The sequence below is a fragment of the Vitis riparia genome, chromosome 2, assembly GCF_004353265.1.
Source record: "Vitis riparia cultivar Riparia Gloire de Montpellier isolate 1030 chromosome 2, EGFV_Vit.rip_1.0, whole genome shotgun sequence".
Lineage (NCBI taxonomy): Eukaryota > Viridiplantae > Streptophyta > Magnoliopsida > Vitales > Vitaceae > Vitis > Vitis riparia.
Window position 1 is genome coordinate 393773 of NC_048432.1, and position 144179 is coordinate 537951.

Consider the following 144179-nt stretch of genomic DNA (forward strand, 5'->3'; position numbering starts at 1 on the left):
TAAAAAGAATCCTTAGAAATTAATACTTTAATTTATTAATCTTTGGGCTGCTTTTAAAATAAATAAGATTTGTCAATGATATTTTAGTGCACTTATTAAGTTGAGCTATCAATTTTTATTCAAAAGAGTAAGTGATTAAATAATATTTCTTTTGAATTGTCAATTTTTTTTTAAATATAAATGATTAATTTGACATACACAATGTATATTATTTTCTTTAACAAATTCTAACATTTCTTTCATGATGAATATTTTTCTAGATTTATAGGTGGGTTCAATAAATTTTAATATTAAATTAAAATTTGAATATCATGATGTTTAACTTATGTGTTTAATCTAAAGCTTAAATTAAGTATTAATTTATCACATTATACATTAAGTTAATTTAAGCACAGTTGAGCAGTATGTGTAATGTATCTGAGCCTCAAAAATTAATACAAAAATTTGAATGGATTTGGCATTCATGTTTTCAAATGTAGAGAGTTTTTCTATGCAGTTATGGTGGTATTCATTTCAGCAATATGTTTTTACTTCAAAAATTCATTACTGTCCTTTTGTTCCTCATCAAAGTGATGAAAGAGAAACTGCAGAGAGCCATTAATTAATGAAAGACCTTTTGAGCTTTGATGTGCCATTAATGGTGTTCTTCATAATGGATGGCACTGTGGAAGATTTTAATGGTGTTATTAGTCAGCGCATAAAATTTGTCTCCATTCCTTTCCAACACAGAACCACGCCAACCCAACAAAGTATTTCTACTACAAAGGAAGAAATCACCCAAGAAACACTGAAGAGAGAGAATAAAATTTGCCACAAAACCCTTGCTGCAGTATAGTGAAGCAAAGGAAGCATTTGTTTGCCAGAGACCACCCTCTTATCTGTAGGCCATATATCTAGAGTCAAAACTTTACCCCATGAAAGCTCCTAAGTAAAGAAATATACCCTAGGTAGAACCCAAGAGTCCCAAACTGTAGCTTTTAGAATGAAGTCAAAACTCTCAGTCTGTGAACAAAAGTAAAGGGACTCTACATAGAAAGAACCACTTGGAAAAATAAGATTTTAGCCTAGGGTTTTGTTGAAGAGAAAAATAATGAGAGAAGAAGGTAGAAGAAGTGTGGTGTGCTTATGTGGGCTTGAGGGCCGACCAGGTCAGTGTTTAGAGGCCTTTTTTAGATGCCCAACTCTAGCCTAATAGACTTCTTAATTCAACAGGTCCAAACCAACCTAAGTGGGCTTAAGAATTGTTGGCTCATCTTCATCATCTTTAATATTAGCATGTAGATACAAACTAAAATGCATAGAAGATGTTGGAATTAACTTTGAAAAAGGGCTTGGCTTGTTTGCAGAGGTGGTGACCAAAGTTATAGTAGAGGCACTGTGTAATGTTGTTCGGATTCAAATTGAGAAAGAGGTGACCAAAATTATAGTAGAGTTGTGCAATCTAGCTCTAAGTGGTTTTACTATGGCTTTTTGACAATTTTGTTGGGATTTTGTCAAGCCTGTGAGTAATTTAGTTATGACAATTCCGAACAAAATTTCTAAATGTCTCCTAACTCGATTTTTCCAATCTTTCTACGGACTACTTGGCTAATGGAGATCAATTAGTTGAATTTGTCAAGAGAGTAAGGCTTGTAGTTGAGGTTGGAGTTGGATGGATTTGAATCAATCATTGTATTTAAATATTGTTTTTTCTTGAAATTTTTTTAAGGAGTTAGGAAGCTTTAGGAAGCTTTTTTTTTTTTTTTTTTTTACTAAGTGTTCAAAATGCCCTGTTCCAAGATTGATCCAACTTTAAGTCTAATCGATCCATCTTACACTTTTTTTATTTTATTTTATGAAATCTCATCTATTGAATCAAAGGCTTCCTTCATTTAAAAACCTAAAACTTGTTTCATGTGTTATAGAGAGAGACACAACAACAATCATCCTCTTTGATTCCTTACTTCTTTCCTATTTTGGGGTGGTTGCCAAGAAAATCCAACTTTCCTACTGTTTTCCAAACTGTTTTCAATGAATTTTCTTAAGAAAAGAATGGGTTGATTCCTTACTTCATTCATCTCTCAATTTCTAATTTATTTGGGTTTGGGTAAAAACCCAATTTCTTCTTATGTGGATTCGAGAAGAGGTCAAGATCGAGCTTCGCGTGGACTCCAAGTGTGCTTCAAAAGAAGAAAGTGAGAAACTGAAAGTGGAAGTTACTAGTCAAGTAGTCCGAGAATGATTGGTAGGCTTTAGCTAGGTAAAACCTTGTATTTAATTTTTGTTCTTCATAGTGGACATTTTCGATCAGTTGTAGGCTCGTAGGTTTTTATCTCTTCTGAGGTTTTCCACGTTAAAATTCGATGTCATTGTCTCTTTCTCTCATTTTCTATCCTTTGATTTATTTTCTATTTTTGATATCATTGGTTACTTGGGCATATATTTTGAATGGAAGAAAAATGAGTTGAAATAGGTGTCATCCATTGGATATCTTGAATAATTTTTCTATTCTTTTTTGTTAATGATATCTTGCAGTCATTGGAAATGAGTTAATGAGAGAATTGTTCTTATGAACTTTCTATTCATTTTGGTTTAATAATATCTTGCAGTCATTGGAAATGAGTTAATAAGAGAATTGTTTTTTGTGAATTTCATGCTTTGTTGAAAAGTTGTTGGAAGAGAAGTTTATTGACATTGAGAAATTCTAAGGTTAGGTAATTTTTGTTGGGAGATTTTTTAAAATTGTTCAACAACACCCATTCACCCCCCCAGGTGTGCAATCCATTATTGAGATTCACTTTTCAAAGCCTAAGATCATGAGGTTTTTTAGGGCCTTTTTTTTTTTTTTTTTATTCAAGGCACTTTTCAGAAACATTTAAATACCACTTTCTTGGTGTTCGATCCTAAAAAAAAAAGTGGAGTTGAAAATTTGAAAGACTTCAGACTCATTAGTCTTGTAAAGGGGATTGTACAAGTTGCTAGCTAAAGTTTTAGCAAACAAACTTGAGAAAGTTGCAAAAAATGTGGTTTTAGATTTTCAACATGCTTTTGTAGAAGATACACAAATTTTTTTATGCAGTACTCATTACTAGTGAAGCCATTGACCTAAGATTAAAGAGCAACATTTTTAGACTTATCTTGAAAATGGATATTAAGAAGACTTATGATCATGTCAATTAGGATTTCTTATTGGTGGTCTTGACTAAAATGAGGTTTAGATGAAGATGGGTAAGATGAATAAAATAGCGTATTTCTACAACAAGCTTTTCTATTCTCATTAATGGAACTCTATTGAGTTTTTTTCGGAGTTTTAGGGGTTTAAGGCAAGGTGATCCCTTATCCCCTTATCTATTCATCTTGGCTATGGAAGCTTTAGTTAGATGTTGATTAGAGTTAAGAGTAGAGGCTTCACTTTAGGATTTAAGGTGGGAAGAAGGGTGGAAAATGATATAAAAGTGTCTTATCTTTTGTTTGCCAACTTATGATGCCAATTGTGATTAGTTAAGACATTTGAGTTGGATGTTTATATGGTTTGAGGTAGTTTCTAACCTAAAAAATAATTTGGATAAGAGTGAGATTATTCCTATTGGAGGATAGCTAATGTGGAGTAATCAGCCACGGTGTTGGGATGTAAAATAGGGAACCTACATGTTTCCTATTTAGGTCTTCCTCTAGGAGCCTCTTATAAATCTTCTAAGGTGTGGGATTCAATGGAAGAGAGATTTGGGAAAAGATTAGCAATGTGGAAAAGGCAATACCTTTCTAAGAGTAGGAGACTAATTTTGATGAAAAACACTTTATCAAGTCTTTCAATTTGTTTTGTGTCTTTACTTGTCATTCTAACAAAGGTTAGTTCAAGACTTGAAAAGATCCAAAGAGATTTTTTATGAGGAGGTGGTGCACTAGAGAAAATATCTCATTTGCTTAGTTGGAATCTATAGTTCGATTAGGAAAAAATAAGGAGGCCTCAGAATTCAGAACCTTCTTGTCTTAAACAAGGTATTGCTTAGTAAATAGAATTGGAGATTTGTTACAAAAAGTCCTTATGGAAATATATCATAATAGGGAAGTTCAAAAGGAAGGATGAGGGTTGGTGTTATAGAGGGGTGAGAGATGGTTATGGAGTGAGGTATGGAAAACTATAAAAAATGAATGGGATGGCATATAATGTAGATTTTGCTTTTTATTTGGGAATGAGATAAAGGTTAAATTCTAGAGAGACTTATGGTGTGATGATCAAACATTGAAAGAAACCTTCCCAAATTTATTCTCTTTTGTTGCTAATAAAGATGGATGGGTGGTAGAGGGTTAAGAGGAGGTTGGGGAAGGGGCTCGTTGAAGCTTTTGTTTTTCAAGGTAGGTTAACGATTGGGAGCTTATTGAAGTGGAGACTCTGTTTCGAAAATTACAATAGTAAACAGTTAAAGGGAAAGCGAAGGGCAAATTGAGTTGTAATGAATCCAAAAGCGACAAGTTTTTAGTTAGATCTCTTTATTTTTCCTCTTTTAGGGAATATAGAGAGCCTCTTTCGACTAGTATAGTGTGGAAGACTTGGGCATGAGTGAATGTTAGTTTTTTTGCTTGGGAAGTGTCTTAGACTATAATTCTAACTTTTGATCAATTCAAAAGGAGGTGTTGGAATCTCCCAAATAGGTGTTACTTGTGCAAAAGTGAGGAGGAAATGACAAATCACTTTCTTTTGTATTATTCCAAAGCAAGAATGGCATGATAACTGATTTATACTCTATTTGAAGTGGGATAGGTTATGCATTCTTCAATTAAAGGGAACTTGTTGGGTTAACATGACTCTTTCATAGGTAGAGGGTCACTCACTTGTGTTTGTTGCGGACTCTTTGGAAAGAAAAGAGTAAAAGGGCTTTTAATGATGTTGAGTGGTCTGACCAAACAATCAAATTCACTTTTATGTATACTTTTGTGAATTGGACTAGTGTGTATGTAGAGGACCACACGTCATCTATATTAGATTTTATAGATTGGTTGAGCTTAAAGTAAGGAGAAGGTTCTTTTTTTTTTTTTTTTTGTTCCTTACCTTTATGCCTATATTAGACATTGTTTGAATATTTCATGCATGCTATGCTACACCTATTATGGGAAAAGATTCAAGAATCCCATAATTTTAGGATGAGAATTGATTGTATATAGGAGATTATTTTTGATTGATTGTAATTGATCCATTTGCACATAGATTCCTAGAATAGGCTAACCAATGTTTTGTATATATGTATCTTCTTCCCTTAAGTTGAGAGATTCAATATACAACAAATTTCCAAATACTCTATTCTACTCTGTTTTTCATGGTATCAGAGCACCAAACCTAGTGACTTTGAGTTCTTCCAAGCGCTTCCGCAACCTAATTCCTTGTTACAGCCGTTGCCATGGACATCATCTAAGGCTACCATAGAAGCTTTAAATCCTTTCTCTCTACACTACTCAGACCACCCGAGTATGGTACTTGTCTCCAAGGTACTTGAAGGAGATAACTACAACACATGGAGTCAGGCTATGAGAATTAGTTTGAGTGCTAAAGACAAAATTGGATTCGTCATAAGTTCCATTAAGCCGCCCTCTTCGACGAATGAACCTACACTTGATCTTGACACCATTGTGTCACCTCCACCTTCTGCTACTCATCGTTCTAACTGTATCAAGCAACCAAGTGTCCAACTCCGAAATTTTTATCTCTACCACATAGCCAAGGTTGCTTCCAGCCAATCTTTTTCCTTGTGAGGTACGTGTCACCCTTTAACTCGATATATTTCCTATGCATAACTCTGACCAAAATATCGGAATTTTGTTTGTGCCATCACCACTCTTGTGGAACCTACAACTAATGAACATGCAGTATTGGATCCAAAATGGCAGGAAGCTATGGCTGTAGAACTCCATGCTCTTCAACAAAATCACACTTGGACACTCACACCTCTCCTTTCCGATCATCATCCAATTGGGTGCAAATGGGTGTATAAGATCAAACATAACTCTAATGACATAGTTGAGCGATACAAAGCTCGGTTGGTGGCAAAAGGCTTCACTCAACGCGAAGGGATTGACTATAAGGAGACCTTTTCTCCTATGGCTAAGTTAAATACAATTTGATGTTTACTTGTTGTAGTTGTTGTCCGACACTCGTCACTTCACCAAATGGATGTTCAAAATGCCTTTCTCCATGGTGATTTTCTTGAAGAAGTCTATATGCAATTGGCTCCCAGTTTTCGTCGACAGGAGGAGACACCTATGGTATGCTGACTCAACAAGTCATTATATGGGCTTAAACAAGCCTCTCATAGCTGGTTTCAGAAATTTTCTACCACCATTCAACAAGATGGTTTCCATCAATCAAGGGTTGATTATTCACTTTTCACAAAGATCTTTGGTAATTCTTTCACAGATGTGCTCATCTATGTAGACGACATTATCATCACCAACAATGATGAGAATGTAATTGCAGCTCTTAAGAAGTCTCTCCACACCAAATTTCGCATCAAGGACCTCGTTCAATTACGATATTTCCTTAGTATTGAAATTGCTCATTCTACTGATGGTATTTCAATATCCCAACGAAAATACACTCTTGATATCTTAGATGAAGCAGGCTTGCTTGGGGCCAAACCATTCTCGACACCTGTGGAAGAAAATAATAAACTCCTATATAAATTTTCAAATGTTCAATTTCTTTTCTTTCCTATATAAATTTTCTGTAATCAAACTGAGCATTATATTATCTATATATTTTTTTAATTGGTTCATTGTAGTTTACCATATTTGTTTATGGTGTTAGGTGAGGAGCGACTTGAAAGGACTGCAATCAGCTAACTTGGAAGAGCTTTTGGATTCATGCTTTCGAGTTATCCATGCAAAGAAACCCAAACAAAAGGTCCATCTTTTAGAAAGGTGCATTCTAATTCACTCTATTTGCCTTCTTATTTATTTGGTAGGCTGGTTTCCCATATATGTTAAATGGCTGATGTCTGAATGTGAAGTAACTTAAATAGAATGACAAATTTTGGTAAAGATCTTCATAGTTTTCACTTCAGAATACTTCTATATATAGTTGCAGACATATTGACATGACACACTTGTTGAATCCAATTTTGACACCCAAAGGCATTTTTCGTTTTATTTGTTTTCGAAATGTGGAAAAGGTGGGTATGTTTTACATTTCCATTGCTGGAGCCACTCTTAATGTATTTCTTATTGTACGGTGTGACAATTCTTGAAGCTGATACGGCATGTATTTTGGGTACTTTATCTTTGCTATTTTTAACTTTGAAACATATATATGATAAGTTCAAATAACATTGATTTGCATGTGCACAAATGCATAAATAAGCAAATATGCCTCCATAGAACTCAAAGTCTACACATGCATTTCCATCTTCACATATTTAGATTATAGGGAGCTGTGCATTTGATTTTCCTCATCGTAGGTTGAAAGTTTATTCCTTGTAGTTCTGGTTTCTAGTTCTAGCTGGGGGTATAACTAATAGAAGATCTTGAAGAAGAAGCTCTTGATTTCTATTATTGATTCCTAGATATTGACGAAGAGAATTCAATGGTTATTGATTTTTCTGAGCCTTCTAGTTGTTTTCAAGTTTTTGAGGAGTGATCGATTAAAATTTTGAAATCTCATTTTGATGAAGTAATCTTAAATGATATTGAAGGAATTTAGAAACAAAATAATGATACAAATCAAATGCTTGGAACTACAGCCACTCAAATGGGTAGAATGCAAGAAAAAATAGATGATAATAATTTAAAAATATTTTCCATACCACAAGTACCTTCAAAAGACATGTTTAATAGAAACTTCCATAAAAATCTGACTTAATGATGATGAACTTATGAAAAAACATTAGAAATATCAACACTTTCCACTTCTAAAACTATCAATACCATAGAAAAGCCTTAACATTAAAAATAGAACTCTCTTTCTTGGCATTCATCTGCTGAAATTGAAAAAAGATTGAAGGGGTAGTTTAAATTTTATATGTAGTGGGAAAGAAGTCAGGGTTTATAGCTAAAGGATGTTCATAAGCTTCTGAGTGTACGTACATACATATGCACAAACATGTTTGCTTGTTTTTTCACTTATCTATTTGTTTATTTATTTATATTTACACAGTTTAAAGAAGAGAAAATGTGATTGTGGTAAATATAATTTTATGGAGAGGCTCTGGTAGCTGCATGTTTACCATCTGAAGTATGTTCTTTGTTTTTCTCCTCCCTCTTGTATCATGTTTGATTATGTTTCTTCTGCGGTTACATCTCCCTTAGTTAAGGAAAGGTCATCTTGATTTGTCATTAACATACTTTCCTTTTTCTATGATATCACTAAGTTCTTTAACACATTACTCCATTGCAGTTTGCCCTTGTGTGCTTTTTTCTTGAGAGATATTTGTACTCCTACAGTTCTCTCTCCTGTGATTGATATGTCTTGAGTATTGCATCAGCAGCCATGATCCCAAGTTAGCCTTTTTCAGTGTTCAGGACACACCGAAAGAACTGCAAAAGCAGCTCTTCATGCATTTTTCTCAGCTCTGAACAAGTGTGATAATCTGAAAATAGTCAAGGACATTTTAATCGAAAACAAGAACATTTCTTTTCAATTAAAAAGCAATACACTAAGAGGACAAGGATTCCATAAGAAAAATGGAGAAAATAATTACAAAGATAGTAAATACAAGATTTTCAACTCCAAGCTAGGGGAGTAAAAACAGCCCCATTGTGAACCGGATGCATATGGGAGTAGAAAATGTCGATGTTAGATGGTTGGGAATTTTGGAGAAGGGACACAATAATGCATTCCCGCCCTCATCCAAACTTACCTAACTTCTTTGAGATATTTTTCCCATTATGAACTAAGATTAACCATGCTGGCATTGTTAAATGAATACACTTGGAATATGAATGTCTTTGAATAGACTCTTTTTCTTGATCCAAGTGAAAGCAGAGTGTTTGCTGGTCTGTTCAACTGTTTAGCCACCTTATATAGTCGTGCAAATAGGTATTCCAACGATGTATCTTCTGATACAAGCCTTTTCATTGGAAAAATTACATCTTTCTAATAGGACTTGTGTGGCTTTAAAAAAGGTACATTGGTGCTAATGCATAACATATGTCAGATACATATAATGGATCAATATTTTTATTGTGTCAAATCTAGGAGGCAGCTACTTGCGATGCGGCCATAGATACAATAGATTATGAAATCGCCCATATTGTGTAGTGAGGAAAGCACTAAGGCATTAGGTTGAGCTTGCATGGGTGCTTACTCTTCCTAATGTTTTCTCTGTTTCTGTTGCAGATGGTGGAGCCGATGTTGAAGGCAGCTATGTATCCTTCGTTTGCTGGTTAATTTGTTGTCATTGTTATTGGACGCTGGTAGAACTAATTTGGACATTTGAGCCCCTCACGTAAATTGCTTTGAATGGGTAAATCAATCATTTGTCCTTGGGGATCTGACATTAATCCTCTCATACCTACTAATTGGTGTACCTGAGATGCATTTCCTCTAGCTCCCGAAAAAGACATTATATGAACTGGATTAAAGGGGTCAGTCATCCTAAAATTAGTATTCATTTCTTGTCGCAAATATTCACTTGTAGCATACCAGATCTCAATGGATTGGAGTAATTTTTCTACCATGTGTATATTCCCATAATGATGGTGTTTTTCCAAAATCAAACTTTGTTGTTCAGCATCTTGGACTAGCCATCCCTTAGAAGGTATTGTTAAAAGATCATCAATTCCTAATGAAATGGATGTAGCAGTGGCTTGCTGGAAACCCAGAGTCTTTACTTGATCCAGGATGATTAGTTTATGGCATGTAAGCTGATAAATCTCAATGGTCTAGCTGATGGTCTGATCCCTAGTGCCAACATAACAAGAGGGTGAAAATTGTATGTTGTATGAAGAGGGCATGGGTGCCTTGCTTTGATACAAAGCATATGACACAACACCCCCAAAAAATTGGATGGACAAAGAGATGGTGGCACAATCTTACTTGGATCCGAGGTGCCAAATGTTGTAAGGATAAATATAAGTCCGTCCTTGTTGTATGGGACTTTGAAGTAGCCCACCGGTCGAATGCTTTCTTTTCACCAATGTTTGCATTTGCTTTCTATCATTCACTCTAGAATAGTGTATAGTGTCTTCATTTAGTGTGCCTAACAGGACAGTTAATTAATTGGTGCTTTGTTTTAGTTGACACGCACCGTAGGCAAAACTTAGGCTTCCTCTGTGTTTCTTCCAGATACTACTGGATGTTGTTTCAGTCTTCAACATGGTTTCTTCTCTCTCTCAAAAGGAGCAGTCTGTAAAATATCTTTTTGTTGTTACCCTTTGGCTCAAAAAAAGAAAGAAGGCAACTAGCTTGGACCGAAAGAAAAGAAAAAAAAAGAATCATGTAATGTTAATCCCATTTCTAACTTATTAAATTAAGAGGCAGATCCTGTCCCAAGTCTCAACCACAGAAGCTTGAGAAGTTTGATAAAGTTGAAAGGTTTAGGGCATGAGATCATGGATGACGAATCCTAAGCTAGCTGGAATCCATTGAATTTTCCAGTGTTCCAAGGACTTTCAAAGGGCCGATCTCCATTTATTTTATGTTTATCTATTCCACAGCTCTTCATTGATTAGGATATATATCTAGATTGTATGATTTTTATAGTATGAATGGTCAACCAAAAATAATGTTCAAAAAGTGGCCCATTCACATGACCTCCTACACATATAATTTTAAATTTGTGGCTCCACTGCTGACCTTTAATCAATACACTTGCATGCATACCATGTCGTATGTACCACGTAGGGGTCACCTCTTCACATAAGCCAAGTGAATGGATTTTGGTCTAAATCTTCAAGCACCTCCACATCTATATATATATATATATATATATATATATATATAGAGAGAGAGAGAGAGAGAGAGAGAGAGAGAGAGAGAGAGAGAGAGAGAGAGAGAGAGAGAGAGAGAGAGAGAGAGAGAGAGAGAGAGAGAGAGAGAGAGAGATGATTGTGGGGTCAACCCATCAAAGTTGTATCAAAATCCAATGACAATGAATGCTAATATGATACTTAGACTAAAAGTTTAACATTTGTGAACTTTTTTTAATGATTTAAATTAAAAACTGATAAAACTTTTGAAAAATACATATGTTAAGACCTTTTTTTTTATTGTTAATTTTATTTCTTTTTATTCTGGCATAAGAATCTTTTTAGATAATGATTTACTCTTTATTGAAGATTCGAGCTTATTATTTATTTAGTCAAGTTGTCACATGTAAATTTGAAAAAATTTATTAAAGACAAGTTAATTTTTTTAAAAAGATAGGATCAAATTAAAAGTAAATGGCCCAATTAAAAGTCAACAGCCCGCCCAAGCGAAAGAGGGGGGAGACCGTATGATTTTGTTTGGAAAAATTGATCGCAAATTTGACCTTGTTCTGTGCCCCTGTCCCTACATTTAGAATGGCAACAAAATAGAGACCCTTGAATTATAAGGATTAGTATATGTCATAAAATCCATACATGGGACAGTTTCCAAATTTTTTGAACATCTCTCTCCTTAATACTAAACTCCAAAACAAGGAATCTTTTGAACATATGTGCACCAATTTTTTCTTCTTATTTCAACCTTAATCTCTCTCATGCTTGCAAAAGGCCTAAGAAAACTCTTAAGGCCAGTGCAGCTGAAATCCCCATCACAACCAGCATGTGGCTCTTTGGTTTTTCCCCCACAAAGCCTAGAAACCTTTGGATAATTGGTGCAATTCTGCTGGTCATCCTCCTCACTATCATCTTAAAGAAGTGGGCTATCTATCTAGAGGCCCAAGCACACAAATGTTCCATGGAAAAAGCCCAGAGAAACTGTGAGAATTACCTGCAAATTTCCAATCTATGCTGCACGGGTGTGATAAGGACTTATGCGCTTGAGGAGTTGAAAATGGCGACCAGGGATTTCAGAATTAGAATCGGGGTTGGAGCCACTTCATTTGTGTATCTGGCGGAGCTTGGCGATGGAAGGTTTGGTGCTGTGAAGCGCGTAATGGAGGAGAGAGGTGGGAGCAAGAAGATGTTCTTAGATGAAGTCTCGGTTCTTCTCAGGATTTCTCACCCTAATTTGGTGGGATTGATGGGGTTCTGCCTTGAGAAAGGTAAGCCAAAAGAACACAGAAAGCTAGAATCACCTCATTTTTGGGTTTTGCTTTAACTAGAATACACAAACATGCATGGTTATATGAGGGCATCACATACAATATTGTCTTGACCAACTCCAACGACACGTGAGCTTTAACCCTAACTCAAGCCTTGAAAACTTCTGGCTATTGTTGTTCATGTGATATCTTAGATAAGGGAAAAAAGTTTCTAACACTTTATATATATAGAACTCCATAAGTGCATAACACGGTTAAGAGTGAATTGTTACAAATTATATCAAATTCGATCTCTAACCCTGATATGCAAGTTTGTTTGACCCATAAAAATGTGTTTATCTTAGGACAAAAAAAGTGATTATGATATCTTATATTAGATAGAGAAAACGTTCCTAATTCCTACCACATCAGGTAGGGTCTATTGGATTCAAAGTGGGGAGGTGTCGTTACACTTCATGTATTTCATAAGATATTTATGCATCATATATAATAGTTTTTCGTCATTGACGGGTTTGACTTAATTTACTATTGATCAATTCAAAAAGAGAACTTATAATTGCTTTCTACATCTACTCAAACAGGAGAACAACTTCTACTACTAGAGTATGTCCCCAACAAGAGCCTCTTTGATAGAATGCACACATTCCGTGGCCAATCTGAGGGCATACTCTCATGGTCCAACCGCTTGAACATTGCCCTAGACATCGCTCGTGCTCTCGACTACCTTCACTCCCAAGCCGACCCTCCTATCATACACAGAGATGTCAAGTCCTCCAACATTCTCTTGATCGACAACGATCACGCCAAACTAGCAGACTTTGGGCTATGCAAATTGGGGTACAATGAAAGGTATGGCTCACAATCTCCCACCATTGTCAAGGGCTCCTTCGGCTATGTCGACACTAATTACCTTAAGACTGGCCATGTCTCATCAAAGAGCGATGTATATAGCTTTGGGGTCCTACTTCTTGAGCTAATAACCGGGCTCAGATCGATACAAGACTCTACGACGCTTGCAGAATGGACTGAGGAGGCCCGGAAGAATGATTCCATAGAGGTTTTGGTTGGATTGTTGGATCCCAAACTCAATGGGGATGTCAATGTAGAGCAGCTTCGGGTGTTGATGGAGGTGGCCAACTCGGCTTTACTTGAAAACTCAGAAGCTAGACCAGACATGAGAGACATTGTAGATAGGATTTTGGGATGCATGGAACTTCATCAACTTCAATCTGAGTTGCCAGTTTAATTCTATTGATTTTACACTCTTCCATTTGTGCTGTTAATGCCATGTTTTTTTTTCCTTTCTCCGTGATATGTTGTTTGATCATTTTCATTAATACAATGTAAAGCATACATAGATCTTTCAAAATAAAAAAGGAAATAGTTAACGTACCTTGTGCTTTGCCTTTTAATAGGTTGTGAAATCAACGGCCCTCGCTTTTATATTACACGAACAGTAAGAGTATATTTGATAGTAATTTCAAAAAGTATTTATAACAGTTTTGATATTTAAGAGAAAATTTTTCAAATGTCAGAAAAATCATAAACATTTTTTAAAATTATTGTCAAATACACTCTAAGTAATTTTAATAACCACGTTAAATTTATCCTAATAAAACTAAAAGTCTTACCATAAGATTCTTGGATTCATGAATTGATACATATATTTCAATTTGTAGTTTACATTCATGCATTTTGATGGCATTAATTACATTCATTCTAAAATAACTCAAAGTACAAAATTCATGTTCAAAAATTTATGATGAATAATAAGATAGATTGAACCTAAATTTTGGTTTAGTGATGGAAAGGAACTATAAAACACTATTTATGTGGGTTCTCCGTCCCTTTTTTTACTTACAACATTGAAAGTATGCATTTTTCAAACTCATCGCTAAGAAGTATGTAAAAGAGAGATTAATAGAGTGAAATTCAAGATGTCACTTGGAGATTTCCAAATCATATTAAAATCGGCTTTATGAATCAAGGTATGTTTTCCTCCTCATATCCTAAATGTTATTTTAAATTTTGATATTAAACACCAAATACAAATTTCCAAAATTTGGTATTAGAGTCTGGTTAATTGTTTGTGTGTTTAACTTTCAAATTTTGGATATGCCTCAAATTAAGTGAATCCATGGTTACAAAAATATTAAAGAGCCATTTCATACTCAATTTAAAGAGCAAATAGGCATGTACCTAATGCATCAATAATTGTTGTAGAATGTATGACTCTAAGGGATGAGATGTGCTAGTTGCTAGGAATTTAATAGATTTCTAAATCTAAAAATTGAAAGTGATTAAAAAATAATTATAAATTATTATAATGAGAAGAGTGATATTCCTAGTTCAATTATATTTTTAATATTGAAAGATATTTGAAAGTCAATTAATTCTAAAGTTAAATATTTGTAAATGTCATTATATTTATAGGAAAACATATATAAATATATGTCATTATACCGCTAAGAAAGGTATTTGTGTTATAAAGTAGTTTATGAGTTGGAGATTAAATTTCATGTTATAAAATATGGATCTAAATATCGTTGTGGAACATCTTTACATAAAATTCATAAATACCCTATCTCATAGTCTCCCTCTAAAGAAAATAACAATGAATAACTTATTGTTTTATCTTTATATTCTTTCATTAACACATTAGCATTAAAGTTTCCACATGCCTAATTAAGGAGTGATATTAGAGTCAAGTCATGGATTAGACATGTTAGAAAAAGGATTGTTAGGTATATAACAATGTTTGTTCCTAAAAAATTTATGGTTGAAAATGACTTTAGGATGGGTGTGTAAGGTGAGAGATAATTAGTGCTTGCAAGTTATAACAAAGCCTCCAGGTGAGTCAAGTCTTGCTATTTATCTTTGGACATGGTTAAGTCATAGGATCAATGCCAAAGAGTACATAAAGACGGTTACTCTGACCTCACTAATAGCCAATTGATAATCAAGATTCCTAAGTCCTTAATCACAATAATGAGAAATAATTCTTTCACATATCATCATTTTTTTCACTAATCGCACTAAATTGCATGAGCTAAACATTTTTTTTATAAATATAAGTAGGAACGGCCAAAACCATCCTTCAATGTTTCTACAATGACTTAACATGACACCAACCTCCACTAGCATAATGGATCGATGCAATTACAATCAGACTAGTGAATCCACTCTTCTCAAATAAATGGGAGTTGGTTACTACAGTTAATTATGAGCCAAAGTTAAACAACTTCAGTATCTTTTTTTATTCAACTTAAAATAATTTTTTATTTTTATATATTAAATTAAAAAAATATTGATAGCACAAATGGTATGAAAATATTTGTTAATTATGTTTTTTTATTTTTAAGGTAAAGTGTGTTTAACAATGATTTTAGGAAGTGTTTCTAATTTTTTTAACATTTGAAAATTTTTATCTTTCAAATATTAAAGATGCTAAAAATACTTTCTAAAATCACTATCAAAACACTCTAAGAACCCGTTTGGTAGTGATTCTAAGCAACGCTTTTAATATTTTTAATATATGAAAATTTTCATCATTCAAGTATTAGAAAAGTTAGAAAAGTTTTTAGAATCACTCTCGAACGCACTCTAAATTTGAATAATAATAAATTAATAGGCAGGTGGAGGCACAAGCCCAATCACACGAATAAGAATGGGTTCAGAAAATTCATTCCAAACTCAACCCGATGCAATCAAAGTTCTTCTCAAGCCCACTCAAAACTTGATTTGGGCCCAGTCAAATTGGACTAGGCCTAGCAAATTACAGCCACTGAAGTCCAATCCACTCCCAACTACCAGTACTCCCCTTAGCTTTTTCTACACCAGCCAGCCAAGTCAAAGTTAGTAGTCCAAGTCAAAAAACTTCTTACTTCCTAGAAAGCTCTTCTCATCCTCATCATTTAATTAATTACATGTGAGGGAATAAACTTAATTAAGCGTGCTGGCATGCTGTTATAAGCCAAAAAAAAAAAAAATGAATAATCAAAATAATTATCGGGATTCGATCACCTTGCACTTGATCCTATGGCACATTTTCAAAATTTTGGAGATTAAAGATAATTCATTTTTCCTCCTTGAATCCATCCTTTGCCCGCAGGATTATAACTAAACACAGATGTAATCCACAAGCAAGTGTTTTTGGGAAGCTCATGCATTAAACTATTACTAGTGTAAGAATAATGCCATGCATACATCAATAGATGCCTAATTAGTTAATTAAGGGTCAACAAGAACTCCCAATCAAATTCATAATTCCTCAGTTTTCATTAAGTTGAGGGCTAAGACTTAATATAATACTCCAAGCATAATTTATTCAAAAAAAAAAAGAAAAAAAAGATGAGTCACTAACCCTAACTATTTTTCAATGGTTTACAGCATTGATGTTCCCAGAACACCCCTGGTACTATACCATTTAATAAAGTTTTTAGGTCTTGTGATTAGTAATTATGCATGGTCGACACTAATATTTATTATCATAATCAATTATTAATGCTTATTTTAAGAACAAGGTATGTACGTGGTACGTACATGCATGCGTACGTACCGTAAACCCTAAATCGCATTAATGTTGCTTTGGTTAGCATGCATGGTAGATATAAAAATATCCATGTCTGTGTTAAACAGCTTGACTGATTTAATCAAGTGCTTAATCACTGATTAATATATTTAATAAACCCTAGTGACAGATGAGCTATTTTGTTGTTTAGAATTGTATATAATATAATGAGAGTCAAGTTAGACTGAAGTGTGCAAGTGTGATAAAAAAAACACTTTAGAAACAGTCAGAGCTAGCTGTAAAGCCCAGAGAATGACTTGTCCATGAAGTGATTAAATTTACATAACTATGTTACCCAAAAGCAATAATAATACTAATTTAGCTAAGTGCCATATGTAGACATCTCTATTTCTATATAATATACAAGTTTTGTCACTTTCTATTCTTTTCATTTTTGTCATTTTTCGTCTTATTGTACTTTGAGAAAGGGAAAAGGAACTAACTATGGATGCAAATAATCCACAATCCTAGATATAGATTCTGCATCCTTGTCTATGATTTGTGGAGTGGCTTCCACCCCAAAAGTTGAAGAAAACATAAATGAATGGTGGGGTTGGAGTTTGATCATGTATAATTTTTAATTTGGTTTTTGAGAGTAGAATTTATAAGTAGGAGTATTTTATTTTCAATTTTGAAAATATTAGCCCCATCAATCGTTATAATCAGTCTTATTTAAAATGAATGGATGGAGGTACCAGAGTTTATAAAATTGAGTTTCAATTAAATATTCGAAATCAAAAATTTTAAAGGTCTAAATTAAGGATAAGACTCGTAAAATAAGTTTGAAAGTCAATTGACTTCAAATTTTGACTCAATCCATCCAAGTTGCAACCCTAAATGCACATGCAGTTTTGATATCCCATCCATCCCACATTGTCCCATTCACAATAAAAGAATTAACAAAGAGGGGGAGGGAGACAAAGACAAGGGATGACCCCATCTAGCCTTAAAACCCAGTTGATACCACCCAACTACATGCTTGCATCATGATTGGTACTTAGCATTTGTGGCTGGTTTCTAAAAACTGGGATAGACCCTGGTTTTGCTTTGGCCCATTGGATTTCAGTGTTCTTGTGCCCTACATGCATATGCATACTTCCTTAGTATAGGCATCCTTATTTTATGTGAGAAATTAATTAGCCTCATTCTCAACTCTCCTCCTTTCATGTCTCTTCCATCTTAATTTCATGTTATAAAATGTTTTTTAAACTAATCAGTCATCAAACCTCATGCTACTACTAACTCACCCATAGTCAAATTAATTAGGGTTAGGGTTACAATAAACCCATCAAAAAGAAGATGAATGCTTACCACCATGTGTGTGTTTTTATATTTAATTTACCTACGAAATTATAATAGATTTAGGATATTTTAATCGAACACAAAAAATAAATAAATAAATAAAAATTTACCTTTGATTTAAAAATATATATATATATATGAAGTTTGAAGAGATACATCCCCATGGATTTATCTAATATGTTATATGTACTCCTTTTGGAAACAAAATCGGACAAAGGTCGCGTTAGAACATAGACGTATGAATGATTAAACGGGAAGGGAATGATTCGGGGTTCGTACTAGCCAGCTATATTGGCTTACTTCCTTTGCATCTAGTCAATATGTCACTTTGTCATTTACACTATTGCATGATACTATAATAGATAAACATCCTTTCGAGGGTGGAGACAGAAAGGAGAACCCACACCAAGATCAGAAGAAAACTTTTGTATGGGTTGATGATGAGGTCTTAGTTGTGTGTAAATATTATGTGCGTGGGGTTCATTTGGCCATACCTAGCACCTACTATATGAAGACAATAACTGATTTGGTTAGACCAAAAAAGTAAGGTGATGTCAAATTTTTTTTCACCAAAGATGCTGCTTTTTGAATGTGGAGGATCAATGAACATAATCTTGCTGTCGATTACAATCTCTTTCTTTTTTTCTTTTAGTTTTCCTCTCTCTTCTCTTTCTTTACACATTTTGATGGAAGTCCTACAAGTCAAATCCAACAATTTCGTGACATGCCTTGATGCATGGAAAGCAATGTCCACTTCATAGATATCAACAATATTACTAGTGCTGTCCTGCTCCACTCTCTAGATCTCTCTCTCTCTCTCTCTCTCTCTCATGATGAACAAAAACAAATGATAGCTGGAAGCCAAATACTCCTTGAAAGTTGAAAGAGAGGAAGCAAATAATTCAACTCATCATTCACCATTTGCTTCCACCTTTTTATTTTTATTCATACTTTCTTCTAGTACTTCACACGTATGTGCATGCCACTGTTTTATATAAATATTTTATTCAAATCTTATGGCATGATAGCTAGTAATAACAGATTAACAGCTATATATCTCACTAATCAAAGATCTTAAAATGCAATTAATTTATTTCGATTTAATAACTCTTTCCTTTGAGGTTCATCATCATGGTATCAAAGGGTATATGTTCTAAAGGTCCCTTTCAATCTTCCTTTTTTGTCTTAATTAGTTGCATATGACTAGGTTACAGCTCCACTGATACTATTAAATTTGTCTGGGAGGATTACTCTCTTTTTACTATCATGATATACCCCATTGATTTGCTTCTTTTTCCATTTGATTAATACTTTTTAGTAAGGATTTTTTGGTATCAAAAAGTTATCTTTTAATATCACATCGAAAAGTATTATTCAATCAAAAGTTACCATACTACCAACATATGTCTCTTAGAATTTCCTCCATCGTTTCTTTATATCCTTAGATCTCGTTCTTCATACATAGATTATATTTTTTTATAACTTTATCCCATTTTTTCATACTTAAATCTAGTTTCTTTGTACTTTTATTTAATAATCCAAATTTAATCATATTTATTTGGATGTGGTTAAACAACTCTTATATCTTTCAAATTATTTTGTAACTTTTTAGGCTATGTTTGCATCCTAAAAAGGAATCTCAAAAGGTATAAAACATTGCAAAGAAATCTAAAATATCATATTTTCAATACTTAAAAAGTTAATTAAAAATTTACACATCTTGGAGTATGCATTTAGTATGGAATAGTTTGAGGGATGCCTAATTGTCTCCAAACCTGTACATGAAAAAAAAAAAAAAGACTAAGAGAACAAGTACACCAAAGAAAAGGGAAAAGAAAATTAATGTGTCATCGGAGAAATTAAAAAATAGAGATTTATTTGAATAATTAAGCTCTTTTTTGTTAACTTTGATGGAATTAAAGGGATGATTACTCCATCTCTTAAAAGAAGAAGCTTCGTCGCACAAATGAATAAAAGCAATAAAAAAAGGTAGAATTCAGTTAAAAATGAATGAGTAAGGATAAGTAGTAATAATAGAGTACATAAACTAGAACATATTATACAATTTTGTCTAGTGGGTTTTAATTAGTTACTAAGTAATAGCAGTTAATCCCTTATTATTATTATTATTATTATTATTATTATTATTATTATTATTAGAAATTGCATTACAAATTATGCTACGTCATACTAAATGGAAATTAGAAAAAAGAAAAAAAATCAATAAGTACATCAAGTCATGAAGTTATTGCCTTCGAAAGCAAGATAACTTTATACTCTATAAGCATTCTTCCTTAAAAGAAAAGAAAATACATCATTTTTAAGGATTAATTTCATTAATCTCCCCTTAGGTTTTAACTAAATACAATCATTGATTTGCAATTTTTGTGAGATATCTCCCTTATTTTAAGAAAGAGTGGAAAGAATTAAAAATAACAAATACAAAAAATAGGGAAGGTATTTGATGAAATTTTAAAACAATAGAGATTAGGCTTATTTAATCAAATCTCAAAGAAAATGAATAAAATTAATTCTAATTTTCAATTGTACTTCATGCACTCAATCTCTACTACCTTTTATTATTATTATTATTATTATTATTATTATTATTATTATTATTATTATTACCCTCTTTTTAATGTAAGTCCATTTGAACTCTATAGGATCAATGTCCTTTTTTTTTCATTTTGACAAAAATGAATTTATGCTAGACAATTCTCTAATTTTAATCACTAAATTAATAAAATTCTCAAACCACTCCTAATGTCTTCAATGGTGGAGGGAGGTGCATGAAGCTCATATTGGACTCTTAAAAGCTTTGCTCTTACAAACTAGGAAAGCCCAATAATATTCAAGTATTAGTGCAGCACACTGACTCTATAGAACTTAGAGAAAGTAGGAATATAAATCTTCTCTATATCAACCTTATAATAAGAAATTAACTTTGCTATATATTTTAATAAATTAAGGCACCGGCTTTGAATAACCTAATAGCCCTTGATAAAAGCAATCAATATAATCTTGAGGTTCACCTCAACTTATTGATGATTTTGAGCTTGCTATTTGATTAGTCTAGTCATATAATATTGTTCATCAATTCAATCTCCAACTAAGTTTAAACACTCTCAAACAAAACGTATCATACAAACAAATATGAAAACGGTTATAATCCTTTGTGAGAAGCCCACACATTAAATAGTCTTATATTTAATAAGACTTCAAAATTTAGAATTATTAACTTTCGATTATGTCTTAAATTTAGTGCAAAAACTACTATGATCCTCAAACTCTATCCTTCTGGCCTAAATCCTTAAACTAATTTTATGTATTGGGTCATGGACAAGTTGATCTCACTACTAAGATGCTCTAAGCCCACATTAAACTTCTACAAACTCTACTTCCTAGTCTCATGATTCATTATTTTATATGAAGAGAGTACACTGATGAACCCTGGGATCAAAGAATGTTAGAAATTTGGCAACATGGTCTTCTAATTGATGATTTAAATACTAATGAAACATTAAACATTGAATAAATTATTACATTGGAATTGCAATTAATCGAGTATTTTTGTTTCTACAAGCTATTTAACCTAGATTTTAGTTTCCCAATAAAGATTTATTGAAATACATTGTGATTATTATTTTGAAAATTTTATTTCATTTGAATTTTCCTAATTGAACCTTGAGAATTATGATTAATTACGAAAAATTATCAAGACCATGATTGATTACAAAAGAAATTAAAGCAAATTTCGACTTCGTCACCAATCAATTATGTGTACTCAATTATATGGTTAGTGATTTGTCTTGTTAACGATCAAGTTCCACCAAATATATTGATAAATACATAAAAATTATCTCTTGTCAACTACTTCTCTAATTGGTGCCATCACTTGACTTTTTTCTTTTTAATAAAAATTCATATTCTTAGCATATTTACTAAGTATACTTTGTTAACGAAGAGAAGTAATCACCAATAAGCATGGATTTAGCATCACTTAATCATTCTATTTTATTAATTTGTTTATTTTATTAGTTTAATGAGTTTAGAAACCTAGGAAGGAGGTTAGGGTTCTCATTATTATAAATTTTCGTGACTACATATTCCCTTTTAAAAACTTACCTAAACCTTATCCACACAACTAAGCAACTTGGAAGGAAGATGCATGAATTGAACCTGGACATGCTGACCCTCCCAAAGTCAACTATCAATAGACTCACATGTCAACTAGGTATAACCAAGGCCTCCATGGTAGAATGATTCAATATTCTATTTTATTTTCATATTTTGTTTGTATATATGTATTTATAGAAGACTCCAATTACCAATGGTCTCTTTCCATCTCATTTTGGAATCATTCTTATACTTTTCTCCACTCCAAACATTGTAATCATCTCTGGTAAGACAAGGACTCATCCCAATAGACAGCCTAAAAGTATTCCCCGCCTTAAATTGTGTTTTTCGTCTTATTGCTTGAGTTTTATTTTATTTGCATTGTTGTACTCTTTAGACCGACATAATATTTGAAATGATTAATGTTTTTTCTCTTATTTCTTTCATTTCTTTAATAAATAAAAAATAATTAAAATTATAATCGAACAAAGAAAGATATTTACCCATAATAATAATACGATCATGAAAATTAAAATTGTCATCAAATGTAAAGAAAAGATCAAACATAAAGAAAATAACTATTTATACCAAAGAATGAGATTATGATACAAAAACCTGCACACCCATAAAATTAATTTTTTTAATGGTAGCGTTTTTTTTTTTTTTTTTATCTTACAAAAATGTTAGGGAAAGTGATGTACTACGTACGCGCTAGGAGTGAAGAAGGGGGGGGGAGGAAACAAGGGGGACAAAGACAATAAAGGAAAGAGGACGCGTGGGGAAGAGATGACGCGTGAGGCCCACCCACCACCCTCATGGCTTGGAAAAGGTGAGAAAATTCAAAACAATAGAAAAAATGTATATACAAACAGAGAATGAGAATGGGCTCCCCACACCCCCAACTGTACGTTCATGCACTTAAGTGCATTGCCCTTTGTGTCGACTTGTCCTCTTAGAAAACGAAAATGGCTTCTGTTTGCTTCGTACAGGTGTCTTGCTTGTTGTACCTTCTCCTTCTTCCTCCTTCCTCCCTCCTTCATCTCCCCCATTTGCCCATTTGTATTTTTGGTTTTTGGGGTCCACTTGCGTGGGTGGGAATTGGGATGTATACACCATTCATTAATATGAGAAGATGGGGTCCTGGGGAGGAAGCGTCTTCATATAAAGATATTCTTATCTCTACTTTCATTTTGTTGATGAGCTTTCGCTTGCATGTTTAGGGTTGATGTGGTGTGGTGCTAAGAATTTCGAGTACAGCTCTCCAGTTATCCACTTGTGGTTAGGGTGATAGTGATACAATAATGATAACCATAGCGATTGGTTCTACTTCTACTGTCATGATTCCTTAATTTTGATGGCAACGAGATAGACTTTTTTGGAGGCTGTAAGATTGGAGAAGATGTAACTAAAATACAAAGTGCGTAAACTCAACTTTTATTTCTCCTTTTTAAATCATATATTTAATATGATTTATTTACCTTTGATATCATTTTTAAAATGTGCTAAGCTTGCGAGAATCCTCTTTTCCATACCTACTTAGCTCCACCCAAATTTGAGTGGGTCCGAATCAGGTGACTCACCTTCTCCATACCCCTAATTTCTATGCATATATTAAATTAAATTATTTAATTCATCATCCATTACCATAATTTTATTCAAATTATTACTTATAACAAGAAATTTTCTTTTTTTTTCTTCATATTTATGCTAAAATTACCCTTTTGCATCATGAATATTCTAATTGTAATCTCATGTTTGCCTATTGTGAAATGCTAATTTTAAAATCTCATTCCAAATTTGGATGAGATATTAATTTCAATTAAACTTCTATAACAAAGTAAAATAATCACATTTATGATATGCTCTATTTTAATTTGTACCACTCCTTTAGGTAGAATCATGACCCTCCCTTCAACTCAACACTTCCTTTTGCATTTTTTTTTTTTTCCCTTTCTCTAGTTGTTAAAGGATGTGATGACTTTGTAGGGGAATAAGGGAAGCAAGGTCTTGAAAGAGCCAGGTGTTGGAAAAAAATTATTAAAAAAAAGGAAAGGAAAGGAAACGAAAGGAAACGAAAGGAAAAGAAAAGAAAAGTTGTGATTCTTATATACCTAACTAAAGAGCTACTAAAAGCTATCCAAAGAAGATTTTTTATTTTTTTCATTGAAATATTATAATTAAATGTGGAGTCAAACATCCTCAATTAACCGGTCTCTTAATGGAATGCTATCTCACTCAGCTACTAAATAATACAACTCTTACCATCAATCAACAAATATAAAATGCCAAAAATGAGAAACCCATAACCAAACACAGCCTTAACATCAATACCAAACCTTCAAAAATACCACATTCATTTTTAAATAATTTTGTTTAACCTTTCTTCTTTACTCTCTTATCCTCTATTCCCAAGTTTTCTTCACATTTCTTGAAGGGATGACAATGGGACAGGTCTTTTTGGATACCCACCCAACCTCGTTCCTAATAGGATGGATTTTAAATTTAAATAAATGGATTAGAAACGAATTTTAGAATTTTTTTTTTTTTTTAAACCTGAGACGGATTTGAAGCCAGTTCAGGTATTGTCTTGTTTTGTCCCATCCTACCCCAATTGTATATAAAACTAATTTAATTTTTATTTTCCTATTTTTAATATATAATAATAATAAATACTTTTCAATAAAATAAGTTATAAAATTATAATATTTTAATTATTTATAAAATAAGTTTATTTTAATGTAATTAAAATTTTTCAAAAAAAAAACTTAAACGGGACAAGGACAAGACAGGCATGAGAAATTAGCATACCCACTCCATCTTGCCCCACCCCGTTTAATTTTTTTAATTGGACAAGAATATGAATCATTTTGAATAAATGGGGTGGGGTTGGGATGAGGGTGATCCATTCCGAACCCGTGCCCGCCCTATTGGCAAATTTAACTCAAATTTAAAAGCACTCTTTAAACATTAAAATTAATTAGGGTTTCAAGATTGTAAACTCTCTTACATGAATGATGAATCACATATGTTTTAATACTTTACCTCAAACAAGATGGAATAACTATACTTTTATTTTTAAAATTACTTTTATTTTAAAAATATATATATTACACCAAACATACAATTGGTTGAACTTCTACTTCTATTTCTCAAAAGAAAAGTTAAAAATGAACCCAAATAAACCGCTTATAGATTTTTCATATCTTAATGATATTGACATCACAATTAGTGATAAAAACTACAATTAATATTGATAGAGATCCCGATCATTGACAATTTTGACACATCAATTAGTGATAAGAAGTATGATTAAAGAAAATCTCAAAACATTTAATAAACATTTGTACTTATTTTCCCCGTATGCCATTATACATATTGGCATATCATAAAAAAGACCTTTTATTTTATATGTTATAATAGTACATTATTTTATACATAAGTAACATTTCTTTATACTTAATTTTTCTTTTATCTACATCTCATTTCTTTGTACTTTTATTCATTAGTTTAGATATACCATAATCACCTAATTTGGTAAAATTGATATAATACTTATTCCTAACATGACATTTTTATTTCATAATCTTGTTTCAAAAATAAAAGTGATGTAACATATGAATGGTGTCAAGTTACCTAGGATATGATTTTTGGTCTTAAATCATTATTCAAGAATATCTAACCCAAACAAGGTATAAATAAATACTTCTATTTCAACCTCTTGATTATTTATGACTAAATTTCAGTTATAATCGTTTTTGATCTGTTAACATTTTGGGTGGTGGAGATTAATGAAATACCCTAAGTATAAATCTTTGATAAGAAATCCAAAGAAGTGGAAACTAACTTAAAATAGAAATATCTTGAGAATGATGTAGGAAAATGAAGAGTGGCCCACATGATACGGAAACAACTTCAAAGGGGTACAAGATCTGAGAGGGGCCCAAGGGAGTCGTATATGTATAGCTGTACAATGCCATTCAAAACAAACAGGTGGAAGCATTGAAAGCCAAGCATCCATACATGTTGCTTAATGTGGCCGTACAGGCCACGTATATTATAAGAAGGGCCACCCCTCAACTGTCAGCTCCATCTCTGTATTTATTATGATTATTATTATTGCTTGCTTTTCAAATAATAAATACACTCTGCCATACACACTTATATAGGAAGTGTTTGCCACATATACTATTATTCAATGTTCACTCCTCCCCTTCACCTACATTGCCCCCCCTTCTTAAAGCTTACTTTGAATTTTTTGAAATTTCAATGGTCATTGACCCATGGATTACAACTTATAGTAGTATTAGGCTTACTCATGCTTTTTAATTAATGTCTTACAACACAGTGATTTGATCTAAAAATTTAAAGTTATTAGATAAAAGTCAATGATATGATATTTATCAAGTTAAGAGTCTCGCTATGATTTATAATTAATTCATATCCAATATCGATCTTTCAAAAAAAAAATGGGATTTAATATCTTAAACCTTAGAAAGTCAATTATTTTTTAGTCAAATAGGAGGGATAGAGAAGATGTCTTTGCATATACATGGCTTGAATTTATTGGTTAATATATCAAACTCTAGCCAAGCATTTGAAGTGTTCAAATGACAAGATTTAATTAGTTTGCATGCATGCATAAAATGATGGAGGAAAATAGACGGAGAGACATTTGGGCTCCACTACATATATCAGTTGAAGTTTAATGCATAAAAAATAAAAATAAAAAAAGAAAAAAAAGATTGTATATAAGAGAGTTGACTTGAATTAAGTAGAAGAACCACATGGTATTTTGAATTAATGCATCCATGCAAGGAACACTGAATTAATGCATGCCTCATCAATCATAAGACCTCCCTAGCTTTTAGAGGTCTACTCCCTAATCAATTCACATATTTGACTTTCTTTTCTTTAATTTCTCTTGCATATAACAATATTTAAACTGCACGCCCTTTTCAAGTCAATGATTCAATCATATATATAATTACTTACTTTTTCATTCCATTGCTCAATAAATGATTTGAATTCTTACATGAACCACCATAACCCTCAAATAGTATTAGTTTGGTAATTCTTTTAAGAAGTCATTATATTTATACATGGTTATTGTTTAAGGTAGGAAGTTCATCATGTCATTTGAAAGCTAACAGGTTATCATGGAAGGTGATGGAAATAATGTTTTAGATTACCTTTTAAAATATCCAAAATGTAAATCAGTTGGTTCACCAACCCAAAAATTGTTCCCTTCATTTATCATTTTATTGGATCAGATCAGATTAACCCACTTGGACATCCAAACCCAACCCCAATAAAATGTCTAATTTATACCCTTTCATATCATTTGGTATATTTACCTTGAATCTTACAATGGATTATAACACAATATACTTGAAGTTTCTTAATTTACATTGCTCATATTTCTATATCTTCATTTTATAAATGTCTTTTTATAGTTGGTATTTAATAGTTATGTTCTCCGACAACTTTAAAAATGATAATTATAGATCTATTTGAAAATATTTTAAAAAACAATTTTTGAGAACGATTTTAAAAACATTTATCTCATATTTTCTAAAATAGAAATATATTTGGAATTTGAAATGTTTTCAATTTGATATCTATGTTTCCAAATATTCCTTAAAAATAACTCTTATTTGTAGTGATTTTTTTTTTTTATCATTATTCGTATTTGTACAATATTTTTTAAAATAACCCATGAAAAATAATTCAGAATAACTAAAAACATTCAAAATATGTCCTTAAAAATATCTTATTTTCAAAATAAATTCTTAAAAATCCTTTTTTTTTTTTTGTTAAAAAAAATTATCAAACATGTTTTTGAGTTTAAAAAATAATTTTCTATTTTTAAGAATAAAAAATTAATTTTTAAAAACAATTCTCAAACATACTAAGGCTGAAAAAAAGACTAATTTGGACATGTTGAAAAATTGAAGAGCTTAATGATAGTGATTTAAATCTACTTATCTCTCTATGAGCAAATATAACTTATTTTTTCTCTATTATATATATTTTTTAATCTTATCTATTTCTAAAGCCAAACTTTAATTTGCACACATGTCAGAGATGATAAGCTGCTGACTCATGTGCACATATACTATTTTGTGTGTTACCCAATTAAAAACAGTTTTGTTACCTTCCCTAATTGTTTGCTCACCTAACCTTAGTCGAATATCAAATATTCTAACAAAGTTCTTATTTAATTTATTTCAAAATTCACTCCAATATATACAAATTAAATAAATAAAACAAATATGTTTCTTGTCCTCAATCATGGTTAACACAAAAAAAAAAAAAATGGAGTTGGTCATTTTTCTTGGCATCCAAACACCATTTGTTGGAATTCATACTTGATCATAAACATTATGTTTTATTATCATCATAGTTGTTATATTCTCTAGTTTCAATGCACACAAAATTATTTTTATAATATATCCTAATATCGGTTACTATATTTGAATCTTAATTTCTTTGATAATTAGTAAATTATATTTCATGAATAATATACCATGTATGTACTTTTTTTTTTCCTAAAACTAATTCTCAAAATTTTAAAAATTTGAGGGTTAATATTAGATGATATTAATTATCTATATAAAAATTCTTTTGGAACAAATTTTTGTCACAAATTTTTCTCAATGGTACTATTTTAATAAGGCAAAATAGATGGAGATCCCTTACTAAACTTATCATAATTAGTTGCGGATGATATGTTAAGCTCAAATGTTTAATTATTAATTTGTTTATTATATTTGTCTAGTTAAGATCTTTATATAATGAATATTTCTCTTTGATTATTTAACGACAAAGCAAAACGATCACTCTTGACTTTAAGATGATTAATCATTCGATGATCATCATTACTCTCTGCATGCAACCTTGTTGCATTTTTAAATATTTTTGAAAAATGAAAGATCCAATATGGTAAGACTTGAGAGGGGTGAATAGGTATTTTTATGAATATTAGCTAAAAAATATATTTTTTTATTTAGTTAAACTCTATGACAGATTAAGAATGATGAATAGTAATCCAATACAAACAAAATAAAAGAGTTTTATGTGGAAAAACGTCACATGTCAAAGATCTAATCAACAATCTAGTATACGATAATGTAGTACATAGAATTACTTGGGAGAAGCTAATCTCATACTTACTTTCCAAGACCTATACCACAATTCATGCCGGTAAAGCAACACCTCATGTGCTCTAATGGATTTTGCCTTGGCACTTGAGGAGGAATAGATCTCCTTCAATAACTCAGAAGAAATTTGAATTCTTCTTTGAGAGTTTTTGGGAACAGGAAGGCAAACTAAGATTTTTTTAAGTATGAGCATTAAATATAAAAACATGTTTACTTACCTTTAACCATGTCCATTAAAGTACAATTGTGTGTGCCTTTTGGTTTACACCATTTTGTTTTGGTGTACTTAACATGTTGTATTGAGCATATACCCCATGCCTTTTTAGGAATTTAACAAATGATCCATATAGTATTCTACACATTAATACTTTGAGTTATAAACATGCATTAATATAAATCAAATTATTATTTAAAATCATAATTTATATATATATATATATATATATATATATATATATATATATATATATATATATATATATTACAATTTCATATCCATAAATTTTCTTTTTTGATCACTTTGATGACTATCTAACAAATTCATGTATGAACTTGCAAACTGTATAATCTTACTAACGATAATTCTATTAAAAAGGCAGTAGTTAAATCTATTCCAATTTATGTCAAATTCAACATTTGATATTAGTACGAGTATAATATTAAACAATAAAATTATTTATTTATATTGTGTCAACGAAAGTTTTAATGCAAACAATATTAGATCAAAAACACAAAATAAAACAATCTGCATAAAGGTATATAAGGTTTTAATATGGTTCAGCCATATATTTACATATGAGAGAGAATCATTCCAATATGTCATATTAATACAAAATCCGTATAATTTCTTACATGTTCATCTTCATCTCGTAACTTCTTACTCTTATGATCTATATTATTAATAGAGATACTCCTTTTAATTTTCCTTATTAACCATCTCCACCTTGGATTAAATTCTAAGTCAATTTTTCTCTCTCCATGTTACACACTTTTTGTACCACATCCGTAAGAGAGAACAATTGATTTCATTTTCAACTAAAATTCTTTTTGTCATCCTCTTATGTGTTATATTCTCTTTGACTCTTCTAAAAATCTTTAGTTCAAACTCTAATACTAGTTAGTTGCACTAACAGAAACTTTAATACAAACAATGTTAATTTAAGAATACAAAGATAAAACAATTCTAGCAAAGGTACAAAAGTTTTAACATGGTTCTGTCAATATGTCTACATCTATGGATAAGAGAGAATCATTTCACTATACTATACAAATAACAAAAACCATATACAACCATTCCTTACTTCTTATATTTATACTTTAAACCATGAGTTCTCTCACTCTACCAAGTATCTCTCATTCTTCCTCACATCTCTATTCACATCATATAATTTTTACAAAATCATCTTTATCTCATAACTTTTTATTTTCATGACCTAAAATATTTAAACAGATATTATCAATAATTTTCCTTATTCTAAAATCTAATATAATAATACCAAATCAATTTAGGAAATATTTTATATAATATTCTTTACAAATATATATTATAATTAGTAATTTGGGATACTTTCCAATCATTTATTTATTATTTCTCATTATGTTAAAACTTGTCTTCCCTAACATCCAAAATTCATTCAAGAAATAAGCAATGGAATAATGTTTCTAATCGTCATACTTTATTATAATTATATATAAAAGCTCATGTTGTATTTGATATATTATTCACTAAAAAATAAAAGGCATTATTATTTTTTATGTTAGCTTGTCATTTCCACGTCTTACTCTTGTATTCACAAAATAAGTAAGAAGCAAACCTTACACAAGAGCGTAAATTATGCTGAATTAAAAAGGCATGCCTCCAAGAAAAAATCATTATTTTATTAGATTTTGATTGACATTTTATAAAAATAAATTTCCCCTATGAAATTAGAAGACTTCCATGCAATGCAATTTCAGTACATGTAGGATCAAACTCAAGGGGAAAAAAAATTAGGAATATAATCAATCCTTAAGTAATTTTACTCAAATAAGAAATGTAAAACAATAAGAACCAACAACATATAAATTTTCTTTAATGATAATTGTAAGAAAACTTAGAATTGCTTTTTTGACATCCTCAAAATTAAAAAAAAAAAAAAAGTTATTTTACCATTCAATTTTTTGTCCAAATCGTAAATAGAACCGCACTAAAATCGAGAACCACTTCATTTCGCAGTTTAAAAGTCTTTCCCCTTTTTTTCAGAGGACTTTTCTTCCCGAATTTTCTCCAATCTTTCATTTCCTAGAAAAAAAGAAAAATGAGAAGGGGATCTATCCTTATATATATATATATATACATTGGGTGGTTTATGAGTTGTTGTTGGCAGTTCCAACTCCCACAAATTGCTCTTTCTTGATCTCTTATTTGGTTGGATTGAGTTGGGTCAGCTCATGTTAGGCAACCGCCCAACTCCATCTATAATAAACCTTAAAATAAGAAAAGATTACTCATTCACCATTCAATTATGTGAACCTAAATAATAAGTTTGATTTGGTTAATTAAAATAGTAAACATAAATCAAAATTTGAGAGAGATCTCATATGGAAAATCATAGAATCTCTAACATTGCTTTGATACCACAGAGAAAATTTTCTCTTTTATAATTTATTGTTAATAATTCACAAACCCAAGAAATTTTGAATCTCATCATTTTCACAAACATAAATATAATTAAATTATTAAACGTATTTTGATCCATGATCAAGTCTTGTTTGAATTTTAGAAATTTAAAGGGTATGTGGAAATTTGATTTTTCTCTTTTAACCCTTTTAATTTTTGACACAATAATAATCAATATAATTTAATGATGAATCTATCACTTTTATAGGTATAGAAAGGACTAGTTTCCCAACTGGAAGGTAAAAGTTCAAAAGGAAACAACTTCTCCCTAGCAAATGGATAAGAGTTATCTTATTTGTTAAACCTACTAAATATTCATCACATGTGATTCTTGTGTTTATCATGTGCACCACAAAATCTTATATTTAGGGAAAAAAAAAAACTAATTCCTATGAACCATGTAACCACCTGACAACTACATAATTGAGTAACACTAGGTAGATATGGTTTGAAACCTACCATTTTGTAGCCATGGTCGTAGCAAACTAATCTACATATTTTGGCTTCAAGGTTGGGGATGAGAGGTGATAGGTTGAATAATTTACTTAAAGTATGAACAAGATTGGCTATGAATATGACACATCATAATTTCCTTCTGGAAGTCTATCTAATTAAAAAGAAAAATAAACGTGTGTACATGGGCAAAAAAAAAAAACAAAAAACAGAAGCACAAGCAAAGTGGCTTATGACTTCTTCAATCTATCTACTATTATTCACACTCGAAGAAGTCATAGGAGTTAGATTGTTACTTCCACTAACTAAAGCCTTCTTTAAATGATTTAGTAATGGGTACATGGATCAACACCATATCTTCCTATTTTTATCATCAAGATTCTTTCTTAGTACATTGGCTTTAAAAATGAGTGTATTATAAAATTGTAAATCAACATTAACTACACTTATCTTGAGAAATGAGAGAAAGTAAGGAGAGGATGTGGTAAACTTTATTTAGTGCTATATAAATTTCATCATTTATATATATATAAGTATGTGTATATGCACACGTTAAAAGAAAGATTAATGATTTGACATCAATAAAAGAAAAAAGAGAAAAAAAATACAAATAAATATCTTAAATATTCACTCTACTTACCCGTGGTCGGAATTGTTGTATTTAACTTATACGCCTTGAAACAGAACTCAAATACGTAACACAAAAAAAGGTTATCACATCTCTCCTTTCAAAAGATTTTTACCTATTTGTGTCTGACTTGAGCTTCGGAGGGTGTGTCCGAACGACCTGTTTGGACATCTTTTATGCAGGGAAAAAGCTAGTTCAATCACTAGTTGCTGGATTGGAACTTTCTCTACCACAATCAATGAGAAGTTTATCCTCAATTGACCCAGTATCAACAAACACCTTGAACTTGAAAGTGGACCTTATGGTAACATACTAAATTATGCCTTTGAATTAACTTACCTGATGCTTAAAATAAATATTGGTAAATATGTTGTTGATTCTATTATTGGGAACCTAAAATTTTAGGAGTACTTTCATTAATTGAGACTATTTAGGGACTCTGTTGTAAAATGGGTTTTTAAAGAAATCAGGCCTTATTAGAGTTTAAGTGAGGGAGTTCAAAAAAAAAAAAAAAAAGGTTAGTTTGTAGAGGTTTAAGAGGAAGCAATAAAGCAAGATTCAATAAAAATGAATTTATCTATTAAAGAAAATGAGAAGCTTCAATAGAATAGGTTGAGTTTTCTCTCATAAAGAAATTATATGCAATGTTAGAGAATGAAGAAAGAGTGTTTTCATAAGATCTTAAAACAATAATCTTCTAAACCAATTTAGTCATCATTTTGGAGTTCTCTAAGAAGAAAGATATGAGGAAACAATTGCAATGAACCATAAAGAAAAATCTAGGTTTGAAACTATCTCAAATTCCTTTTTTTCGGGTTTATTTATAACTTCTTGATATTTTTTTTATTAAGAGATGCTCTTGTAAAATGGTTTTTCTATTCTTATGAAAAAAAAAGTTTGTTATTGTGAAATTTTAGTCTCTTTTGGAACGAATGAATTAGTGTTTTATATATGATATTTTTATATCATGTGGATAAAATATATAAGGAGAGGTTTTTTTTTTTCTCAACTAAACAAGAGAGCCTTTGGTCTGTCATTAAAACTTTTGGATCTAAGGTCATAATCTTCTTGAAAGTTTGTGAATATCTTTGGACATAGACATAGGGTTTATGTTGGAGTATGTAAATTGTATTATGCTTTGAATTTTTATTATACATCATTTTCTTTTCCTCTGTTGTTGTTTTGTCATATGATCTGTTAGAAAACCCAATACAAAACTTCAAGCTATTAGATTGAGGTTGAAAAGTTCAAGGAAAAACAATGTTATCATGTTATATCTTAAAATACATGCTTTGTTGGTTCAATAAAGGTAGTTTGAAGCATTGAAAAGTAATAGACTATTCACAATGATAAAATACGAACTTTATGACAAAAGCATATAGTTCTAATTTTTTGTACTAGAGGATGAGGTAGTTTTAGAGGTTGTAGAAAATGATACAATTGTTAGATTATGATCAAAGTTGGAAATTTGTATAGGGTGAATTATCTTATAAATCTCTTCTATGCAAAGAGTGATTGCTTATTCACTAAATATAGCAAGGTATGTATATTAAAAGTCATGTTAATGAGTTTAAATGGAAAAATTACAAGTATAATGAATATTGGTTTCAAACACAACGAAAACCAAACTGTAATTATGATATTTTTCTCTGCTAAAATACTCTCTCTATGAAGGATGTTAAGGCAGTCTTCAACTTAAAGGAGTTGAAGAAAAAAGTGTTTAAGAATCAAGTCTTCAACTTAAAGGAGTTGAAGAAAAAGGTGTTTAAGAATCAAAATAAGAGTTTGGTGAACATTTGATTTTCGAAGAAAAACATAAAAAATAATTATCACAAGAAAAGTCATAATTCTATGAATATGGGGTGGATATAAAAATAAAAACAATCATGTCATGAAGCACAAAGAATTACTTGGAAATATCATTTGGAGGAAAATTCATAAGTCATCATGATCAGCAACAATCCACTATTAAATAAAGCTTAACATACCAAACAATTGTCCATCCTATCAATCTTAATTTACTTGTTTCATGTCTTCTCTTTATAACATGATCTTTCAACTTCGACGAACTAACGAAACATTCAATTCCTTATTGAGATTTCTTGATTATAACTTTGATGTCTAACCAAGGTGGTCAACCTCTAACTGAGATTTCTGCACTTTGTGGAGTGATACAATGATTCTAAGAGTGTGGGTGGTATGGCAAAAAAAAAAATTAAAAATAAACATTATAATAGATGTTAGAATGAATATTAAAATATTTGAGAAGAGGTTAAAATTAGGACTAATGGGGTTGAGTTTTTTTTTTTTTCAATTTTGGAAATAGGGGCTAAGCAAGCAAATCAAAGAATTCAATTGGCTATCTTTAATGCAGGATTGACAATAAATAAATAAATATCTCCACCAAAAAAAAAAAAAACACACTTAACAATTTTAGGCCCCATTTGACCAGAAGACTTCTCTCAAATGTCAATGGTGGGTGTTGAATTCATTTATTGTTATTAGGTCCCATCCTTTTTCTGCAAACTACTTGTACAATAATGAGATTATTTTCCTTTTAAAATAATAATAATAAAAATAAATTATTAAATTTTTTAAAAAAAATTAAGATTAAAATTGATAAAAAAAAAAAAAAAAAAAAAAGGAAACAACAAAAACTGCTTATTAGATTCAATTTGGATGAGGATCTGCTTTCTTAATGGATTGAAAAGTCCAAATTTTATACCCAATCAATTCAAGAGGGCCTCCATTTAAGACCACACTTCAATCCATTTCCAGGATTGGCCTCCATTCAAGACCACCCTTCAATCGCTTTCCAACAATGCATACGTGTATGTATATTTTTTTTTAATCTTCTAAAAATTATATGACACGGTCAGAATATTTTCCATACATTTCTCAATGATTTTTTCTATTTGACAAGCTATTTCTATATAACTATTCCAAATTTTAGGAAATTACATGATACACTGTAGTGTATATTAAGGAAGGAAAATGTTATGTGACACAAATTATTTCATTCAAATTCTTATATGAAATACTTAATGGCATCATACATATAAATATCGGGTTTTCTACAGAAGTAGTGTATTTTTAAAAAATCGTAACATACAAAATAATTCCATTTTTCAATTTTGAGTATAATTCTTTTTCGTCTTTTGAAAAGAGGAGTTTAAAAAGTTTTAAGATAAAAGGGGAATTTGTCTTTTAAAAAGACGAATTCAATACAAAAAGTAAACTTGTCTTTTTAAAAGATAAGTTCAATATAAAAAATGAATTCATCTTTTAAAAAGACGAGTTCAAGGTAAAAACAAAAAAAATAATGAAAAGTATCGTATTTTTTATTTGTTTTTAATCAACTGTATGATAATAATATTTCTTTTAAAGAACATTTTTTTAAAAAAAGAAATCCATATTCCTATTTAAAGAAACAAAAAAAAACGGAAATAAACAGGAAATACTGTTTATTTAGATAATTGTGTATCTATTTAGATAATTTTGTTGAACAAGCTTGTGAATCAAAAACTAAGTTAACATGATAATCATGAAAATATTATTTCTTATTAATGATTTGTTTTAACCTTAGCATAAAAATCATTTCATATTTATAAAAAAAATTTCCTAAATTGGCATTAACTTTTAAAAATTATAATTTTGATTACGACTTAAACTTTAATTAAACTCAGAAATAAAAAGAATTAATTCTCTAAACCTATATTTTGAGGTTAAAAATAATAATAATAATAATAATGAGGGCAAAGGTTGAGAAACTCGGATTGGTTCAAATAGAGAGGAAGGTGAAAAGGAAAAAATTGGAGGAAGGTGTGAAAGATATGTATATATAATTCACAAAAGTAAGTAATCCGGAGAGTACGGATGAGAGGAGCCAAGTGCACCTTTTTGTGTTGGTAAAGAGGCATTCTGTTTTGTGAGGAGTAGCCGCAGTCAACAATTCCACACGCTCTTTTTGCAACCCAACTGACACTCTCCCCCTCTCCCTCTCCCTCTCTCTCACTCTCTCTCTCTCTCTCAATTCCCAAATTCATGAGCTGTAGAGAGATTCCATTTGTGGGATTCTAGCTGTATTTTCTGATATTTCATTGCCCCCCATCTCCCTCATATCCCTCCTTTCTTATTATAAATACCCCCCTTTTCTTCTCCACTCCTCACACCCATCCTCCACCTCCTCTCTTCTTCACTCTCTCCACCATCATCAACCCACAACTACTCAAACCACTACTACTTCTAATGGACTCCTCCTTCACCACCATATGCTTCTCCATTGCTCTCCTCCTCTTTCTCATCCACTTTCTCCTAAAGCTCTTCTCCTTCTTCTCTGCTTCCACTGCCCGGAAACTCCCTCTCCCACCTGGCTCTCTGGGCTGGCCCTACATAGGAGAAACCTTTCAGCTTTACTCTCAGAACCCCAATGTCTTCTTTGCCTCCAAGCAAGAGAGGTTGATACCAATCTCTCAGTATGTTTCTGTTTTCTTTGTATGATATGCTTGTTTTGAGATATATTCATGCTATGGGCTTTTTCACAGGTATGGAACCATATTCAAAACCCACATATTGGGGTGCCCATGTGTGATGATTTCAAGTCCTGAAGCTGCAAAGCTGGTGCTGGTCACAAAGGCTCCTCTCTTTAAGCCTACATTTCCGGCTAGCAAAGAGAGGATGTTGGGGAAACAAGCAATTTTCTTTCACCAAGGTGACTACCATGCCAAGTTGAGGAAGCTTGTTCTCCGAGCCTTCATGCCAGGAGCCATCAAAAACATCGTCTCTAACATCGACTCCATCGCCACCCAGACCCTGCAGTCCTGGGAAGGCCGGTCGATCAATACTTTCCAAGAAATGAAGACAGTAAGCCCCCTCACCTTCCATTTCATTTTCTGCAAAAACAGAGCAAAACAGAGCTCCTCCGTTTTCTCGTCCTCTGTTTTCCTCTGTTTCATTTAAGACTTTGGGCAGTTCACTGTGATAGTTCTGATGGGATATCAGAATTTATTAATACTTCCCCCATTCAACTATGGATTATCAAGCAAGAGAATTGGCGAATTTTCCAGGAATTTGACAGGTTCTTCATTGTGTTTGTTGCAGTACACTTTCAATGTTGCACTGCTGTCCATATTTGGAAAAGATGAAATTCTGTACAGAGAGGAACTCAAGAGATGCTACTACATTCTTGAGAAGGGGTATAATTCAATGCCCATAAACATTCCTGGAACGCTCTTCAACAAATCAATGAAAGCAAGGAAGGAATTGGCTCAGATCTTGGCTAAAATCCTCTCAACAAGGAGGCAGGCGAACGGTGATCACAACGACTTGTTGGGATCTTTCATGGGAGACAAAGAAGGGCTCACAGATGAACAAATTGCAGACAACATCATAGGCGTCATCTTCGCGGCCCGAGACACTACTGCCAGTGTGCTGACATGGATCCTCAAGTACCTGGGCGAAAACCCAAGTGTTCTGCAAGCTGTCACGGTAAGAAATTCGAATCTCACACCCATAACAGAATCTGAATTCCATTGTAGAAACAGTTGGAAAGTTGGATAAGAATCAGCAGAAAAAAGATATACTTAGAAGTGTGTGCTTGTGAGCTTGCAGGAAGAGCAAGAGTCCATAATGAGGAGTAAAGAAGACAAGTGTGGTGAAGAGAAGTCTCTGACTTGGGAAGATGCCAAGAAGATGCCAATAACTTCAAGGGTGATTCAAGAAACACTTAGAATTGCTTCAATTTTATCTTTCACCTTTCGAGAGGCTGTTGAAGATGTTGAATTTGAAGGTAGGTAACTACCTTGGAATTTTTCTATTTTTATCTTTTTCTCATACTCTTCCAAATATGTCCAAAAAAATTAATAACCCACACTCTAATTCTTGCAGGGTACCTGATTCCAAAAGGGTGGAAAGTTTTACCACTTTTCAGAAACATTCACCACAGTCCAGACATATATCCAGAGCCAGAGAAGTTTGATCCCTCAAGATTTGAGGTAAAAAGAGAAAACAAAATGATTGAATGATATTGTGGGTAGTGTTTTAATAATGGTTTTCCAGCACCCAATCTAATGATGTGAACAATATTTTGGGGGTCAATAATTGGACAGGTTGCTCCAAAGCCCAATACATTTATGCCATTTGGAAATGGGGTCCACTCATGCCCTGGGAATGAGTTGGCCAAACTAGAGATTTTGGTGCTTCTACATCATCTGACTACAAAGTACAGGTATGGTAATAATACTAATAACAACTTCTTTTTCTTGTTTTTTGAGTTGTGACTTGTGGGTGAAGGAGTTCTGGTATGTTTCTAAAAATAGAAGTGCCTAGAAAATCAAAAGCTGACATGGGTATTTCTTTGTTTTTGGGTTTGCAGGTGGTCTATGGTGGGCACACAGAATGGTATTCAGTATGGCCCTTTTGCTCTTCCCCAGAATGGTTTGCCCATCACAATCTCCCTCAAGTCATAGAAACAAATCTCTACTAAATCTACTCTCAGTGCCACCAATCAACTTCACTCCCATATTCCTATTCAAAGTTTCAAACAAGAAACAAAGAAACAATATGAAGAGATCTCCCTTGTTTCCTGCCAATCTAGAGACACCCACATGAAGGAATTTTGATGATCAATACTCCAAAAGGGAACCAAAAAATAACTGTACAGCAACAGTCCTCATACCACAACTAAAATTTTGAAGGGAACAACCAGAAAGATTGCAAGCTGAATCAAGTTCATTTTTCCAGGAATTTAGTCTTAGGGATGTGATAAATGTATTTAGGTGGGATTATTCCAGTCTCACCATGTTTTTTTCTTTTTTTTCTCCTCTCTTTTTTGGTTATTACTTATAATTATAAATGGCCGTAAGGCAAAATAAATGTATATTTGATCATTGGAATTTTGATTCTGCATAATCATATCTTGGATGCTACTTTACAATCAAGATATCAATCACTGTTATGTTTCATATTTTCTTCTGTAAGTTTTTGCCTAATCTATATAAGAGTGATGAATCCAAAAGGGCTTTTAACCAAATCTGCAAATCACTTTAGCATATAAAAGATCAAATATCATAACACTACCCAGAAAAGAACACATAATTGTGATTACATGTGCCCATCTCTACCTCAAAAGAATACAAAAAACAGAAATCAAATCCAAACACGTGTCAATTTCCAGGAAAACCCAAATTCTTACTTGACTTTCCTTCCAATTTATAATTATTTTTGTCAGTCTATTACTAGAATTGAATCCCTGCAGAATACAGCTGTATTAGAGAAGTTTTGTCTCACTTTTCACCAGATCAATATCCTTGATCAAGAGGCTAGTGAATCAGCTGTAACCTGCATGGAGATTTGAGACCAAGCAAAATCAACACAAAATCACGATTTGTTTTGTCTAGCATAGTCACTTGATTTGGTCAAATTCAATATAAACATAATCTTTCTCACATCACCATCACAGTCATGACAAAACCTTCTCCTTTTGACTTGCTAACGAGTCCATAAATTACAAAAGAACACAGCCAAAATAGCTGACTTAAAGGGATCTCCTGTTCTCACAAGTTAAGTACATGTGTCTCTCATTGATGAATAGTCACTAAGGTTGGTGGGTTTGATCAAGCCCCTGTTTGGAGGTCATCTTAATTCTGGAGTTCAGTTTTCATAAAGGGTTATGTTTTTTCCTACTGTTTCCATTCTGGGCTGGTTGTTTCTCTTTGTTCTTGGAATGAGTTGGTTTCAGTCTTTCAGAGGCTACCTAATTTCACATGCAAGTGCAGTTCTAAGAACAAGCCAGAACAGTTCCATTTTCATAGCACGCCCAAACACATACCATATGATTCATCAAATGCAGTCGTATTCAATTGCAGAATGCAGACGCTAATAGAATTCAAATATGAGAACAAAGCAACAATTGATTAACTGTTCAAGGGCGACTGGCCAGCTTTTTCGGTTATTCAAATGCGTACATGTCACATGAACATAGTCGCTTTCAAAAATAAATGTCAATGCCCAGAAAAATCGTCTTGGTACAGTTTATAAAGATGATTCATACCTGTGAAAGGGATCAGTATTTCCTTTTTCATACTCTTTAAACCATTGAAAAGGACTCCACTGGGCTTGTTCGCTAATCGTTCCTCAAATAAAATTTTATGCATATGCTGCACATTTCTACCACCTATCATCTAACGCCTTTTTCATTTTCTTTCATTATCAATATATAATCACGTTTATCGGTATAATGCATGTTGTAGGTGTGCTAATCTCAACACGGTTTTCCTAAGGATTACATCTCTAAAGAAGCAGATTTTGACTCCACTACAACCATGATTCATTGCCATGTTCTGGGCCCATTTCTAGGAGATTTTTTCTACAATTTAGTTGAAAATTGTATCCACTGTACTGGTTGGCAGAAGACACGAATTTCAAATTTGGACCCAGAAAAAGAAAAATGGCCTTAAGCCTCGTAATTGAAAAGGAAAGAACATAGGGGACTCGATTTCAGCTACCCAAGGACAGTTCAACAGGAAAAGGAACAATCAAAAATGGATAATGCTACGCTATTTAGGAACAAGATTATCAACAAAGTACCAATATCATTAGGTGCAATAGCAAATAATTGGGGGAACCTGAAAATATCACAAGCAATGTTGGTGAGAACTATGAGAACAGAAGCACATTACCTGGCATTCATAATTGACTGGATGAGTTTTACATGCTTTTGATCAGCTTCTTAGGGATGGACAAGGGACATATACTTACATGCAAGTGTGTGCACATGGCAGTATTTAATAAGTCTAGAAGTTAGTTACAGACAGATTAGAATCACATGCTAGTTAGGTTACCGAACTACTGAATGAGATTCTGATTCCTGATGAAGATGATGATGATGGTCTGGCCACTCACTGGAAGTACTTGAGGTTTAATCACATTTTTACAGGCATATTCTGGGGATGATGTCGATAGGTTGTAATCTCTCTTGAGTCTCTTCACCATATGGTGCTGCCAACATTTGACTTTTGGCCTGTTAAAAATGTTCAAGAAAAATGCTAACCTGAAACCCAAAACCCAGCATACTGCCAATCATGATACCATGTGTGGATTTTACAGTTCTCGGATGATACAATCAATATCTTAAAATATAATTCAAAAGTGGTATCCAGATGAAGAGACCAAAAATACATGCCTGAATAACCCAAAGGTTTAATGTTCAGTTTTTCTAGTTCAAGCATACAATTCATTCAATCAGGCAGATGCCATGGCACATGGATGCAATCCACCAAAGGATGCAGTTGTTTTATTACAATGGACAATTTCTCCAACATACTAATTATGTATCATGGAGCCCATTATTGGTGTATGCCCCATAACTCAAAATCCCACTTCTCAACTGCACAAATGAGAAACCAGCACCCAAGGTTATCATCAGTTTAAATAACCATGGAATAAATTACTTAAATACAAATTTTTTAGGAAACCTAGCGTTCTGCCAGAGAATGAAAATGTTAAGAGAAATGAATGGGTACCTTCGCAATAACATCTGAAGTGGCTGAGAGATCTTGCTGACTTCCTTTCTTAAGGAGTTCTAGACGAGCACTGATAATGTGCTTTTGTTCTTCAGCCTGATAATCATGTTGCTCAGCATTATTAGCCATAATTCAAAAATAATTAACTTCAAAATCAAATAAAAAATTGAAGTTATCTAGATATTAAAAAAAGAAAAGAAAAGAAAAGAAAAAGCAATGTCATGCTTAAGGAAAGATTTGTCAATATAAGGGACTGTCTGGGAGCTGTTTGGAACTTGCAGGAATCAATCAATTCGTCAAGATCTCAGATTTGAAGGTGCATGTTCAGCAGGTATGTGCTTATAGCAATCCAAATTCATATGGAATCTAAATTCCTTTCCCTAAAATTTTGAAGCAACTGTAAGTTGATTTGACATTGAAATTGCATGCCAAATGTTATTCATCATTTTCCGAAACAGACCCCTTGTACTATGAAAAAATATCAAGTGAAGTGTAAATACGAACACATTCTTATTACTTGGATGGACCGTTGGTCTTTATCTATCTTGATTTTCAAATTTTAGGAAAAAAGATGAAAATAAAAGGAGCCTAGGGAACAAGCACCTAAAAGGATATCATGAATTGAATAACATGGGAAACAAAAGGGGACTCCTAAATGAGAAGTGGTTGGGGCCAACAACCAGTAAGTCAACAAGAAGCCCATGTAAGAAGGGCAAAATCATAGAAGAAGCCGATTCCTACTGCAGGATGCTCCTAACCAAGGTGCTAGGTGTTGCTCATAACATCCCCTGTTTCTGACATTATTTTTTGTTTGATGAAACTGAATTGCTGACATTGAGCAGCTGAGAATAGGGTTTAGCAGACCCCCTTTTGGGTTCTTTTATAAGTGGATATCAGATATCTCGAGTTTCAATACAGTATTTATAACCAATGCTTCTTATAACATCAACATCAATAAATTTGTTCCACATGAAAGAATGATCAAATGCCGAAGGTAAGTTGGCAAAAAACTTCAGGCAATCAAAAAATAACTTGTGGTATCACTTGCCAAGAAAATTTATGTGATGACTATTATACAATAGAAAAATCCATGAAGTGATGACTACCATTCCCATTTTTAAGTTACTTCCCAATCAACTTAAAAAGGAACAAATCTAGCCACTCACTTTTTTTAGCATACCCATCAAGTACTGGATCTCGTTCTTCTTTGCCATCAACAGGTCATGTTCAACATCACCTGCAGGGGTCCTGCATTTGTGCAATCAAGGCCATTTCAGTGATTCCATTATTCATTACAAATAATTCAACATCAGGAAAAGGGTTCACAAGGCTACAGAAACCAACTAAATATGCATGACACATTAATATTGATTGTTTTCATATTCTGTTACATGGCCATTATATTTCCATCATTCAGAACAAATAGTAGCACAGAGAGAGAGAACATTATGCCCTATCAACAATTACTCAAATATCTCAGAAAAGCCATAAATCAAATTGGTATTGGTACAAGAGCAATTTCAATCAATCGCAAATCTCAACAATCACTAAACATCACTGGTGGGTATAATTCTCCCCGCTCTGTCCAAGCATAATTCAATCCTTCAGTCAAGGGTCATTTAACATGGTTTTAAACCCATCTAGCGGCAGCAGCAAAATAAACTCCCACTTATTTAGTAAAATGCTAAGAAAAGTGTATAATGGAGCCCTTTTTGTTATTTCTAACATTGAGTTGAGGCCGTTTTCTGTATGTGTCTTGTGAGACTTAACTGAACCAAGTTTGGAAGTAAGATAAACTACTATGAACACTGTTAGAAAATTTATTACCCAGAATGACAATCCTACATTCCAAATCACCACCATTAAATTCATGGTAGAAGTCACCTTGTTGATCACCATCATTCTCTTGTTATCAAGTGTAACTTAAATGTGAAAATCAAGAAACTCTACATTCATCATTCCTTTTCTGAGAAATGAGACAGTACATTTTTGTCACAGCTACTCCATTCAAGGCAGACAGACTGAAACTGTTAAAGACAGTACCTTTACAAGTTGTTGGCCAAGGTGTTGGCAAATAGAATCAAGAAGGTTATGGGGAAAGTGATTTCGGAACCCCAAAATGCCTTTGTGGAGGGTAGACAAATTCTAGATGCAGTTTTGATTGCAAATGAAGCTGTGGATTGTAGGTTGAAAAGCAATCAAGGGGGTGTGTTGTGCAAGTTGGATATAGAGAAGGCCTATGATCATGTCAGCTGGAAGTTTTTGTTGGCAGTGCTTAAAAAAATGGGCTTTGGGGAGAGATGGATTAAGTGGATAGAGTGGTGCATCTCTATTATGAGATTTTCTGTTCTTATAAATGGCTCTCCTTCCGGTTTTTTCCAAAGTTAGAGGGGTTTGAAACAAGGAGACCCTCTCTCCCCTTATCTATTTGTGATAGCCATGGAGGTGTTTAATTGCTTATTGAGAAGGGCTATTAGTGGGGGCTTTTTATCAGGGTGGAGGGTGAGAGGTCGGAGAGGTGAGGGGATACTAATCTCACACTTGCTATTTGCGGATGACACTTTGGTGTTTTGTGAGGAGTCTCATGATCAGTTGACATATCTAAGCTGGCTTCTTATGTGGTTTGAGGCTTGCTTAGGGTTGAGAGTTAATTTGGAGAAAAGCGAGCTTATCCCGATGGGAAGGGTGCATGATATAGAGGATTTGGCCTTGGAGTTAGGTTGTAAAGTGGGTGGTTTGTCATCCTGTTATTTGGGTCTGCCTTTGGTGGCACCCTTCAAATCAGAGGTGGTTTGGGATGGAGTTGAAGAGAGGTTTCGAAAAAGGCTTGCAATGTGGAAGAGACAGTATATATCAAAAGGAGGAAGACTCACTCTAATCCGGAGCACTCTCTCTAGCATGCCTATTTACTTCATGTCTCTCTTTTATTTGCCTAGAAAAGCAAGGTTGAGATTGGAGAAGATTCAGAGGGATTTTCTATGGGGTGGAGGAGCTCTTGTGTAGAGGCCACATCTTGTTAGGTGGGACTTGGTTTGCTTGGAAAGAAAGAAAGGTGGTTTAGGTGTGAGAAATTTAACTTTGATGAATAAAGCTCTCTTGAGTAAGTGGAATTGGCGCTTTGCCATTGAAAGTGAGGCTTTGTGGAAGCAAGTCATCAGTCACAAATATGGTGTAGAGGAGGGGGATGGTGCACTCAGGTCATAAGCAAGAGGTATGGTGTCGGGCTTTGGAAAGCAATTAGAAAGGAGTGGTTGTGTGTGAATAGTAGTTTAGCCTACCGTGTGGATTATGGTAGGAGAGTGAGATTCTGGAAGGACAAGTGATGTGGAGATGAGCCTCTTTGCTAGTCATTCCCTTCTTTATTTGTCATTTCCTTGGCTGAAGATGCTTGGGTATTGGATGTTTGGAGCCCAAACAATGTTGGGGATGGTTGAACCCCTCTTTTCTCAAGGGTGTTTAATGATTAGGAGATTGAGATGGTGGAGCTTTTATGCTTAAGATCTAAGCATTTAGAGTGCAAAGGGAGGACGAGGATAAAGTGGTGTGGACAACATCTAAGAGTGGAGCTTTCTCAGTCAAGTCGCTTTATTCTATTCTGGAGTCCGGAGGTCCTTCTTTGTTCCCTTGTGGTAGTATTTGGAGGGTGAATGTGCCTCCTAAGGTAGCTTTCTTTGCTTGGGAGGCTTCCTGGGGTAAAATCTTAACTTTGGAGCAACTCTAGAGGAGGGGGTACTCTTTGGCAAATAGGTGTTTCCCATGCCTTTTTGAAGTAGAAACGGTGGATCACCTTTTACTTCATTGTGTAAAGACACGGGCATTGTGGAATCTTCTTTTCTCCTTATTTGGTGTGGCTTGGGTTCTCTCTGGTTCAGTGAAGGAAACTCTCCTTGGGTGACATGGAGCATTTGTGGGGGAAACTCGTAAAAAGGCTTGACAAATGGCCCCCTTATGTATATTTTGGTCAGTCTAGAAGGAAAGGAATTTGTTAACTTTTGGGAATGAGGAGTTTTCACTTCAAAGACTGAAATATTCTTTTGTATGTAATCTTTGGTTTTGGGTTAGGGTGTTTATAGTTTTGAGCCCTTCTTCTCTTGTTAGCTTTTTTGAGTGGCTAGGCTCTAAGTAAGGGTAGGGATTTTGTTGTTTATTTCCTCCTCCCTTGGTTTCGAGCCTTTGGGCTGCTTTTGTATACTCCCCCGTATACTTAGAGGGCACTATTTTGGTGCTTCCTCTTTTCATTTAATATAATTCACTTTACCTATCAAAAAAAAAGATTGAATATTTGCTTGAGAAAATCTTGTATATCAAAGAAGTGAAAAATCAATCACTATCCACCAGATTACATGCTAAAGTGAAATTAGAGTTACAATGCTCAGATATCTTAACCACATAGATAGATATGGGTTTTGTCAGAAAGTGAAAAAAAAAGGGGGGGATAAAGATGGGTTTTGATTCCTAAGAGCCCACAGGTTTTTCTTTCTGATATCAGCTATCAACATGCACATAAACAATTGCAAGATGACAAAACATAGAGAGACAAATAGGCATTTAATAAAATGGAAGCTGATGGTGACAGTGCTACTACCAGAATTGCTCATAAACCAGTGCAACATGACAGAACACACCATTTCTTTTTTCAGAACAAAATAAACCAAAGATGAATAAACATTGCATCAAAGGAAGGTTGAATGTCAGTCTAATTTGTAGACAGTAAGTGAAGACTGGACCAAAGAATTATTGAGCTCTCATGCAGTGTCTTATCTCCTGTTTGAATGGGGGAGTGTTGAATATGATTAAGTATTTAATAAACACATTGTCTTTTTTGGTAGGTGATAAACATAAAATTGTTCACTAATTAGCATAGTAAACCATACATGCAACATTTCATGCATAAAAGTACCACATTTACCCTGTTTTATCCATAAAAGGTGTCTTGACCATTTTGTGAGTTTTGCAAGAAAAACAAGGGCAAAAGGTGACTAAAATGAGGCACTTTGGCAAGGTTAATAACCTAAAGGGAAGATAGATTAATACCCCCTTGATTCCCCTTCAAGAAACATTGAGAAAATATAAGAAATGCTTGTCCACTAGGCTACCCACTAGGTTGCCTGCTAGGCTAGCCTAGAAAACACTAGGATTGGACGATCCCTTTTGCAATTTTAAGCTTTTTTCATGCTTTTTCAAGCCCGACCAGCCCTGCAACCCTCCCAAATCCCTCTTTCTTCATTTTCTCACTCTCCATCTCTTCTCCTTAGAGAAGATTTGAACTTCAAATCACCAAATCTCACTCATTTCTTCCTATTCTCACCCTTCATCTCTCATTCCTCTTCAAGCAAAGCTGGCTAAGACCATTGTCAATACCTTAGGGGGTGAATCAGAGCTATCACACAAGCTCCAATTGCCATGGCAAGCATAGCTCCTAACAAGCATGGAAAGTCACCTCATCGTCCAACTATTCAAGATTGGCAAGGTGAAGGGACATTTCATTTGCACTCTCAGATGACTACCTTCCCAATATAGCCTTTTCTTCTATAAATAGCAAGCATGAAGAGAGCAAGGCACACGGAGACAGCAACTAGCGAAGAGGAAGTAAGGAAGAGGACAACCATGGTTGCCTACACTCAAGGGTAGGTGGGCTAGGGTTTTATTTTTCGGGTGTAAGGAGAGGAACAAGGAATAAATTTTATGATAGAGAAAATTATAAGATAAGAAATAGAGAGAAAAGAAGAAACAATGAAGAAAAGATGAAAAACCTTAAGAGTCTCACTAAGGCCTTCTAGGAGTCTCACCTAGAAGAAAATCAATGGAGTCTCACCATTGAGGGTTGCAACCTTGCAATGAAAGAAAATATAATATTATTCATCAATTCATCCCTTTGATTTACATTGATTAGCCTATTTATAGGCTTCTCTAAGAAATCCAAAGTCTACTAGGACTCTAATAACCTATTATGATTCTAATTCTAATTATAAGATCCAAAGTCTACTAGGACTCTAATAACCTATTATGACTCAAATTCTAATTATATTATAACTCAACTAGCTAATCCTAATTAGACTCCAACAAATACCAATCCCAATTCAATTCTAATTAATATTAATCCTACTTAAAGTTTACTTAGGTCTTCCCTTTCTTCCTTGAATAAACTTTAAAAGGCTTTCCCCCATCACTTAGTTAGGATTTTTGCTTGAGCAATAAGGCACAATCATCTCATTGACTGAGATGGCCACTTAGCTCTTTTCTATTAAAATGCAACTATCGTGTTTTAAATTTATTTTTCCAATTCAATGAAAAATCATTTTCATTTTCAATCAATGTTGGGAGTATTTGGATTTATATTTTTAGTTGATGCATAATTGTTTTTCTCATCACGTCTAGAATATTTTTTCACGTAAGTTTGTTGCCAATTGAGTAAATAAGGGAAATAAGTGAGGAGTGATTTTTCTCTTCACCGAGTCTAAGATACAACCACGATTTTTTAGGTTAATTTTAGGTTTTGTCAAGGCGAGGAAAATTGCTCCATTGTTGTCACCACAAGGCATCACTGCTTGAGAATGTCCTGAGTGGATGGTAGATGGTGAAGTAATATCCAGGGTAATGAGCATTTAGATAGCTATAACCAAGTCTTCTTTAGAACTATTTAGATTAACCAAAGGCGTGAAAACCCTTTTAGTGATGCCGGTTATAGACATGGGTCTCAAGACTCACAACATTTGCACTGCAAAGAGACAAGGTAATGAAGGCAGTGACTCTCTCTCCTTCTCTAATTTTCTCTTTGATTAATTTTCAGTCAATTGATTGCTTATCTTCATTACTAAAATTCAGAGAACCTTCTCCTTTGATTTTCTTTAACACTCCATGGTTTCACTCTTCTTTCTCAACAGTCAACAGTAGTAATCTAAGCCGCTGAAACAACTCACTATTCCTGTGAAAAAACGATACTCGGATCTCTTCCCAACTATATTGCAATTGTGGTTCTTGCGCTTAGGAACCCGACTTGTAGATGTTTGATACTTTTTTAGGGAAAAAAAAACAAGGGAAATTGACAAACTTTGTACTCTCACACATCAACACACTCCTAAAAAAAATCTACAAGCAATAAGTGTAAATCTATTATTAATTTATTAGAATAAACAAACAGTAAAAAAAAAGTGAAACAAACATTGGGGCTATTTGGCAACATTTTCAAACATAGTTCTCAAAAAATAGTTTTTGAGAACAATTCTAAAAAATAGTTCTCAATTATTTTGTTAACAAAACTCCGCTTAAAAACTGAAATATGAAAAACAAGTTTTTCGGCTTATTTTCATAAAGGTATTGTACGCTTGTGCACAATGCAAAGGTTTCCAAAGTGTTCTTCACTTTTTAAATTGTTTCTCAAAAAACTTTATAAGAAACAACTCGAAACAATTCTAAAAAAACAACCTATTTTCAAAACAAATTCTAAAAAAAAATTGTTTTCTATCAAAAGTTTGTCAAACATTTTTTCTAATTCAAAAACCGGTTTATTTTAAAGAACAAAAAATTGTTTTCAAAAGAGCCCGTCAAGGTAGCCCAGTTGGTTAAGAAGAACACTAGTTAGTGTGGTTCTAGAAAATGGTACATGGTCCTAGGTTCGAATCCTGTCATTGATAATACCCTGAATTTACCTGGTGCTGGTTGTCATGGGATGGTCAATACCCCAAGGTTTGGATCCTTATGGAGAGTTCTAAGGGCTTGGCCATGGAAGGTTCATCAGTTATCAAAAAAAAAAAAAATTGTTTTCAAGACGAATTACCCAACAAGCCCATATGCTCTCTTAACTTTCCTCATGGTACAAACTACGAGCTTTTCCAAACTGCATAATCACAGTAGCTTTAGGGTGAGGATCGAATGGTGTCTACTTATCTATTATAGTGGCCTTGTTATATTTGCACTCTCAACAATTTTCCTTTAAGAATAATAGACCAACTTAAGTTATCTATTAATGCAAAGATTGAATAATTGAAAGTAGTCGAGATGAAGATGTCATGGACTAAATACAAAAATGCTTTACAAAAGGAAATAGATTATTGTATTTGCTAGCACAAAATATAAAAAGGTAAATTGAAACAAGGCAAACTCAAGACAAAAGAGAAAGAGAAGACCAGAAGATCAAGAAGTATCAAACTCTATAAAAATCTACATCCATGCCACAAACCTCCAACTATAACCCCTCCAAAGGCCTCCAATTTCTCATTTCCCAAAGAGACCAGAGAGAAAAGGATACCGCATTTTGATGTCTTTGCTTCTTCTTGATGGATTGATGACTATTTCCAAAAAGATCTTAGAGCACTTGTAGAAACCTGTGCTATATTTAAAATCTATAAGCTATCTCCCTCTCTTTTTTGATGTGCCTTCTTGGCGCCTGTTGTATTCGCCTTGTGTATTTTGGTGTGTTGTTTATTTGGCACTTATTCATAAAATCTTATTATCTGTCTATTAAAAAAAATCTATGGGCTATCTAATTTAAGGAGAGGGAGCTTGTTTCTTGTTTTCTCTTTCTTTGGCTAGCCATTAGGGGCATATTGCATATATGGTGTGTACCTTGGTGCATCATTTATTAGGCACTATTAATATGTTTTCTATGCATCCTTTCTTAGGTGCTATTAATATGTTTTCTATTATATCAAAAAACAGGGGATAACTCCTACCATTCCCTGATACAACCATCTTAATTGTTCTTTGGCAATGTAATTGAGTGACAAACAACTTGAAAAACCATATACAGCACAGCCATCATTTAGAAATTAGTGGATACCTACTTCTCTGAAAACAAAGGGTCAAGACTTTGTTCTTCACTAAGTTGCTCTATAGTATCAAGAGCGGTTCCCACCTGCACTTTGAAAGAAGCATGCAGTGAAACAAGCCAGCTGGAACACAATAAAAATAAAAACTAAAAAAAAAAAAAATACAATTTTTGTTCTATTCATTGTAGTTTTGAAAACTTCCCATTTTTACACAACCTCGATTAAAATTACAGAAAACTGGCCTCTGCAAAATTATTGCAAATAAAATACCCATATTGTTGAAATTTGGCATTCAAAGTTAGGGTTTTTTAATTTAGGAAAGTATTTTAGGAATAAAGAAGGAGAGATCATTTAGGATGATTCAGTTTCCTAATTTTAGGAGAGAATCAAGCTAGATTGATTTTTTCTTATTCAGTCAGTTGTGTATATATATGTGTATGGTGTGTACCTAAAGGATGAATAAAGGAATTCAGAAATTCTTCATGGTATCAGAGCCAGTTTTCTGAAACCCTAATCCCTTCTGGCCACCTCGTATTCAGGCCATCATTCATTCCGGCCAAATCTCTCTGGCCATCTCTCAATCCGACCATCTCTCATTCCGGTCATCAGTCCCTGTTCTCAGAGCCAAGGGGAAAACGCTTTCCGGTCGGTCGAATCGTCGTCAGAAAAACATTCACCGCCGGCGAACTTTTCCGGCGAACTTTTTTTTTTCACACCGCAAGGAGCGTCTGGAGGAGATCTACAACTTTTCCAAAAACACCGGAGCCAGAAAACCATCCACGCGCCGCCCACGCGCGTTTTTCCGGCCGGCGACTGCATCTCACGCGCCGGCGCGTGAGGGCGCGTGAGCCACTTTCCGGCGACGCGCTTCCTACTCCAAGCTCGCCTAACGCCGACCAGCCACCCTACGTACCTGTTTCTGCCATCCAAGCCCTGCACGTGCCTCTTTTGGGGTTTTTTTGCCTCCGCGAGCCCTCCGATCAGCTTTTCCGACGTCCTCCGGCTATTTTTCCTCAACTCCAATCCCTGCACGTGCCTTGGGAAGTGTTCTTCTACCTTTCCGGTCCATGACGAAATACGGAATGGCATCATCACAAGTATCCAGCGTCACGTCACCAGAATTAGGAGGCAGATCTGAAATTCCAAACCTTGGTGGTAGTGATTCCTCTCCTATTCTCATCACAGGACACAAATTAAATGGCCATAACTACTTACAGTGGTCACAATCTGTGTTGCTGTTCATTTGCGGTAAAGGAAAGGATGAGTACCTCACTGGAGAAGCAGTCATGCCAGAAACTACAGAACCGGGTTTCAGGAAGTGGAAGATTGAAAACAGCATGATCATGTCATGGCTTATCAATTCCATGAATAATGACATAGGTGAAAATTTCTTGTTGTTTAGGACTGCAAAGGACATATGGGATGCAGCCAAAGAAACTTACTCAAGTTCTGAAAATATTTCAGAACTTTTTCAGGTTGAATCAGCCCTACATGACTTCCGCCAAGGAGAGCAGACAGTTACTCAGTATTACAACACACTCACAAGGTATTGGCAGCACCTTGACTTATTCGAGACTCACTCATGGAAATGTCCTGATGATGCAGCAACATACAGGAAAATTGTGGAACAAAAGAGACTGTTCAAGTTTTTCCTAGGACTAAACAGGGAATTGGATGATGTTAGAGGCCGAATCATGGGCATTAAACCCCTGCCAAGTCTCAGGGAGGCTTTTTCAGAGGTTAGGCGTGAAGAAAGTAGAAAGAAAGTGATGATGGGATCCAAAGAGCAACCTGCCCCAACATTGGATGCCTCTGCCCTTGCGACTCGGTCATTTAATAGTAGTGGTGGAGATCGTCAGAAACGGGATAGGCCTTGGTGTGATTATTGTAAGAAACCAGGCCATTATAAGGAGACTTGCTGGAAGCTTCATGGCAAACCGGCTGATTGGAAACCAAAGCCACGGTCTGACAGAGATGGCAGAGCACACGTGGCTGCCAACTCTGAGAGCACCTCTGTTCCCGAGCCGAGTCCATTCAACAAAGAGCAGATGGAGATGCTACAGAAACTATTAAGCCAAGTTGGCAGTGGCAGTACTACCGGTGTAGCCTTCACTGCTAATCGAGGAGGAATGAAGTCGTGGATAGTGGACACAGGTGCTTCTGATCACATGACAGGAGATGCTGCCATTCTTCAAAATTACAGCCAAGTAATGGTCATTCATCCGTCCATATTGCTGATGGTTCAAAGTCAAAAATTGCCGGGACAGGTTCTATAAAACTTACTAAAGACTTATATCTTGACTCTGTTCTCCATGTTCCAAACTTGGATTGTAATCTTTTGTCATTAGCAATTGGCCCGTGATCTCCAATGTGTTACTAAATTTTATCCAAACTTGTGTGTTTTTCAGGACTTGAAATCGGGGAAGATGATTGGCAGTGCTGAACTGTGTTCCGGGCTCTACCTCCTCTCATGTGGCCAATTCTCCAAACCAAGTCTCTCAAGCAAGTTGCGTACAGTCTCAGAGTATGTTAGAGTCTTTCAATTCTGTGTCAAATTCTAAGGTCAATAAAGATAGTGAGATTATAATGTTACACTATCGCTTGGTCATCCTAGCTTTGTTTACCTTGCAAAATGTTTCCCAAATATTTATCAATAAAAATCCAGCATCTTATCACTGTGAAATTTGTCAGTTTGCAAAGCATACTCGAACAGTCTATCCTCAAATCCCATACAAACCTTCGACTGTTTTCTCTCTAGTACATAGTGATGTGTGGGGTCCCTCCCGGATAAAAATATTTCTGGCACTCGATGGTTTGTGACATTCGTTGATGATCATACACGGGTAACATGGGTTTTCCTTATGAAAGAAAAGTCAGAGGTCGGGCACATTTTTCAAACCTTCCATCTTATGGTTCAAAATCAATTCAATTCCAAAATTCAAGTCCTCAAGTCAGATAATGCAAAGGAATACTTTACTAGTAGTCTCAGTACTTATCTTCAAAATCACGGCATTATCCACATAAGTTCTTGCGTTGACACCCCACAACAAAATGGGGTGGCTGAACGCAGAATAGACATCTCTTGGAGGTTGCCCGTGCCTTATGTTTTCCTCTAATGTTCCAAACTATTTCTGGGGGGAAGCTATTCTCACAGCTACTTATTTGATTAACCGTATGCCATCCAGAGTGCTTACTTTCAATCCCACGTCAACTTTTCTTAAACAATTTCCTCACACCCGTGCAGCCTCTTCTGATTTACCACTCAAAGTATTGGTTGCACGACATTCGTTCATGTGTATCTCAAAATCGTAGCAAATTTGCTCTCGAGCGAATAAGTGCATTTTCCTAGGGTATTCTCCAACCCAAAAGGGTAAAATGCTATTCTCAACCAACAAAGATTTTACACCACCATGGACGTCTCTTTCTTTGAACATGTCTTCTTCTATCCAAATCTCATGTTCAGGGGGAGAGCATGATGAACATCAAGTTTGGGAGTCTCTTCTTGAGGGTGTACCTTCTTTTCACTCAGAGTCACCAAATCCTCTTCAATTCGCGCCCACTGAGTTGTCCACACCCATACCGTCATCAGTCCAACCATCTCCTGTGACCATCCAGTCTCCCATGCCTATTCAACCTATAGCCCACAACTTGCTAATGAGAACTTACAAGTTTACATCAGGAGGAGGAAAAGACAGGAATTAGAGCACGGATCACAGTCAACATGTGGCCAATATATTGACTCCAATTCAAGTCTTCCTGAAGAGAACATAGGTGAGGATAGGGCTGGAGAGGTGTTAATCCCAGCATTGATGATTCTACTCTGCCGATTGCATTGAGGAAGGGTGTTAGGAGATGTACAGATCACCCAATTGGGAATTATGTTACATATGAAGGGCTATCACCATCTTACAGAGCATTTGCTACTTCTCTTGATGATACTCAGGTTCCAACACAATACAAGAGGCATTAAAAATTTCAGAATGGAAGAAGGCAGTACAAGATGAGATTGATGCACTTGAGAAGAATGGGACGTGGACTATCACAGATTTGCCGGTTGGGAAGAGGCCGTGGGGTGCAAGTGGATTTTCACCATAAAATACAAAGCAGATGGATCAGTCGAGAGATTCAAGGCTCGTTTGGTAGCTAGAGGGTTTACGCAATCCTATGGGATAGACTATCAGGAGACTTTTGCTCCTGTTGCAAAACTGAACACTATCAGAATTCTTCTCTCATTGGCTGTCAATCAAGATTGGTGCTTGCAACAACTGGACATAAAAATGCGTTTCTAAATGGTGACCTAGAAGAGGAAGTCTACATGGAAATACCACCTGGTTTCGAAGGAAGTATGGCAAAGAATCAGGTTTGCAAACTCCAAAAATCCTTGTACGGCCTTAAACAATCTCCCCGAGCCTGGTTTGATAGATTCACAAAAGCAGTCCTGAAGCTGGGCTACAAACAAGGTCAAGCTGATCATACTCTATTTGTCAAGAAGTTCATGCCGGGAAAATGCCATATTGATAGTCTATGTTGATGATATTATTCTATCTGGGAATGATATGGAGGAATTACAGAATTTGAAGAAGTATTTGTCAGAGGAGTTTGAAGTTAAGACCTTGGAAATTTGAAATATTTCCTTGGTATGGAAGTGGCTAGATCAAGGAAGGGAATTGTAGTCTCTCAAAGAAAATACATACTCGATCTTCTTAAGGAGACCGGTATGCTTGGATGCAAACCAATTGATACTCCTATGGATAGTCAGAAGAAACTTGGTATCGAGAAAGAAAGTACAACGGTAGATAGGGGGAGATATCAGCGGCTCGTCGGGCGCTTGATTTATCTCTCACACACTCGGCCAGATATTGGCTTTGCAGTGAGTGCTGTAAGTCATTCATGCACAGCCCACTGAGGAACACATGGAAGCAGTCTACAGGATTCTTAGTATTTAAAAATGACACCAGGGAAAGGTCTATTCTTCAGAAAGACAGAGAACCGTGACACTGAAGTATACTCAGATGCGGATTGGGCAGGAAACATCATTGACAGGCGGTCTACTTCTGGATATTGTTCTTTTGTCTGGGGAAATCTTGTTACCTGGAGGAGTAAGAAGCAATCAGTTGTAGCCAGAAGTAGTGCAGAAGCTGAGTACAGAGCTCTTGCACAGGGAATCTGTGAAGGGATTTGGATAAAAAGGGTTCTTAGTGAACTGGGGCAAACGAGTTCATCTCCAATTCTGATGATGTGTGATAATCAGGCAGCTATAAGCATAGCAAAGAACCCCGTGCATCATGACAGGACAAGCACATTGAGATTGACAGACACTTCATCACAGAGAAGGTGACTAGTGAGACGGTTAGATTGAACTATGTTCCTACCAAGCACCAAACCGCAGACATCCTCACCAAAGCTTTACCTAGGCCTAACTTTGAAGACTTAACTTGCAAGCTGGGATTATATGATATATATTCTCCAGCTTGAGGGGGAGTGTTGAAATTTGGCATTCAAAGTTAGGGTTTTTTAATTTAGGAAAGTATTTTAGGAATAAAGAAGGAGAGATCATTTAGGATGATTCAGTTTCCTAATTTTAGGAGAGAATCAAGCTAGATTGATTTTTTCTTATTCAGTCAGTTGTGTATATATATGTGTATGGTGTGTACCTAAAGGATGAATAAAGGAATTCAGAAATTCTTCACATATTGAGGATCCTCTTCCTATAAAGCTTTACACAGCTTACAATTCAATAATAAAATCATAGTAAAAGCCTCTTTTGACACTTTTTTGATTCCTTAAAGGACTTAATACTGATCAACACAGCGTTAACACAGTTATAACTCCCCTTCATTCTTGATTTAAAAAACATGAAAATCATATCTTTATGGTGAAGGAAACACTTTTGAATGTCTAAAACCTTGCATGCAACATGAGATGGAAACAATGGTACATTAGTTAGTTAATGTGTAAAACCTCGCCTGCATGTTTGAGGCATAACTTCATACAACAACAACAAAAAGCATACCTGTGTTTCAAGACATAAAGACTCAAATTCATCCTGTAAAATTTCAGAGACCCCTCCATTAAAATCGAGACATTGAATATAAAGTACATAATAAATCGATACATGCAAGCACACCAAGTCAAGCAAAGAAAATGATTCTGCCCGTCAGCCTTGTTCCGATAATGGATCCTAGGCAGACGTCCAGTGGCCCATCATACATGAATATAATAAAAAAATGTGCGCAAAAACTATGGTATAATCTACTAAATTCCATCTATACAATGAATCTCCTCGAGAAAATTTTGCAACAAGAAAACCACTTCCAACTGAGATCCTCTTGAAAACAAGTGAAAACAGAATGAAAAATGTAAAAGCAAAAGCATTGAATTCGAACCAAGCATGGAGTGATTAAATCTAAAACATGAGTTGGCATGTTGTATATTTGATACAAAACATATGTTTTGATATCATTCTTAACTAAATAGGCCCAAATGCCAATAATCTAAAAGCATACATGTTGATATAATTCTTAACAAAATTGGCCCAAAAACCAATAATCAAAAAGCATGTGCTTTGTTACCAGTGTTCATGACATTATGAAATCACATATCTGGCACTCAAAAATACCTCTGCATAAACTAGCAAATGACATTATTACTATTCTACATTTTTTTCTAATCATATCCACTATGCAACGTATAACATAACAACCTAATTACTCCCGTGTACACGAGTTGCACCTCCTTTTTGGCGCTCATGTTATAATAGCTTGTCTACTTATCCAGAAAGAATATAATGCCTAATTATAAAATAAAAAATTTATAAAAGAATATGTGGGCCTTACATATAAATGATTGCTAAAACTACTAAAAATCAAGGAGAAAATTTTCTGCAATGATTTGAGTTGTTCATTATTTTATAGGGATAGACTTCAATAGAATACATGTGGGCTGCATTTTAAAGAACAATATGCAAGTTCCAAACATTTGAAGGGAGCTGCTACTCCTCCAAGGGTGAGAAAGAAAATATTAGTTATGAAAAAAGGACAATTAGTAGAAGTGAAAAAGCAGGGTACAATGCTAACATATAAGAAGAAAGGTAGGAGGCAAAAAAATAAATAAAGGGAAATGAGCTGTGATGAGGCAGCAGAAACCTGAGCTGATTAAAAAAAATGAAAGACAAATGGCAAGAAACAAAAAAAAGGGGGCATAAAATCCTTTAGGGAATTAACCAAAACACTGAATGTTTTCAAAGAAACTGAGCACAAATGAAAATTTAATCATCCTGATGTCCCCTAAAAGGGAAGGCAGTCAAACCAGAGCCTGTTGACTTTTGAGCTACAGCCAAGCCTTCCCTGGTACACCGTAGTCATTAAATTTTTAGAAATGATTATGTGCAGCATCTTTCAGCATTTCAGGAATCGGTTAATCCAATGCGCACAATCTACCAAAAGGCTTGAGTTACATCTTGAGTTGCTTGCGGTTGCATTTCATACATACATACATACATATATATATATATAAACAAACAAACAAACTAGGAGCAACAATACTATTTTCCCATTTCTAAACAAATTCTCAAGTATCCAAAACAACTAACAAACTAGTTACAACAATACTATTTTAACATTTCTGAACAAATTCTCAAGTGTCCAAGACAACTTCCATAGAACAAAATAAAACTTTGATGGCACAAGGCCCACTATCTAGACAATGCAATCTATGCATTCTGCCAAATCATCATAGTCCATACTCCACTATAATACCCTTAGAATAAAAAAGAAGATATCGAGTTGTTGAATTGTATAGTTTTCATAGCCTAATTGTTCAGAAGCAAATTAGTGTGTATATATTTAGTTAGGAAAATTATCCCTTCAATCATGGGATTTATGAGTTTGACTTTTTTAAATTAGTTTTTTCTTCTTCTTTTTTTCTCTTCTAGAATAGTATATATATTGTTGTGTACCAATTATTTTGTTTAATGAGAAATCATTGTTCTCTTATTTTTCTTATCATGGTATCAGAGCTCTAGGCCTTCTTTTAGGGTTCTCTTTCTGTGCAGCCTTCATTGCTGCACTGTATCAGCCTTCATAGCTACGTGGTGCCAATTTGATCACAACCTTCATTGCTGCGTTGTCTTCTTCAAATCCATTTCCAAGGTTATTTTTTACTCTAGCCTTTCTCTTTCTCGTGTTCCTGCCCTCTATTACTATGCCAACATCTGAAATCACACCTTCAAAAATCTTTGTTCACTTAGACAAAGTTAACTCAAATCAAATGACAGGAGATCTGCAGAATGTCAGAGCCAATTACAAACTAAATGAGAAAATTATCTCAAGTGGTCTCAATTTGTTAAAACATATCTGAAGGGCAAAGGGAGACTCAACCATATTCTTGGGACAGGACCGAAAAAAGGAGACCCAACATTTGAAGAGTGGGACAAAGATGATTCCATGATCATGTCATGGTTGTGGGACTCAGTGGATCCTGCAATTAGTGATGTAGCCCAAGTGTATGAAATTAAGGTGAAGACAAGTGTCACCAAACAGGGGAGCAAAACAGTGACAGAGTATGCCAATTCACTCAAGAATTTGTGGCGAAAACTCGATCACTATCAGGTATTTGAGATGAAGTGCTCAGAAGACACTGCCATCTTGAAGAACTTCATTGAGAAGGACCGAGTTTATGATTTCTTAGTTGGACTCAATCTTGAATTTGATCAGGTTAGGGTTCAGATACTTGGCAGGGAGGAGACACCTTCATTGGAGGAGACTATCTCTCTAATTAGGGTAAAAGAAAGCCGAAGGGGTATAATGCTCAAGCCTCAAACTTTAGAAGGTTCGGCCTTGGTGACTAAAAATGAACAAACTCAAACACAAGGAAAAAGGAAAGCAGACCTGTTAACAGTCTCGAGGAGAGACAACAAAGACAATCTGTGGAAAAAACCGAGGCATATTAGGGAGCGTTGTTGGAAATTGAATGGTAAACCATCAACATCAAGCCAAGAGTGGGGAAACCAAGGAGACCAACAGAAATCTCAAGCTCATCTGACAGAACAAACCAATCAAAGCGAGGGACAGGAGAAAGGAGGCCTTAATAGTGAAGAGATTGAATTTGATTACTTGTAGTCTTGTTTTTCTTTGGTGGGAGGATTTCTCATCCTTCTAATTGTATCTTCTTTTTATCAATATATTCCGTTATCGTTTCCTATCAAAAAAAAAAAATAGTGAAGAGATTGAAAGACTTAGAGGCTTGTTATGATCTCTTAAGAAGCCTTCTGGTGCATGTTCATTGGCACTCTCAGGTAAGTCTCCATTCCTTTTTGGATTACATGTCCCAGAAAAGTGTTTGGCCAACCATTAGGTCATTGACTCAGGAGCCACCAATCACATGACTCACGCTTCACAATATTTCAGCACTTATACTTCGTGTCCTAGTAGTAGGAAAATTATCGTAGCAAATGGTTCTCTTGCTATAGTTGCAAGATTAGGAGATATCTATGTGACACCTTCCCTCATTCTTAAAAATGTCCTTCATGTACCAAAATTGTTAGCAAACCTTGTTTTGATTCAAAAACTCATAGAAGACCTCAAATGTTATGAAATTTTTCATCCTTCTTATTGTGTTTTTCAAGAGCAAGGTTCAGGGAGGAAGATTGAACTTGCTAAGGAAAGAAATGGGCTTTACCATCTTGAAACACCGGGTTCTTCAAATAAAGTCATGAATAATCTGTCCTTATCATTTCTTAGTTCTTCAAATAGAGATGTCATTTGGCTCCATCATTTTCATCTTGGTCATCCTCCTTTTAGAGTATTAAATATCATGTTTCCCTCTTTGTTTAAAGGATTGGATATCACATAATTTCATTGTAATATTTGTGAACTTGCAAAGCATACTCATGTATCCTTTCCCATTAGCAATAAAAGAAGTTCTCATCCTTTTGAATTGATTCATAGTGACATTTGGAGACCATCCACAATTCCAAATATTTTGGGTCTTGTCAGTTTGTTTCTCTAATTGATGATTGTACTAGGGTTACTTGGATATTCTTAATCAAACAAAAATCTGATGTAAGCAATGTTGTCCCCAACTTTCACTCCATGATTCAAAACCAATTTGTGGTAAAAATTAAAATCTTTAGGTCTAACAATGCAAGGGATTACTTCAACCAAATTTTGACACCCTACTTCCAAAAGAAGACATTATTCATGAATCATCCTGTATAAACACACCACAACAAAATAGTGTCACTGAACAAAAAAAAATGGCCATTTACTCAACACTACTTGGGCATTGTTATTTCAAGGGAATGTTCCTAAATCTTATCGGGGAGAAGTTGTTCTTACTACAACTTACATAATCAATAGACTACCCTCACAAATATTAGATTTCAACACTCCCTTGGAAACTCTTGCAAATTTCTATCCACGTGTCAGAGCATCAACTGGCCTCATACTCAAAGTAGTTGGTTGTACTTCTTTTGTCTATGTTCATAGCCAAAATAGAAGAAATTAGACCCCAGAGCAATCAAATGTGTGTTTCTTGGCTATTCATCTACACAAAAAGAGTACAAGTGTTATCATCCTCCCTCTAGAAAATTTTACATATTTGCTGATGTCACTTTTGTTGAAAACAAACCATACTTCACGTAGTCTTATCTTCAGGGGGAGACTTCACTCATGGAAGATGAAGACTGTGGTGATCTCAATTCCTTTAGGCCTCTTGACCTACCTCGATTCCATCTCCTTCCACTCAAAAACAGAATGTTCCAACCTCCATTGAGTCTGTCTCAATACTTGAATTTGTGTCAGTCCCAGAACATGTGTCAACACCAGTAGTCACTCGAGCATCTGTCCGTATTTATGACTCTATGCAATTTCCCCACGTGTATTCGAGAAAAACAGTTGTTCTAGACCTCACATAGGTTCAAAATGACGTCTAAGCCTTGCTAATGAAGACATGGTAAGTTCTAATCCATCTTTGCATATACAATCTATTGAAACACCATATAGGGATTTAGCTCTTCCTATTGCTCTTAGAAAAGGTACCAGAGAATGCACAAAGCGACCTTTATATCCGATATCCCATCATGCGTTACTCAAACGTTTGTCACCACAACATAGAAATTTTATTGTGAGTCTAAACATTGTTTCTATTCCAAACGCTTTATCTAAGGCATTATCAAAAAATGTGTGGAGGAATGTTATGACGGAGGAAATGGATGCATTGGAAAAGAATAAAACATGGGAGATTGTTAATAAGCCAAAAATGAAGGACCTAGTGGGCTGCAAATGGGTTTTCACTTTGAAATACAAGGATGATGATTCTCTTGAAAGATATAAAGCAAGATTGGTTGCTACGGAATACACTCAGAGATATGGAGTTGATCATCAAGAGACATTTGCTCTTGTGGCAAAAATGAACACTATGAGAATCCTATTATCTCTAGAAACTCATTTTAATTAGCAACTTCAACAATATGATGTGAAGAATGCTTTCTTGCACGGCAACCTAGAAGAAGAAATTTACATGAGCATTCCACTAGGATTTGAAGGAGAGGAAACAGTCAATAAGGTGTGTAGATTGAGAAAGGCCCCACATGGGCTGAAACAATTGCCTAGAGCTTGGTTTGAGAGATTTGCTAGAGTGATGAAAGCAGCAAGGTATAAACAAAGCTAAGGAGATCATACTCTTTGCATCAAAATTGGTTACAAGGAGGGTGACAGCCCTTCTAGTATATGTCGATGATATTATTGTTAGAGGAAATGACGAGAAGGAGAAACAAAATCTAAAACAATATTTGATCAAAGAATTTGAAATTAAGGAACTTGGAAGACTGAAGTGTTTCCTTGGAATTGAAGTCTCATACTTAAGACAAGGAATTTTTATCTCACAACAAAAGCATGTGATAGATCTACTGAAAGAGACAGGAAAACTTGGTTGTAAACTAGCAACTACACCAATTGAGCCAAACCAGAAATTAGAGGAAGCAAAAGAAAAACCAGTTGTTGATAAAGAAATGTATCAAAGAGTAGTAGGAAAACTCATTTATCTTGCTCATACACGGCCAGATATAGCACACTCAGTAAGCAGGACTAGTCAATTCATACATGATCCGAGGGGGACACATTTTCAAGCTACCTACCGTGTGTTACACTACCTAAAAGGTAGTCCAAGAAAGAGAGTTCTATTCAAAAGGAATAATGAAGTCACACTAAAAGCCTACACAGATGCAGATTATGTCAGTTCACCAGTGGATAGGAGATCAACATCTAGTTATTGCACGTTTCTTGGTGGAAATTTGGTAACATGGAAAAGTAAAATGCAGAATGCAGTGGCAAGGTCTAGAGCTGAATCAAAGTTCAAGGCAATGGCCCAAGGAATGTGTGAATTATTATGGCTGAAGATCATCCTGGATGATTTGAGAATCAAGCAGGAAGGTCCTATGAAGTTATACTGTGACAATAAATTAGGAATAAACATTGCTCATAATCCAGTACAACACAAAAGGACGAAGCATATCAAGATTGACAGACACTTTATCAAGAAAAAGCTTGAAGGAGGTATGATCTGCATGCCTTATATGCCCTAAGGGAGTCAACTAGCAGATGTTTTAACCAAATGACTCAACGATGCTACTTTTCATGGAATTATTTCCAAGCTGGGAATGGAAGACATTTATTCTCTAACTTGATGGGGAGTGTTGAATTGTACAGTTGTCATAGTCTAATTATTAGGAAACAAATTAGTGTGTATAGATTTAGTTAGAGGTCCTTCGTCAGTTAAAGATATCCTTCTTGGGTGGCATGGCTCGTTTGTGGGCAAGAAGCGAAGCACGGTTTGGAGAGCAACCCCCTTGTGTCTCTTTTGGACGGTTTGGAAAGAAAGAAATAAGATTGTTTTTGAAAATGAGGAGTTTTCGATTCAAATGTTGAAATATTCTTTTGTCTGTAATTTTTTATCTTAGGCCAAGTCGTGTATAGATAAAAGATCTAATTCTTTAATCAACTTTTGTGATTGGTTGGGCTCTAGATGAGAGCGGGTGAGTTTTTTGTACTCCTCTCTCTTTTGCCTATAGACGCCTGTTGTATACTTCTTGTATGCTTTGGGTTGGCTATTGAACGCCCTGTTCTTATTAATATATCCTTCTTCTATGCCTTTGCCTATCAAAAAAAAATATTTAGTTAGGAAAATTATCCCATCAATCATGGGATTTATATTATCCCTTCAATCATGGGATTTATAGGTTTGACTTTTTAAAATTATTTTTTTCTTTTTTTTCTCTTCTAAACTAGTATATATATTGTTGTGTTCCAATTATTTTGTTTAATGAGAAATCATCATTCTCTTATTTTTGTTGTCACGAATAATAATATAAATAATGCTTTTAGCAAATTAAGAAGAGAACATCGTTATACAACATAAGGGCACTCATTAGGGAAGAAGAAAATCTAAAAGCAAATGATAGAAAGAAAGTCTACCTCTATATTTCCATGCAACGAAGTAATGACCTGAAACATAAAACAGCAGAGCATGAAGAATTATTTCAAAGGTCAAAAACCCAAAAGAGAAAAGAAAAGAAAAGGAAAAAGGAAAGAAGGGGGAAAAAAGACAATCAATGATAAATAATGCTATGTAACATGAACAACCTGGCTATAATACCTCTCTTTTTTTTATATGCAAACAATACATTAAACAGCACCATCAAAAAAAGGGAGCATACCCTATGCACATAGGGACATACAAGAGCCACCATACGAACGTAAAACAGAACAGCAATGCCTGACAAAAACTACAGAAAAAAGACCCACAGTCCATAGTTTAGGTTTTCTATAAATCCAACAAAGAATAATCCATCCTCCCCAACAGGGCTTCAGACACTCCCAAAGGAATTTAATTAGGTTCTTTATCAAATTTTGATCGAGCAGCTCATCTTTTTTGAAAATCCTTCCATTACACTCTCACCGCACCACAACAAGCAAAGGGGAGCCACACTCCAGACTTTCTTTTACCCTTAATCCAAACCTGGCACCTTCCATCTCAGGAGCTCTTTGATCAATCTGGAAACACCCACTACAACCAAAAACTTGCTAATAACATGCCCACAACTATCTAGCTCTATTGCAATGAGTTAGAATGTGTGATTTACAAATGCCACATGGACTTTACAAAGACTCCATTTGTTTACCATCAACTGTCCTCTCGTAAAGACGTCTATGGTTAAGATCCCTACATTGCCTCCCAAGCAAATAAATAAATTAAAATAAAACCAAAAATAAAAAAACAAAAAAATAAAATAAAATAAACAGGTTCTCAATTCTTTGACGGGGAACAGGCTGAGGTTCTCAGCACATAAGGAGTTCTAGAAAGGTTTCACTTTCAAATGGAAAGTCCCCTTCTTCTCTCCAAAGTATACTGTCGTCACTTCTTGCAGTCTCAAATCATGGATGAGCTCCATAAACTCATCCACTTCCCCTGATTCCCACTCTTGAAAATGTTTTCTGAAAAGAAAGGATTAAGAGAATTCACCTTCCCCAGCCTCCCACTAGTCAGCCACTGTAGCATTCGAGGCAAGCTTAAACAGCTAAGAGAAATACTCTTTTAAGGCACACTAGTCCACCCCTCTATCTCGCTAAAATTTGGTCTGAAACCATTCCTAATTAAGGCTGAATTCTTCCCAGCCTCTTTCGATAGCTTTACATGAATACACACTAAAAGCCTCTTATCTCTAGCATGCACTAACTCCCCAATATAATGCTTCTCTAAACAAACAAATGGAATGACTGCCCTTGATTTGTCACATATTTACACACCATGTCCATCCAATTGTGTTTTCTGGACTGGCACCTTTCAAGACTCTTTTCACAATATAAAGCATTTTTCTTTAACAACTTGCATAAATTGTGGGTATTTTTCCTCTCTTTTTTAAATCTTGAATTTATCTGCTATAATATAAACAAGTTACACAAAAATACCAACATAATTTGTTTCTTTCCAGGCCACCCATACACACTGGCAATTCTATACAGAATGCAAACCCAAAATGCTCTCTCCTCGATCCAGTGCAGGTAGCTGAAAAGTAACCCATAAAACTCTTATTTGAATCAATTACTCACAAACACAAACCACTGAAATTCCACATCTTTCAAGCTCACCAAAATTTTAAATGTCACCCAAGTCTTTTTTCATTATTTTAAATTTTTAAAATTTAAATTATTTAAAAAAAAAAAAAAAAGTGTAGCATTACCCTAACAAACATATATATGATATAACTCTAATCTTATGAAGAAATTGAGAGCAGATTTCAAATAGTTTGATGATTACAGAAAGTTAGAAACTGAAATTTAAAACATACCTGAATAAACAGGCGGGGAAGGCGTTCTTGCTCAGCAGTACCGAACCTTGGAAATGCTTTCGAGAATTCCTTATTTTCCATACACATAGATGGGGGTAAAAAACACTCAAATTCGAAAGAAAATGAAAGGGGAAAAAATAAAGAGCATTAGCAATGAAGCGTAAGAAAAATGAAGAAAATTTTGAAAGGTACCTCCTTAGAACAAGTGGTGAGAAGGGAACGCAGAGCCAGCCTGAAGGACTTTTCCAAATTCATTTGCCTCAGACCTTGAGGACCACCTCCACCACCACCACCCACTGAAGTTGATTTCTCCATTGGTTACAGAAATTCACTGCTGCAATGAGAATAAGATTGAAATCGAAATTCAAATCTAGGGTTTGTTTGTTCCTAAAAAAACCAAAAAAAAAAAAATTAGAAGTGAAGAAGAGAAGAAATGAACCTGAAATCTTGTTGAATGAGAGGCACCGAATGATTATTTTGCCAAAATCAAACCCTACCTTTCGCGGCAATTTTTTAAATCAAACCCCTCTGTGCACATCACGTGATCATTTCCTTTGGATGGTCTACGCTTGGGAGTCTTGGCCTGGTCCTTGGAAAGAATTTTGAAGAATAATTAAAAATATGAAAAAGCATGTTAACGACTTTTATACTTCATGGTAGAATATGGTGAAAAAATTAATTTTTATATTTGAGTTCTTAAAAAGAATTTAATTATTTAATATAATTAAAAATTAATTTTAAGAACCATTTTTATGAATATATATTGAGTTTCACTTAAATTTGAATGAAGTTAAATATTGTTAAGTTTCTTATTTTTTATTAGATAAAATTAATTATTATCTTCTATTTTGATTTAATTTTGAAAAATAAATAATTTAACATTTTTCTAAATATTCTAAAATATCATAATTTACAATCATAATAAAAAATTATATCAATTAATCATGTAATTAGTAGAACATTAATACTTGGATGATGATTAGGATTTCTAATTATGCTTAAATGATAAAGAAAATATTAGAAAATTTCTAAGTTAATACTTGTTTTTATATGGTGTATATTTGGATTTATAGATTTATAATTGAAATATCTATTTCATGGTTGGGATTAATTATCAAATTCTAACTTTTTATTTTTTGAAACTAATTAGAATTGTTGATCGTCATGAGTATTTAGATGAATGTGATTATATTTTAGAGTTTCAATAAAAAATAATTCATCAGAATTTATAATTACTAGTTTATTTGAATTTTGTTATATAAAAACAAGTCTTTAAAAACAAAGAGGAAAGAACTGGTAAAACCAAAATATATTAAAATCACGTGAGTCGAGGTTTATCCGAATTAAGTTTTGATGGTAACAAAACAAGGCTAATGATATTAATGATTCAATTATTTTAGGTTTTCAATAAATTAAGACTAATACAAGTCAAACCAATGGATGACCTTGTTTTGATGAAGACTTGACACTCTTAAAGAATGATTATAATTTGTGGATGCATTGAAGTCAATTAAAATCTTTCATATACTTAAAAGATTTCAAAATCACTATTTATGCATTTTAAATTGACTATATTTTTACAAAATTGGATGATTTTATATTTTTGAATAATTCTTTACTTAAATTTATCAAAAACATATTTAAAAAATTTATGTGATGGTTTAAAATTTTCTCGAGGGTTCTTAGAGTGTGTCTGATAACGATTTTAGGAAGTGTTTCTAATATTTCTAATACTTGTGAGATAAAAATTTTCAAATGTTAAAAAGTCTAAAAACACTTTCTAAAATCACTATCAATCGCACTCTTAGTCTTGGTTCAATCTCATTTTTTAAAAATAGTCCAACTAGTGAGGCACAAGGCAACCAATTGAACCAATTAAACCCAAATCAATCAAGGGTGTCATTTTATGCACCTGAAGATTCAAAAGGTAGAAGCCTGTTACTAAACTAATCAAGCTTTTAGCTCTTAACAGTTACCCACCATGATATTAGATGTCTAACAGTTGGTTACTCAACTCACCGAACCCAAGTTGTGACTTGTGGGTTCCAAAGTTTCTAACTGCCAATGGTTTTAAGAGCATTCAAACATTTGAGATCTTGAGTATTCATCTGTTTAGCTATCAAAAATCTCATTGAAATTTGTGAAGTGTGTCTATTCTTTCACTCGCTATTTCTTTTGTGCACCATCGAATCAAATCATAGTTTTCTCGTATTGTAAACCATGGTTGCTTTTTAGAAAGAAAAAAAATAACCAACCACGTTCCCCTTTCAAGTCACACATAAACAATCATACTTTTAAATTCACGAATTCAGCGCTTAACAAGCAAATTAAACCCATAAGGTAAAAAATTTCTGTAGTTTCTTTATCACTATCAAGACGTCAACCAGCTCGGGTGAAATTCTTAATGGGAATGCAATCATGACCTCAAACATTGAAGGTATGCAATGCTTTCATCCATGTGTTAGTGAAAATTATTAAACAAAAAAGTATGATATATATATAGAGAGATAGAGAGAGGGAGAGGTAACTAAAAATTCAAGCCAAGGGGTGGGGGGCTTCTCATAGGCCGAAATAAGTACAATGTGCTCTGCAATCGGGACCGGCAAGTAGTTTACAAGGGGGAAGAGAAACCATAAATTAAATGAAAACCCAAAACCAAGAAATAAAAATGGAGTCACCATTACACCCTTATTATAACAACAAAATAATGACTCAAAATTACTACCATATGATGCCTATAACTAGAAGAACCCCTCGCCCCCTTCTCTCTGGAGCGCCTGCTCTCCCTTTAGAAGAAAATAACCCAAATTCATTAAAACTAAAAGCCCTATGGCCTCTGTACTGATTCAATCCCCATTAAACACAAACTCCATATATTTTTACCATCCCTAATAGAAAAACTAAGTTTGTGCTGCAGCAAGTACAAACCTGAGAGGAGATCTATGCATTGCTCCTTGCTTGGGATGATTGCCCATCAAACAGCACAAACAAAAACCATTTCCAAATTGCATGGCAATCATCCTTTGAAGAATGCTTGTTCACATATTTAGGGTCTGTGGAACTCCATGACTTTTAGCCAAGCAAATCCTTGAACAAGTTGGGATTCTGGCTCATTGGGGTCACGCCCATTTGCCTCACCAGTGCATCTTTTTCTAAGGCATCTCTAGGGTTTGGGCCCTTGGCATGTCCAGTTTTGTTCGTGGTTGACAAACCAGGTATAAGATTAGCATCACCTGCATTAGTTGGAAGAGGATTTGCGTTAACACTGCTCTGCCCACTTGTAGGGAACTCTGAATACACGGACATGATATCAGCTGCTTTGGTATTATCAACAGCACCATGATTTGCAGCTGAAGTAGCTTGAGTTGGGCCAAGAAGCCCTTCCAATTGCTTAAATGGATCCACAGATGGAGCACTACTAGTAACAGTTGGTTCACCCAGATCAAGCAAGTCGGGAGGTGGTTGAAGTGGAGCTGCCTTCTCTGATACAACTCCAGTAGTAGATGAAGCCACTGCCTTTGGCCCCTGGGACTTCTCCACAGCAGGACTAGTGGACCTTGCAACCTTGTGGCTAGTAGAAGACGGTCTTTTCTCTGTTTTTGAAGGACCCCCAAATAGTGAGGCAGCAAGCTTCTTCTTCTCTGAAGAAATTTCAGCTTGTGCACTCCTAGAATCATAAGAGCTATCACGTGTTCTTGAGGTGCTAGTGCTACTCACATCAGATTGTGTGACCCCATTTACTGCCTTATGGGAAGTAGAATCCGAGGAAGACGATGCAGGAGAAGAGTAAGTTGGCCTGCCCCACTTCTTTTGAACTCCATCAAGTCGCAGCCTGAGTTCCGTTGACCCTGTATCTGATACAGATGGCACAGAAGCAACATGGTGCATTTCTACAGGATAAGATGGCTCAGGTACTGGAACAAGTTCAGTTGAGGGTGCAAGTGAAACAGGAGATATCCTTGGTGGTGCTGAAGTCTTTGGAAGCTCATAGGCCTCAAACCTAAGGGCATGTGTAGAAGTGTCATGCTGATCTTGGCTTCTGAAGTTACTAATATTTATCATTCCAGAACGCTCATTCTCAGGAATATAGGGCTGAGCCCCTTGTTCTAATGACCGTTCAACATAACTGTCAAGGAATGAAAGGTTTTTATCAACCTGCAAGGAGGACTCAGGGATGTTAATAGAGTTCTGGTAGCAACATTGTTCAGGAGAAAATATGGACAATCAGATATTGTTGTTTCCATTTCTGATTGAAACAATATGGAAAAACATATCAAGTAGAGAATTCCATTTAAGATGTAAAACAAATATGGATTCAGCTACTCCTCTCTGTGGGCCTCTTGTACTGTTGCTTTTAGAGGAGTTCCACTTAGTGTTATACAACTCAACTGGCTTGCTGTTTGTGATTCAAAAGTTCAAGATGGTTGGGGCTTATCTTTGTATATAGTTTTGTATAGAGGGGCATCTTCTTACTTTTATCAGAATCTGTATTTTGCGGGAAGGACCTCTCATCCTTCTCTTGTACCTTTACTATTATTATCATTAATATAGTATATATTTCGTTTCTGATCAATATATATATATATATATATATATATAGATAGATTCAGCCAGTAAAAGCTAACCTCAATGTCTTCACAACTAGCATCTGATGGCATTATAATCTCAACAGCATGAGCATCTAGGGTGACAACTGCTTGCAATTCATAGGCACGCTGTTGTAAATCTGTTGAGTGGGATGCTGATAGTTCTTCAATCAAGGATTGACACTGCAACAAGAGAACAAAGGATTACTAGATACCCATAGATTACACATATAACCTGCATGAGCTTTAGGAAATTTCATAAAAATGAGTTCCAATTTTCATTTCCCACCCGCACTGAGAAAGAGATCATCAGACTGATATAAAATTTCATGAAACATCAAATTTAATCAAGATTTTGATCTTCCAATAATATCTTGACATTGTTAAGGAGTGATTTTAAGAGCACCAACCCAAATTTTTTGTGATCCCTTAATCCAGATTTCAAATTTAATAAAAAATGTAACAAAGACCAAATATGTTTAATACTTGACAATTTTTTTAAAGGTTATGTTTAATATTTAGCATTTAAAAAGTGTTCCCTACATCATTCCCTTCTTTTCCTTGGAATTGCTCTCTTAACAATTTTTACACCATCATTTCTTTTTTGATAATAAGGAAAATTAATTTCTTCCTACTAAAAAAAATCGCATCCTGCATGCACAGACATTAGTGATGCATGCCCCTCTAGAAAATGCCTCAAGTGGCATTTCCCAAAATTAATAATCCAAAATACTTCTTCGATTCTAAATGGTTCACATCCTACCAAGTCTAGAGCAAGCATTACATGTCCCAAAATCAACTAATACATGAGATGGCACCCAATCATCTTAAAATTCAAAAGAAAGTATTCCACTAACCCATCTCAGCTTGAAGAAAAGGAGAACTTGTTATTTTTTATAATTATAGCAAAATAGTTTCTACATTCACAAGTATCAGCACTTTCTGACCCCCAAAGTGACAAGTGCTGTTCAAGGGTGCTAAAGAAAGGAAAAGAACTGCATGACCTAGGGTGGGGTGGGGTGAGGTGAGGTGAGGTGAGGTGAGGTGAGGGTGGGAATTCTTGGTTGGGTTTTGAGAGACTTGGGAAAATAGGAAATTTCAACAATTGAATTCTGGGATTGCTCTACTTCCACATTACCTACAGGCACCACCCTAGTCACCCAGGAAATAAGACTGCTTTACTACCACCAACTGACAACACACTGAACTCTTGGAAAATAATACCATTGTAAACACAATTATCAGAAATATGAGATATGAGAGCAAATGCATAGCAACTAAGGAAATTTTTAACTCATACACGTAAATCTCAAAAGTTGCAATGAAACCCAAAAAGGAAGCAAGCCTTGTTAAAAAAACTCAAGAATCCACATATTTAGAAATCTAAAAAGGGAAATCAACAGTTCATATTACCAATGAGTAAATTGAAGTTTAAGTGGTTTTTCACATGCACATGAGTACTTATGTACAGAAGTGGCTTTGGATGGATAAAGGGTGAGACACAAGCTAAAGGCCTCAACAAGCTTACCTCTGGTAGCATATCCACTTTTCTTCCTGCTGCTATTTCAAATGCATATACTTTCATCAGCGCTGTAACAGCATATGCCTTCAAAAAATAAGCAAAGAATTACCATCACTTCAAGAGAATTTAAGAGAAATAATTTCAGCAATAATAATTTCAATACCAAGAAATGTCTCTAAATACCAATAAATTATCTCCCAGAAGCAGATAATCATTGGTTAAAATATTAATAAAATTGAAATGCAAACACATTTGTTCAAGTTCACAGAACATATGCAAATACATGCACTTTAACGAATAGCATCTCCTCCAACAAACTACAAACACACATTTGTTCGAGGGCCACACACACTCATGAACTTCACCAAGTAACATCTCCTTCAACAAGCTATTATCAGAAGCAGATATTCATTGCTTCAAATATCATAACACATGCACTGTTGAAACATATCATCAAGGGAGTTTTTTCCTTCATCACCTTACACCCTACACAGGTACCAATTATCCAATTGCCTATCCACAATTTTTTTGTCTTCCACTCAAACAACCTAATCATTATTAACTCCAGTACACAATTGTCCCTCAGCAAGATAAGAAGCACAGAGAGTACGGCGTGTTTCGTCATATGTGCCCCAATAACATTGGAGTTATTGCTTTATGTTAAGTATAATGCAAAGAGTTGCAACTCAGTTCTGAGCACCAAGCATATTCTCAAGCATTGTGACTAGACATCTGGAACATAAAACAGATCCCTTTTTGGTACTTAACCATGCAAATGAAATTTTTAAACATTTTCTAGTGCTTTCACACATTGAAATAAAATGGTACAAAATCATTTGATGATTAAATGACATAGATTTTTTATTTTTATTTTTTGAGAAGTCAGGTGATCTAGAATTTTTAATCACGCAGCCAACTAAGAAGCACAGTCCAAGATGTTAACCAATCATGATCACCAAAGTTCGGTGAGTGTCTAGCAACTTGTGGAAGTCAGCCTGAGTTGGATAGAGCTTTCTGGAAGATGATGCCATTTATTCCATCAAGATGACATCAGAAATTTTAAAAAAATTACTAATATAATATACTTCTTGATCAACTGTAAACGGGCAATAACTATTAGCCCTTCAAGGTTCTCATGCTGTTTTACCCAAGAGAATTGAGTGTTTGCCCTTTCATGAATGAACTAATTGGAGTATGGTTTAAGCACTTGTACCATACATATATACATGCATATATATATATATATATCCTCATTAGGACATTGAACCTGGAACCTCCCACAAACCTCATTAATAGGTAAATTTTTTTTTACCCATTAGGACATAGAACCTGTAACCTCCCACAAACCTCCCCCATCTTTACCACTTGAGTCAGACATCAAGGGTAAGTGTTTATGCCATATAATGTTCACGATGTACATATAATACAATAAGAAATATGAAAAATCCTTCAATATGTCCTGTGAACTTCAGCATACGGTACATGTCAGATTTGAAGGTCAAATAGAATCCCAAATTAAAGAACATAGAGCACTGACCATCCCATTACAATTGGATTCCATTAATATATACAGTTGACCATTTGGAAGAAAAAGCAAAAGATGACATCGGAGAGAAACAGAAACCTGAAATATAGTTAATGCAAGTAGGAGACTGATAAAAAGGTCAGAACATTTTTTTTTTTTTTTTTCATAAGTCAACAAAATGTTAAAACACAAGTGCTAAAAGGGGCACAACCAATATACACAGGCCCATACAAGGAATAAAAGTGAACAGAAAAGAGAAAGATTCCTACCCCTTAAGTAACATTTGAAACAACAATTAAATATACAACAGAAACTCTTCCCTCTCCTAATGATCTACCAAATCAATCAAATGAAGAATTCATAAAAGCATATTTAACTGCTCTGGCCATTTCAAGCCATCAAAAATTCTCCATGTTCCTTTCAGATATATCAAAATGACCAAAGTGGGATTGTAAGCCACACTTTCCTTTTTCCCTTGCAATTTGTCCCACCAACTACTTAAAAGCATCCTTAATTAACCCATTAAAACTCAAATACAAAACATTGAGAAAATAAAAAACCTAAGCTCTTGCTAGCCTCCTTTCAAATAAGATGGTGCAAAGTATGAATCTTTGCCCAAACCATTTCCTAAACAAAGAAACCAACTTGTAGGGTAGGGGGTGGGCAGGTGCTCCCTGTGCAGAAAAAATATGCTATGATCTGAACTCAAAGAGAGTAGAATGATATCACAAAGAATCTTCCATTTTCAGCCTACTTCCAAGTCTTAAGAAAATAATAGAAAACTAAGCACATGTTGCAGAAAATTTTCAGATAGATTGTAATCTAATGAGCAAGGGAAAAAAGAAAAAAAGAAAAAGAAAAAGTGGCATATGTACATTACACTAGGAAACCAGGAAACAAGTTTAGTTTCCTTCAACTCTAGCCCTTCAAAAGCATATGAATAGTAGAGGAAAACAAAAAGGGTAGATTAGATTCATGATCACAACTTTATGTGCACACAAGTATTTTGGTATTTACACCCATTCATGAATCTCCTTTCCCAATTTTAGATCTACATTTAACTTGAAATAAATAGGCATAAACAAATTTATGCATTGAAAACTCCCTAGTGACAGAAATAAAGCTTTTGGATATGAGAAGTACACAGCAAACATGCCCTACACATGAAAATATAGCCTACTTAAAATTTGGGAGGACATTGTCTCTTTACTGAAAATCGGAAACATGTTTAGAACCAGCAGTAACTAGAAAAACCAAACCATATAACTAAACTTGGTTGACCAATAAAACCCTGACATAACCAATGCAAACACAAAACTCATAAAGGCTGAGGAATACCTTAACAGTGTCATTGCTTGAATGGGCCTCTGCCACATCACATAACTTTCCAGTGATATAGGAAGCAGAATACTTTCCACCCGCAGTTCCATACTCACCCAAAACCCAACAAATAACCTGTAGATCAGAACCAACAACTAAGATAATAAACAAGAAGAGTTTTGTGAATAATGCCTACATGCAGAAAACAAATGACAAAAATAGTGTCCAGATAGAACAGAATGTACCTGAAGAAATGCAGACGGAAGCTTTGGCTCTCCAATGATACGTAAATACGATTCCACCTGCAGCCAAACCAGAAAAAAATGAGAAAATAATAAAGTTCCCATTTAAGGCACAAAAGAAGGAAGAATAAGTAGAAATCAGGATGTTGAGATGGAGAAATGGAATAACAGAGAACAAACACCCAAGAATCCAGAAGTGGTGTTAATAACGAGTGCTAGAACAAATTTTATCAGAAACACTACCACCAGTGCAATCTGCAACCATGTGACCCATAAGTTGTATTTGTTCACACAGAGGTACGTATGGGACATTACAAGTTTTCTCTCAAACTGGATTTGATAGTTTGCCTTGTGTCAGCTGAGCAGAGGGCATCATAAAAGAACATCAGGAACAGGAATTACGATTTGTTTCAAATTGGCTAGAAGTTGGAAATTTAAGGAAAGATGTGTTCCTCAACCAAAACAAGAAGGAAAAAATAGACCTGCACCAACAAAACCAAATATACTCGTAACTCTACAAAAACTTCATTGGAAGAAAGTCCTCTTAAAAAACCTCTAACAAGGATGCTCCATGCCAAGTTATATATCTCTAGAGTGTTCCAAGATTTTGCTTACCCAAGCACCCCTACCATCAGACACCCAAGAGATAATCACAGCTGCATTCCCTTAAACAAGAATGCTATTAGCCCTAGAGCCTTTGCCACCAACCAGCCTTCAAACAAGGCTAGAATCTTCACCTCTATAGTCAACACAGAACAAGAGAGCTTTGAGAAAGGCCCAATAACACAGCCATGTGTTTGGTAACAGCACCAATTCTCATCCTGTCTGAATTCCCAGACAAACACTCATCAAAATTTAAGGCAAAGGAGAAAGGAGGATTAGGTGTTTGTTCTCCCTCTTTACTAAATAAAGTTCTTCTTTGCAAATGGTGTTGCCGTTACTCAAGTGAAGGGGAAACACTTTGGAAGGTCATAAAGAGGAAATATGGGGAGGAAGAAGAGGGGTGGCAGTCTTGTGAGGTGAGACTCTCATGGGGTCGGTTTATGGAAAGCTACAAGGAGTGGGATTTCCAAGGGTGTGGGCTAGCAAGGATAGATTACTTTTGTATATTCCCACTCGGAACATAGCTTCTGGAACCTCATTTTTTTTATAGGAAACAACAATTATATATATTGATAGAAAAAGAATTACAAAAGAAGGATGAGAAATCCTCCCTCCAAAGAAAAAACTAAACAACACAATAAAAGAAGAAAAAACTACACTATGAAAACTACGAGCAAGCTCTCTTGGCTAGACCATCCCGTTGGAACCACACACTGCTAGCCAATCCAGTTGTAACACGTTAAGGGGAATGCCCTTAAAAACCACAGAACAAAAAACCCAAAGAGAAGCAAGGAAATGAATGGAATCCCAAAGATTCTCTGAATTCCTAGCTATGTCCTCAAATATCCTAACATTTCTTTCCTGCCACACAACCCAAATTATAACAATATTTTGCCATAGAACTATCCCTCTCTTGGAAGTGCCAAAACCTTTATAATTGATGAACATCATGTCTGAAATGCTTTCTTGAACCTCATAGTCGTATAAATTCTTGAACTTGGAGGTTCTTGCTTTCTTTTGTGTACTTTTTAGAGGATTTCTCATCTTTCTTTGTACTTATTTTTACTTACTTCAATATACTATACTATTGTTTCTCATCAAAAACAAGGAGTGGGATTTCTTCAACTCAAGAGTTTCCTATGTTGTAGGGGATGGGAGCAAAGTGAAATTTTTGAAAGATAAGAGTAGTCAGAAGCCTTTTTGCAAGATGTTTCCCACTTTGTTTGCCTTATCCAATGCAAAAGAGGCGTGGTAGCAAATTTATGAGAGCAAAAGGAGGAAGAGACTGAAACTTCCGTTTTGCGAGGAATCTAGATGATTGAGAGTTGGATGTTGTGGAGTGTTTCCTAATTAAACTCCAAGGTCAGTAGGTGAATAAGGAGGAGGAGGAGGAGGATAGAGTAGTTTGGAAGGATGATACAAAGGAAGGCTTTTGTAAGAGCCCTTTACTCTATGTTGGAACCAGAGTGTGTCGTCCCTTTTCCTTTAGAAAACTATTTGGAATTCTTGGATTCCATGTAGAGTTTTTTATTTATTTTGCTTGGGAAGTGTGTTGGGGGAAGGTGTTGACTTTGGACCTACTCTAGAGAAGAGGTTGGTCATTAGTCGACAAGTGTGCTCTTTGCAAAGAGGAGTCAAAATCCATTGATCACATTCTTCTTCATTGTGCTAAGGCAAGAATCTTATGGTTGTTGGTGTTTTCTATATTTGGCATCCCTTAAGTTATTTCTATCTTAGTAAGGGACACTCTACTAGGATAGCATAGTGCTTTTGTGGGTACAAGGCATAAGAAGGCTTGAAGAGTGACTCCCTTATGTATTTTGTGGACTATTTGGAGGGAAAGAAATCAAAGAGTGTTTGAAGATGAGGAGATGTTAGATCAAAGTCTTAGAAGTTCTTTCCTTATCAATCTTTATCTATGGATTCTCGTGTATATAGATGGGAGTACTATGTCCTTAATTGATTTTGTAAATTGGTTGGATTTTTGTTGAGGAAGGGAGTAGTTTTTTGTTTTTCCTTTATTTGTTTTGCTTATTTCGCTCATTGTATACATCCCGTGTAATCTTATGTGTGTTTTTTGCACTTTTAATACATTCTCTTATTTATCAAAAAAAAGAGTTTTGGAGTCTCTAAGGGAGGAGACTACCATACAACCAGTCTTAGCATACCTTTCCTTGGTAAAGCATGTAAAGGGAGTGTACTACTTCCCACATGGACTTTGGGGATTCTTCAATTTCTTAAAAAATTTTAGCATCCCTAACCCGACCAAATGCCCTATTAATGGCGAGCTTGGCCCCTTACCAAATCACCCTACCCCTTTGACCGTCCCCAAGACCAGTGGAAGTAATGACCATCAAATTAGCCATACCACAAGTGGGAAACCAAGGCAAACCCACTAAAAGAGTTTATTCCAAAACTTTGAAGCAAGAGTGAAGAAAAAAGATGATCCACAGATCATTACAATGGGAGAAAAGGATACAACTCTCATGAACTAGATACAATGTTTAAGAGAGCTTTACATTGACCATAAGAGAGCTTTTACTTTACAAATGGAATTTGCCTGAGGAAAGGTGTGAGAAGGATCACACATAGAAACGACATGAAAACCATACCCTCTCATTTGAAACATAGGAAAAGAGGCAGCTCTATTCAAACAGAGAAAAAGGTGGGGGAGCATCAATTTCATCTCTTGAAAGGTTTAAAAGCAGCACCTAGTTTGGGTATTCAGAACCTCATTACAGAAGGAGATTCCTCATCTGCTATTTTCGCCACTTCTTGATGGGGCAAAGGCCTTATGCGGCTTGATCTTGGACAAGGAGATTTCTTCACCCTTCTCAAGACCTTTTTCCCCCTCTCTTGGAGATCCAAGGGTGGTAACTCATGTGGTCAATGGTTTGGGCTAGAGGGAGCTAGATCCATAGAGGAATTTCTTGGAAATTTCTATCCCCTTTGTTAGTAGAGTAGGGCTTGTGGTTTTTTTGTGGTTGTAGATTCTCTTACTTTTCTGTAAAGAATAGCCCATCTTTCGTTGTTCTATTGTTTGGTAATTTCAATTGGGTTTAATACACTTTACTACCTCAACCTATCTCATGTTTTGCACATTGCCTCCTCAAGTTTAAAATCAAACAAATTACCTTCCAAACTCCTTAAAGACCAGCACTGTGTCTTTTTTGTTAGACGTTGTTAACTTAATTGGACGGAAATGTCATGTGTTGTGCATGTGACTTAATAAGTGAAGATAGATTTGTAATTTGCATCACCAAAACAAAGTTCTCCCTCCTTCGTTCTTCCTCTGAAATCCTAAATCCTCAAACATCCACAAATCCAAAGCCCTAGAATCCTGAAACTCGAACTATGTGAAGAATAAACACAACTAGAATATTAATGGATCTTCTTATTCATTGCTATTGTGGTAATGATGCTCGTATTATGACATCTTACACTAATCTAAATCCGGGGAGAAGGTTTCTGTGATACGATAAATATAAGGTAATAATGTCTTTGATTTCCAGATTTATTTTTTATCATTTGCTTTTTGTAGACATTTTATTATTATATGTGTTAAATTTTTGACACAAAATATGGAGGATGTGGATTTTTCTTGTGGTACAATGCTCCAATGTGTGATAGGTCAAAGCAAATCATTCTTGGATTGTTGAATAGATGGAAGAAGAAGGGGAATGAAGTGTTTGTTTATCGAAAAGGGTTAAATGCATGTTTTGGTTGATCATTCCATGGACGATATGTTTGGTTCTTGAGGTCATCATGCTACAAAGAAATGGTGCTATTTCTGATGAAGGCTTTGAAGCTCTGTACCCAAAGTTACCTGGAAATTTGTAAATCGGATGAAGGCTCCCAACTTGGTTTTAGTTTTGTATTTTTTGTAAACAAATTGAACAGATGAGAAGTTGTGGTTGGGGCCTTGATGGAATTAAGCTATAAAATCATGTTTTGAAATTAATGGAATGACGAGATTTGAATTATTTGTTGATTGTGAGCAGAAGGTCAATTTATAACACCAGTTTGCATTCATGCTCTTGAACAATTTGTTTGTGCCATGGTCTTGAACTTTCAGTTTTTTTCAAATTGTTTGTGTCAAGCTCTCCATTCAAAGACATTATTACCTTATATTTATCACATCCCAAAAACTTTCTCCCAGGATTTAGACTAGTCCAAGATGTCATAATACAAACCTCATTACCACAATAGTAATGAACAAGAGGATCCATTAATCTTTCAATTGCGTTTTTTCTTCACAAAGCTTGAGTTTCAGGATTCTAGGACTTCAGATTTGTGGGTGTTTGAGGATTTAAGGTTTTAGAGGAAGAACAAAGAAGAAGAAGAAGAAGAAGAAGGGAGAGCTTTGTTTTGGTGATTCAAATTACAAATATACCTTCACTTATTAAGTCACATGCACAACACATAACATTTCCTTCCAATCAAGCTAACACCATCCAACAAAAAAAAAGGCATAGCGCTGGTCTTTAAGAAGTTTGGAGGGCAATTTGTTTGATTTTAAACTTGAGGGGGCAATGTGCAAAACATGCGATAGGTTGAGGGATTAAATTGTATTAAACCTTTTTCAATTTATTAGTAATATTTGTTTCAATCCCCCAAAAAGAAAGTCGTACTTGTTCAAAAATGGCAACTTTAACAACTCAAGAATTCACGTCCTTTTTTTTTTTGATAGGTAAAAGCAATTATATTAAAAGCGCCTAAAACACACCTAAAGCATACACAGCGTATACAAGGCCAAAAAAGGGGAGGGATTCACAAAAAACAACACCTTCGCCTCACTTACAGCCCAACCAATCAATAAAGTCAAATAAAGACAATTCACGTCCCTTTCTATTGTACGGAAAAGCAATAAACCTAATAGAATTGAGAGCTTTGTCTCCCCTTTTCTTTCTAAATGGGTGAGGAAGTAAACATGGCCTAATGCAAGTTCGAAATATTGAAGGTACAAAAAAGACAAGTCTTCATCCTCCTGGATTACACAAGATGGATCTTCCACAATAGCATTATTAACATATTTAGCTTACTGGATAAAATGCAAAAGAAAAAAAAACCCATTATTCCATCATCATTACCTCTTGTTCCATTATTATGTTTAAGTTATGCCAAAAAATAATTCAAAGCACATTCCAATACATTCAATTCACATCCAAACCATAATATTCACCACCAACCTCACATAAAAAATAAATAAATAAATAAATAAATAAACAAGAAGACAAAAAATCATATATACCACAAAAGCACCCTCCATAGATAGTAACATGTATTCATTTTTTTATGGGAATAGATATAAGAATTGACAAAAATGGAAATGAAGTGAAATTGATTCAAGTGACATACAGCAGATGATCTAAGCTGACAATCTGCAGTATCATCGTCCTCTCCAAACCCCTCCGCAATCAACCGCATCAAATTATCAGCCACCTTAATATTGACCAGATCTCCAGCATGCTCAAAGACTTTATTCATGGTCTATAAACACATAAGGAGAAAATCTAAGCATTAAAAGGTAAAAAAACACAAGCAACCCGTTCATATACAATCTGGAATGGAAAAGGCAACAATATAATTACCTGGATAAACCAATGGTTGCTTGGTGCAAATTGCTCTGCCAGTTCAACACATCGAGATGCTATTTCAGTTTTGTAATGATTATCATTAATGCTTATCATGTAATCAATCATACGATCAACAATCACTTCCACATTTGAAGACTTGGTCATTCTATACAGTAGCTCAAAGGTTTTTCGCTTTAGGGTATCATCTGGGTCCTGTGTCATCAAGCACATCAAACTTGGATTATAATACAAAGAAGATACACCAACTTATCAATTTTTCTTTCTTGATAAGCATTAACAGGAAAGGGAACATGGCAAACTTTGATCAAAATTAATAAATAAATAAGCGCACACACATGTACATGTGCCAAATAAGCGCACACACAGTAAATAACAGTGTGTAGTGCAAGGGCAAGGCTGTTAAACCAAAAGAACAGTGGATAATTGCCTAATGTGAGATGGAGTGAAAGAACAGTGAAGTTCTTAAACCAAAAGAAATAGAGAGAATTATTACACATCTTACCTAATGTGAGATTAAAGGAGGTACTTTTTCTTAATAGGAAAATTAGGATAATTGCCTACCCTAATTTGCCTTCTAAAAACTCCTAAAGTCATAGGGAAGGGGGATTTAGGGTTCATGGAACAGTTCCTCTGCAGGCTCAGAAGAGGATTGTGGGTCTGACTTCAAGCCTCCTTTGAAGTTGGTCCAAAGTTAACACTTTCCCCCAAGATGCTTCCCAAGCAAAGAAAGGCCACCTTAAGAGGCGCACTCGATCTCCAAATACTACCACTAGGGAACGAAAAAGGATCTCTAGTCTCCAAGATGGAACAAAGAGATTTGACCGAAAAGGTCCCACACCTCGAAGTTGTCCAAATCACTCTATCTTCCAAATCCCTGTAAACTCTAAATGCTTGAATCTTTTGCAGAAAACGCTTCACCAAATCTAGCTCCCAATCATTAAAGGCCCTAGAGAAAAGAAGGGTCCAACCACCCCCTTCACCTTCAGGGTTCCAAACATTCGCCACCCAAGCTTCCTTAGACATAGAAAGGGTAAATGAGGAAGGGAATGACTCACTAAGTGGCTCATATCCACACCACTTGTCCAACCAGAATCTCATTCTCTGCCCATTGCCCACTTGGTAGGCTAACCTGCCACTCAAATACTTCCACTCCTTCCTAATAGCTTTCCACAACCCCACACCAAATCTCTCCCTCATCTCACGGGAACACCACCCACCATCCTCTTCACCATACTTTTGACTGATGACTTGTTTCCAAAGAGCCTCCTTTACATTGGCATACCACCAACTCCACTTACACAGGAGAGTTATATTCATCAAAGAAAGATTTCACCACCTTTCCTTTTCTCCAAACAAATTGTTTTCCACCTTACAAGATGTGGTTTCTACACAAGAGCCCCCCCGCTCCAAAGAAAATCCCTCTGAATCTTCTCTAACCTCAACCCCACTTGTCTTGGTATGCAAAAGAAAGACATGAGATATATAGGCATGCTAGACAAAGTGTTTCAAATCAGAGTGAATCTCCCTCCTTTTGAGATATACTGTCTTTTCCACATGGCTAGCCTTCTTTGAAATCTCTCTTCAACACCATCCCAAACCTCCACAGATTTGAAGGGGGGCCCCAAAAGAAGACTTAAATAGCAGGAAGAAAGGCCTCCCACTTTGCACCCCAACTCCAAGGCCAAATCCTCTATATTAGGCACCCTGCCCATCAAAATTAGCTCACTTTTCTCCAAATTTATTCTCAAACTCAAGCAAGCCTCCAACCATATAAGAAGTCAGCTTAGATAAGTCATATGGTCTTGAGACACCTCACAAAACACCAAAGTATCATCAACAAATAACAAGTGAGATATCAAAATCCCATCACCACTCCTACCTCTCACCCGTCAACCAAATAAGAAGCCCCCACTAATAGCCCTCCTCAAGAGACAGCTAAACACCTCCATGGCTATCACAAATAAGTAAGGGGAGAGGGGATCTCCTTATCTCAAACCCCTCGAACTTTGGAAAAAACCAGAAGGAGGGTCATTAACTAGAACAAAAAATTTCACAGTAGAGATACATCTCAAGCATCCTTTGAGGTGGCAATAGCAAATAAAGATGGGAAAGAGGTCCTCAAAGGAGTGTCCCCACACCAAATGTCCCTCCAAAATCTTATTGATGAGGATGAATCTTCAAGATATATATCAAGAAAGGGAATTTGTATTAGTTGTAATTAAAGTAGGATTAATATTACTTGGAATTAAATTATGATTAATATTTGTTGGAGTCTAATTAGGATTAGCTAGTTGAGTTATAATATAATTAGAATTTGAGTCATGATAGGTTATTAGAGTCCTAGTAGACTTTGGATGTTATAATTAGAATTAGAATTAGAATCATAATAAGTTATTAAAGTCCTAGTAGACTTTGGATTTCTTAGAGAAGCCTATAAATAGGCTAATCAATGTAAATCAAAGGAACGAATTTTGATGAATAATATTATACTTTCTTTCATTGCAAGGTTGCAACCCTCAATGGTGAGACTCCTAGAAGGCCTTAGTGAGACTCTAAGGTTTTCCATCTTTTTTTTTTTTTTTTTGATAAATATCACGAATATATTAAAGGGCAAAGGCCACCAAGCATACAGGACGTATACAATCTGCCTCAAAGCGAGAGCACAAAAAAACAAGCACCCTTACCCTCCCTTAAGTGGCCGCTAACCACTCCAAAAAACCTAAGAGTGAAGAGGACTCCTCTCCAATATACACCCTAGCCCAACTCCACAAGGACAGCCTCTCAATCCCACACCACTGATCAGACCAGAATTTCACTCTAGTCCCTTTCCCTACCTTAAACTTTGTATTTTCCTAACACCACTTACCTTCCTTCATAATCTCCTTCCATACCCCCACTCCATAAGTACCCCGGGCTTCTTTGGTTCTCCACCCAAGCTCTTCCTAACCATATTTCGCCCCAATCATTAACCTCCAAAGATTATCCTTTTCAACTGCAAATCTCCAAACCCACTTGCCCAACAAAGCTTTGTTCAAGGAGTCAATCTTCCGAATGCCAAGGCCACCCTTCTCCCTTGGAGTGCACACCACCTCCCAATTAATTAAATGGACCTTCCTCTCTAAGGTTTTCCATCTTTTCTTCATTGTTTCTTCTTTCTCTCTATTTCTTATCTTATAATTTTCTCTACCATACAGTTTATTCCTTGTTCCTCTCCTTACACCCTAAAAATAAAACCCTAGCCCGCCTACCCTTGAGTGTAGGCAACCATCCTAGGGTTGTCCTACATCACTTATTCTTCTTCCATTGCCCACAACATAAGAGATATTGCTTTTGAAAGCATCCCACTCTTTTCTTATAGCCTTTCACAACCCTACACCATAACCCTCCCTCACCTCCAAAAAGCACCAATCACCTTCTTCTACCCTATATTTACCAATGATTACTTGCTTCCACAAGGGCTCCCCTTCTACAGTGAACATCCAACTCCATTTGCCTAAGAGAGCCATGTTCAAAACAAAAAAAAATGTGTATGCCCAACCGTCCTTCCACCTTTGGCTTACAAACTTTGAGCCAACTCACTAAGTGAGGCTTATTTTCAAGAGACCCCCCTCGCCACAAAAAGTTCCTTTGAAGTTTTTTCAATATTTGGCACACCCTTTTTTGAATAACAAAAATGGATATGAAATAAATGGGAAGACTAGACAAGGTACCTTTGATAAGAGTCAATCGTCCCCCACTTGGATAAATTTTGTCTCTCAAAAAATGTGTATACACACACATTTTTTTTTTTTTTTTGATAACCGAGTAACCTTCCATGGCCAAGCCCTTAAGACCCTCCATGGGGTACACACACACACACACATGTTGTGCTTCTAAAATGACATAAATATTGTTTTGATTTTGATAAAAATCAATTCTTAAGATATAAAATTTCCACTAGAAATAATTGCTATTAAAATTGCATTAATACATTTGAAATTCCAAAAATTAAAACATCATAAATAATATGGCAATTTTTTTTTTACACGTCCTTTGTACTTAGAATAATATGCCTTGCACTAATGTTTCATTTTTCTCTTTTTATTATATCAAGAAAATTTATCTTCATTTCTAATAAAAAAAATAAAAATAAAAAGAATAATATATACCTTGCACTAATAAAAAAATAATATTGAGTACGTACAACAAAAAATAAAGTAGATATAACTCTAAATAAGCTACCATGAACCTCAATGATAATTAATTTTTCAATCATGCTAATGGACAACTAGCTATTGAGATCCTTTTCAGCCCGAGTATCCATATCCTAAATCTAGGAATTCAAAGGATTGGATACCGAGGCATACCCACACCCAAAACCAAGTCACACAGGAGGTGGAAATCAAATGAAGCATTAGTAGATGGGGATGTTGCAAATTTATGTAAACCTTAAAACCAAGCTTTGATGAGGAACAAAGCCACCTTAGTAGTAAAAGATGCCCCCAAGGAAATGGGCCAATCATGGATAACCTCAGGTCTCTGAAGTCACTAAGGAACTAGAGCTAGAGGAAATCATCCTAAGAAAGGACATGTCAAAAAAGAAATAGATTAAGAAGATGTTACAAATATTTATCTCTGAGTCTGAAGTCACTAAGGAACTAGAGCTAGAGGAAATCATCCTAAGAAAGGACATGTCAAAAAAGAAATAGATTAAGAAGATGTTACAAATATTTATCATTCATAGATATATTCAGGTTTAAGGTGTGGTTCATCTATATGCCATATCTGGTTTTCCACTTGGAGCCCAACCCCCCCGCGCCGAAACTCCTACTCTATTTAAGGGGATAATGGCAATATCGATGTCCTTGGTGATATGGTCTGATGGACAGAGACATAAATGAACTAAAAGTAATAATTAAAATTAAAATTAAAAAAAAAAAAAAAAAGAGGGAAAATAATCATATTGTTAGGACAAATCAGCTTGCATACTCCAGGGTGAAAAGTAGACTAAGGGGGTAAAAAAAAGGAACATGAACCAGTTCACAACTCCAAAAGTAACAAAAAAATGGTCTTTCTTACCTCTAAGCAATCAATGACAGCCAATTGGTGTTGTTCAGCAATTTCTGGACTTATCTTTATCAGTCTACTAAGGGCATCAATGCCCATATACTTTAGATTATGACTATCACTCTGCCAAAAGGATAATAACAGAAAAACATGAGTTACAACATATGGCAACCAAAAGCTCTAAGATGATGATAATCAGGAAATTAGTAGTTGTGGGAAGCAACTAAAAAGGTGTGGAGACAAACCTTCAAAAATCTGGAAATTACATCAGCAGCAGCTTCTAATAATTTAGGGTTTGGATATATAGAAGAAACACAGCATATGCACTCATAAAGAACAGCATTTCCTATGTTACTCGTCGAATCACACTTCCTGAATATGTCACCCACAACAGTATACATGTTTTCACTTGCTTGTCTATCACCACTGCCCAGCAATGCCAGAATTTTCAACAACCTGATCTGCATGGTAGAAAGTATAATAGGTAAATGGTCTAGATCTCAAAGAGATGCATATCACAAGCACACATAAAGATTTGTGGGAGATGCAAGTTGTGGGATAAAACCAACACTCAAAAGACCAAAGGATTACATACCAAAGTACTCAAAATTTTATAAAATGTTTACATTCTAAAGCCGGATAAATCAGTTTTTTTCACATTAGACAACTAGACAAGCAAGAAAATAACCCTACTTAATAAGTTTTAAAATATAACCAATAAATTAAGGAATCCATCAATTCCCGATAAGTGAAATAGGAAATTTCCTTTTCGTGATGTTCTCTTAACTTGATTGTCTTCAAATACCAATGCCATCCATCCCCCACAACAAAAGCAAACCCCCACCCCCTCCACCAAACCTCATTTGGCTATTTGGTTGACAAAAACAAAAACAGGCCAATAAGGCTGGTAGGACAATGAATACCATCATCTAATAAATGCTTTCAAAGCCATTGACCTCCTAAGTTTTTCATTGATCTTTACATTCTGATAGTTTCACATATGTGGGTTCCCATATAGTGAAAACCCAAAAGCCCAAACCAGAACAACAGTTAAATGGTCATTCTGCTTTCACAAGGAGGCAACCACAGTAGATAAAATTAGGAGGGTTACCGTTTATATTTATAGAACAGTTACCCAAAATGCAAATACCATGTGACCTATTCCATTTCAATCACCAGCAACAGATGTACAGTTCTCATACAGCCAACAAGACCATTTATTTAACAAAATGCAAATGTAAACATGTAATATGATATTTCAATCCAATCAACCAGGCGCAGAAGAACCAAGGTGACAATTTAGCCACTTCATACTATTGGAGAAACCCTTAAATAAGAACACAATCCACCCACAAGCAGTGCCAGCTATAAAACTGAATTGGACTGAAATATAGTAAATAGACCTGAATGAATGGAGCTGGCATCTGATGATAGTCATAAGTCTTCGGTAATCTACGCTCAGCTACTTGTTTAAGAATGCTCACAAAGCTGATAACCAAATCCTTGTAAGAATTGGCATCTACTGCAATAAGGTCAAAAAGAGGGCAAAGTGTTGCACCCATGACTCCAGGATCATTATCACAAAGCTTCTGCAACAAAGATAAATAGAATATTTAGATATTCATGAAGAACAGACATGAAAAGACCAACACCAACTGCCCTTTATAACATAGTAAAAAGACAGGTTCATTAAAGCATACACCTTTTTTTATCAGTTTCTTGTATATTGTGGGGAGGAACCCTCGTCCTTCTGATGTACTTTTTATCCATAATTAATACATGTTTTGTTTCTAATATAAAAATTTTAAAAAAAAAATCAACCTTTTAGGGTTGGTTAAAAGCGGATAAAGATGACACAGCTTCACCAAGTACAACACTTTTATTCTGTTTTTTTTCTTCCTATGTAGAGAATCAAATATGGATTAACCGATCAAGAAGAAGATTTCTATGATAATAGGGTTTTTTAAGTAGTTCTTTTCTACAGCAGTTAACCCCAGAGGAAACGAATCATCAGTTTGTCCATGATTTATTTTGACAGGGGAAGTTTACATTTACAAAACGAATAGACTTATAGGATTCCAACTTTCCTCAGTTTCAACAAAGAAAAGAAAGTCATTGCATTCTAATTGTAACTTTCCCAAGCAAGCCAAAGTCAATAATTCAATCCAATCAATGGATGCTTTCAGTAAATTCTTAGAAAAAATATTTATGCCTAATGCTGTTGCACATCCGGATCAGTTCTCAATGCACCACACCCAGTTCACATAACTATGAGAGTATGCTGTGGCATGGTTCTCACTCGCTTTGTTGGTGTTATTTACCAATTCTTAGTCTTTCCTAGTAAAATTTATGACCATTATTCTATAAAAAAAAAAAAGGCCCATTCCAGAAACAATAAAGCAGGCAATTCTAACAAAAGCAAAAAAAAAAATCAAGTTTTAAACCTTTCTGAAATTGGAGACGAGATGCGTGACCGAGGATGGTGAGCGCTGATAAAACCGATGTAGGGCCATGATGGCCTTCTTCCGAACCGCCTCCTTCGAGTGCCCAAGTAGCTCCACCACCTGCGGAAGCACCGCGGGAATAGTCTCCTCATTGATCAACTTGCAAACCGCATTCAGCGCGGCGCAAACCACTAAATAATTGTCCGATTTGAGATCCTTCTGAATGGTATTGACAATGAGTATAATCAAATCATGATCCTCATTCAAAAATAGAGTCACCGCCAAGTACCCCGTCCGCTTGAGGAGAAGGGAGTCGTCGTGGGTCATCTTGACCGCATGAATGTAGCCGAAGGAGGCATCGTGACCCAGCATCTCCACGTACACCAGGCGGATGATGAACTCCTTCATCTTGCGCTTCGGGATGTCCGGCTCCACGATTCGACGCTTGAGGGTTTCGATCTCGTGGAGGACGATGCGGTCCTCTTCCGCCTTGGATCGAGCCTCGCCGATGGACTTGACGAGATCCAAAAACTCCTTGGAATTGCCGAAGCCACCCTGGGAGCCCATTGCGAGCTCCCTGCCAATCGTCTTCAACTGCTCCAGCTTGGCGCCTCCTCAATTCCTCACAAAGTCTAGGGTTTCTGGAGGAATTTGAATTGAAGGAGATGGATCTGTGGAGAATTGAAACGAAATTTGTGAAGAGAATTGGGGTTTTGAGAGAGAGAAAAGGGGTTTTCAGAGCTTGGCGTGTGGAGTCGGGGAGTGGGGAGATCCAGAGAGGGTTGTTTTGGATCTACGTGATAATGAATTTATGAGAATTGTTCTCGTGGAACAAAAAACATGTTTCAAAAACACAAATCACATGTTTAGAATAATTATTTTTCAAAATATTTTTGCTCCTCGTTCGAAATAAAACTGCTTTATACTTCTACAAAATATTTTTTACATATAGAAAAATAATTTTTTTTACAATAAATAAATAAAATAAGTTTCTTGGCCAAAGGGTGGGTTAAATTTTGATTTATTTTATGGATTATGTTAAAGTTTTGATCTATGCTTTTTGAATAAATCACCAATGAAAATAATCTCATCGAGTAATTATTGATTAAAATTTAGAAATATTAAACAATCAAAATCCGAAGGTATCCATCATCAACCAAACTTATAATCAATAGGGGGATGAAAAGTTTGTAGTTTTTTTGGATGATGATAGGATCTCATTATTTAACAAATGGTTACGCATAATTTTTCATTTTCGTACAAGACAATTATTGAAATGACGCCGAGGACATAAGACCCTAACCTTACTCAACGTAATACTAAAGGCTAATTCTAAAAACTTTGAAACTTTTATCATCATATTTATTAATTACCCAATTTTGCATCCAGCTTGTAAAGCTTATCATTTTTTTGAAACAATTATAGCCTTAATCATCAAAAAAGATGTGGGGTCAAGTATGATGTATATACTTCTACAATTTATGATGATCCAAACTACGACCTCTCTTTAGTTTGGTAAGCCTTTAACTACAAGAACTCGTAAATTTGTAGTATATAATTTTTAGAATACGTTATAGTCATTCATCTCCGTATTGACATTTAAAAAGGTTGGGATCAATTCTCAAGTGGTGATTCCTATGATGTTTGGGAGGACATAATCCCAAATAAGGTCTCATTAAGTATACAAAATGAAGTAGTGGAAAAAAGTTATCCATTACTTGGAAAAAAATAATTAAACAAGTTTTTTTTTTCCACTCTAATAGTTGGCATTAGTAAGATTAAAGGAATTATTGCACAAAACTGAATAGGGGTGAATGATAGTTAATCCAACCTAGTAAAAAGAAAGGGAGAGGTTCACAATTTTGCAAACTTTTTTTAACAAAACTAAATTAAAGTAATTAAATTAGCACAAGATAAGATGTAATTTAAAACAAATTAAGACAAGTAGAAAAAGGGAAAAAGAGATATAGATACTATTTATAGTGGTTTGATCCAAACCTTGACTTACATACACTCTCCTCGAGCTTCAACATGAGTTAAGGTTTCACTAGCTCCAAAGCCTCTGATATCTATGAATTGATTTCAAAGTTTCAACCGCCCATCACACATCACCTTAATTAATAAGCCTTTGATATCTATTAATTGATTTCAAATTTCAAAGTTTCAAACTTGAACAATACTCTCATAAGTTTAGAAGAAGAAAAAAATTGAGAACACTTCAATCAAAGTAAAGCAAAGATGAACCACAATACAAGGAAACTATGATTGATTTGATGGTGCATAAGAGGAATTTGCAAGTGAAATGATAGCTAGATGGCTATGAATGTGTTTAAAGCTTTCAATGAGAATTTAAGCAAGTAAACAAATGAATACTCAATATCTCATCAGTCTAAATGCTTTTAAAAACATCAAGTTATAGTTTGGCAACTCGACCCCAAAACATACAACTTGGGTTCAACTAATCGAGCAACCAATTGACTAGCATTAGCCATTTACAGATTTAAAAAGGGGGGGGGGGGGGGGGGGGGGGGGGGGTGTGACACATCCTTCGCGACAAGATGATGTCGACACCACAACCAACGAACCTTACACAGAGCTGAAAAATGGGCAGGTTAGACTTTTGAACACATGAGGGTTAGGGCTTTGCTAGGAAAAAAGTCAATTTTGTGGAGGTTAGGACTTCACCAAATAACAAATGTTTATTTACTCATTTTGGTTTTCATTTTAAATGTATTTTTAATTTAGATTTCATTATGATTATAAGATAGTTAAGTCATAATTTAAAGTTAAATGGGGTGGCTAATGTGATTCTCTTTGGCCTTGTTAGTTGTTATGGGTGCTAGTTATAATGCAATCTAAGGGTATTTTCAAGTAATATGGAAAATGCACTATTCTTATGCATGAAATGAAAATTACTTTCCCCAAAATGTACTCCTAATGAACACTATTTTGAGTTATGTTTGCATCAATATTTTATGAATAGTGCATGTAAATATAATTCCCCCTAAAGAAATTAGAAAAATGAATAAAAAGAGTGATAACTTAGTTTCAAACTTGAATATGAAATAGATTCAAAACAATATCATAAATTTAGGCTAAGAAAGAGAACTTAAAAAATGGTTTGTTATTTATACATTACTAAGAAGCATGGATGAAAATTTTGATATATATATATATATATATATATATATATATTGGCGATATTTCGCCGATATATCACCTATCAGGACTCATCGACATGAAACAAGCTACCAAAATTTTCATGAGGTGAAATTTATGAAAATACCAGCATTTGGTGGTATTTTACCGATGTTTTGGTGATATTTGCCGAAATTTTGGCCGGTGGGCAACACGTGGGTCAAAGTAAAAAAATGCTACAATTTTATTTTATGTAGCAAAGGGACTCGAAGCCTAGTCAAAACATTCCACCTACAACTTGACTTATCATTAGGCCAAACTTAGCGCTTTGTAAATATAATGCACCAAAGGTATATAGATTAAAGGTTATGATATAAACAAAATATTAAAAGAATATTTTGAAAAACAAATTAATTATAATTATTTTATTATTAAATGAAAAAAATTTCATTTAATCGATTATAAAAAATATGAAAATTATCATTATAATTTTCTTCATAATTTTTTTGACATCATTAATATATTAATTAAATATATTTTTTTTTACATATATCATCATTTGTTTTATATCAATTAATACAATTCAACTAAATATATTATAATTTTAATATTAAATATATTTTAAAATTAGACATATTATAATCAAATATCATGATATTATTGTCGAATAATATTTGATGTAATTTAATAATCAATATACACTTATATAATTTATATTTTTTTTATACATAGAATATTATTATCAAATATGATAAATTATATCAAATATATATATATATATATATCAATTTATTTAACAAAATAACTTTAAAATATCTATTATACTTTTAATTTTAGTTCTAATAGTTTTTTCTTACTTTTGATCAAATTTAGGTCAACCGATATTTTATGTCAAAATATTTGTCGAAATATCTCCGAAATATCCGATATATCCTTAAAATCGAAATACCAATTTATTCGTGATTACCGATATTTTCATAAATGCTTAGAAGTAATGAAGTACTTAATTTGATTTTTTTTATGGTGGTTACTCAGGACAAATAAATGAAAATAGACAAAATTCAAGAGTTACTAAGCATGGCAAAACATATCTTTGTCAAAAATTGAAACTCAAAAGAAAATTAATTAGAAAATGGATCAACAAAATCAAATTAATGATACAATTGTTAAATGTCATTTCTTTATTATAATATAACCATACTTGGTGCTACACATAGAAGGTAAGCATTATATGAAGAAGATTGACAACGAAGTTTAGAGTTGGTTTGACGTAAGGTTCTAACTTTTGTTTTTTGCTTGAAGTATAATCCCATGATTGAAAGTTTAAAATCATTGTCTTAAAGTGAAACTTAAATTTATGAAAGGTTGGTTAAATATAAAATATTTTTTTATACAAATTAAAAGTGAATTTCAATAAGAAGTAATATTTTTCTTGCCTTACAGTGCCCAAAGTGTGAAAGTATTTTAGAAAATTGGAGAAAGATGATTTAGGCTTTGTTTACAACTGTTTTCACTTATAGTTTTCTATTCTCTATAAAATAAAAAAAAAAAAAAAAAAAAAAAAAAAAAACAATGACAACTAGAAAATTATTTTATATTTTTTTCTTAAAAAAAATATGGTTGTGGACCTCGCATTTCACACGATGCGTTCCCACTTAATTGCGAAACTTGCTTTTTTATTTATTTGGTGAAAAACATGATTTTTAGAATTGGAGTAGTCACTTATTTTTGTTTTATTTTTATTGGAAAACAAAATAAGAAAGAAAACCCTAAGTGTGATTCATCATTTAGAAAAACAAGTTGGTGAAAAATCGAGTAGGGTTCGGGGGTCAGGTTACTTATTAGGAAGGTATGGTAGTGAGCCGTAGCACTTCTCTAAGCTTATATACATACGATATCTACTAAACAATTAAAGAGAATTGTGATAATTAATTAATTAATTATTGATACCAAGAAAAATAATCAAGCAAATGAGTATGTACAAGTTATAGTGAAAATCAATATAAACAAAAATAATGATGAAATCTAATTACAAAACTACCCAAAATAAATAATAAGAGAATTATGCAAAATGATTTATTGAACTAAATAAAAAAAATAAAAAAAATAGTTTTCAAGAAATTTCAAAGGATTTTATTAAAAATGATTTTGAATTAATGATTTCAGTTTATTTATTTACAAAAAACAATTAATTTATTTTCTCAATTTCATTTGTATTCAATTTTCAAAAAATTTATTTACAATTATTGTATTAAAATAATTTATTACAAAATTTCAATTTGAGTACAAAAATTATTTTTATTTGTTTTTACTAGAAAATAATGAATTTTTACAATTTTATTTACAAAAGTATTTTGATTTATTTTTATTTTAAAAAAGTGATTTATACAAATTATTTAAAAAACATAACTTTATTTGCAAAAGAAATTTTAATTAAAAATAAAAAAAATTTAAATCCTCTATTTCTAAAAAACACTTTTAATCCCATTTTAATTAAGGAAAAAGAATTCATTTAAAAAAACATTTTTTGGACAATTTTATTAAAAATTATTTTTTGGGACAATATTATTTACAAAACAATTTTTAATTAAACAAAAAAAATTTTGGACAATCATTACTAAAAACAAAATTTCAAATTCTATTAAAAACAATTTTTTTGTGGATTTTTCTAAAATCATTTTTCTGAATTTTTATTAATAAAAAAACTTTCTTTTATTAAAAAGAATATTTTAAAATTATTATTTTATTAAAACATATTTACTGAATTATTCCTCTTATTTAAACAAAATTTTCAATTTATTCGATATTCAATTCTGTACAAACTCAATAAATATATACCAACGAATATTTATAAGAACTAATAAAAATAAAATAAAATAAAAGTGGAAAATAAAATATGTACCCAAATAAGCTTACAACAAACTCAATGTCTTCTTATAGTTTTTTTATTTTCACTTTCTTTCATGAAATTTCGTACTCCACGTGTCATAAATTCGTACTCAGCAAACAGAATTGCAGAATAGACTCATACAAAAAACAAAAATAGTATAAATGTAAATATCTAAAAATGTACAAAATTCACAAAAGATATTCAAGCCCAAATTCAAATTTCAAATTAGCCCAACAAATTTACCAATTAAAAATGGACCCAAATTAACAAATATAACCCAACAAAAATATCTCACATGTCATAGACCCTAATATAAAATTTTCAAATTAATAGCCAAAATATAAGCTCAATTAATCAAATCGAAAACTTGATAAATTAAAATAAATCCTATCAGGCCTAAATTTAATATCTCATAATCCAAGTCCAATTTAATATGAAAATTCACATCCAAAATATACCACAATATTATATCATATTCAAATTAAATAATTAAAATGAGCACAATCATATAAATTATCAACTAATTTAGCCCAAATTAACAAATTCTAAATTAATTCACCAACAATAAATTAGTCCAAGTTTCATATTAATTTACCAACAACAAATTAACTCAAATTTCATATTAATTAACAAAGCCCCAACATAAGGCTCACAAACAAACATAAATGCATAAGACCAATTTCAACAACAATTACTATTAAATAATAATAATAATGAGAAAATATGAGAAAATTGGGAATGGAGGGGCACCGACGTCACGCCACCGGCAGTGGCGGCGGAGACTTTGGGTGGAGATGTGAGTGTGTTGGAAGCAAAGAAGAAAAAAAAAAGGGTTGTGAGAGTGGTCTCATGAGTGGTAGTGTGGGGAGTGGTGTTGGGGGAAAAAAAACAAAGAAACGAAAATGGGAAAGAAAAAAAATTGGGGAGGGACCCCAACTGACTTTGTAGAGAAATGGAGAAAATTGGGGGAAAAGAAGAGAAAAAAAAAATGGAGAGAGAAGAGAAAATGGGGGGCTCGACCACCTAAAAAAATGGAAAGAAAGAAAAATGGGCATGTGAGAAGAGGGAAAAGAGATGAGAGAGTGGGTGTGTGGTTGGTGGTGTGTGGTGTTTGGGGGGAGAAAAAGATGGAGCCAAAAAAAATTTTGTTGGGGGGGGGGGGGGGGGGGGGGGGGGGCGGCCATGGGAAGAAAAAGAGAAAGTGAGGAAGAAGAAGAAGAATGGAAAGAGAAGTGGGGAAAAACAAATGAGGGGTCCGAGAACACAACTAGGATTGCCATGCTGATGTTAGCATTACTTTCTTATAACAGGCAACATGATTTGCATTCGATAAAACGACATAGAATGAAAATCAACTGAACCAAAACCACAGATAACTTATAAACAACTTAGACTCTACCAACCAAAAATGCAGTCCAGATAATCCACATTCAAACAACAAACAAAAACCAAAAAAATATCCAGAAGATAAGACGAAACAAAGTGTTAACGAAAAGAAATAAGATTCATAGCAACCATACTTGGAAAGGCTTTAAGACCACCTCTTTCCAGTTTTCTTTTCATTTTTCAGCTTCTCCCCCCCCCCCCCCCCCCCCCCTCCCCCCCTCGTTTCCTTTCAATCATCTCAGATTACCTCAATCTTCTCTTGCAAGTTGCTCTCCGCCTCTTACTCCAACCGCCATCCTCTTTTTTCTTTTTTCTTTTTCTCTTTCCCGTCCCATCTAGCCGCTTAAAACAGCTCACTTCCAATCCCATCTTCCCACTCCAAATAGCTTACTTCCGGGGTCGTCCGAAAAAGGAATAAAAATAATACTTCTATATCTGATGGGGTTTACAAATATGCCCCTTTTCGGTAGAGTTCACGAGTGCAAGGAATATTAACACTGGAGTGAAAAGAAAGTGTGAAAAGTGAGTGAAATGAAGTAAACTTTACCGATGAAAAAAAAGACCCTTAAAGGTACATAAGTAGAACACAAGCTCACTCAAGGCTCTAAAATCCTAAGAGAAAGGTAGCTCTCAAAGTGCCTCCAAAGCCGCACTAGGGATCCAGACTCTATTTAAGATTTCTCCAAAAGTGACTTAAAAATCGATATCGAAGTCGAGTAACAGTCAAACCACCAAAGAGCATAGGAACGAGCATAATGGGAAAAACTATATGTGCACCATACGAGGACATAGGGCATAAGGTGTCTAACAATAAAATCAAGACACAAGCTACGAGCTCAAAGATTCATATCACACACAATGGAGGAGGACAAACTCTGGAACATCACGACTTTGAACGCCTGAAATGTGGCTCTGAACGCCATGACTGAGACGAATGATTTTGAACAACTAAACTATGGCTTTAAAAGCCTATTGGAGGAATGGCTCTGAAAGCCTATGAGAATGGTGGCTCTGAATGCCTAAAACTGTAGAAGTGGCTCTGAACGCCAATGAAAGAAAATGGTGGTTTTGGATGCTTAAACTGGAAATGCGACTTTGAACGCCAAACTGAGAAAGACAACTCTAAATGTCGTAACTGAGAAGATATGGCAGCTCTAAATGCCAAGCTGTAAAGAGATGGTGGCTTTGAACGCCATAACTAAAAAGGGATGTGTGGACCCGCATTTTTCACGTGTGTCCCCACTCAATCAGCGATACTCGCTTTTTATTTGTGAAAAATTAATTTTAGAAAAGTTGGAGTCGACACCTATTTTATTTTTATTTTAAAGGGAAAATAAAACAAGAAAGAAAAACCCTAAAAAGTGACTCCATAGTTTTGGAAAAAGCATGTCTTTGGGAAACCTGAGTCTAGGTCCGGGGATCAGGTTACTTATTGGGAAGGTACCTCTAGGAGGTAGCACCCCTCTAAGCCCTATAAAGGTCTCTACTAACAAAGTTAAGGGAAGTGTGACCATTAATCAGTTAATTATGGATACCTAAGTAGGCTAGGTGATTTCGAATATTGCATGCCTAACAAGAAAACCAATCATAAGAGGGAGTCAAAGTGCATACTTGAACGGCTTCTCAAGCGCTATCATAAAACATAAGAGTTAGTGTAGAAATCTATCACACAACATATGTCTTATCCGGGCAAATCTAATATATATTTAAACACCCAAGAATCACATCATGCATGGATGTAGTCACCAATAGCATACGCGTCCATAGAATTCTCGAAAAAAAAATGAGAAGGAGCGTACCTGGTTAGCAAGCTAAAGCACCTTTATGGGAAGCAAGGTTAGCCCAATAACAAATATAAAACAAATTCAAGCATATCTCCAAGAGGAATCAAAATCAATTAAATACCAAACAATCATCTTTAAAATCAATATTAGTGAAGATATCAAGAATGTAGGACCCCCCACCAAAGTCCATATTACTTTTGCACGAATTGATTCAATGAATTCCATTGTTTGGAATCATGAAGTTTGTTCATGCTTGGGAAAATCAAGAAAATCAGTTGAAAATCAAATAAAATAGTGAAAACCCGCATCGAAAGGAAAATGGCAGCAAAAAGGTGTTGAAATCTGGATTTTATTGCCTAGAGAAGGTTTAAAGATGAATTTTTCAAAGTTGAGAATGTTTAGTTGAACAATGGTTCAAAAATTCAATTTAAAACAATAAGTTCCCAATCAAAGAAGCGAATAGAGGAGAATGTGTGTATAGCAGGTTGCCATGAAGTGAGGCCGGGAAATTCTGGATAGAGAGGATCAATTCACTACAAAAGTGTTCAACTGTCGAATGCTTCAACTTAAAAGACATCTTGATTGTAAGCTCAACTGGATTCTCCTCAACATAAACCAAATACTGAATAGAAGGTTTAGAATTTCCAATTTTCTCCATTAAGAGGTTCCTTGTATTTTGCCAGCTTTCAATTGGTTAAGCCTTTCAACTTTTACCTCAATCTGCCATAATAGAGTTCGATTCATGCGGCTTATGGTCGAATAAACCATTTTCTGCATACTTAAGCTTCTGATGAGTAAACTGGTTGCAAATGATCAACTTGAGGCAATCGCCTTTTCTTATTATATGCTGAAAAATCCATCGGTCCAATTTTCTGAACAAGACTTCTAACAAAAGCGGGGTTCTGAATTGCCTTTTCATTCTTTCTGGATCTCCCCGAACTTGCCTTTCCATGAATCATACTGTTCTATGCATTGGTATTATTTCCAGTTGTGCATGGTGTCATCACCAGAACAGTGCTCATTAGAAATGGTACTAGCAAGGTCATCGAGGTCTTTAAGCAACTTGTCGATTCTGATCATATTCCAAGGATTTCTGTTTCACATTTCCAATGGCTGATTTCGCAAGCACAGTCCCTTTACCATTTGAAATCAGCGTCTCATTTGAGGTAGTGTATGTGCTGGTAAACTAGTGGAGATTATAGGTGTTTGAAGCAAGCTCTTAGGCCATACTCATTCGCTCCATTCCCTTATTCAGTTGTCATTTGGAAACCCCCACACTAGTGTAAACAGGGGTGTGAAGGTATAGTTGAGACAAGTCACCAGTAGTCCAGACTCATCAGACTCCTCCACGTGAGCATGCTGCCTGCCTCGGGCCTAAATCAGCTTCGTAACAAGAAGTGAGGAACTTGAGTGGTCCTAACACATCCAGTCCTTCCACAAATAATAACAGCTGTGTGCATACTGGTTTGCGAATGGCTTCAACAAAGTGCTAGAAATTCTATCTTCTTGCAACCTTAATCGGATTTGTGTTCTGTAAGTACAAACCATGAGTTATGTAACCAGGTGAGCCAACATTCCGGGGTAGACAGGAGGTGAGAACATGTGGTCGAATCTGAGGGTGAGAACCCATCTCCAAGTGAAGAACCCCAAGGCTAGATCATCTTCAGGAATTTTTGAAAATGGAAATTTGAAGTCTCTTCTAGATCTATGGCAGTACCCAAAGCCAGTAAACCTGCAACACTGAACACCTCCCCAACTTTCAATATCTTTATCAGGATCTGCCACAGTAGATCATGGAGAAGCCCCCTGATCTGATACATTGACAGGATGAGCAATATTTCTGATCTGATCCAAATTTTTAAATCATGAGACAATCCTTCACTGTTTCAGTTAGGTTCTTCACAGTATCACCATAAAACTGATCACCAAGTTGAGCAGCCAGAACAAGTGCAGATCCCTATGTGTTAATGAGCTTTCCTCAGTTGGGATATCGAGGGCAAGCTATAATCTCTTCTTCACTAAGTTTGTTTGTCTCCTCGTATTTTTTCTATGTTTCATCAATTCTCTTTTCCAATGAGCTCATCAAGGACTTCAGTTCCTCACTTTTAGCAGTAGGCTTATCCAGCATTGCGTGGTCAATGACTGATATCTCCCGTATGACAAGGATCTGCTCTGCTACCCTTTTGGCTACCCCATGTTCTTTCATGAGCAATTCTTTAGTTCCTTTATATTCGAGTTGCACTTCTTGTAAAGCAGATTGTAATTTTGCATTTTCCTGTGTTTTAGCTTCCTCCAAATCAGGTTTTCTGTTGAGCTTGGGACTGTCAATCATCCAAATTAGATGAGATCTTCTCATAAGCAATGGTAGCATCCAGGAAGTATATGTAGAGGGCAAGGAAAAAGACGATAGAAGTCTTGGCATCAGCAGAGAGTGATGACCAATATCACCATCCGTTCATCAAGTACTCAGTCTTAATCTTGTCCTCGAGCATGATTGTTGCTTGAACCATCTCAAAGATCGTTCCTGCAGATTTAACAAAAGCACGCCACGCCAATCCCTCTTCTAAGTCAACCCTTGATAGTCTTAGAACATCCTCAGGGAGTACAACATTCATATTAGCAGCATCCATATCAAGCAAATTGATCTTGAATTGCCTCAAAATCTGGTGAACTTCGCCAACTAATGGTCTTAGTGAAGATTAAAAGACTACACAACAGCGACCGATCTCCATTTCTGGACCATTATTATTTAAAGAGTACTTTTTATCTCTTTGCTCCAAAGTTGCTGTGTCAGTTCTAGATGTTGCACTGGTTTCATTTGCAGCAGAATCTCTGGAAGAATTATCATAAAAGCTTCCACTGCCTCCATCAGGAATCCTGTTCCCCTCCAAGCACAAACCAGGGGACCAAACCTTCAGTTATTTCCTTAACATTGCTTTCAGTTCTGCAAGACGATGTCTTGATTCAAATGCTTTCATGTGAATCATCAACGAACTGCGTAAAACCAGGTTTGTTTGCTTATTTACCACAAGAATTTTCCTTCTGTTTTACCTTCTAGACGTGAGTGGCTGAGAGCCATGGTGGTAGCATGCATGTATGCCTCAGGTTTCTGAACTTCAGCATCAAACACATTACGGAACTTCCTAATGGTTTTCAGATCCTCAACATGTTCTGGCAATGTGTAGCTCGGATTTCAATTCTCATCATCAATCTCATATTTGAATACTCTTATCAAATTCAGTCTTTTTCATTTTAAGTGAGTCTAGCTTCTATGTTTCAATACACACTGCATCTATACCATCTTCACCATACGAAAAACTGGATAACATTCCCCAATGAGTTCCTAACAATACCTTCATATTTGGCCATAATATCTTCCATAAACTTCACAAACTGCTTCTGGATATATCCAATCCCAGAAGTTTTGATTACAGTATCAATCAAACCTCCCCTACCACCCATAGCACAAAAAAGAATTCTTCAGGAGTCAACCCACGCAGGTAAGAGTTTTTGACAAATCCTCCATTTTCAGGTCTGTAGTCATCTTTGGTGAAATGGGGAAGCGCTCAATCTATGAAGCCATATGGGATTCGCTTACCCTTAACATTCTGCTGTCCCACACAAACAATCATCTGTGATATGTTGATAAAACTTCCTTTTGACTTTATAATAGTTATTGCCTTGAGATTGTTACTTTCTGACAAGCTCTTCTGAGCACTACTTCCAGCATCACCACGGGCTTTGTTCGAAAAAAAAAACCATACTCCAACAATGTCCAGTAGAATCACCACATATAAACAAGCACCAGAAACAGGGGAAGGCATCCAAAAACAGGGCACAGTGAAAATAAACAAAAGAAACCAATGAAAACCATGTTTCATGTTTTGAATCAATGAGATTAGGTTGGTGGGGAGGAGTAAAGAGAAACGGGGCGACCAATATCTTGAAATAACATACCATAAAACAGGGTCTCATTGAGTTCAAATGATAAAAAATAAATAGCAAGGAATGAAACAATATCCGTAACAATACATAAAAACGAGAAATCGACAAGATTCACATGGAGTTTATGCCGTCCTCAACCCAACAAGCAAACAACATCCCAAGTCATAAAAAAAGAATAAGGAACATAGATTGATAATATGAGCCAAAAAATAAAAAAAATAAAAAAATAAAATAACAGTAGACTTACCTTAGAACTCTTCTGAAGAAGCAAAAATTTCTCTTTTCCAAATCTCCTCTGTTCTCAACGTGTGCTGAAAGTTTTCTTAAAAAAAAAATCTCCTTTCCTGCTATCTTCCTTCTTCTCCCTACCAAAACTCCAACACATGCTCCTAGTCTCTCTCTTCTATGCCTCCCTTCAAGACGATCCTCTAATGCGCCCCCCCCCCCCCCCCCCCCCCCCCCCCTCTTTTTCTCCCTCTTGTGCACCTTTCCTCTCTGATGATCCAAGAATCTCTTCCACCCTTTTGCTTTTTCTCTTTTAACCCTCCTATAAATCTCATTTTCCCTTTTTTTTAAATCTTTCAATTCAAAGGCAATCTTTCCAATTTCAAATTCCCCTCCAAAACCTTCCAAGGAGAGTCTCACTTTCCTTAAACTCCAATGGTAAGTTTCCTTGCAAAAACATGAAATTTTAAAAGTTAAATAATTGAATGAATAGATAAATAAGTAAAAAAAAAAAAAATCAGAAAATGGTAAAAATAATAAATAAATAAATAAGTTAAGGAAAATAATATAAAGAGGAAGATAACCAATAAAAAGTGAATGATAATCATAAAACTAAAACTAAAAATAAAATAAAATAAAATAAATAAAAATTAACAAATTAACAAAAATTGGGCCCCACGAGCCATGCAAACACTCAAGTCATATAAGTCACGCTCAAAAAAATCTTAATAGACCCAGTGTACCTAAACGGGCCTAAGGTGAGACTAAGTGGGCCTAGGGTGGTGCCTAATGGGCTAAGTGTATCTAAAAGCTATCCTAAAAAAAGCAAGAAAAGGCTAAGTCTAAATCAAGACTGCCAAGGGTAATAATAAAGGATCAAATAATCCCTCAACCAAAGTCTCCAAGGTGACAGAAAAGGTAAGTAATATGAGTAGTAATGGGCCACCAAGGAACTACTGTGGAGCATTGAAAACGAATTTAAAGACATGTGCTAAAGGGACAAAATTGAAGGTCTACAGGATGGTGACTCTAAATGCCAAACTGAAAAAAAAATGGTGGTTGTGAACGCCTAAACTGAAGAAAGGCATGATGACTCTGAATGTCGAACCGAAGACATGGCTCTGAACGCCGAACTAAAAAAAAACTGATAACACTGAATACTAAAGACGAAGCTCTGAATGCCCAAACTAAATTGATATCTTTGAACACTAGGAATGTAGCTCTGTACGTTAAAAATGTGGCAATGAATGCCCGATTGTGATAGGATGATGGCTCTGAACGCCAAACTGTGAAGAGATAGTGACTTTGAATGTCAAACTAGAGATGTGGTTCTGAACGTCAAACTGAAAAGAGATGGTGGCTCTGACCGCCTAAACTGAGAAGAGATGGTGACTCTGAACGCCTAAACTGAGAAGAGATGGTGACTCTGAACATCGAAACTAAGAGGAGATAGTAGCTTTGAACGCCAAACTATGAAGGATTACTCTAAACGTCGTAATTGAGAAGATATGGCGGCTCTGAACGCCGTAACTAAGAAGGGATGGTGGCTCTGAACGCCAAACTAAAAAGAGTTGGTGGCTCTGAATGTCCAAATTGAGAAGAGATGGTGGCTTTGAACGCCGAAACTAAGAATGGATAGTGGCTCTGAACGCCAAACTGTGAAAGACAACTCTGCACATCGGAACAGAGAAGATACGGTGGCTTTGAACGCCGTTACTAATAAGAGATGGTGGCTCTGAACGCCAAACTGAAAAGAGATGGTGACTCTGAACCCCCAAACTAAGAATGGATGGTGGCTTTGAACGCTAAACTGAAAAGGGATGGTGGCTTTGAACGCCAAACTGAAACAACGGCTCCGAACACCATAATTACGAAGAAAAAATGATTCTGAACGCCGAAACTAAGAAGAGATGGTGACTCTGAACGCCAAACTGTGAAAGATCTCTGAAGGTCGTAACTTAGAAGACATGACGACTTTGAATGCTATAACTAAGAAGGGATGGTGGCTCTGAACTCCAAACTGAGAAGAGATAACGACTCTAAACGCCAAACTGGAGAGAGATGGTGGCTCTGAATGCTGAAACTAAAAAGGGATGGTGGCTCTGAAAAGAGATGGTCACTTTGAACGCTCAAACTGAGAAGAGATGGTGGCTCTGAATGCCCAAATTAAGAATGTGACTCCGATAGTCAAAATGAAAAGTCGACTCTGAACGCCAAAATGAAAATGCGACTCTGAACGCCAAAATGAAAATGCAACTCTGAACACCAAACTGATGATGTGACTTTGAACGTCGAAATGAAAATGCGACTTTGAACATCAAACGAAAGAAATACATGATGGCTTAGGATGTCGAATTAAAGATAAACAACGGCTCTGAACACTAAACTAAAGATATGATGGCTCTGAATGCCAAGTTGACCAATGGCTCTGAATGCATGACTGTGAATGATGGTTATGAACGCCAAACCGCGGAGAGAGGGTGGCCCTGAACGCCAAGTTGAACACGTGGCTATGAATGTCGAACTGCGAGGGGATGATGAAGGGGAATATGCCTCAATGTGGAGTGTCGCCATAACTCTCGATCCACAAATCATAACGCCTGAAGAAGTATCATAATAATTTGGATGTCTTTAGCTTAAGATACTCTATTGGAGGAGCCTATAGTCATCTAAAACTAATGACCCACTGGGGAGTCTCAAGAAAAATAGTCCACTGGGGCAACTACCACGACCTCAACACAATAATCTACTGAAGAGTCATGGATAGTGGGACAACTGAAACCTGAAGATTGCCCTCCTCTGCAGGCTCATCTCGGCAAAAATCATCGAAATAGTGACCAGTAATGTGAATAAACATCCCTCGGCTGAGTAAAGAAGACTGTAACAAGTCTGTGAGAAAGAAATTATCTCCATAACTAAAAGAGGGAAATATGCCCCAGTATAGAAACTAATGCATATGGTCTGTCCTGATAACTCAAGACTAACTCCATGGGGATGTATAAGAGACCTGACATGTCCTCCACTGAAATGATGATATGAGAGTGTAGGTGTTTGAGATAACTCCATCACAAAATTACGACAATATTAGAGAGTATGAGCATGACTAAATGACTCAAGCAAAGGCTCTGCTAGGGAATCATCGTAAAATAAAAATAGATCATCAACTCAACGTGTATTTCATAAAGAGGAATGAGCATGCAAATCAATTGAGATATACAAATCTCTACAAAAACGAAAATTTGCCCCAATATGGCATCAGATGTGTGGTAGGTCAGAACATCAAATGGCACCAAATCATCCATCACCAAGTGTGTAATCCTAATCATCCATGTCCATAGTAGAATCGGATCCACAGATCAAAGAGACGTCTCCCAAAAGAAGAAGCATGATGACATTTAAATATAAAAAAGCGTGAACCTGGTTGAATGGCCCAAGAGAGATTCCACTGAGGTATCATGATAAGATAGCAGTAGACTATCGACTCGACATGCATCCCATGAGTGATAAGGATTATGTGACTTTACGAAGATCTACAAATCCCAACCGAAATAGAGATATACCCTAGTATGACAACAAATGTATGGTAGATCGGAAAATCAGACAATCTTAAATCATCCATCATCAAATGTGTGATCCTAATCATCCATATCCACAACTGAATCGAGTTTAAACGTCAAAGAGATGTCTCCCAGAAGAAGAAGCATGATGATGTCTAAATATCAACCAAATCTCAAACACCTGTCCAAGTAGGGGCTGTCGAAGACGACATCTAATCCCATGGCCTCAGGGTGGTCTTAAGACACGGGACATAACGTAGGCTAGGGTGATAAGGTAATAGAAATGAAGGGAAACTAGACACAATTACTCAATGATAAAAAACTCATGCCCTCATGTATAAAATGCAACATGTATAGAAAAACTCATGAGCCATGGACCTGAGGGCTCCCAATGTGAACATAATATCAATAATGAGACAATGAGGCAAATCAAACTAATAATGAGATACATAAGAATGATGTAAGGGAAATATCAAACCTGGAATAGGTCAGTGTAAGAAAAGAACAAGGGGATGAAGTGAATGGGATGAATCACAAACAATGACGAGGATGACAACGAAATAATGAATATACGAAAAAAAAATGATGATCAACTCAAATCAAACATGGAGTGAAGCCACATCAACAATGAATGTAATGATGGAAAGGATAATGACCCAGAGCTCCTAGGAGAGGGTCACTCATCTCAATCTCAAAGAAATATGACAAATTGAATAAAAAAAAAAAAAAATCTCAGAAAACTCACATACGAACTCTCACCAACAAACATAGTCGATAAAATGACCCTTAGATATCAATATACACACCCAATGATGGAAAATACTATGCACATACACACATGTGCTTATTTTTCTTTTATTTTCATTTTTGAATTTTTTTTTTACATATATACAAATGCACATATCATGAACATAAAAAAATGAACCCCAAAGATGATATCAATAATGGATAGACACGCTCTCAAGTGCTAAAGTAACAAAAACTCTCTTTGACGAGATGGCCTTCTCAAACCAAGGATCTGTGAATCAATGTCCGTGGGATAGATAGTGAAAATGATGTGACTATCCTCCATGTAATGAACGGAGGAGGATCACCACTTAGGGTGGAGAGAATATGAAGCAAAACAAGCATTAGGTAGAATAAAGAAGAAGAGATGAAGAACACAACCAATGAGATGTGATGAAATGCAATAATGTGATGGTAGGAAAAAATAATGAGTGAAAGATGCGCTCGTAGACCTAAGGCTCATGAAACTCCTAAATAAAGCATACATACACCAAATGACCCCTATCCCGGTGTAGAAATGTAAGCAAGGTCGTAAGAAAGAAAGACTCAACTGCATATGCGAGGCTCAATGAGATAGCAACGATCTGTGTGTCAAAAGGGAATAACAAGGTATATGGCTAACCGAAATGATGGCCACCCATCCTGCGACCATGGTCTCAAACATAATACTTCTTCAACTGATCTACATTAGGTGGCTTTGAGAATCGGTTTCCATCTAGATCCATCAACCATGTAGCGCCCTGTGAGGTCAGCTCCAATTGGGTTTGAACTTCCCTCTAGGATCTCTGATCAATCTCCTGATAACCTTCAGAACCAAGTCACCTCTCTGTAGGGGTCTAGGCTTGACTCGCTTTTTGAATGCACGAACCATCTTTCTCTGATAAGCATGAACATGGTATGCTGCCCTTAATCTCCTCTCATCTAGGAGATTGAGCTGGACTAATCGAGTTTGGCCCCAATCTGCCTCCGAAATATGCTACTCCAATGCTACCCTCAACAAACCCATCTCTATCTCAACTGGTAGCACTGTCTTCATACCATACACCAAGGAGTAAGGTGTAACTCCTGTAAAGGTGCGAAAAGAAGTTCGATAAGCCCACAATGCAAATGGAAGCTTCTCTCACCAATCCCGAGAAGTCTCAATCATCCTCCGTAAGGTCTTCTTAATATACTTATTTACAGCCTCTAGCGCTCCGTTAGTCTACGGTCTGTACGCAAACGATCTATGATGCTGGATCCCGTATCTCTGTAATAAAGTGTCAACATCTACTCTCAAATGTACTCCTATGTCCGAAATTAGCTCATGAGGGACTCCATAATAACATATAATGTGTGATATGATGAAACTAGTGACCCTAGATGATGTCAATCTCGCATATGAAGCAGCCTCCACCCACATGGTGAAGTAATCGATGGCGACCAAGATGAACTCATGACCATTGGAAGACTTCGGCGAGATCTTCCCAATAATGTCTATACCCCATACTGAAAATGGTCATGGTGAGGTCAATGCATGTAACTCTAAAGGGGGTACTTGAATAAGGTCCCCATGAATCAGACGCTTTGGACATCTTTGAACAGATTGGCAACAATCTGTCTCCATAGTCAACCAAAAATAACCAGTCGTCATGATCTTACGGGTTAACATATGTCATCCCATATGTGGTCTATAGACTCCTACATGAACCTCTCTCATCACTCAATCGGTAGAGGCACGGTTTAAGCACAATAGTAACATCCTGTCAGTTGATCGTCTGTATAGTGTCTCCCCACAGATAAAAAATCGAGTGGCTAACTGTCTCAATGCTCTCTTATCCTTGGTCATGGTGACCTCAAGATATATGTCAAGTCTCAGAAATTGATATATGTCATGGTACCAAGGCAAACCACCATTTAACTCTGGCTCATCAACCAAACAACAATAGGCAGGAACTGATCTTGACTCAATCAGTAAAGGACGAACAATGGCATCAATAGGAATATCAATCATGGAAGTTAGAATAGCTAAAACATCGACAAACTAGTTCTACTCTCTAGGTAGATGTGTATAACTCAAATCATCAAACCTCCCAACTAGCAGCTCTAAGTATGCATGGTAAGGCCTAAGCTTCACATCTTTAGTTTTCCAATGGCCCTGAATCTATCTCAATACCAGATTGGAGTCACCAAACACCTCCATCTGTCTGATCTCGAGCTCGAGAGTTGTCTCTAATCCCAAGATACAGGCCTCATACTCAACAATTTTGTTCGTGGCAAGGTGTCGATCAGAAAAATGCCAAACAAACAAATCTACGAATGTGGTCACCGTGAGGGGATATCAGTAAGACACCTATCCCGTAGCCAGAATGGTTGGCCGCACCATCAAAGTACATGCGCCAACCTGACAAACTAGTCACTGCAACGATATCCTCATCTAGAAAGGCATCATCAATCGCTCTACCATCAAGAACTGGTAATGAGGCTAAGTGATATGCAACAATGCTCCCTCTAATAGACTTCTGAGTGACATAATGAATATCAAACTGAATCAGGAGTACCAACCATTTCATGAGTCGACCGATCAAAGCAGGCCTATCAAACAAGTATCTTAGAGGATCTGGACGAGGTATCAAGTGCACCGAATACTCTGTTATGTAATGTCTCAATCTCCGAGTAGCCTAGACTAATGCCAAGAAGAAACGCTCAATCATGACATATCTCGTCTCATAATCAAGAATCCTCTTACTCAAATAATAAATAACTTGCTCATTTCCCGAATCATCGAGCTGGGCTAACATGCATCCCAGGGCTACGTCTGAGACTGACAAGTATAGGAGTAAAGGACGGCTTAGTGTAGGAGGCACCAAGACTGGAGGTGACAACAAGTACTCCTTGATCCTCTCAAATGCGTGCTAGCACTAATCATCCCAAACAGTAGGTTGACTCTTCCTCAAGAGTCGAAAATGGGTTCGCAGATATCTGTCAATCTAGCGATGAATCTACTAATGTGCTAAAGTCTACCCAAGAACCTCTGATCTCTTTCTCAGTCTTTGGAGCAGGCATGTCAAGGATGGGTCTGATCTTATCTGGATATACCTCTATGCCTCTTTCACTAACCATGTATCCCAACAGTTTCCCAGAAGTCACTCCAAAAGTGCACTTCTTAGGATTCAGTCTCAATCTAAACTATCTAATCCTCTCAAAGAATCTCTCTAAAGCTGCTAGGTGATCTACTCTATTTCCGGATTTCACTATCATGTCGTCTACATAGACCTCGACATCCCGATGCATCATGTCATGGAAAAGGGTAGTTGCTACTCTCTGGTAGGTAGCTCCTGCATTCTTCAAACCAAACAACATCACTTTATAACAGTAAGTACCCTACTTGGTAATGAAAAACGTCTTCTCCATGTCCTCTGGAGCCATTAGGATCTGACTATACCCAAAAAATTCATCCATAAAGGACAACATCGAATGACATGTCGTACTATCAACTAGCATGTCGACGTGTGGGAGAGGAAAATCATCATTAGGACTGACCTTGTTGAGATCTCGAAAATTAACGCAGACTTTCACTTTGTCGTTCTTTTTGGGAACATGGACGACATTGGCCAACCACTCTGGATACTTAACCACTGATAAGAATCCCACATTGAGCTGCTTCTGAATCTCCTCTTTCACTTGCAAACTCCAACAATGATGTAATCGTCTCAACTTCTGCTTAATTGGTCTAACATGAGGTAGGAGCGGCAAGTGACACTGAACTATGGATGGATCAAGGCCTGACATGTCCTCATAAGACCATTCAAAAACATTCAAATATGATCTAAGCAATTAGGCGAGGCCATTCTTCTCATTTGTAGACAAATCCAATCTAATCCTCTACTCCCTAGGCTGGTTTGCTATACCAATATCAACAATCTCAGTGTCTCTTATGGTAAACGAAACTCTCCGATCATTAGGACTCGAATCGGAAGCAGAAAAAGAGTCATCATTCGAATCATATTGTACAATCTCATCATCTATATATTATATCCGTGATGTGAGTGAATGAGGTGTTGGTAAAGTGATGTCATAAGAGACAGGTAAATACTTAAAAAAACTTATATTCATATATGAAGAAAGAGTCAGTACATCATTAGAACGGGAGACAAATCTCGACAATACATCAAAAGAAAATGGTGGGTCCACATGATCGGACTCTACCATGGTTGGGCTAGTAACACCCACAAATACATCATCATCGGGAGCAACAGCAGTAGGCAGCCCAGGAGGAGGGACAAGCTAAACATCCTCAACTATCTCGATAGCAAGTACCCCAAACAGATCAAGTGGAGAGGCAATCTTTGGCTGAACATCATCGATAATCTGACTCATGTCTACCATGAGCATCTCATCACTATACTCGTCACGCAGAATAGCCTCATCTATCGTGTTTGCAATCTCAACAGTTGTTTCATACTCATTAGTCTCCTCTGGAAAATAAAGCGTCAATAAGCTCGTACAGTCCGGAGATGGAGGAGTAACTAAAATAGAAGTGGAAGTACCAGGAGCTTCGTCACTCAACTTCAACTGACGAACTAAAAGCTGAAGCTCAGTCTCCTGATCAACACTAAGTCCACTAGTAATCCTCTCTAAATGCATATGTGCCTTTGGTGCCCTCACAAAGTAATCCGATAAGCTCATCCTGTATGGGTGAATAGGATAGTCAAATGGCATGTGGAGCAAACGAGCTCTAAGTCTCTCCTTGTGTGGAAGCGCCATGTATTTGTAATCGACCTCGGTAGGAACAAAACCAAGACTAAAAGGAGTATCATGGTCAATTGTGGCAATGAACTCTCCAGAGCCATGCTGACGACACCCTATACCCAAGCTAGGTAAGAAAAACATTGATCTCATCATGTCCAAAACCATTGTACTACCATGCTCATCAAAGGGAAGAGCCACATGATCTCTACAGAACTGCTCAACCTCCACAATTTGTATCTCATCAAAGGTGAAGCCAGTCAGAAATAGGTCATCGTCACCATGACTAATCTCCAATACTGGTGTGGAAGTTGAATAAGAGTCTCCAGTAGACTTTATAGTAATGACTCTGCCCTCATGTATGAACTCCACCTTCTGATGGAGGGAATATGGTATAACTCATGCTTTATGGATCCAAGACCGACCTAGTAACAGGTTAAAGAATGTGAGAATCCTCAAAACCTGAAATAAAGTAGAGAATGTGACCGAGCCTATTTGCAAATCCAATGTCAGCGTACCCAAAACCTTTCTGCGTGTACTGTCATAGGCTCGAACTGTCTGAGAAGATGGCTCAAAGTCTGAAGGTCCGAAGCCGAGAACAACTACTTTAGCTAGCGGGCAAACGTTCAAGGTAGAGCCATTGTCCAAAATGATAGATGGAACTCAATGCCCGGAACAACCAACAAAAAAGTAGAGAGGTAGAGTATGGTCAAAACCCCTAGGAGGTAGATCATCAACAGAGAAGACAATGCATGTGGCCCTATCAACTGTCAACATATAGATCAATCCCTCAAGGGAGGTAGATGTCTCAACTCATATCTAACTTAATGTCTTGTCCAGTGCCTCCCGATGGGATGTAGATGATGCTAAAAGACTCCAAATGGATATGCAGGCCTAAGGGCTCTAGAGCTGCCTCAAAATCTCGTCGTCTTCTCGTCTAGTCTCCTCTTGAATGACATCACTCTCTAAAGGTCTAGAACCTGTGGGAGCCTGTTGTCGTACCACTCTCCTCCCACGGATGACATACCGAACATCCTGAGCAACCGTCTCACTAGGATCTCAACTCAATATAAACATAGACTGAATGTTATAACATGGGTGAATCAACGACCCGATCGTGGTCAACTGCAATGGTGGCGTGTTAGGGAATAGTCTAAATGGTGCAGATGCTTGTGAGTCTGAGATCACTCCATCAACCTCATAGCTTTCATCCACTACTATAGGCTCTGGCTTATAATCATCCCAACTCAGCATGTGAATGCGATCACTAGGCTCAGTAAAATCCATGAAATGTATACCGCCGGCTGGAGGGGGAACTGCATGTGTAGTATGGATTGGTAATGGGTTAGTAGTTACACTTGGCTGACCTAAGTGAACCAAACCCTAATCAATCAAGTCCTGGATGTCATATCTCAGAGCAGTACAACGGTTAGTCTCATGCCCTGGCCCCTAATGATATGCGCAATGTAAATTCATCCTGAATTGTGGTGGGATAGGTTGAGGCAATGGCCTAGAAGCAAGAGTTGTTAATAATCCAATCTCTATGAGCTTCTGAAGAGCCTGACTCAATAGCATTCCCAACTGTGAGAACTGTCTCTATGTCCTCAAAGCAAAATGAGCGGAAGTCTGTTGAGCTCTAGGTCTGGGATAGGAAGTTGGGGGTCTCACTGCAAATTGTGCTGCATAGCATGGCTGTACTAGGGTAGAATAGGAAGTCGGAGGTTTCTTTGTGCCATGTGCAACATAATAAGACAGTGCTAGTGTGAAAGGCAAGTAGGCCTGATCATACGACTAAGGAGATACTCATGGCCTATACTACTGAGATGATGGAGGGTAGTAGAGTCCAGAAGTCTGCCTAACTGTCTGATAGCGTCTAGGAGGTCTCAACCCTATTGAACTGATAGCACCAACATCTCATGATCTCTGTCCTCCTAAAGACTTCTTTCCCTTAGAGTCAATAGGGGAAGACTCGGACCATAATCCTCTAGATATGTCCTCTTCTATACCGTATAAAGCCTGTACCAAAGATCCAAAATTCGTATGAGGAAATCCCATCAAGTGCCTAGCAAATCGAGGCTGTAAGCTCCTCATAATCATGCTGATTTGATCCTTCTCAAATGGCCTATCAATAACCTGTGAAATCTTCTCCCTCCAATAGGAGATAAATGAGGTGACTGACTCCTCTCGCCTCTGTCTCAAAGCCTCCAACTCTCTCCTCGAAACATCAATGATACTGTTAAATGCAAATTGTCTCAAAAACTCTTGGGTCAAATCATCCCAAGTCTAGCGGCGTGATACATCTAGTGAAGCAAACTAACGCTGTGTCGCGCCACTCAGAGACATAGGAAAAAACTTAATCATCTAAGCCTCATCCAGTCTATGGGCCCTCATAATCGTATTGTACAGCCTCAAATGGGTGCGAGGACAGCTAATGCCCGTATATCTCTTAATCTCAGGAATCCTAAACTTGGCCGGTAAACTAGCCACTAGTGCTCCATCAAAATCCTCCAAAGTAATAACTCCATCTAAAGTCCTCAACTGCCTCAACCTCTGCTCAAGTTTATCCATACGAGCATGTGGGTTCTCTGAGATTGGGGTAGACACTATGATAGGAGGCGGGACAACCTCAATCTGATTATGCAAAGTGAAAGGCATAACCTATGGTGTTAACAGACTGGGTGGAGGGGGTGGTGGTACTGTAGGGTTGTACTGTGCGCCATCATGAGGTGGGACCTGTTGGGCCTACTGCCCATCTATCATCTGGCCGAGACCAGCTATAGCCTCCTGAATCGAAGCCATGACCAAAGCAAACTGATTAACGGTAACCATCTGGGAATCCATATTCCTCTAATATGATCTCTAGTTTGACTAGTCTGATACTCTACTCAATCTACCCCTAACTCTGATCCAATAAGCCGGACCCAAATTGAACGTATCAATACTCCTACAATAGTGGAAATACTAGATAAGATACTATGTAAGGAAAACTCTACAAGGAATGTCTATTAAATATGCAGAAAGGCAACCTGAAAGTATTCAAACTAATATCCAATTCTCAACAAATATACAAGAGACTACTACGAAGGTAACTAAACCTATCACTACTGACCCGACTCTGAAGGCCCATAGATGTACCCACGTGTAGGAAAGGAAATCATAATCAAATGATTTAAGGCTCAACTTACAAGGTCAAGGTGGCTCTAAAAAGAAAATAGGTGGACTTTAGAGAATCCTTAGCATAAGCGATCATACCCTTCGGCGGTACGCAACCCTCTACACACCTCCCAAGAGATGGGGTGCTTCCATGCAAGGTGGTCATCACTTCCACACATGTACTACCTCGACATCCCAAGGGGGTTTCTTATAGTGAAAGCTCTCGCAACTCTCAGCACTCAGTAGTCAACTAAAGTGCATAGTGAGTGGTGTGGGGTGCATTCGAAAAACCTATGAAGTGAAAGCAGAAAAAGAAACACACTGGTCACTCAAATGTCCATGAACCTAGCTCTAGGTTATACAAGTCTTCAAAGATCGGACTTCAATCAACATCAATGTGTTGGCTTCCTCCAGAATGCTTCCAAACATCGATATAGCCCATCGCTAGACCCTATTCCTAACTATTAGCTCAGTCTGAGAAACAAGTACACACAAGGCCTTACACTTGCAAATGTGAGAACTGAAAGAAAGGAATGACCAAAACCAGAGGATTGGAAGTAAGACGATAGATGTGTTGCCCACACAGACAAACAACATGCAATCACACAGGAGAAGAGTAGTTATGCACCATACAATCATGCAAAACAACTATATATCATCCAAATTTACACACAAGCTAATCGAGAACATGACAATCAAGATGAATGCAACAAAGATAGCATGCTCAAAGATGATCAAGATAATATATGAGCAAAAGGGTCAACACTAAGACAAACAAGATATACAACAATATGAACATACATGTCAAAGCGAACAGGATAATCATGGCAAGAGTAGAATCAATATGCTAAGACAAGCAAGATAATCAATCAACATCATCAGTATGTCAATGTCCCAAAGGGATATGACAATCACACATAGAAAATAGCCACATTGAAATCCTCAATGTGTTATGATCACTCAAGTATAGAGAAGCACAAAGGGAAGGTATCCATCAACCGATTAATCAAATGCCACATTTGTCTCACCTTAAGTTCAAGCTTGACCCTCTAAGGTCCTAAGTGGAGTCGCCATTTTTTGGACTCCATATTTCGCACGATGCGTTCCTACTCAATGGCGAAACTCACTTTTTTATTTATTTGGTGAAAAACATGATTTTTAGAAAAAGACTTGAAGTCGTCACTTATTTTTGTTTTATTTTTAAAGGAAAACAAAATAATAAAGAAAACCCTAAGTGTGACTCCTCATTTGGAAAAACTAGTTTGTGAAAAACTGAGTTGGGTCCGGGGATCAGATTACTTATTGGGAAGGTACGGTAGTGAGTCATAGCACTCCTCTAAACCCGTATACATATGGTCTCTACTAAAAAAATTAAGGGAATTGTGACAATTAATTAATTAATTATGGATATCAAGAAAAATAATCAAGCAAATGAATATGTACAAGTCATAGTGAAAATCAATATACACAAAAATAATGATGAAATCTAATTACAAAATACCCAAAATAAATAATATGAGAATTATGCAAAATGATTTATTAAACTAAAAATATATATATATAAAAAAAAGTTTTCAAGAAATTTCAAAGGATTTTATTAAAAATGATTTTGAATTAATGATTTCAATTTATTTATTTACAAAATTTCAATTTGGGTACAAAAATTATTTTTACTTGCTTTTACTAAAAAATAATGATTTTTTACAACTTTATTTACAAAAGTATTTTGATTCATTTTTATTTAAAAAAAGTGATTTATACACATTATTTAAAAAGACATAACTTTATTTGCAAAAGAAATTTTAATTAAAAAGAAAAAAAATTAGATCCTCTATTTCTAAAAAATACTTTTAATGCCATTTTAATTAAGGAAAAAGAATTTATTTTAAAAAACATTTTTTGGACAATTTTATTAAAAATTAATTTTTGGGACAACTTTAAATACAAATTTTTTTTGACAATTTTTAATTAAACAAATAAACTTTTGGACAATCATTATTTAAAAAAAAAATTCAAATTCTATTAAAAACAATTTTTTTGTTTGTTTTGGATTTTTCTAAAATCATTTTTTCTGAATTTTTATTAATAAAAAATTTTCTTTTATTAAAAAGAATATTTTAAAATTATTATATTATTAAAATATATTTATTGAATTATTCGTCTTATTTAAACAAAATTTCCAATTTGTTCGATATTCAATTCTATATACACTCAATAAATATATACAAACAAATATTTATAAGAACTAATTAAAATCAAATCAAATAAAAGTATGAAATAAAATATATACCCAAATAAGCTTACAACAAACTCAATGTATTCCTACAACTTTTTTATTCTTACTTTCTTCCATGAAATTTAGTACTCCACGTGTCATTAATTTGTACTCAGCGAACAGAATTGCAAAATAGGTTCATGCAAAAAATAAAATAACATAAATGTAAATATCTATGTATAAAATTCACAATATATATTCAAGTCCAAATTCAAATTTCAAATTAGTCCAACAAATTTCACCAATTAAAAATGAACCCAAATTAACAAATATAACCAACAAAAATATCTCACATGTCATAGACCATAATCTAAAGTTTCCAAATTAGTAGCCAAAATATAAACTCAATTATTCAAACCAAAAACATGATAAATTAAAATAAATCCTATCAGACCTAAATTTAATATCTCATAATCCAAGCCCAATTTAATATGCAAACCTAAACCAACAACCAAAATCAACCCAATTTAATATGCAAACCCACATCCAAAATATACCACAATATTATATCATATCCAAATTAAATAATTAAAATGAGCACAACCATATAAATTATCAACTAGTTTAGCCTAAATTAACAAATTCTAAATTAATTCACCAACAATAAATTAGCCAAAAATTCATATTAATTTACCAACAACAAATTAACTCAAATTTCATACTAATTAACAAAGCCCAAACATAAGACCCACAAACAAACGCAAATGCACAAGCCCAATTTCAACAACAATTACTATTAAATAATAATAATGAGAAAATAAGAGAAATTTGGGGATGGAGGGGCGTCGGCGTCACGCCACCGATAGTGGCGATGGAGAGTTCGGGTGGAAATGTGGGTGTGTTGGAAGGGAGGAAGAAAATAATTAAAAAAAAAAAAGGGTTGTGAGGGTGGTCACGTGAATGGCAATGTGGGGAGTGGTGTTGGGGGAAGAAAAAAAATAGAAACGAAAATGGGGAAGAAAAAAAATTGGGGAGGGGTATCGATTGACCGTGTGGAGAAATGGAGAAAATGGGGGAAAGAGAAGAGAAAAAAATGGAGAAGGAAGAGAAAATGGGGGGCTTAGCCACCTGAAAAAAATGAAAAGGAAGAGATGAGAAGAGGAAAGAAATGAGAGAGTGGGTGTGTGGCCAGTGGTGCGTGCTATTGGGGGGGGGGGGGGGAGAAAAAAATGGGGCCAAAAAAAATTGTGGGGGGGAGGGGAGGGATGACCATAGGAAGAAAAGGAGAAAGAGATGAAGAAGAGGAAGAATGGAAAGAGAAGTGGGGAAAAACAAATGAGGGGCCCAGGAGCACGACTAGGATTGCCTTGCTAATGTTAGCATTACTTTCTTATAACAGGCAACAAGATTTGTATTTGATCAAACAGCATAGAATGAAAATCAAATGAACCAAAACCACGGATAACTTATAAACAACTTAGACTCCACCAACCCAAAATGCAGTCCAGACAATTCACATTCAAACAACAAACAAAAACAAAAAATATCCAAAAGATGAGACGGACCACAGAGTTAATGAAAAGAAATAAAATTCGTAGCAACCATACTTGGAAAGGCTTCAAGACCACCTCTCTCTAGTTTTTTTCTCCTTTTTCAACTCACTCCCTTAGCTTTCCCCTCGCTTTTTTTCAATCCTCTCAGATCACCTCAATCTTCTCTTGCAAGCTGCTCTTCGCCCCCTGCTCCAATCGTTATTTTCTGTTTTTTTTTCTCTTTCCCGTCCCATCTAGCTGCCTAAAACAGCTCACTTCCAGTCCCATCTTCCCGCTCAAAACAACTCACATCTAGGGTCATCCAAAAGAGGAATAAAAATAATCCTTCTATATTCGAGGGGGTCTACAATGACGTTTTTAGATAATATTTTTTTATTATTTTCAATTGTTTTCTAAGGGTCATTTCAAAAAATAATTATATAAATATGTATAATAATTAAAATAAAACATTATATACAAAAATTAATTTTAAAACATATTTAAAAATATTTAAAATAGGTTAAAAATGTTTCAAATTCCCAAACAGACTTTTATTCTATGAAATATCAAGGAATAATTTTTCAAAAATTGTTATAAAAAACTGTTTTTGAAGACTATTTTTGAAAATGGTTATCAAATAGGGTCTTAGAGTTTGTTTGGGTAAAATTTCAATTATTTTATTTTATTTTTTTTAAATAAAAACTTTTATATAAAAGAAAAAATTCTTATACAAAAAGTATAAACTTACCTAATGTTTTTAAAACTCACTTTAAAAAATTATAAAATTTAAGATAGTAAAAAACTTTCAATATCTTAGAGCTTGTTTGATAATTGTTTTTTATAATAGTTTTTTTTTATTCTCCTAAAAAAACAAAAGGAAGCACATGTTTGACAAAAAAAAAAAAAAAACTGTTTAAAGAGAATATCATTCAATTGCTTTATATGGTTTTCACTTATTTTTTTAAGGTTGTTTTAAAAAATAATTTTACTAACATGTAGAATAATTAAAAATAAAACACTAAATATAAATTTTATTTTTAAAATATATTTAAAAATATTAAAAACATATTAAAAATATTTTAGGTTTTTAAATAAACTTTTTATTCTACAAAACATTAGAGAACAAATTTCAAAAACTATTCTTTGAAATTGGTTTTCAAAATTGTTTTAAAAAATGATTACTAAAAATACCCTTAAGTTTTGTAATAAAATTTTAAACATCATTACATTTCTTAATGTAAGATTCTAAAACTTCTTATATTTTATATAAAAATTATTACCATTTTTTGTTTTTAAAAATATGAAATATAAAGCGTGTCCAAACCAAACCTAGTCAAATGTATTTGAGTTTAGAAAATGCTTAAAATGAAAGCAAAATCAATTTTGTTTTGACTGACACTTTTCTTGTATACAAAACACGGATTCATGTTTAATGAAAATGTTGTAGTGTTGTAGTTATCCATTTCAAATCAAGACTTCAACTTGGTTTTACCTCTTATTAAGTTGAAAGAATAATTTTTATTCTAAATTACAAGTTAACACAACCTCTAACAAATCTTAATACAAATTTTAGAAATTTTAATTCAAGAATAATATTTTTAAATGATGGTTGTGAATTAATCTCATTTCATACGATTTATACTCTAATGAGAATACAGACATACAAGACATAACTATAAAAAGATGAAATTAAAGTACAAAACAATGAGAGTGAGTTGAAAAACCGTGTACTGCATATAAAGTGAAGTAATGAAGCTGAGGTGAAATCGAGATATACAAATAACACTTTGATTGATGGTTGAATTTGTTAATTTTGATAATCAAAAGTTTATAAAAGAAGACCGTCAATTAAAGTAGTGGTTAAAAAACAAAAATCTATGGTATCAACTTAGTTTATGTCAATCACAGTATTTTTAAAAACACTTTTGGATTTGAAAAAAAATCATGTGTTAGGTAAAATTTTAAAAACATTTTTAAAAAATTGAAAAATCATTTATAGTATTTAAAAATTATTTTGGTAAAATTTTAAAAACACTTTTAAAAATTTGGAAAAACCACTTATAGTATTTTTTTGAAAAAACATTTGATAAATGGTTATCTTAAAAATATTTTTAGAAAAAACACTTTGATTAAAAATATTTTTAATAAAAATATTGCTAAGAGTCTATTTATTAAGGTTATAAGAAATAGTTCTAATTTTGTTAGTACTTAAAATTTTTTATTTTTTAATATTTTTTAAAATCACGACAAACAGGACTACTGACATATCTAAAACTTTTGATTGATATTTAATGAAAATACAAAAATGAAGTTAAAGTACAGAACAATGAGATAGAGCTTAAAAACGATGTAATGGCGTATAAAGTAAGGAAACTTAGGTGGGGCCGTGATGTACAAATGGCACCCTATGATTGGTGTTGGATATGTTAATTTTTTTCTTTTTAATCAAAGGTTAATAAGATAAGACCCATCGAATAAAGTAGTGGGCCAGAAGCATTTTTGCGGGAGGGGAAAGATCACCGTAATAACTGGAGGCATTGGAACCGCAGCAGAACCGACTCTTTTCCTTCGGAGCTAATCTTTTGCTTTTTGCCTCGAAGTCACGAGTCACAATCGATTATTACTTTTTTTCCCCCCTGCGTTTTCCCTCATTTTCCTGCATTTTCTGGCTCCCAATGGCTACTGAACCTTCCGCCGATTCCTACGTAGGCAGCTTCATCACTTTGATATCCAAGTGCGAGATTCGCTACGAGGGCGTCCTCTATGTCCTCAACGCCCAAGACTCCACCATCGGCTTGAAAAACGGTGCGCCGTCTTGTTTCTCCTCTGTAATTTTGTGGCATTTGGTTTTCATTCTTTTTCCTCGTTTTTGTTTTGTGATGATCTGTTTGGTTCTCGAGAAACCGGAGGAAAAGGGCAGAGTAAAGAATTGAACCTTTATTTCTATTTTTTTTTTTGCGGGTATTAACCAAATGAATTTTGTATAATTATGCAAACTCGTTTTATTAGGTTTAACATGTTACTGTTTGATGTTGTAACGAACTTTGAGAAAATTTTGTTTTGCTAGGTCGGTACACTGATTTGTGTACGTTGTTTCGCTTTTAATTGTGTATATGTATAGGGGGAATCGTCTAGGTATAGGAGAAAATTTGAGTTGTATAATGAAGACAAGGATCTTTGAGGATAGGAGCTTTTGGTGTTTTTGGTCTGAAATAGAATGGATAGAAAGGATTTTTTTGGGTACGATTAAGGTTTAATGGAGCTTTCTGAGCGGTTTTACATGTTTGTTGGAGAAAAAGAATGGAGATATTTGACTTTAGCAAAAAGAAGAGAAGCAGATAATTGACTTAGGGTTTCCGAAACAGTCACACTCTCAGTGATTATTTAAATTTCTTCATTATTGGGTATAACTAAAGTTTGATGAATTTAGGGCGCTAAACAATTTCCATAGACAGTTCCCTAGGATCCAAAGAAGTTGTGAGAGGCCCGGGAGTCTAGCATTAGCGACACATCAAATAAAGCTCTCCTAGAATAGAAGATTAAGGACAAATCTCTGGACTCTTAGGGTATGTTTGCTTCCCACAAAATTTGAGAGAAAATATGAGGAAAAAAATAAAGAGGAAAAGTAGAAGAAAATAAAAAGTGGAGGGAAAAAAAAAGATTTAAAGTTAATAAATTAATTATATATGTTACTTCAAACTCATTTCACGTATTTTAACTCTTGAATATAAAGATTTAATATATAATTTAAAAATGCATATGTTTCTGACTAGTTTAAACTTCCCTTGTTCTTTCTGTGCATTGCCAATTCTTTGGTTAATTTATAGATCAAGCTTTGGTAAATGGTTTGGCTTTGTTTAGATTGATGCTTACATTTTAGTCAATTTTATTTAGTTTGTTTCCACAATTTGGTCCTCTTTTATGGTTTAAATAAGCTTAGTAGCAATTTTGTAGAATGATGGAATCTTGTTGGGCCTTTGGTTCCACCAACTGAAGCTAGTTAAATCATTGCTCTTGCTGTCCTAATTGTTGTTTTTGTCCTTTTGATAACCATTGGGGTAAGGAAAGATTCTGTAAAATAGTGAATAAGGTGGATTCAAGGTTGTATATCTCTGTCATCATATGAGTGCCTCTAGGAGTGGTTAAAGGTGGAGAAATTTGAAAGAGCAGTGGAGTGGAAGATTTCCAAGATGTTATTTAACTAGATTAGAGAAAGTTTAGGAGGTTCTTAAAGCTACCTCTAATTTGTGTACAAATGATGGAATTCTAGAGTCAATGGATTGTCCTTTCGTGTGAATTCCAAGGCATGCTAATCTAGAAGTTGTTAATAGTTTCCCATTATTTGCATTATCTAGTGTATATAACGACAAATACCAGTTACTAGATCAGTTTTAGCTGAGTTACTGTATCCTAAAAGTTGTAGGTGTGAAAGAACAGACACCTAGATACATACTTGTACGTGACATGCTCACCCAAATGGATCATCAATGTCTTTAGATTGGCATCATTGTGGGTCATCTGTAATCTCTATTTATTTTCCATGGATACTATGCAGTTTCAGGTTAGCAAAAGCTTCATTGATTATTAACATGTTTGTTATTTTTATCTTTATTTTTTTTTAGGCTCATGTTTGTTATTTTTATACATCTTACATCATTGGAAATACAATTTAATTTCTAGGATAATGGGAATCCATGATAACTTTAGTTGCTTATTGTAACAACATTTAAGAATATGATTAGTCTTAGATACCTTTTTCACCCTTGAGGCTTGGCTCATGGGTAAAGGGATGGGGAGGTTCCAGCTTCAAGTCCCAATGGGGACAAAATTTACCTATCAAAAAAAAAAAAAAAGAAAGATACTCCTCTCTCTTTTGATGTTGGAAAATGTTACTCTTTGACTACTCATTTATTTGCATAAAAGGAAGACACATTTTTCTAAAACGCATGTAAACAGACACAAAGGCTCACACACATATCCCTGCACCGAAGTAAATAAAGAGAATGGTTTTGAAATATGGTTTTAATATTTCACCTTGTCACCTGTATGTCTAATGTTTGAGCTCCATATTGTAGAAATAACTTCACACTTATTTCCTTCAAGATATCTGTTTTTTCTTCTTTTACTTGGTAAGTAGTGTTATAGGAATAGCTTACACATATGGGCTTTTTTTGGTTAGTTCTTAGTACATGCTTGGAAAATTTAGTTTCAATCTGGGATTCCTGAATTTCTTGATTAGGATCTCTGTTTTTCCTTTCTTTTCCTCCCTTTATTTACTAAGAACAATATATTTCAATCCTACTCTGTCTTCATTAGTTATGGATGTGTAAAATATCATCTTGCAGCTTTAATAAACAAATGTACTTGCCCTATATTTTGCACATACCTTTTGGTATATTATGCTGCTATAACAATAAAATAACTTGCTGGTGTTTGCTCTTGATTGATTCAAGTCTTTTCCTTCAGATGCTACAGAATTGATCATGTTTGTTACTTCTAGTTTAAGAATGAGTTAGAATGTCTAGGTACTTTTCAGAAAGATTCCTGATGTTCTGTTTCACTTTATCGGGATTGATTTTTCGGATGTTCTGCCTTTTGTATGGTATTGCAGTAAGGTCTTATGGGACAGAGGGACGAAAGAAAGATGGCACACAAATTCCTCCAAGTGATAAAGTGTATGAATTCATTCTTTTCCGGGGAAGTGACATTAAGGTGAATAGGAATGCACTTCTTGGTTTGTCTTACCTATTTCTCCATTTCTATTGTTACTTGTTGGACGAATATCGAATCTGTTTATTGTAAGTAAAAGAAGCTACAGGTGATTCTTCCAATATCTTGCTTACGATTGCTGACTTGTGGGTTGCTTATATCTTGTTTTTGTTATTTAAGTTCTTTATTTTTTCAACACCATTCTCTTAGGGGACTAGATTGACCACCAACTTTATTAGAAATGATTTGTCAGGTTATCAAAATGAGATACATTTCTTGTGACAACAACTCTCAGCGTACATTGATTTGTTAATTACAATTTTTTTTTTCCCTCAGAAAATTGGATTCTACTGGACCTGTTAGTGCAATAATATTTAATCAACTTTGAGTGTAACTTTTAGTTTGAAAAAAAAAAGGTGTTTATCAACCTGCTTACAATTGGGTCTTCATTGATGCCCTGCCCCCTTCTATATATATTTGGCCTGGGTTCAAAGTTGAGCCTATGGAACCTGCTAGTCCAATTATGTTTATTACTTTCAGTGCCACTTCAAATTTGAATATATATAGCAGATTGGCAGGTTAACCTGGACACTGCCTGACCAGAATGCACCCAGATGTCTGATTGCCATCTCTACTTATATCACCTTTGCTGGCATTGACTACCATATTCTGTTGAAGGCACAGTTCCACCATTGTACCGAACCAAATCTAAGTCATAATTTTGTTCGTGATATAAAAACCAGATATCCATTTCTATCCTATTTGAAGGGATATCATGTTCTGGATATATGCTATCCTATTTAGTCCTTGTATCCAGTGTACCAAGCTTGACCTTATTGTTTTTGGCTTTTGAGTGAAACATGGTCAGTTGCTTGCAGGGATGAAATTTTTTTCAAAATATCGGTTCTCGGCCTCTGTGGAAATGAAATAATGGAAGGAATTCATCTGGCCAATAATCAGCCATTATTTGTGAATTTATGTGATTTTTCTGATATTTTAGTGATTTTCCCTATTTTGCAAACTATTGTGGTGATTTTATCACCATATATATGGTTTTGCATGTATACCATATATACTTTATTTGTGTCCTAAACCTTGATAAATTTACATTCATGCAAAAAATGAAATATTAAAAATAAAGCTTTAGTAAATCAATAAATAAATTTTAATTATCTTATTTTAAAATTCCATTAAATTGATTGTTGAAAATATAAAATCAACATGATAATTTTCTTCATGTGTGTTTTCAACTACTGCATATTATTTTACAATGGCACAATTTTTTTTTTGTACAAATATTGTTTTTTTTTTTTTTTTTTTTTCTGGATTTTCCTCCAATATTTTCTGAAATTTCTGTAAAATCCAATCACAAATAATTTTTCAATTTTTGATAGATTCACCCTTGTTTGCATACAAGACTTCCAACAGCTAAGGTTATGTTAGAAAAACAGAACTGCCTTAGCGTTAACTCCAATTGGGGTTAAATTGGAATAGCAGTTGAAGGGGTATGGAAGGTAGATATCATAAAATGTTGACAAAAGCTAACATAATTAATGTCTATTAAATCTAGTCAGGTGGTAACTGTTTTCATTGTGCAGCAGAGTATATGTAATCACCACACAACCACCTCATACTAGTCATTTTTTCTTTTAATGATAAAAAAAAAAATTAAAAAACATTTTATCTTGAGCCATGCACATGCCACTTGTTAACAAAGAAGGTAGGGTGGATGATTGGAATTGAAAAATGATTAGTTGGTCAATTGACAGTCAGTTTTGTTTGATACATCATTTACTCATGGTTGATGTTGAATTTAAATTTTTTGAAGTTCTTAGCTGCAATTCATTGGGTTGGTTGTGGCATGTCATAAACAAGGTTTTTGGGTGCTTGAGATTAATGCCTTATGACTCACCTTGTGATGATGAGGCTCAAGTAAAATGCCCCGAATGTCTTGAGGTGTCTTAGGGTGAGTCGTTTGAGACCTAGGGTTCGCAGGGCTAGACTTATGGTTCATGGGCAAGATTCAAGTAAGAGAGACTTCTCAAGGTGAGCTTCAAGTAAGAGCTATTTCTTGCCTTGAGGCTTGCTTTTGGTTTAAGATAAAATGTCTCATACATGGATTGAAACAAGGTACTTTGTGATGAGGATTCAAAAACATGCTTGTGTTTGTTGTAATTTAAGGTTTTTTATAGGCATTTTTTTTCTCAATATGAAATACAATAGGATAGGTTAAAGGATATCTTGCATCTTTATTTTTATGTTTTTTTATAGGCAGATGATAAAATATATTAAAAACACCTAAGAGGAGGTGCAACACAGTATACACAAAGTATACAATACACGTCTAGTGTAGGCTAGGAGGACAATTAAAAAAACTCCTCTCCTTACTTTAAGCTTATTTAATCTAGTGATCCTCTATGTACACCCCAACCTAATTCACAAAAATATATGTAAAATCCGATTTGATTGCGTGGTCAAGTTGCTCAATGTATTAAAAGACCTCATGTTCCTTTCCTTCTAGAGTTCAAAATAAGCACAAAGGGAGTAGCCCTCCAAGCCTTTTTTTGGTTGTTCCCCACAAAAGAGTCATGCTAACTCAAAAGGTTCCATCTAATTGAAGAGTCCATAATCCAAACCACACCAAAGAGAAAAAATTAGTTGGCACAACATACTTGCTTTGGAACATTGTAGAAGCAAGTGATTTGTTGTTTCCTCCTCACCTTTGCACAGATTGCACCTATTTGGCAAAGCCAACCCCTTCCTTTTATTTTTTTTTGATAAATGAGCACAAAATATATTAAAGGGTGAAAAGCCACAAAGCATACAAGTAGTATACATAGCAGCTTAAAAACAAAAAACACATGAACAATCAACCTCACTAGCCCTTAAGGAGCCGCTAGCCACTCCAAAAAGCCTAAAAGCGAAGAGGACTCCTCTCCCATATACACCTTAGCCCAACTCCACAAATTATATATAATTTTTTTTTTGAGTTTTTGTATAGCTAAAGAGCCCCCCCTAAAAGCTAATCTATTTCTTTCCTTTCATACCGTCCAAAAAATACACAACGGGATGGAGTTCCAATCTTTTTCCTATTTTTCCCTACAAAAGGGCCCCTCCAACTAAATAACACCTCTTTGACTGTCTTTGGGAACACCCATTGAGCCCCAAACAAGGCAAGGACGATCTCCCAGAGGACCCTGATCACTATACAGTGTAAAAGAATATGATTTACATTTTCTTCTTCATAGCCACACAAAAAGCAATGACTAGGGAGGTGCCACCCCCGTTTTTGGAGCCTATCCAAAGTGAGGATCTTCTCCCACGTGTCCCTTCCTTTTGAGCTGGTCAAGAGTTAGAATTCTATCCTAAAACGCTTCCTAAGCAAAGAAACTAAGCTTCATTGGTGCCCATGTGCTCCACATTACACTTGCCAAGAAAGGCTTTCTATCTACGTTAGAGAAGGATAAATAATGGGATCTAATTGAGAAATTGCTACTCCTGGCCTCATTTTATTGCAATTGTCTTCCACTTCCCTTTTAATGGACAATAATTGTAATTTCCCCCCCAAAAAAATAAAAAAATCTCCTCTTAATCAATCTCTTAATCATTAAACCCCCTTAAAACATGGGGGCTCCAACCAACCCCTTCCCTAACCTGCTCCTATGCCTCTGCTACCCCTCCATTTTCGCTAGAAGCAAAAGAGAATTAAGTTTAGGAAGGCTGCTTCCAAGGTTAAATCCTCGCACCATAAGTCTCTCCAGAATTTTAACCCTTCTCCCATTCCCAATTGAAAAGCAAGACCTACCTTTTATGCCCTCCCATTCATTTTTGATGGCTTTCCACACCCCAACTTCATCTCCCTCTCTCACCCCTTAGAACACCACCCTCCTTCCTCCTATATAAACTTCCCTATTATGATTTGTTTCCGTAAGGATTCCATTTCAGTAGCAAATCTCCAATTTCACTTACCAATCGAAACCTTGTTTAAGACTTAGAGATTGCAAATTTCCAGATCCCCTTCCTTCCCTAAGTGGACTATGGTCAATTATTATGTTGCAACTTGCAAGAGGTTTTATTGTCAATCATGAATACTTTCAATTATTGCATAATGGTTCTCACCATGAAAATTCATGTGGAGGTTTCAAGAAATGTAATAACAAGTATGTTTAGAGAGAAATATCTATCAAAAAAAAAAAGTATGTGTAGAGAGAAATGAATAAAAATATTAGAAATAAATAACATTGTTGTGACAGTAAGATAATTGCAAAACCATAATTATGCGTTGCAACTTTTTTTGTTGTAGTAACATGCAAAGATTTTTTTACCTTTTCTTTGAACATCCAAATCTTTATTAAACTATATTAAAAGCTTTAAAGGCCAATTTGAAAATATAGAACAAAGAAGTGTTTGGCAAAGTTGAGGTTAAAAAGAGTTTGGCTTTGCACCAAGTGGCTTTTTGGGATGAGAAGGAGAAGTTGAGAGCCTTAACGGTGGAGGAGGTGAAGGCTAGAAAGGAGGCAAGGGAGGATTTCAAAAAAAGGGTCTTTTTGGAGGAAATTTCCTAGAGACAAAAATTAAGAGAAGTGTGGTTGAAGGAGGGTGATAGAAACACTAGTTTCTTCCATTATATGGCTAATGCTCATAGAAGGAGGAATTGCTTGGCCAAAATAAAAATAAATGGTACATGGTTTTCAAAGGAGAATGAAATTTAGGAGGGGGTGGTTTGGGCTTTTTAGAACCTGCTGACTGAACTTGGGGATTGATGACCTAGTAATAATGGTTTGACTTTTGATAGCTTAGGAAGTGACTAGTGAGGATGTTGCAAGGTTGGAGGAGCTGTCGTTCTTAGTTGAAGAGGCCTTCTATGCCCTATTAGAGCTAAGCGGGACAAGGCTTTTGGTCTAAATGGCTTCTCTATGATGTTTTGGCAATTTAGTTAGAATTTTGTGAAGGAAGAGGTTATGAGTTTTTTTTTTAAGAAAATTCCACAAGTAGTGAAAATTTGTTAAGATCTTGAATGCCATGTTTTTGGTTTTAATTCCAAAAAAAGGGGGTGTTGAATATCTTAGAGACTTTAGGCCTATTATTTTGTTGGGTGGCTTGCATAAGCTATTGACCAAAGTGTTAGCTAATAGGTTAAAAAAGGTGGTGGGTAAAGTGGTGTCCTTGTCCCAAAATGCTTTAGTAGAGGGGAGACAAATTTTGGATGCAATGTTGATTGCTAATGAGGCTATACTCATTGTTCAAAAGGAATGAGTGTGGCGTGCTTTGTAAGTTTGATATAGAGAAGACTCATGATTATGTAAATTGGAACTTCTTGCTACTTGTGTTGCAAAAAAAGGATTTTGGGGAGAAGTTGATTGGTTGGTTAAAGTGGTACATTTCTAGAGCAAGGTTCTCTGTCCTTATCAATGACACCTTGTTTGGCTTCTTTCACAACTCTAGTATTTTAAGGCAGGGGGACCCTCTCTCGCCGTATTTATTTGTGAATGATATGGAGGCTCTTGGTTGTCTTATCAAGAGAGTTGTGAGTGGGGGTTTTTTGTTAGGTTGTAGGGTGAAAGGGGCGGGGTGGTGAAGGGGTCCAAATCTTTGATGATGATACTTTTATTTTCTGTGAGGCTTCATAAGATCATATGACTTATTTAAGCTAGTTGCTAGTGTGGTTTGGGGCCATTTTAGGGTTGAGAATCAATTTGGATAAAAGTGAGTTATTATTGATGGGAAGGGTGGAAAACTTAGATGTTTTGGTCAAAGAGCTTGGATGTAAGGTGAGAGCTCTTCCTTTCTCTTACTTGGGTCTTCCTTTGGGTGCCTAGTTTAAATTCGTGGCAACTTGGGATGGGGTGGAGGCGAGGTTTCGCAATAGGTTAGCCATGTGGAAAATATAATATATCTCTAAAGGAGGGAGAATCACTCTAATTCGAAGCATTCTTTCTAGTATGTCTATTTACTTTATATCCTTGATGCGCATACCAAGGTCGGCCAAATTGAGATTAGAGTAAATACAGAGGGATTTCCTTTGGGTTGAGGGGGCTTTTACATCGAAGCCTCACTTAGTAAAGTGGGCGATTGTTTGTTTAGATAAGAAGAAGGGTGCTATGGGCGTTAGATGTCTTTCTTTGCTCAATAGGGCCCTTTTTTGTAAATGGTGTTGGTGCTTTGCAGATGAAAGGATGGTTCTTTGGAAGCAAGTTATTAGTGGGAAGTATGGGGTAGAAGAAGGGTTTAGAGCTCTTGTGAAGAGAGAGAGGGGTATGGTATGGGCTTATGGAAAGCTATAAGGAAGGAATTGAATCTCTTGAGTAATAGGATTATATTCTTAGTGGCTAATGGCAGAAGGGTGAGGTTTTGGAAGGATAAGTGGTGTGGAGATGATGCTTTGTGTGTTTCTTTCTCGTCTTTGTTTGCCTTGGCGGTTTCAAAAGAGGCTTGAGTGGCTATTATTTGGGACTTGATGATTGAGGATGGCGGTTGGAACCTTGTTTCTTTAGGCCATTCAATGATTGGGAGGTGTGTATTATGGAGTGGTTCCTTTAAAAAATTCAAGACAAGAGGGTATCTAGAGACATGGAAGATAGGGTGCTTTGAACAAAGTCAAAGAGAGTGAAGTTTTTTGTCAAGTCCTTCTATGTGGCCTTGAAGCTAGGAGGTGCACTCCCATTTCCGAGGAGTATAATTTGAAGTCCCTGTGTACCTCCCAAGGTGAGTTTTTTTCACTTGGGAAGTGTTGTAGGGAAAATCCTTAACTTTGGATTAGGAGAAGGGGAGGGGGTGATCATTAGCAAACGGATGTTTCCTTTGTCATATCGAAGAAGAAACCATAGACCATTCTACTTCACTGCATTAAAGCTAGGGTTTTGTGGCAGTTACTTGTTGCTCTCTTTGACATGTCTTGGGTCTTATCCTTGACGGTTAGAGATACTCTCCTTGGTTGGCATGACTCATTTGTGGGCAAGAAGCACAAAAAGGCATGGAAGGCAACCCCTTTATGTATCTTCTAGATAGTCTGGAAGGAAAGAAACAAGATTGCTTTTGATAATGAAGAGCTTTCGATCTAAAGGCAAAAAAGCTCTTTTGTTTGTAATTTTTGGTTTTGGACCAAGATGTTTATAGAGGACGAGCCTTTACCTTTAATCAATATTTTTGATTGGTTAGGCTTTAGGTGAGGGTGAGTGATTTTTTTTGTAGCCCCTCTTTTCTTTTGGTTCTATCTTTAGGCGATTGCTATATACTTTCTATATGCTTTGGGATGCCTTTTAGGTGCCCTTTTCTTTTTATATATACCATCCTGATTTTACCTTTAAAAAAAAAAAATATCCACTTAAGTTTTTGAGATTGGCTAAAACTTATCTTGTAAATGAGCAACAAGATTATAACACTTTAGTTAATACATGGATCTTTTATCTAATTTGGTTAATACATTATGAATCATTTTTTTTTTTTTTGATAGGTAAATAAAAATATATTAAAAGTGCTTGCAAAATGGCGCATCGGAGTACACATGAAGTATACAAGGACAGGCCACAAGGCAAGCAAGAGGGGAGAGAAGAAGTAGAAAACCTATCACCCTACACAATAAAGCCAACCCCCTGAAACCCACCCCCCCGGAAACCTCATACAACAGAAGAAACAAAACAACTCCCTCACAAGATAATTGTAGAACCCCTATTAATCCTCCCCTTTCCCCTAAGGGAGCATGGAGAGCTATTGTAACTAACAATGCAATCAAGATTAACTTGGGGATATTAGGGGTTTGTGGAGTGATCCTTGGTGTGTTGGAGGTGATTTCAATGTGATTAGGCTTCCCAGTGAAAGGAGAAATTGCCTGAATTTGTCTTCGGCAATGAGGCGTTTTTCAGAGGTAATTGATGAGTTGCAGTTGAGGGATCTACCTCTGGTTGGGGGTTCTTACACTTGGTGTGGAGGTTTAAATAACAGATCAGCTTCTAGACTCGATCATTTTTTGGTCTCATAGGAATGAGAGAGCCACTTTTCCAACCTTTCTCAAAGCTTGTTGCCTAAACCCATTTCTGACCATGCTCCCATTTTGTTGGATGGAGGAGGAATTAGAGGCAGAAAAACCCCTTTTCGCTTCGAAAATATGTGGTTGAAAGTGGAGGGCTTCAAAGACTTGGTCAGGAAGTGGTGGTCTTGCTACAATTTCAGCGGATCCTACAGTCACATTCTTGTTAGCAAGCTAAAGGCTCTGAAGTAGGATATGAAAGTGTGGAATAGAGACGTATTTGGTAATGTCTCTTTGAATAAAAACGCTACTCTTAGTCAGATTGGTTTCTGGGACGCCAAGGAAAGAGACTGTGGTCTCTCTTTAGAGGATAGTGAGGCTAGAAGAAGGGCAGTGGAGGAGTTCAGCAAGTGGGCAGTCTTGGAAGAGATCTCTTGGAGCCAAAGTCAAGAGAATTGTGGTTGAAAGAAGGTGATAAAAATTCAAAGTTTTTTCACAAGATGGCTAATGCTCGAAGAAGAAAGAATTTTCTTTCTTCTATTACAGTGGATGGTAGGAAGTTGACTGACGAAATTGAGATAAAGGAGGGGGTGGTTAATGCATTCCAGAATATTTTGTCAGAAAAAGGGGACTGGAGACCAAGTATTTCGGGGTTGTCTTTCTCTTCTTTGGATAGTGTCCAGGCGGGGCTTCTTGAGGATGTCTTTTCGGTGGAAGAGGTCCAGGCTGCAGTCTTTGGTTTGAATGGGGATAAAGCCCCTGGACCGGATGGGTTTACTCTGGCTTTTTGGCAATTTTGCTGGGATATAGTCAAGCACGAAGTAATGGGCTTTTTTTGCTGAATTTCAAAGTTCTGGCCGTTTTGAGAGAAGCTTAAACTCCACTTTTATTGTTCTCATTCCTAAGAAAGGGGGTACAAATGATTTGAAGGATTTTCGTCCTATAAGCCTAGTGGGGAGTCTTTACAAGATTCTAGCTAAAGTTTTGGCTAATAGATTGAAAAGAGTGGTGGGAAATGTCATTTCGAACTCCCAACATGCCTTTGTGGAAGGTAGACAAATTTTGGATGCTGTCCTTATAGCAAATGAGGCCTTAGATTCAAGACTAAAAAGTGTAAAGGGTGGAATAATCTGCAAGGTGGATATTGAAAAAGCGTACGATCATGTGAATTGGGGCTTTTTATTAGCAATCTTGGATAAGATGGGGTTTGGGACTAAATGGGTGAATTGGATGAGGTGGTGTATTTCTTCAATCCGTTTCTCAATTTTGCTCAATGGTTCTCCAGTAGGCTTTTTCCAAAGTTCTAGAGGCCTAAGACTGGGAGATCCTCTTTCTCATTTCCTTTTCATTTTAGCAATGGAGGCGTTGTCTTCTATATTGGAGAGGGCTCTACAAGGAGGCTATCTTGAGGGTTTCATGGCTGGTGGGAGAGGAGGTGAAGGTGTGGTTGTTTCTCATCTTTTATTTGCTGATGACACACTAGTCTTTTGTGATGCAAGCAAGGAGCATGTGGAGGTCTTAAGTTGGGCTTTATGTGGTTCGAAGTGATTTCTAGGCTAAAAATCAATCTTCACAAAAGCGAACTGATTCCAGTGGGGGTGGTTCCTAATTTTGAGGACTTGGCTAGGGTTTTGGGTTGTAAAGTGGGTTCTCTTCCCTCTTGTTATTTAGGGCTGCCTTTGGGAGCTGCTTTCAAATCATCCCGGGTTTGGGATGTAGTGGAGGAGAGATTTCAAAAGCGGCTCGCTTTGTGGAAGAGACAGTATTTGTCCAAAGGAGGAAGGTTGACTTTGGTAAAGAACACTCTCTCTAGCCTTCCAATTTACTTTATGTCCTTATTTATCATTCCCTGCAAGGTGAGCCTAAGGTTGGAAAAGATTCAAAGAGACTTCCTTTGGGGGGGGAGGAGTTTCTCAAAGTAAGCCGGATTTGGTAAATTGGTCCATTGTTTGCATGGAGAAAAAGGATGGGGGCTTAGGCATCAGAAATCTTTCTAGGTTGAATAAGGCCCTTCTTGGAAAATGGTGTTGGAGATTTGCTTCGGAACAAGATTCTTTATAGAAACAAGTGATTGTAAGGAAATTTGGGAAGGAAGATGGAGGTTGGTGCTTTGGCGATTCAAGGGAGAGTCATGGAGTGGGGCTTTGGAAGACGATTAGGAAAGGGTGGTTGGAGTTCAGCAAAAGGGTGGCTTTTAAGGTGGGGGATGGTAGAAGAGTGCGTTTTTGGAAGGATAGATGGTGTGGAGAAGATTCTTTGGATGAGACTTTTCCAAGGTTGTACAATCTTGCCTTCTCTCCAAGGATGATTGGGTAGCTCAGTTATGGGATCAGTCCGGGAATTTGGGTTGTTGGAACCCTGTTTTCACAAGACTCAACAATGATTGGGAGATGGAAGAGGTGGAAACTTTTTTAGAAGGTTACATGGCCATGCGCTTAGAAGGGGGATTGAGGATGTCATGTATTGGAGGGTTTCAAAGAAAGATATCTTTACAGTTAAATCTTTCTTCTCTTCCCTAGCTCCTTGCTTTGGTAGAGAGTTCCCTTCAAGCTTAGTTTGGAATTCTTGGGTTCCAAAGAGAGTCAGTTTTTTTGCTTGGGAGGCTATCTGGGGAAGAATTCTAACTATGGATCAATTAAAAAGGAGGGGTTGGGCCTTACCAAGTAGGTGCTATTTGTGTAAAGCGGATGAAGAATCAGCTAATCATGTGCTTATTCATTGTCCCAAGGCAACTATGATTTGGCACCTTATTTTTGCTCTTTTTGGTGTTCATTGGGGATGTCCAATTCTATCAAGGAAACCATTATTGGTTGGAACGGCACCTTTGTTGGAAACAAAAGAAAAAAGGCGTGGAATGCAGCCCCTCTTTGCTTATTTTGGACGTTATGGAAGGAAAGAAATAGAAGAATCTTTGAAGATTCTGAATTAACGGATCAAGCTATTTTACGGTCTTTTTTGTACATGTTCTCGGATTGGGTTAGGGTGCATGTAAATTGTGCTTCATGGTCCATTTTCGATTTCATTGATTGGTTGGGTTGTAAGTAAGAGTTTTTTTGTTTTTTCTTTCCCTTTGGCCTAGTTGCCTTGTATACTCCATGTATACTGTCAGGTGTACTTCAGGCTTTCTTTATACAATTGCTTTTACTTATAAAAAAAAACGCACTCAAGATTCTGTAATTCCCTCTTGAGACGAGAAGCCGAAATCCTTTTTCTGCTTGAGATCTTAACCCCACACCCTTTTCTTTCCTCCAAATTCTTCATAAATGAACTAATCTCCTTCTCGAACCCCGCAACTAGCATCCCCACAAAGTTGCTGAATTGAACAAACTTATTGGGAAGGTGAATAGGATCCTCTCCCTCTAAATTGCCAACATGCTCCAAGGCCTTAGAGGATCCTAACTCCTCAGCCCTAATTGTCAACTCCTTACCTGAAGATTTCTTTGGATCGGTTCCTGTAGCCTCCAACAAACAACCATCCTGCTGTAACATCTGAAGTTGCCTCCTAGAATCCAAAATCCCCAAGCTAGGAGAGTTAGGAAACCTATTTGCCTCCTCCACTAGAGCTTCATCTGTGAACTTCACACGAAACCATGACACTTGCAAGACTTTCTCATCTACCTCATCTTCAACGCGCCTCCTGAACTCAAACTCTTGGGTCTCATCAAAAGGGACACCCCCTTTGAGAAGCCCTAGCGCCCCTGTCGTTCCCTTCACCACCTCCAGAGAAGCATTGCCCACCCTTAAATCCTCCTCCCTTCCAAAAAATCCTCTTGCGTCTGACCAAACTTAATGAGCCCGCCACTTTGAGTCTAGAAGACTTTTGGGCTGCAGGAGCAAAAGGCCCAACAAGGCCTCCCGAGTCTTTAAAGTCTTGATCCCCTCTCAAGTGGGCCTCTACAACAGGCCCAACAAAGTTTTGGGTTTGAGGGGGCTTGTGGCCACCCAAAGAGAGAGGCCCAATCTCCAACCCACCCATACCACTTGTAGCACTGGGCCTCACCACTCCAGTTGTACTCCTCTCCCTTCGTTCCTGCTCCTCCCCTACTTTTACAGCCTTTGACCAACTTAAAGCTCCCTCTCTCCCTATCTGAGAAACACTGCCAAAATTCTGCAACACGGCACGACCTGTAGGACGTGCAGGCTGCCATTTCTCTCCTACTCTCTCACAGGCTCGTGGACCACCCTCCACTTCTTCCTCGTCCTCCTAACCATAAGGCTCGCTGCAGCTGCTGCTCGAAGTATCCATAGAAACCCAAGGTGGAGCTTCCCACCACAACTGAACAAAAAATTGAAGCACCCCAATTGACAATGAATGACATCTCCCACCACCCTTAGATCCTTCCTGACCACTTCTACAAAGGACCCAACAACAATCCCTTCCTTGGGGGTACACTTCACCTCAATAGAGGAGCCCAACTCCTTAACCTCTGAAAAGGGAATAATGCCTAAAGAACGAAGCTTCTCAGCTAGGACAACCCAACCCCCAAGATGACCCCTCCTTTCAAGGAAGATCAGCAAAAACCTTTTCACCTCCTTCGTCATAACAACACATAACAAAAACCTCCCTGCCTCATTTGAACGCCTCTCCAACTTGAACTTTCTCCCACCCTCCTCCCAAGACTTATGCCACCTTGCCTAGACTTCATCTCTACAGAAAAATTCCACCCCTTCCAAAAGACATCGAAAGCTCAAATCCCCGAACCTAATCCAGGATGAAAAGCCTCTCCCTCTTTCCTTCAAGGTACCTCTCAACTTCCCTCCTATCGCCTCTACAAAAATATCAAAGGAGAGTCCACAACAAACCAACACCGCCCTCCACATGCCGACATTTAGTTGGCCAATTGTACCTTGTCTTTACTTTTTCCCTCATCAATGCAACCCAATTGGTCTTAATGCACTCTTCTCCGTTCTCTATGTTATGAAATATTAGAATGGTGGAAGTGTGATATCTATCTTTGTCCTTTAAAACACACTTTAGTGTTGTATGCAACTAGTTTATATGTGGGAGTTTGTGTGATTCAGTAGCATCACTTTCACTTAAGTTCCTCTTTCTGTCTCTCTCTTCCACTTTCTATATCATATGTTTTAAGTATACTTCTTAAAAAGCTTTGAATGGAGTTCCTCTCTCTCTCGGTCTCTCTCTCTCGGTCTCTCTCTCTCTTGCACTTTCTATATCATATATGTTTTAAGTATACTTCTTAAAAAGCTTAGAATGGACTTTTTTGATGGGCAAATAAAAATTATGGATTTAAAGTGCCTAACAAAAAGAGGGCTCCCTTGTACATATGATGTATACAAGCCATGCACTTAGAAAGCAAGAAAACAACACTATATTGCCAACCAATCCCTATTATCAACAAAGTCCAATAAAAATGAACAAGGATTTAAATCCTCTCCCAAGCAAAAAAACAAAGCCTTATGGAGTGTGTCCATCATGGGGCTTGACTACTCCTCACCTTCAATGATTCTCCCATTAGGCTCTTTTGAAGGGATTCAAAAGAGATGAAGGAATCAATCTCCACATAGCCTTGTGGCTGGTTCCCATTAATTCACTGCACCAACTTAGGAGAACATCTCTGACTGAATGAGCCAGAACTCATAAAATACCAAACAAGTAGTACACCAAATACCATAATCTGTAAGTCCATTTTTAGTGGTTGGGCATGTGATCAGCGGATTCATTTTCTTCATTACAAAGGCAACACCTATATACTAGACTCTACCCCATCCTCATAAGATGATTAATAGTCAGAATTTCCTCCATTCCCAAACAAGAAAGCAAACCTTAGAGGATGCTTTTGAGTTCCAAATCATCTTTTCTGGGAATGCTTTCTCATTCTTTTTAAGTATGCGTGTTAACAGTTTATATGACTTGGATGTTGCAATCTTGATGCTAACTACAACTGGGCAGGTTTGGTTCACTAACCTATGCCTTCTATTTATATTTATGAATCTGTGTTTCAGGATTTGCAAGTTAAGTCAACACCACCTGCTCAAAAAGAAGATCAGATTCATGATGATCCTGCTATCATTCAGGTATTGACATTTTGAAATGTAAAAGGAAACAAATTGTGATGGTTTGGGGGAACACAACTTATATTCTTTTTCTCTGTAGTCACATTGCTCTGGCGGGCTTTCAAGTTCTCTGGCATCAGCTTCAGTTGGTGGTGGAGCTTTGACAGAATCAAGTGGTTACCAGGATGCCCCTGCTTTGGTCCATAGAGCCTATCCTGGTGCATTACCTTCATATCAATCTGGCATGCCGGTGGGTCCATTGGGCCAACCGCAAACCACTCAAATTGCTGGTGTGCCATCTCACGCCATGTCAATGTATTGGCAAGGATATAATGAAACATCAATCAATACCTCTCATGCTCCACAGCAGCCTTCTCCTCAGGCAACATCCACAACGTCATTTCCCTCAGCATTGCCGAATGAGTTGCAGGCTCCTGAAATTCAGGCATCTCCATCTGTGAGCTTGACAAATACATTGGAATGCATTGCTCCTGCACCTTCACTTATAGCATCTGATTCTGCACCCTCACTTATACCATCTAATTCTGTGCCTTCACTTATCCCGTTGAATTCTGCGCTTTCAAAATTTTCATCTTCTCTTACTCAGGAACAGTTTTCTACTTCTTCTGATACAATGTCCTTCTTGTCTGCAAAGGCAACTCTGCCATCCTACTCTGCACCTGTAAATTCGAATATAATAAACATGTCTTCATTTCCTTCATCTTATCAAGACGTTAACACCACTGAAGCTCCAATTACTGGTAAAATAGTTTCTGATCTGGTATTGGTGCCTCCTATCCATCCCCTGCATCATTCTGCATCCACAATAGGGGGTTCCACCTCTGGCCTCCTTCTGACTCCACCGCCAACTTTATTAACTCCTGATCAATTAGCACAGCCCATGTCATCCATGCTTTCTTCCTCACAGAAAGTATACCCTGATCAGAGGGATAAGGTTGCTCCAACATCAACATCTCCTAATACTTTGAGCACAATGTCTACTCCAGCACTTCAAGCACCATTGTTGCCATTGCCAGCCTCTGCTCAACAGGTCAGATAACCTTATTTTTTGTTTGCTTGTTTTTGTTTTCTGCAAAAATTTTACATTTTGAGTTTACTCTACAATCTGTTTTACATCTATGTATAATGCCAATCTTGAGAATCAGTCTCCTATGAAAGTTCAGAAGCTGTTATTTCATTACATTGATGCTTTTTAAATGTATATGAAATAGCCATCTTGCTTGGATCTTATTTCATTAGGATGCTTAATTAGCGGATAAGAAAAGGTTCTTTTCTTTGATTTTTTTGTTTCCCCTGAAAAATTGATGTTATTTAATTAAGAGAGGATTTAGCTTGAGCAATTTAAATAATGGCAATCTTACCTATTATATTTAAGCAAAAAATATCGTTGGAAGAAGTGATGCCAAAACACTAGCCTAAAGGAAAATATAACCTTGTAAACATAAAGGAAAATATAACACATGCAAGTTTACTTGTTCGGTTTAACAATACCTTAAATCTGTTGAGCCACTTCTTTCTTTTGATACGAAACAGAAATTTTAATTATAATAAGTTAAAATATGCTGAAATATGAGAGGTCCTTAGTGAAAGAGAAAAAGGAAGAAAAATACAGCTAGATAAATTTAAAAGAAAGATAGCCAGAAGATATAACCCAAACCTCAAGGCAGTAACAATCAGATGTAGAAAATCAGGAAGCACACTTTTAGCCACAAAGTACAACAAGTATGCTCCACCTCATGAGATGAATGAAAGAGGAACCACTTTAACATGCTAAGATAGGTGATAGGAGCCACCTCCTAAGGTGTTAGTGATCATTGGAATCCTAAATTTGTCAAAAGGTTTCATGACTAGGAGTTGGAAATGATTATTTTATTTTTGGCTAGTATTCAAAATGTGGTTGTAACAAGGAGGGAGCATAAGTTAGTCTGCAAGGTTTCTAAGAACAGTTATATATCTGACAAATGCTATTACAAGGCATGAAATCTCTTCGCATTTTATTCCCACTCAATAAGGTATGATGGTTTTTTTGATTTTTGCTCCTTGGACTAAAATTATTGCTCTGGACCAGCTTATGGGAAGGCGCTGATTTTAGTTAATTGATGATGCATGTGTAAACGGGATAAGGATTGACTAGTCACTTATCCTTGTTAGAGCTGGTAGGGATATATGGTTTTTGTATTCAACCTTTGGTGTCAAAGGTTTTGTGCTTTTTTTGGTGCTCATGGAAGTGATCTCACTGATGAATAATTGAAAGTCAAGAGTGATTTAGTTTGCTGCTCAAAATCATAACTCTTTGTGGTTGGGTAGATCTTTGGGTTAGGGATAATGGTGCTTATGGAACTAGTATTACTAATGAATAATTGAAGGTCAAGAGCAGTTTGATTTGCAGATGAAAATTTGTTTCATAATTCTTTGTTTGTATGGTTGGGTAGATATTTTGAGTAAGGGGTAGCCAAGGGCTGCAGGAGAGGGGGTTTTCTTCTTCTTCTGCTGCTGCTGGGGTTGTGCCCCCAACTCCTTTTTTGATCTTTGGATGAACCTTGTATGCTTCTTTTGTAGTAGGGTTGCACCCCCTATTTATTAGGCATTTGTTAGTGTATTTTTGTGTATAAGAGGTGTTCTTGTAGCCAACCCCAAACAATTGTAGCTAAGGCTTTGTTCAATTGAGTTAGGTCATAGAATTTGATTGAACTTTTCAGGAAAATATAAAATATCTCTTCAAAAAGCGAGTAGGATACTTAAAAAACATGTTTCATTGTTGCTGATTGCTTTCTTAAGCAGAGCATATCAGATGGTTGGCCCTATGCTCACAACAATCAAGCCATTCGTGCTTAGACGACTAAATGTATGGGCTTGGGCTGTATTACTGCTGCAAAGTTTCTTCTCAACATGGATGGTCTTATTATCACAAAGAAGAAATACCTTGCATTGGATGCTAAGCCATTTAGATTACTTGGAATGAAGACAACAAACATAAGTTGCACATGATCCTTCTTTTGACAGTTAAGAGTAAGTTTCGTATTTTATTGAGTTGAGTTCCCACCTATGTTCCCCAAACAAGTGCAGAGTGCTGGTAGTGATATTCAAGGCAAGCAGGTAATGGGTGCCAATGTTTTAAAAGGCTAAAGGAGGTCTTGAGGTGTTTTGCCTAAATGAGGTGAGGCATAAGCCTCAACTTAAACAAATAAATAATAAAAAATTATCAAAAAATAAAAAAATTCTTATAAAATCATAATAAAAAAGACAAACTTAATAATAATAAAATTAATTATTATTCATTGTTAATAGTTCTAATTTAGTTTTTTTTTTTCTCATAAAATTTAGCATGCTCTCATGGTTTACCAAATAATTTTCAACATTACTATTACTATCACTAGGATCCTCCAAAGAATATAATAATATCCAATTGCTGTATTATTCTCACCATTGGTGTTAATATCTACACATCCCTCTTTTTCTTCGTCGACCAATTGTAGTGGTATCTTTTTTTATCTGTCAATAATTAGATTATATATGATATCAACCACTAGGAGTATCAACAATTCCCTAATTCTTCTCAATCTCTTTTTCCCTACCATTTTAAAAGTTAATTGAAAGGTAAGCAAACCCTAATTTTGTAAAAAGTTTAACCAAGTAGGGACCCAATGCAAAATTTATGAAATCTATATCAAAAGTCCACAAAAGCATAGATTATGGAACCCATTAAAACCCATTGAATATTGGGATTTAAGCCTCTTATATCAAGAATTCCAAAAGCCCATAAAGGCCAGAAACCCTTTGGATATTTGAGTCTTTGGCCTCAACAGCCTTGAGGCTATAGCCTCAAAGCTATAAGCCTTGACAGGCTATAACCTCAAGGCTAATTTGTAGAACCTAGCCTTGAGCGAGCCTCGAGGTGTAAGCCTTAATAGCCTTGTAAAACATGGATGGGTGCTTAAGAAAATATAAATGAGCTTTAAGTAAACTTTTTGAGTGAACATGTTAGATAATTTTATAGCCTGCTGAATTCTGAAATTGGAAGTATGATGATAAGTTCTTGGATGTAATAGATTGAACAGGAGCATAAATGTTGGGATTAAGATGGGTTCTTTTTAAAAAATGCTTTGGCAACATGCAACTCTTCCAAGTCATTGTAGATGCATACAGTTATTATGATTCTCCTTGGCATGCTATCAGAAATTGATATCCATATGAGTGCAGATACAGTCATTTTCTTGGTCTGATAAATAGGATTGTCATTGCTCGACGATGTGCTTGGGTTTTGATTCATATTTCTGTGCATTTTCTAACTCATTGCTTCTGAATTATTTCATCATTCTTTACATATATTTCAATTTTATTATCAACTTTTGTTTCCTTACAATTGTAAACTAAAATGAAGAACACATCCACAGAGTTTCAGGTTGCTTGGTGTGATTTTAATCACTGTATAAATCTGAATGAAGTTTCAAATTGTTGCTCTGGTGAATTTTTGCAGTCTCAGAAGTCTGCTGTGCAGTTCACTGAAGAATTCGATTTTATAGCGATGAATGAAAGGTTTAAAAAGGATGAAGTTTGGGGTTATCTTGGAAAGGCAAAGCAAAGGGATGAAAAGGAAGGGATGGAGGACAATGCACTTGGTCAAGGCTTGGGTGACAGAGAGGGTTATGGACAAGTACCCAAATCGGATGCTAAAGTAGGTCCCAAATGTTTCTATATTTTCTAGTGAGACAATATAACCACACAATATCACAATCATTCAGGCTGTTACATTGTGCAAAAACATGTCCTGATCTTGTGCCAGTAGTTCTACTAACTTAATATAACCCTTTGTTTTCTATGCAGCCCGCTTATAATAAGGATGAGTTCTTTGACACAATTTCTTGTAATTCTCATGCCCGCGGGACTAGGAATGGACAGAACAGGTTCTCTGCGCGAATGAAGATGGATACTGAGGTTTGTTGATTCTTTATATCATTCTTACATGCAAAAGAATGGTGGATTGATTTCTTTCTTATTTTTTTCTTCAGACTTTTGGCAATTTTCAGCAGAGACCTCATCTAGGTTATGGTGGCTACAGAGCTGGGCGTGGTGAGAACTACCGTGGCTCATATAACCGGGGAAGAGGATTTGCCTATGGTGGGAGAGGGGGTGGTTGGGACATGCCCATGTGATGCCATTTGGATTTCAAAATTTTCCGGAAGGTACATGGTTGTGAGTGTCCATCAGATATCTTCCCTCCAGTTTTGATTCCTTCTCTGTCAACTCTACTGTTAGATTTTTGAAGAATGAACCACAAATCCTCAAATTAAGTGATTTGGAATATCTTATCTTGGGGCTTTCATTTTGTGGAGTAGAAACATGGAAATAGGAAGTTATGGCAGGTTCATGTTTTTTTTATTATATGAGCTGGCCTTTGTCATTTACTGTTTTAATCAATCGTTTTCCAGGAACAAACCATTGGGATTAGTTTTAAAACCCTTTTCCCCCAAGGAGAACTCACATCTAGCAGTGTCAAGTATTCTTGTTGTGATGGATTTATAGTAGTGATATTAGATTTACCTAAATAAACATTATGGTAGCTAATATT

The 144179-nt window shown here is 35.5% G+C and overlaps 5 protein-coding genes across 7 annotated transcripts; 3 read left to right on the forward strand and 2 right to left on the reverse strand.

The window, feature by feature from the left end:
• The first annotated feature begins 11713 nt into the window (after nucleotides 1-11713).
• LOC117905890 (probable receptor-like protein kinase At1g49730) lies at nucleotides 11714-13401 on the forward strand. Its single transcript, XM_034818761.1, has 2 exons — nucleotides 11714-12155; nucleotides 12737-13401. The coding sequence occupies exons 1-2, from the start codon at nucleotides 11714-11716 to the stop codon at nucleotides 13399-13401; spliced, it is 1107 nt and encodes a 368-aa protein (XP_034674652.1).
• A 23675-nt stretch (nucleotides 13402-37076) lies between these two features.
• Nucleotides 37077-40003, forward strand: LOC117907359 (abscisic acid 8'-hydroxylase CYP707A2-like). Of its 2 annotated transcripts, none has more exons than XM_034820881.1 (7): nucleotides 37077-37500; nucleotides 37588-37906; nucleotides 38144-38530; nucleotides 38654-38831; nucleotides 38930-39036; nucleotides 39151-39269; nucleotides 39417-39541. In XM_034820881.1, the coding sequence occupies exons 1-7, from the start codon at nucleotides 37292-37294 to the stop codon at nucleotides 39508-39510; spliced, it is 1413 nt and encodes a 470-aa protein (XP_034676772.1). In that variant the 5' UTR covers nucleotides 37077-37291; the 3' UTR covers nucleotides 39511-39541. The 2 variants fall into 2 exon arrangements, with proteins under 2 accessions (XP_034676772.1, XP_034676762.1); XM_034820871.1 differs by having other exon boundaries at nucleotides 37078-37500; nucleotides 39151-39274; nucleotides 39417-40003.
• A 2153-nt stretch (nucleotides 40004-42156) lies between these two features.
• LOC117928108 lies at nucleotides 42157-67266 on the reverse strand. 2 transcript variants are annotated; one of them, XM_034847963.1, is made up of 9 exons: nucleotides 67118-67266; nucleotides 66871-67009; nucleotides 66679-66747; nucleotides 64805-64834; nucleotides 57346-57378; nucleotides 51348-51418; nucleotides 43731-43812; nucleotides 42565-42660; nucleotides 42157-42428 (listed from the first exon to the last, which is right to left on the reverse strand). In XM_034847963.1, exons 2-9 carry the CDS (start codon nucleotides 66991-66993, stop codon nucleotides 42369-42371), a joined length of 564 nt encoding a protein of 187 aa, XP_034703854.1. In that variant the 5' UTR covers nucleotides 66994-67009; nucleotides 67118-67266; the 3' UTR covers nucleotides 42157-42368. The 2 variants fall into 2 exon arrangements, with proteins under 2 accessions (XP_034703854.1, XP_034703844.1); XM_034847953.1 differs by having other exon boundaries at nucleotides 66871-67012.
• A 1936-nt stretch (nucleotides 67267-69202) lies between these two features.
• Nucleotides 69203-90391, reverse strand: LOC117928582 (AP-4 complex subunit epsilon). Its single transcript, XM_034848503.1, has 11 exons — nucleotides 89564-90391; nucleotides 88523-88708; nucleotides 87365-87580; nucleotides 87132-87242; nucleotides 82068-82265; nucleotides 81835-81966; nucleotides 75877-75933; nucleotides 75650-75766; nucleotides 72793-72870; nucleotides 71304-71447; nucleotides 69203-70833 (listed from the first exon to the last, which is right to left on the reverse strand). Exons 1-11 carry the CDS (start codon nucleotides 90128-90130, stop codon nucleotides 69751-69753), a joined length of 2889 nt encoding a protein of 962 aa, XP_034704394.1. The 5' UTR covers nucleotides 90131-90391; the 3' UTR covers nucleotides 69203-69750.
• A 31060-nt stretch (nucleotides 90392-121451) lies between these two features.
• LOC117929105 (protein decapping 5-like) lies at nucleotides 121452-144104 on the forward strand. Its single transcript, XM_034849318.1, has 7 exons — nucleotides 121452-121704; nucleotides 124511-124611; nucleotides 138539-138610; nucleotides 138690-139640; nucleotides 143088-143285; nucleotides 143435-143545; nucleotides 143620-144104. The coding sequence occupies exons 1-7, from the start codon at nucleotides 121575-121577 to the stop codon at nucleotides 143761-143763; spliced, it is 1707 nt and encodes a 568-aa protein (XP_034705209.1). The 5' UTR covers nucleotides 121452-121574; the 3' UTR covers nucleotides 143764-144104.
• The last annotated feature ends 75 nt before the right edge of the window (nucleotides 144105-144179 follow it).

Excerpts from the sequence above, each read along its gene's own strand:
- LOC117905890 (XM_034818761.1), top strand. The coding sequence starts at position 11,714 with ATGTGGCTCTTTGGTTTTTCCCCCACAAAGCCTAGAAACCTTTGGATA. Across the intron at positions 12,156-12,736 it reads GGGGTTCTGCCTTGAGAAAG|GAGAACAACTTCTACTACTA; the intron begins GTAAGCCAAAAG and ends CTACTCAAACAG.
- LOC117907359 (XM_034820871.1), top strand. The coding sequence starts at position 37,292 with ATGGACTCCTCCTTCACCACCATATGCTTCTCCATTGCTCTCCTCCTC. Across the intron at positions 37,501-37,587 it reads TTTGCCTCCAAGCAAGAGAG|GTATGGAACCATATTCAAAA; the intron begins GTTGATACCAAT and ends GCTTTTTCACAG. Across the intron at positions 39,037-39,150 it reads TTGATCCCTCAAGATTTGAG|GTTGCTCCAAAGCCCAATAC; the intron begins GTAAAAAGAGAA and ends ATAATTGGACAG.
- LOC117928108 (XM_034847963.1), bottom strand. The coding sequence starts at position 66,993 with ATGGAGAAATCAACTTCAGTGGGTGGTGGTGGTGGAGGTGGTCCTCAA. Across the intron at positions 66,748-66,870 it reads TCACCACTTGTTCTAAGGAG|GAATTCTCGAAAGCATTTCC; the intron begins GTACCTTTCAAA and ends ATGGAAAATAAG. Across the intron at positions 42,661-43,730 it reads TGATGGGTATGCTAAAAAAA|GCTGAAGAACAAAAGCACAT; the intron begins GTGAGTGGCTAG and ends CATGATTATCAG.
- LOC117928582 (XM_034848503.1), bottom strand. The coding sequence starts at position 90,130 with ATGGGCTCCCAGGGTGGCTTCGGCAATTCCAAGGAGTTTTTGGATCTC. Across the intron at positions 87,581-88,522 it reads TGCCAGCTCCATTCATTCAG|ATCAGGTTGTTGAAAATTCT; the intron begins GTCTATTTACTA and ends TCTACCATGCAG. Across the intron at positions 70,834-71,303 it reads CTAGTTGTGAAGACATTGAG|GTTGATAAAAACCTTTCATT; the intron begins GTTAGCTTTTAC and ends TCCTCCTTGCAG.
- LOC117929105 (XM_034849318.1), top strand. The coding sequence starts at position 121,575 with ATGGCTACTGAACCTTCCGCCGATTCCTACGTAGGCAGCTTCATCACT. Across the intron at positions 121,705-124,510 it reads CACCATCGGCTTGAAAAACG|TAAGGTCTTATGGGACAGAG; the intron begins GTGCGCCGTCTT and ends ATGGTATTGCAG. Across the intron at positions 139,641-143,087 it reads TGCCAGCCTCTGCTCAACAG|TCTCAGAAGTCTGCTGTGCA; the intron begins GTCAGATAACCT and ends GAATTTTTGCAG.